The sequence below is a fragment of the Chlamydotis macqueenii genome, chromosome 16, assembly GCF_036417535.1.
Source record: "Chlamydotis macqueenii isolate bChlMac1 chromosome 16, bChlMac1.mat, whole genome shotgun sequence".
Taxonomy (NCBI): domain Eukaryota; kingdom Metazoa; phylum Chordata; class Aves; order Otidiformes; family Otididae; genus Chlamydotis; species Chlamydotis macqueenii.
This window is the reverse complement of record NC_141571.1, coordinates 8,550,900-8,665,659: the sequence shown is the minus strand read 5'-3', so window position 1 is coordinate 8,665,659 and position 114,760 is coordinate 8,550,900. Positions and strand designations below refer to the sequence as shown.

General features: G+C 44.3%; 1 protein-coding gene across 1 annotated transcript; it reads left to right on the top strand.

Moving 5' to 3' along the window:
• Window positions 1–2,461: 2,461 nt before the first annotated feature.
• On the top strand, window positions 2,462–89,430 carry NFATC2 (nuclear factor of activated T cells 2). The gene is made up of 10 exons (XM_086760565.1): window positions 2,462–2,612; window positions 11,032–12,058; window positions 13,438–13,606; window positions 29,453–29,655; window positions 31,772–31,944; window positions 42,449–42,589; window positions 56,720–56,775; window positions 57,706–57,832; window positions 59,237–59,932; window positions 89,056–89,430. The coding sequence occupies exons 1-10, from the start codon at window positions 2,462–2,464 to the stop codon at window positions 89,109–89,111; spliced, it is 2,799 nt and encodes a 932-aa protein (XP_086616691.1). The 3' UTR covers window positions 89,112–89,430.
• The last annotated feature ends 25,330 nt before the right edge of the window (window positions 89,431–114,760 follow it).

Here is a 114,760-nt window from a genome sequence, read left to right as displayed (position 1 = left end):
GAGTGCCTTGTGTAGTATTAGGAATCACTGCAGCAGATGAGCTAGACTTTAACTGTGGTCTCTAGCTCAACCACAGAGCGAGCACTGGATTCTTTCCAAAATAGGCTTCGGCAGTCCCTGCACCGAGCAGGGAGCCGCATCGGGTCAGGCAGCAGCATCACGTCGCACAAGAAGAGGCAGGAACAGCCTGTGGCCTTCTCACGCCGCTTACACACGCGTGTGCACACGCACCCAGGGCTGCGTGCTGACCATGCGGAAACCCAGCAAAGCGCCGTTCCTGGTTGTTTTGGCAGCTCGTGCAGAAGAAAGTTCAAATAGTTTGGTCAAGGAAGCTATTGTGTTACTATGTATATTATGCAGTAATGAGAAAAAATATTGTCTTTTTAGTCTCTGCTGAGTTTAAGTATGGCATAGATTGCAGTGAACTCACTCATTAATCCAGTGGCTCTGAGTACGGAATAATGGCTTTTCCCTCTCCATTTAAATTGCACTTCAGCAGGATGCGTATGGAGTGAATATACTAGTGGGGTTCCCAGTATTTCCTGCTCACCATCTCTGTCTGTAAATACCTCAGCAAAAACTCTGGCACATCCCCCCTGCAGGATCACCTGCCCTTTCGGAAAGTCGGGTTTCCCTGTCCCTTGGCACTTTCCAGTAACAAACAAATGCCATAACGGCCTAGTGCCAGTCTGATTGTCCCCCACCCGCTCTTGCGCAGCCACAGCAGCAGTTGTTGCCGTGCTCCGCACTCCCCTTGCTCGCCCCAAAGCCCTGTGCAGTGTTTTTGCTCGCCAATAGGTGCCTCTAACGTCTCCCAGTAGCTGCTGTGGGGTGAGCGGCCGGCACAGAGCTGGCTGCTGGGGCTCTTCAGAAGCTCAATGCAGAAACTGATTTCAAAGCACAGGAAAAGTCCGAGTTCTTGCGCCCTGGACTGGCAAAGGAGTGTGATGAGAAGGTGATTTTTCACTACTTGGCTGGCCACATTAGTGATAAAGGTGACAGTGCATAAGCCTAAACGTAGAGATTCTGCTTCACGTGTGCCATGAACAGACTTTTGGTGACCTTAGACAAGTAACTTCGGGTCAGATTTGTAATGCAGTTAATGCTGTCGTGCTAACAGGCTTAGCAAATAAAAACAAGCTGAAGTAAACACCAAAATACTTTTTTAATGATCTTGGTCCCTCTGCCTTTGCCTTCCTCCTCTGTCTACAGACTAAGAGCATTTTTCAGACTCACAGACCTGGTGACAGCCATCCGTACACTAATAAAGGCGACCATACAAAGAGGTAAGCAAGGGAACAGAGTCTTCTGACCACAGATGCTCTAAACACACACATTTAGGATCTCAGGTTACCCACGAGTGAAGTCATTGCTGGTTGCAGCAGCTGCTGGAGGGGCAGAAGGCTGTTGGGAGGCAGCAGCCAGCGCCCGGTGAAGGGCCTGGGGAAGGTGTTGATGAATAGAGCCAATGTGGCGAAGGTGGCCGAGGGCACCCGGGGAAGCTGGCAGCACTGGCAGTGTGGTCAGAAGGGAACGTGGCAAGGGCCCGTTCTGTGAACTACTGTTTGTGAGCAGGGCAGGCGGAGAACAGAGGCCTTGTGCATGATGGACCCGATGTTTCTAAAGGTGCTCCAGTTACGAGAGGTTGGCCTGTGATTGCAGAAGGAGACGCACCCAGAAACCTGCCTGCTGCTGCGTTAGCAGCAGCCTGTGATGGGAAGCAGGAGCACGTGGTGGGGGACACACGAAGCCTGGAGAAGGCAAGGGCAGCACCGGGGCTGCCTGGAGGTGCTGGACACCTCCCCAGAAAGGGGTCTGACTGCTGGGGAGGAGGAGGCTTTGTGCTGGACAGCAAGTCGTGCTCAACCTGGGGTAACAGGGCAGAGGGGGCTCAGGGCACGGGGGCTGAGGGGTTTCTGGAGGTTTTCATCCCTCTGCAAGGCCACGACTTCCCTTCCCACCCAGCCGTTCCCTTGCCTGTTCCGCGTCCCCTCCTCCCCAGCCCCTCTCCTCCGCTCTCCCACCACGACCCCCGCAGCCGCACCACCGCCCCCTCCCCCGGCAGGGACACCGCTCGCCCCGGGGCTGCGGGGCCGGTGCGGGCCGGGCCGGGCTCCTCCTCCGCGGGGGCGGCCCCGCCGGCAGGTGCCTGCCCGGGAGCAGGAAGCGGCCGCCGCTCCCCACGCCGCTCTCCTCGTGTGGTGCCACTGCCCGCACCCCGCCCGCCTCAGCGACCCCCGGGAGATCTTTTCTGCTTGTTTTTTTTTTTTCTTTTTCTTTTTCTCCCTCCCCTCTAACTCCTCTCCACTTGCGCTTGGAAGGATACCGACGGGCGTCGCGGCGGCTCTCGCACTTCGGCTCCCCTCGGCAACCGGCCGGCCCCGGGCGAGCCTCCCCTTCCCTCCCCTCCTCCCCGCCGTCCCCCTCCCGTCCCGCCGCTGCCAGGCCGGCTCCGGCCGCGATGAGCGCCGCCGCCCGGGCTCCGGAGCCCGACCCGCAGGAGGGGGGGCCCGGGCATGGCCCCGGCCCCGGCCCGGCCCGAGAGGGCAGCCCGCAGGAGGAGTTTGACTTCTCCATCCTCTTCGACTACGACTACCTGAAGCCGATCGAAGGTTGGTGAGGACCCGGTGCCGCGCCCCGACGGGGCGGCGGAGCCGCCTCTACCGGACCGAGCGGCTCCGGTTCGGTCCGGGCGATGCCTGCGGCCTCTGGCAGCCCCTCGGATTGCGGTGGGGACCCGGGATGCTGCCGGGCTCCTGTCCTGCCTGGGGCCTGCCCCACCGGGTCCGCGGCGATGGGTGCCGGGCTGCACTCGGGGCCGGGGTTTTGGGGGTCGCGGTGCTGCTCTGGCCCACGGGCGCTTGTGAACGGTCACCGGCGGCCAGTGGCTTGGGCCCCAGCTGATGATGGAGCATCTGCGAGCGGCTGCGGGACCCTCCTGTTGCTTAGAAAGTTGTGCGCTTGGGTGTGGGAGCACGGCTGTGAAAGACAAAGCAGAAGAGCTGGGCTCAGGTGGTCACCTTGTGACCGTGGCCGTGGTGGTGGAGAATGTTCTGGGAACTCAAAATGGGCAGCTTGAGCACTGGGTCGAGGAGGCCTAAGGAGCTGCTTACTTGCGATGAGTCTGACCATCCTGCTTGGATGGCAAGGAGCTGAGGAGATCTGGTTTGCAGTTTGGGTCCAAATATTGTAAGCTTAAGTTAAATTGAAAAAAAAAAAAAAAAAAAAGATTTGCGAACTGTTCTCCTGCTTTCCTGAGTTTATGCAAGTCTGTGATACTAAAAGCACTGTGACAAGTGTTCCCTGATTCTCTAAATGATAATTCAATCTGTTGATGATACCTGATCTGGTTGGAGATGTCCCTACTCCTTGCAGGGTAGCTGGACTGGATGGACTTTAAAGGTCCCTTCCAACCCAAACTATTCTGTGATACTTCCTATCCCATAAAATACAGATTTGTGTAAGTCAGGCAAAGCCAAAAGAGACAGGACCCAGGGGAAAGAATTGCTGGGATATCGTTTCTAAGATACCCGCGGTTTGGTTCTGCACAGTTGAGAGGTGGCATTTCCCTAGGGCGTTTGAAGAAAGCAGTGTGTTCCTAGGGGACAGTGCAGGAGGAGACCTGTTAGGCCTGAATCATGGTATCATTAGCGAAATGGAGAGTTGTTACTGAGTTTTATTCTTTGTTTGCTTGTTTAAATATACAGATGTGCACTGGCATCAAAGCTGAGTGAGGATGGTTAATGTCATCGTATGCACAAAGCTGCACTTTCTTTCAAGGTTTAATGTAGATCAAACCATGCTAAAATAAATCCACTGTGGGGAGAGGTCAGTGGTTATAATGAAAATACATTAAATCTCAGTGAAAGCTTCAGATGCTGGGTTTTTTTTCCACATCTTTATAGTAGAGAGTACTGCTGTGAAGCCTTAAGTGGGAAGTTCCACAGAATATAATAGTACGTAGGTGGGGGGTAGAAAGTTTGATCTTCTAACCGCATAAATGCAGAGAAGTGTACGCTTGCAGCAGAAGTAACTTCCTTCTTGAGCCTGCTTTCTCCACGTTTGGATGACTGGAAACCATAATTAGCAGTAATTCTGTTTGTTCCAAACATGGAAATCATTAGCATAAAAAAAAAAATCACAACCATATATGCTAGCATTGTAATCTGGAGAACATTCTCCTTCGGTTTGAAAAGGCACCAGCCTAGGGTCTGTAAGCAATCCAGTATACATCCGTGACCTTTAATGTACAAAAGATTAAAGCATGTTTACATGAGAACAGAAAATGTTAAAATTTTGAGAAAGAGGTTTATCCACATTCTGGTGGTAAATGATGCTCGTTGTTCATGTGCGATTCTGGCCTTGTCTGAACTGTAGTTGAGAAAACAAGTCGTTTTCAGTGGAGGATTCAAAATGGAACCAAAACCATAGGAGTGTCTGTGGATCCCAGCACTTGAGTCTGGTTCCTGCATTCAAAGCCCGTTTGAAAGAGGCTCTGCTTTCCTCAGAGTCTGACCGGCTCCACCCACCGCTTGCAACAAGTCCTATAATAACAAATCTCTGTAAACATGCTGAAGTGATTTTTTTTTTCTTTAGGCAAAAATTGTAAATTTGAGGCTCTAGAAATGAATGGATTGGGATGAAAGTTTGTTTCTGATAAAAAATATTTTAAAAGGTTGGGGTTTGACAGTATCCACCTAAGCTAGCATTTCAAAAGTAGGATCTATATCACAACTTGTTGCCATGGAAATGCCAGAAATATCCTTACTGAAAGCTGTTGGCATTCAGTAGTGCTTATGTGTGCCTGAGACAACAGGAACATGGACTGCTATAAAAGCAACAGGGGAAAAAGGGTAAATAAAAACCCTACAGTCAATATTATTAATATTAAATATTCCTCTCCAAGCCAACCATTTCCATAAGCAGGAGTGCTGAACAAAGTGCCTTTTACTTTTGCCTTTACTTGCCAAACTTTAATTAGCTGTCTTCTCATTTGCAAACCAGAAACATCTGCCTTCAGCAGGCTGCTCCGAGACGTGCCCAGGTGAACGGGCTTTAGGAGGCTTGAGCAAAGCAGGTGTCCTGGGCTGTTAGGTTGATTGTGATTTCACTTGAGCATTGAAGATGTTTTTTGTCCTTTTAAAGAAATGTCTTAGATGCATTCCCTTGAGAGATACACGTAGAGGTCTTGCTAGCAGGATCCCAAGTTTTAGCTTATTTCAGACTAGAAAGGTGCTGAATGTCCTTGTTTCTCAGTGGAGAAAACTGACAGAAAGTCAATGAGCATTTGAACTCGCTCCTACAAATGGAGATGAGTAAGTTCTGGTAACTGCTTTGTGTAATATTCCGTAAAACCTGTTGTTGGCCACTGTGAGAGACAAGATCCTGAAAAGCCAGACCACTGCTCTGCTTCAGCAGCTCACCTACTCAATTTTGTTGGGTGGTGACTGTGTGATGATCCACTGCCAGGTAAAGCTGCTGCATAATTTTTAATATTTGAGGTTAACCCTTCCGAGGACTGGTCCTCTGAGTGGTGTTTTGAAATTTGAAATCCAAACAAAACCCATCCTAAATTAAGAGTCCAGACAAATCCTGCCCAAAGACAAGAGGTGAGAATGGGTATTGGAAGGAGTATTTTCTTGTAGGCTCAAGCCTTTGCTGTGGCCCAGCAGACTCCTACGTTGCATCTGGTGATATGAATGTACAAGGTCTGTGTAAGTATAGTACAGAGAGGGGAAGAAGGGAGCATCTGTAAATATTAATATTCTGCTAAATACTTGTTTGTATGTAGAAGGGCTCCCAGGGACATTGCCACATCTTGCAGCTGTCAAGCCCTGTAAAATTTGCCTCATTCCTTCTTTTTCTCCCCAGCACAAAGCTATTAAAAGAAAAAAAAAAAAATAAAAGCTTGCAGCTCGGTCCTGGTGACTGGCTCAGTAACACAGGAGGCTGTGTTCAGCGGCAGCCCTGCAGTGAGGAAGCAAACACGCACATGTCACAGAGAACACCAGATCTCACTCAGGAAACCAACTTTCACTTTGAGCTTCCAAGCAGCTTGTGTGAGTAACAGACAACTCGGCTTTTGAAAAATGCCAGAAAGCTCTGGACTGACCCCTTCAAATTACAATAAGAAAATTAATTTTAAAAGTTTTGGACTCTTCTACTTATGCAAATCAGGAACTCCAGTGAAATCCCAGGAGCTGCACTGCAGCGAACGGATGTGAGGTCAAACCCAAACTTCTCGCCCTGCCCTCCCTCGTCCCGTGGGCGGCTATCTTCAGCTTTCCCTAGGTGATGATTTGTGTAAACCCATCGTGGAATGCAGTTGCTGGGCTGATCTGTTATTCCCTAATTTCATGCTAATTGGCAAGGTCACATTTGGCTGACTGAATGGCTTTGAAGTCCCTGCCCTGTTTGGGAAGCAGCGGAGGGTGGGCCCTGGCAGAGCCGGGTGCGTACATCCGCACTGGTGTGCATCCCATCTGGCTTGGGAAACCTCTGGAGCCTGGCGGGACCCCGTGTGGGTTTCCCTTTCTGCCTCTCAGACATGTGTGAAAAGGAGCTTTGAAAATGAAGGGTTAAGCCCTTTAAAACTGAAATCCCTTGATCTTTTCCACCTGTGTTTGAACTCTCCTAGCTAATCAGTGCTAAGGGCTCCTGAGGGGACCCAGCTGGGGAGGCTGGTGGCCACTGGATGGTTGGTGAAGCTGTCTGCAGTGTTCCTCCATCTGTCCCTCTGTCTGTCTGTGGGAGCTGGTTTGCTGTTTGTTTACAACACGGTAGGATGCCTTGCTTACATCCCCTGTGGTGGGGAGGGAGAGGAGAGATGGTCTTGTGAACTAGCAACTGGGTGAAGGCTGTGGGAAAAGAGGGGAAGGAGAGCAGGGAGCATGGAGGCAGTTTGAGTGGGATCCTAGGGGATTTGGAGGTGGGGCTTCCCTGCTCGTGGGGTGTGGGTGACGCAGGGGAGTAGGCTGTTTGCTGGCAGTGAGGATGACAGAGAATGTGAGGAGGTGCCAGTGTTGTCTGGGTGTGAAGTTCGCTGGCTTTTAACCCTCTGTCAAACAAGAGGGATCTTTTGGTACTGAATCAGAGGATGATTCAGCAGTGAAACCTCAGTCTGGGAAATGCCGGAGTGAAGGGAGGTGGGGACGTGCTGTGACTGCCCGTGCAGAGGCTAGCTGAGGAGCTGTGTTGAAGCTGCTGTGCTGCTCACCAGGATGGTCATCAGACAAGCAGTGCAGAGGACAGTCCTTTGCAGGAGCATTTTGGTCTGTGTCCTGAGGTGCAATATGCAGGGACAGATGAACCCCTGAAGGTAGCACAGCCTCAGGTGCCAAGCTGTACCTCTGGGGCATGTGCACAAAGGTTTCCAAGCTGCTTCAGTTCTTGAAGAACACCTTTGCTGGGCTGATCGGTCACAGAATTATTCTCTTGTAGGGGGATGCAGCGGCCTCTTGGCTCCATGGGGAGCTCAGCTGGTGGGCGGCTGGGCTGCTCCCGGCCATCTCCAGCATGGCAGAGGGCCAGGGTTTGCTGTCCTCAGCTCCCCCCACCCTAACCCAGTGCACCTTGACGGCTCAGGGAGAAGCATGGGCATTGCTGGGGCTCCCTGCCTGGAGCTCTTCCCATGCCCCAGGCTGCTTCATGTTCCCGCTGGTCTCTGCAAATGCAGAGGGAAAGAAGCTGGGCTGCCAGGCTCCCTGTTCCCCTCCTGTCAAAGGCAGGAGCTTGACATTGTTTAAAAAACCAAACTGTGCTCGCCTGGGGAAGCTGGGATGTTGGCTCAAGTCGGTCCCTTTCTCGAGCGGATTCCAAACCCCAGCCTGCTTGAGCCAAGTTGGCCAGGAGCAGGGTAGCCAGTCCTCTCCTACTAAAGCAAAAAGCAGAATTTCTCCTGATTTTGATGTAAGAGTCGTTTACTTCCAGAGAGCAGCACTTGCTACTTTACCCAACTGCCCCTTTTCTCTCCCCTGATGAGGTCAGAGACTTGCGTTGTAGCATCACCGCCATTTCCATGGCAACAGACCCTGACATCACAGGCGTGGGCAACAGCACCCGGAACAGTGATTTCATTGTACTGCTGAAGTTATGCAGGGCTGGGACTCAGTCAGGAGATCTCCCCGAGCCCCGCATCCTGACGAAGCCGTACCAATGAGTCAGGGCCGGCAGCCTCTCCCCTGCCCAAGACGCAGCCTCAGCCCTGGGCATCTCTGCCCGGCGCGGTTCCCTGGGCGCTCTTCAAACGAGCTGAGGTTTCCTTGTCTGCAGCCTTGCCCACGTTCCAGCGCCGCTGCCTGCTTTATTGATAATTTGCCGTGTGGTGGGGGAAACTAAATATTTTTGCTGTGCAGAAGGCTGTGGGTGTTGTCTGCTTGGCAAAGGCGCCTGCCTCGCTGGCTGTCGGCGAGCGCTGGGTGAGCAATCCCGGTCTGTGCAGCCTGTGAAGCGCGGCAGAGGAGCGCTCTGCACGAGTGCTCTGCGCAGGCAAGGGCACGCTGCAGCTTGTCATTGTGCGTAAACGTAGTTATTAATATCTGGAACATGGATCCTCTTGAAGAGTGAATGCCAAGGATGAAAGTGCTCATTTAAACACAATATTCCAGAGAAAAACATAGAAAACTTGGGTTATCTGAAGCCCGATTTTTAATAGGCAGAAAGTGTGGGTGGTTGTGTGTGTTTGTCATTCAGAAGACTTTAAATATTACACGTTCACATACAAATATATGTTTGTTTTCGCCGTACCCCTCAACACAAGTGTGTATACGTGCCAGCTTTCCTGCTCACCATGTGTTGTGAGGAGTTGTCCTTTTTTATCTGTTGTTGCGTATCCGGCACTGACAGCGCGGTTTGACGTGTGCGGTGGGGGCAGCTCTCGCTGAATGGGGAGCTGAAACGGTCGCCTGTTCCTTGGTGTGATGCTGTTCAGCCTGGAGAGCTTTTCTGCGACTGCCGGTCACCGTCTGAATCCTGGCGTCAAGCCTGGCTCTGCTTGGTGCTGGTTTTGCTCCCTTGCATCAGCTCAAATCGGAGCGATTCTCCTGAAAGCGGTGGGAGCGATGTTTTGTGTGACTGCGTAGGGGGTGTTGCTCTGACTAGTCTGAAGGGCTGATGAATTCTATTCAAAGTGAGCGGCAGCATCAGTATCTAGGCTCGATGCCTCAGGGTTTGAGTGATGTGAATGACACACTATTCCTGTGAACGCCAAAGCTCTGATATCCGAAATCAACGATGCTAAAAATATGTACAGTTCAAAATTCAGTCACTCATTGCTGTTTTCCCCAGCCCCCAAACAGCAGTGTGCTGGGATTAAAAGCCAGAGGGAACCTTAAGAAGTCTGCAAGCTGGGCTTTCCCAGTCATCTCCCACGCGGTCACATAGACATTCTGTGTGTTGGTTGGTTTGGTTGGGTGTTGAGGTTTCCCGCTAAATGAGAAAGCTCAGCGGTTCCTGCTACTTTTTTTTTTTTTTTGTGGAGTTTTCTCCAGGTTGTGCAAAATATTGAACACAAAAAGCAGTCATCAAAAATCAGTGGAGGATTTTGCTTTCACGCTAGGGAGCGTTTAAAACTGAAAATGAACAGAAACCCCCTGAAATTAAATCACAGTCTGTGTGCAAAAGTTTCACAATGATCTTTTGCTACTTTTGCAGAAAGCACAGCCAGCCCCTGCCTGGCTTGATGTACAATATTATTTGCTCATGGGAAATGTTGCCTCATGTAGTGTAGGAGTTAGAGAAAATGCTGGTACAGTTATTTAAATACCTAAATGAAACTCTCTTTGCCTATGACACATACCACTCTGTGCCCAGCAGATAGTGAGAGTTCATCTCCAACTGTGGAGCTCTTTCAGATTTTTCCTGCTGGATACACTGAGATCTTTAAAACTGTATCAAAGTCCTGGTAGTATTTTGCATGCTTTTGTGTAATGGCAAGTATTATTCAGCTCCCAGGCTGGGGGAGCTACAGGAGCTGATGTACCTCGGGGGGTCTGTCCCAGGGATGCCTGGCATGACTCTGCTCTCTCGGGTCCTCTCTCTGGCATTACGCACCCGGTGCGGTGCTGGGGTGAGATCAGAACTGGGCTCAGTGATGCTGGTGGGAATTCCGTGTTGCCTAGAAGCATCCCTGTACTCTGCAACCTGGGGATAGTTTGCAAGACTGAGAATCTCTGAAAACTGGGTTTTTTTTTTGCACCAGGAGAGAGTTGCGCTGAACACGTACCTGTTATTGTGTATTTTATAATCCCTCTCTGACCAAAACATTCCTAGAGCTGCAAATGGAAAGTGATTGCCTGTAACCATGGGGCTGGATCCTTCCTCTCTCTCTCTCTCTCTCCCCTAACAAATATTTGTGAATGTGTTTTTGATCATCCGGTGCTTTCTCATGTGAAACCTGTCACCAAAACTTGTTGGCGTGATATAGAGACAAATCATCATACAGAACTGACTTTTTCATTTAAAAGCCTGAGCTCAGCTTTGGTTTCAGGAAGGCTTTTCTGTCTGGACTTCGCTTTGTAAGAAAGGTTTTTCTTCCTTGACCGAAAGCTGTTCCTCAACCTCTTGGATTTATGTAGACCTATTTGGAAGTGGTTGTGTGACGTGGTGGTCTCGGTCCAGCTCCTAGCTGGCAGAAGTTGACCAAAGTCCCAACCCCCTGGTTGGCGCTCGGGAGTGTGTTTGGCAGAAAGAGTAGGAAGGCCAGCACTGAAACAGGCAGAGAGGCTGAGGTGTGGCCGACCCTTCCAGGCAATCCCTCTAGCTCAGGGCTGGGGTCGAGGGAGCCCAGCTGGCCGGTGTGGAAGTGTTTGCAGGACTTCTGTCTGTGCTGCATCTGCTCTGAGCACTTGAGCTTCCCTGGCTGTTAATCCAGTACTTTTCACAAGCATTAATTGCAGTTAAAAGAAAGAGTTACACAAATACTTACCTAATATCAGATCACAACCAGTTTATAAATATGCTTTTTTTTTAATCCATGATTGCTCAGCTTCTGTAATAATATTTATAGTCTTAAAGAGACCCTTCTTTTTCCAGAAGAACCGACTCCACATAAAACCAACAGCCCACCCTCTGGAGTTACATACGCTCATGATGTCCTGGACTGTGGCCTCAAGCCATGCCCCCTGCCTTTTTCTAGCCTTTCTGCAGATCCCATGGGCAGATATGGACAGCCAGATAGCATAGGGACAACACCTACACACCCTGCCAACGCTGCAGGGGCCTCTGCTCCGAGCCCTAGGATTGAAATTACTCCATATCATGAACTGATTCATTCAGGGGGTCCCTTCCGCAGCAGAGACACAGATGTTCTTTTGGTAGAACATCAGTCAAACTCAGCTACCGCTAGCCCAAGGGTTACCCTGCCTGTCCCTGGCTTTGAGGGCTACAGAGAACCACTGTGTTTGAGCCCAGCTAGTAGCGGCTCCTCTGCAAGTTTCATTTCAGAGACAAATGTATCTCCTTGCACGTCACCATGTGTTTCACCAAATAATGGTCCTAGTGATGACCTTTGTCCACAGTTTCAAAACATCCATACTCATTATTCTCCTAGAACCTCTCCAATAATGTCACCACGAACAAGCATCACGGAGGAAACCTGCTTGGGACGACATTCACCATCACCCTGTCCCAACTCAAGGTCTTCATCACCAGGTGCAAAACGGAGGTACTCTTGCACTGAGCTCTACAGTACTCAGCTGCCTTCCACTTCTCCACGACAGTCAAGGACCCCCTCTCCACAATCCTCTCCTCGCATCCCCTTGAGAGAAGACAACTCTTCAGTTACTTACACGCAGTTGCCCAGCACTTCTCTTTCCATGGATGCTATGAACACCCTTCCTACGGATCCTTCCTGTGGTGTTCCCACGAAAATTTGGAAAACCAGCCCTGATCCTTCATCAATGCCTTCCCACAAAAACAGCATTCCATGTCACGTCTTTCAGACTGTTGACTTCCATGGGCCTTGTGAGCAGGAGGACAGGAGAAACTCAGCCCCAGAATCAATTTTGTTGGTACCTCCATCCTGGACAAAGCAACTGGTGCCTGCGATACCCATCTGCAGGTACGTGATGCTTCTTGTGGTTGTGTTTTCTCATGTTCTCATGGCATGATGTCCCTCTGTTGTGTGTACTGATCCCCAGGGAGCGTTTCCTTGGGCAGATCCTGCTGCAGACCGGAGCTGAGTGCTCAGGGACAGCACTGGTTAGTGGGAGCCCAGTCCATTATGATTCCGAGAGATGAGAAAAATCTGAGTTTGGAAGAAACATCATCAGAGTGGTTCATTGATAGCACAGCATGTGACAAATTCAAATTTCCAAATTATTTGTCTAAAAGCAGCTTGCAGACAGCCTTTGACAAAGGCTAAATACTCATTCCATCCTGCTGCTTTTAAAGAAAATGACTTGATTGCTTCTCTAAGTTCAGAGAATGTCCACAAATTTCTATTGAGGATGAAAATACTTTAAATATTTCCTGATTCAAAATAGAGCACACTGCTCCAAGTCAGACTGAGCATTCGGTCAACCCCAAGTGACTTATTGTTGGTTGTTAATTTGTTAATTGTCATTTAACCCAAATCTCAGCCGTTGGCACTACCGGCATCGACTCCCTCCATTGTCTGGCGCTGGCGGCATGCAGGTCTGGGCCCTGAGCGGTGCGTATCTGCCAGGACGGAGGGTGCCAAACGTGTGATTCCACTTGCGGTCACCACTGGCACCATGTCGGCCCTGCCATCCCGCTCAGCAGCGAGGGTGTCCCCACGCTGACGTTATCCCATGCTGCTCCTGAGCTGCTAAACACAAATTGTGAATGGAAGAACACGGGCTGTGACTTTCCTTGGCTTTCTAGGTCGGTCCTGGCAGCAGTTTGTACTGACAAAATAAGAGTTGTTTAAAGTCCAGTGCAAGCTCTAGTTGTACATCTCAGTGTATTAATTTCATGCTATAAACCTTTCTGTATTTTGATAACAGGTAAACTGGTATCAGGTAAGAATGTTTAGCATTTTATTCGTGTGCGTTTCAGTATTTATGGAAATAATAAATATTATGAATTTACGCAACAGGTAAGTAATGGTAAATGGAGTTCATGTTTCACAAAGTGTGTTCTGTGAGCAAAGTTTAAGAAGCACAGCAAAAGCCAGATAAGAGAGAGGGATCTTTGAAAAAATGTAACTGCTACAGATATTTCTATTTAAGAAATAGAAATATTCTATCCTCTTCTGCAAGGAGATGGGCCCACAGAAATTATTGTGTTCATCCTCAAGTTCAGCAGAGTTTGTCGTTGTACATGAGCAGGACAGCATATTCTCACTGAAATTAGCAGCAGACTCCTAAATGTTTCTGTGAGAGCAGCCCCGGTGGGGCACTTGGAGGGAGAACAGATCAGGGCTTTGAGAAATTAAGTGCTAAAGAGTTTCAGCTGGTGTGGTTTCTCTCTGCCCAGTTTGCCCGTCCAGTCGCTCCCACCCCTCGAGTGGCCACTTTCCAGCCAGTCTGGCTCCTACGAGCTGCGGATCGAGGTACAGCCGAAGCCTCACCACCGGGCACACTACGAGACAGAGGGGAGCCGAGGGGCCGTCAAGGCACCGACCGGAGGCCACCCCATCGTCCAGGTAAGGACTGGAGAACAACTCTGTAGAGGAAAAGCTGGGGGTGAGTTCAGTTTGAAAGTCTTGCTGGGGACTGACCCTGAAAGAGGAGGACCATGTGAACTTGGGTGTGCTTGCAGATGTGTGTAAAGTGTTTGAAGTTGAGCTGTGGTGAAGTCCTAGATGTTTGGAAAGTTGGTTTGGATTAGCTTGTGAAAGCTCAGAAACTTAGGCAAAGTATTTGCCACCTTTCTGGACTGTATGTTAAACCTCCTGTAACCCAGCTTTGTCATAAGATGCCCAGCTGTCCTGAATTCCAGCTGCACCTGTTTTATCTTCAGAACAGACTAATCTGTATGAGCTAGGGCTTTTTTGTGAGGTTCAAAATGTACAGACATCAGCCTGGCTTTCAAACTCGGCGTAGCTCAGTGACCTACCAAACTCAGGTTTAAAATAACTGGCAGATCGCGTTAGATGTGCCGTACCACGTCCTCTTGCCAGCGGTGCGCGAGGGTTTTGGAGCCGTGCTGCCCCAGGCTCCCGCAGAGCAAGTGCATGCAGCAGGGTTGGTACCTGTGTCTAATCTTGGCCCCTCACTGGTCCGTACAGCCAAACTGCACACAGCTCCTGCACGTTCACCTGAGTTTTAAAGAAAGGCAAAGCAACATTCTTGATGGGAGTTGGGTTAGGAAGGGATGGATGTTAAACTGGAGTTTCCCCAGAGTTAACAGCTGCCTTTCACTAGAAATATCTTTCATGCGTTTGCTTTTTCTTAGCAATTTTACTCTTTTTTGGAGTTTGGTGTGGTGTTTTTTTTTTTTATTTTGTGTTTTTGTTGTTGTTGTTGTTTTGTTTTTTTTTTTTCTTTCTATCCTCTGGTTATGTGGTAGAACTTCTAATTTTAAGCCCATTTAAATTTAGGTCAGATAATTTCACCCGTGTGTGGTGCAAGCACTCAGTACATCCATTCAGTCCGGTGCCTGGTTTATGTGTAACTTGCTGATGCCGTGTCCCACCTCGCATGCGGTTCTGCTCGGCACCTCTGGTAACGCTGCCTTCTTTTTGTCCTGGATGTACGCCACCGTGGGGGAACTGATTTGGGCTGATGTCACTACAGAAACAAAATTTTATATCTCTTTTGAGGTGTAATTTATATTGCCCTAAAGAGTCCACTCTGCTGAAATCGGTGAACAAAATCCAAGCTGACAGTGATGGAGGAAACAAAATTTGGTCCTTTGCTGACCTGAGGGATGGGTGAACTGAACCCTTGTTCTGTTGTGCATAGTGAAGGGCTTTTCCTTCACCTTTCAAAGGGTGATGTGAAATAACGGCTGAGTAGCTGCACTGGAGCCATTTGGGGCCACATCGGTCTTTTCACTCATTCCAGCCAGTCCTGTTCAGGAAGGAAGGCCGGGCTTTGGGTCGGGGTTGCAAGGTGTCAGGGCGATATTGCTGGTAATGGGGGATGGCAACTGCACAGATCAGCCACAGCTGCAGCTTTCACTGAGCAAAGCTGGGGTGCATCTTACAGATGTTCCTGTCACACCTGGGCCTTGCTATGCCAAGCGTGAGCTGGGAAAGTGTGGAAGTTTGTGCTTGGTTTTAAGCATGTGATCAATACCACTAGTTTCACTGGGTTGGCTGGTGCTTAACTTCAAACATACATTAGATATTGCCCTGCAGGCTCAGCCCCTTCTAAAATCAAGCCATGAATTGTTAAATCAATGAATTTATTGACTTTGGTTGAGCTGGACTTACATGTATGGACTGGATATTTGAGTAAAGGGTGCAGGATAATAATAAATAGCAGTCACACGTATATGCAATCTTTTTGGTTTATGAATCTGACAAACTCCTAGCATGCTGTGGTGTGTTTGAAGCTACGTGGATGCATGAACTATTTGGCCTGTCAGCACTTGTTGTGTTCTCAGTTTGCTTACAAATGGTATCGTTTACCTTCCCGAGATATTCCTATCAACCGGATGTTTATTGCAGTGAAGGAGTTTCTTGTGACGTGGGGAAATATAAGTGCTTTGTTTCCTTCCTGTAATCAATATCAGTCCAAGAGGGATTTATATTTTCTGTTGGAGACAGGAACTGATATTCCTGGTTTTATCATAATTTGCCATCAAGCTTTAAGGATCTTAAACTATAAATTCAAAGATGCGTGTTAGTTTCCCAAGCAGATGTGCCTTTGCACAGCTGTGCCTGCATATGGGGAAAATACGGACAGTTTCTTTATGAAGGTTTATTACAAACCTGGAAGTATTTGTTGTGTTTGTGTTCACTTTAATATAACGAGGTTCATATGGGTGCCCAGCTATGAGATAGTTGCACCTGTATGGTTTATGATGTCTGAAACTCAGGAAAGGCTAATAAAATCCAAAGCTTTCATGTTGTAAGTTATTTAGTTATTTGGCTTCAACAGGGTTTCTTCTCCCCCCCCCCACCCCGCCTCACCTTCTTTCCCCTCAGTGAATTTTAACTTTTGTCTTCTTGTCAGAAGCAAACAGTACAGAAACAGAGAAAATGAAACAGGAGAGACTTTTGAAAGGTAGACGCTGTCTTGAGGAAAGTTTGCATGAGCTACAGGCAACTGGTTGCAGGGAAATTAAATTGTTTTCAGCAGGTTCTGTCTGTGTTCGGCCCCAGAGCAGGGATAGCAGTGTTGACCCTGAGGTGACTGGGCTGGCGTTCTCCTGCGGGCTGGGGACCCACAGTGCTTCTCAGATGACAGATGTGAACACACCCGTGTCCCATTCATGTCCCATACATTTTTGAACTACTTTTGATAAAATTCCCATTAAATTAACCCTCCATTAATTAGTGGACTAATTATCCAGCTGAACCCTCTGGAGGAAGAGACCTTGGTTAGTTTTTGCAGCATTGTGTTGGCCTGCTGTATTTATTTTTTGAAAACTGTATTTTGCCTGCAAGTTTCTTCTTTTGAGTGCTCTGAAGCTACAGACCAGCAGATCTCATATCCTCCAGGCCTTATCTTGTGGTTTATTTTTCTGATGCTGCTTCCTCCTCTTCGCGTGTCTAGCCCCGAGAGTTTGTGCACAAGACTGCGCCAGTTGCGCGCTCCAAGCACGGCAGGAGAAGAGGCTGGTTAATGAAAACCTCTGGGTAGATGGGCCCCATGGATGAAGGCCATTTGCTTTGTTTGCCTGGGGGAGGAAGAGAGAAGCTGTGCGTGCTATGTAATGTTCACACCATCTAACTTCAGAGACCATCTAGAGTCACATGGAGAAGGGTAGGCTACCAGTTTAGGTGTCCTGAGTCACTCTTGGGAGGAAACTACAGCTTGCTGTTAACTAGAGAAACTCAGGCTTCTATTTTAGGGATGTTGAATGCCAGTGTATCCCCTGGATGTTAAGTTGCTGAGAACAGTAAGCACATCCTGCGTAGCAAGGACAAAGCTGAAGTTTACATGCACCTTCCATCTTGCAGGTCTGCCTGGCCACTGAATCAACAGAGGAGGGGTAGGCACGATTGATTTCCAGCTCTTTTTCACCAAATTTTCCACTTGGAAAGGCAGTGACTGCTTCTGTGTAAAGAGCTTATGGATGTGATTGGGATTGAGGTGACAATCCAAACACAAACCTAGTGCTGTCCAAGTTCATCCCGCAGCAGCACGCCCTGCCCAGAGGGGTAAAAATCTCCATCTTCGCGTGCTTTTAGGCAAACGTCTGCTAGGAAGGACATGGATGTATTTGAATTCTGCTTGAGACAGGATACATGAACTGGATGATTCCTTGAGATCGCTGCCAGCATTGTTTTCAATAATCCTTCTAGGAACTCCCACCTCTTAAAGGAAAGTAAAACTTTGGAGTTATTGGCATTGCTTGCTGTTCTGCTGTCGAGGGGAAAGAGGGCATGTGGTCATGCTTGAGTAAAGCTCAGTACTGGCATAGGTGTCTTTCACCTGCTGCCCACAGTGTCAGTAAGAACCTGTCTCCTTCAGGAAGAGACAGATTTTCAGTTCTTCAGCAAAGCTTCTCCTGTCTTTGAAATGTTTAAGACAGTGATGAGAAAGACAGACCTTTTCAGTAGCAAAGGTTAGGTCTGTATGAGCTTCACCCCATGGTCAAGCAGAGTCTATGGTCCCTTTAAAAGCCGTAAAAATATTGTTTTGAAGATATTCATTAAACTTAGTGGTTCTGCTTTTGTCCTACTGCTCTGCATGGGGCCAGATTGTTTTTTTTTCAACATGGAAATTATGTTTTGTGTGATAATTCAGGAAGTTCTAAGCAGAACCCTAGTCCTTGCTTCAAGGGAAGTGGAAGGGAAAGGAAAAGCTTTTAGGTAAGATGAGCAGTTGATGTATGCAAGTGGTTGTCCAGCTATACTCTGGATAGCCGGTCCGTACGCATTTCATTAGAAATGGTTGCATTTGCACGTGTTGCAGCCTATATGTATAAATGAGGCATCATGATCTTTCCACATTCCGAAGTCCTCTGGTATCTTTGGTGGTAGGTGCTAGATAAATGAGGGATTTACTGCTGCATTCACCTCGTATAATTGAGAGCAGTGAGACAGGGCATCAGTTTCAGATGTGCATCTGCCATGGACTGTAGAGAGGCTGAGGTGTATTATTTTGTTAAAAACCTGTTTTTTTGTTTTTTTTTTTTTTTTTTTGGTCCGTATTCTATTTTTTTCCCCTAAGCACTTGTGTGTTTTGGACTTACCTTGCTGTAAACAATCCCTGGGGAACTTGTTTGAGTTTGTTTTTTGATATTTTTTTTTTCTCCATCAAGGTAATTTGTAGTAATTTTCTCAAAAGAGTGTGCCCAACTCTGGCACTTCGGGTTTTTTTTATTGCCATCTTAGCAAATACTTCCCCTGATGTATTGCTTCTCTAATTTATCTTTACAAGAAGCTCAAATAGTTCTGAATTAAAACCAGCCCATAAGTAATCAGTAACTCATTTGCATCTCTCACTTTGTTTCTCTCACTTCCACCATGTTATTAACTCAGTTCTTCATCAACAACCCTGCTTTTTTCCAGTGCTAGTGTCAGGTAATTGAACCCATTCAGCCCAACCTGAGGCTGCAGTGTTCAAAAGCAGCTGAGGATGTTGGTCACCCAGTTTTCCAAGGCAGCACCTTGCCCCGAGCACACCCTACAGCAGTGGTCCCTGACACGGGATGGGGAAAAACTCATTCCTCAGCCAGAAAGTTTGCACCTTCCTGCAGCTGGAGGTTTTGGATGCTCGGGCAGCCTGACACTGAGCCTGTGCCTGGTGTGAGCGTTGTTCAGGACCTTTGCAGGGAGCAGTCTTGGTGGCTGCTGGGGCCACTGCCTCCCAGGTAGCTCTTTAGGTGCTCGGTGCTTTGGGCCCTTCCCCAGGAAGCGGGAGCCCTGCACTCAGGCCCTTCTCTGCCAGCGGGGCTCAGCTCGTGCCTCGCACAGGCTCCCCAATCACCGCATGCTGATGGAGCAGCTGTTTCTGCCCCTCCCAGAGAGGAAGGCAATGTCCCTGCGACCTGCTTCAGCTGCTGCTGAGTTCTACGGCCTTTCAGTCAGACGCGGTGGGTTAAACAGGGCTGGGAGAGAGGAGGGAATAGTTGCTTCAAGTCAGAGCATCAGGTTCTCCTCCTTCCCCATCTCCTCCCTGCAGCAGGAGGGGGAGATATCACAAGCAGACTGAGACTTCAGTCCCTGCCACTATCCTGAAATCACCTGGAAGTTGCGTTTATTTAACAAGAGCTCAGACAACGCAGATGTCTTGGACATCAGTGAGGTCTTTCAATCTCTTCTGTTCTTGGCACACAAGATATCAGAAACTGTTGAAAGTTCTGGAGCAGTCCTCCAGCATGGCAGTAATGGGCAAACTGGGCACAGGTTGACCTTCAACTGGCAGCAGTGAAGCATGGAAAAGGATGTCCCACCATGGGCTTCATTTCCGAAGCAAAGAGGAGGGGATAATTCTGGTATGAGCTGTCATCCTCCTGCCAGAATTACATCTCCTCTGCTGGCTTAATTGTTGTGGTAAAAATTAAATACCTTACCCAACTGTTTAACTTGGTACATCATCCAAACATAGACCTGGTCTACAAATGAAAGGCAGTGGAGGGCACAGGCGGCCCTTGACCCATCATGTGCCTGCGTGTGCTGGTCTCCTCCTCGCTTCTCCTTTTTAATGCAGGGGCTCCTGTTCAGCACAACCAACCCAACTTTACCCTGGGTTTTAACTTTTAAAATTCTGGTGACTTTCACTGCTTGGTTTTTTGTGGTTTGTTTTTTTTTATTAAAAAGAAGTGGGAATAGTGGAGTTGTTAATGGAGCACACAGGAGCTGCATTACAATCACAAACGTATGTTCCCCTTTCCTTTTACATTTGAATTTTGCTGTATGTGTGTTCTTGTGGTTTCGAAGTCAAAGGAGACATTGTTTTCTAGCCTAGGCTTCCCATGGGGCCCTGACTTTTAACTGCATGTGACTTCCAACATTCAGCTAATTCCTTTGCGTGTTAGTGAAACCAGAACTTTTGATGGAAACTCAAAACCAATCACAGCTTGATGCCGTGATTCACACTCTCACAAGCAGGGCTGTGCTCCCGCTGTAGGAGATGCGCTTCTGTGGAAACCCAAAGCAGCCTGCCCGGGAGATTGATTGTTGAAGGCACATCGGAGGAGCCGAGTTTGTCCTTGTCTGCCGATCTTCCCAACTCCTCCTGTTCCGCAAAGGGGAAGTCCGAGGTCCGGGCTGAAGCCCTGTGTGTTTGCGCTTCTGTGGGCAGGCTGTGCTGGGCTCACGTGGCGGAGCCGGCTTGTACTGTGCAACATCTTTGTACCATTCTCGTGGCCTTCACTTCCCCTTTCTAGCGAGCGGGAGCCTTGCACAGGCTCTGGGCAGCTGTTGGCGCTTGCAGGGATTTCTGCTCCCAAGTTGAGAACAGCATATGACAGACTGACTGTGCATTTCATGCCTGATTGACCTGCAGGGCTACTGGGCTTGTTTGCACAACTGTGGTGACTGTAGGTGCCTCTTGAGCTTTGAGCTATTGGGTCGCATATTTATTTACCGCTGTTACATTTGCTAGTGCAGGGATAGATGTGCAATGCTGAAAATGCAAATTTTAGGGATATCTGGGAAATTCTATTCAAAACTACCATCAAATGTAAGGGTAGGTCAGTCGGTACCCCTCACACTGTACTGGTACTGTACTGGTTAGCGTGGCTGTAGCTTGAGATAGATCCATCTGAAGGCTCAGTGAAGCCACTGAGGAAATGAAATTGCTAGATAAATCAAAAGTAGTGTAGGAAAACATGGATGAGCCTGAAGTTGGCTTTTGTTTAGACTGGACTGAATAACAGGGAATATCAGATATGATCCCTAGTAAAGCAAGATTAGAGGAAGAGCTGAGCTGTATGCTTTCCCTAACACTAATGCAAAAGAGAACTGCTGGATAATAGTGAGGGTAATTAGCTGGAATTTAACTGGAGCTCATTACATCCTCTGTTGCTTAAAACCTTTAAATGGGTCTGCATCCCCCTGTGTGGAAGAGATGCTGTCACCCAGATGTTATGGCTGAGCAGCTCGCCCCTGTGAGAAGGAGAGGCAGCATCGCTCCGTGGTGCAGCTGGGGTGCAGAGGTGCAGCGCAGATGAGCAGTGAGCCAGGTACCTCGAGGGAGCTGGGGGATTCTGCCATGAGTTAGAGATGAACGAAAAGTTCTCATTGAAACTTTTGAGCCCAACTGAAAATCCATTGCTTCTGATGGAAACTAATTTTGGCGGAGGTGAGGGGAAGGAGAGTATACCAACTGGTTTGAGGGTGATGCCTGTGAGATGCAGGCAGCCTGTGTTATTCCTTAGATTAGGAATATGCCTGCATTAGGCAGATACAAGATTTAGGCTACTCCTTCATGTGTGATCTCCCTGCAGGGCTCAACGTGGGGGAGTCAGTGTGCAGTAAACCAGAGTTCAAATTGATGGCTGTTTGCCATGAATGTGGACACTTCCAGCGCAGCAGTAACGCCTACATAGCTCATCCTGTTCAGGGCACGCTCGAGTATCCACAGAAGTTCAGGCAGGGTGGATAGCATCCTCTAAACTCACATCTGAGCTCTCTGCTCACGGGCTTCACCATCCAGCTAAGCCTCCAGTTCCTCCCTTCCTCTCTCCAGACCAGTGTCTGTTGAACTGGAAGAGCCTCGCACCAAGTGAGGGCTCGTTCCTGGGTCTCTCGCATCTGGGGGGAGCATTGTGCTCACCGGGCTAATGGCTTTTTTGGCGGGGAAGGGATTGGGCTCCTCATACCTGCTGCTGCTTGGTGAAATTTTTCTAGAGTCTCTATTTCATTCTGAAACAACTGTTGAAACCCTGATGCTTCCAGCAGACCTGAGTTATTTTCTCTCTGAGCATGCTTCGTGTTGTGGGTTTCAGCATGAGAAAGAAATTGGGGAGGAGAGGTTCCTGGGGCTTGCTTTTTTTTTTTTCCCTCCATTTTTTTTTTTTTTTTTTTCCTTTTTCCTGAAAATGCTTTTTGGCCAAGATCCTTTCCAAAATCTGACTGACATTCTAATAGCCAGTGCCTGAGCAAAGACTCTGGTTCCTGGACCCCAAAGCTGCCTCACAGAGGCGCGGCACTGAGCCCTGGCAGAGGGCTCAGCTCTGGGGATTTGGTTCAGTGCACTTGAATCAATCATCTCGGGCTGAACTCAGTAACTCCAAGATGCTCTTGCTGCTACCACTGTCCCATCTTCCTCCTTCTCAGCATTGTTGCTCTCAAGCTTTGTGCCACATCAGATGCATAGTGGCTCTTCTTCTGAACTTTCAGTGGAGATAGTCAAAGCATCTTGAAAACAAGATCAGCTCTTCATAGGGGTCAGGAAACTGAGGCACAGGGAGGAGACAACTTGCTTGTCAGGACAGTCAGGAACAAAACCTCCCAACTGCTTTCTCCCGAGAGCTGCCGTCTCTGTCCCAGACCAGTATTTTAACCCCATGTGGAAACATAAATCCCAGTTAGACACTGGGAGTCTGGTTGTCATTTACTGTAAGGAGCAGTGAAGCAAATGAGATTCAGTCCTTGGAATTTTGACAAAATTGTCACCAAAATAAGAAACACTTAATATTGGATATAATAAAAACTCATCATTTAGCAGAATCAGATGTTCAAAGGATTATTTTCTGAGGCCTTTTTAGAGTGCTTTGGTAAGGAGCAAAAAGAACTGAGGCTGAGATTTCCTTCTGGTTTGCGTTCTTTTGCTGTGTCCCAAATACATTAAATTGAACAAAAACATGTGACAAAATTTGACTTTATTGCTCAATGTCAGCTCTGAGTGAAGCAGGCAGGCAAGCCATTACATGATATGATGTCTGGATGAGGTCTTTGTCTTAATTACTACAGCTATTGATACACCACTCTCCCCGACACAGTACAGTGAAATTCTGCACTTTGGTAGTTGCTTCCACCAGGAAGGGAGCTGAATAGGTGTGGCAGAAACGCTGTGCCACGCAGGGGCTGTTCAGCCAGGCACATCTTCCTCCTGTCCACTGCGAAGTGTCCAAGAATGCTTGCTGGCACAGAAAACAGCCTTGAGGCTGATGAAGAGTTTGAGCAGGGGAATAGTTTGTAGCATCAAAAGCTTTGAGAGGCAGATTTAACTGCGGCCTCTCGCTGTTTCTAGAGGAAGATGGACGTTGGGCGAGCTGGGCTCCGTTCTAGGGCAGCCGGTGCCACAACCGTGTGCCACTCCTGGCAAGCCCTTCAGTGCTTTCTTATCTTCTCGTGTACAGCAGGAAAAGGGAAGTAGTAGGAGGAAGCGATTTCTCACGTGACTTTGTATTTACTTCTAATTAAACGTTGCCAGTCAAGCTCTGTTTTCCCACTCTTCACCACCGGCTGGGGGTGGTCCATCTCAATCATCCCGGCGCTGTTCTCCAAGCTGACCACACACATCCACACCGCGTTCGTGGGGAAGCTGGAGTGACTTCCATGGAGAGACAGCGAGTAATGTGCAGCGGTTGATGGACTAAGCCTCACATTACACTGAGCTGAAGCTAGCAAGAGAGCTGATTACTTTCAAGCAAATAAAATCACCAAGACTCGTGAATTGATTCCCCAATTTTATACTTTCCTTCTGGCAGTAGCTTGCGTTGTCTAGACAGGAAGATGTGTGCAATCAGCTTTAAAGATGCAGTTTTATACCTCCCAGGGGAGAAAGACCTAAATTCCTGACAAGCAAAGCTCTGTTGGGATGAATGAGAAACAAATTACTGCCTTCTGCTCTCTAAGGCGATTGATGCCTGTATCACACAGGGCAACATTCTTGCTGGGGTTATTCTAAGGTGCTTGTAAGATTTGCACATGCTCCTGCTTTTGTCTTACAAAGCCCAGCACTGTTTGCATGCAGACTATTAAGTGTGCAACATCCAAGCTAGAAATCCCCAAGAAGATTTGGCTCTGAAACCTGTGAATTAAAAAGGCAAAGGCAGAAGCTTGCAATAGTAATGGAAACCGAGGTGCTGCGGCTGGTGAGCAGCATTACCACACATTTGTGCTGTTTGCAGAAGAAGGTCGACAACCCCTGCAGCAAGGCAGAGCGTAGGGGGATGGGGACCTGGGGTTTCTCACTGCGCTTTGGCTGCTGGTCCCTTGCGGGACCCGACAAATCACTGCACCTCTCTGCTCTGGCTTCCCCGTTTAAGAATAAAAAAGTTATCTTCCTTATCTCCTGGGAATCCTTCTTCCTCTTGCTAATAACGTATTTCTGTATAAAATATAATAGTATTTAAACTCAAGTAAACGTGTCCGAGATTAGAAGATGTAAATTCTGAAGGTTTCACTACATTTCCCTGTGCGTCTGCTGTTTCTATAGGTGACCACCTAGAGAATCTTTAAGGCCTTTGCCTTTCTTTCTGACTCTGCTCAGTTTATCATTTGGTTAGCAGACAGCATAAGTAAGCAGTGTTGCAGCCTTCTCTTGTGGAAAGAAATTTGCTATTCATGCAGCACAGCGATGGTGAACCTGTGTTTTTAAATCCCCAGAGCCAGAGGCAATGCCAGCTGTGGGGATGCAGGATTTGGTTCATCTGAACGCTGGGGTAGGGCCTGATTTAGATGTGACTTTTAAACTCCAGCTTTAAGTGCTTGTGTATTTAGAACTGGTGTCTCAGTTTGTAAAAAGACCTGAGTTTTGCAAAAAAAAAAAAAAAAAAAGTGTTATTTCATATGCCTAATATGTGGTCTCCATGGCTGTGGTTGCTGGTACAGTACCATCACAGGAATTGTGTTCAGGCAGGTAACTGGGCTGCCAATACACAGCAGCTAAAGGCACATCTGCTCATTTTGTCATGCAGAATTACATATATTTTCCTGAAAATGGCACTTTTCCCAAATTTGACTGGTATTGATCCACAGATGGAGTGCTGAGTGAATGAATTTTGTTTATGCAGAGGTGAGCTGATGATTTTAATCACGCCACACATTTCCATTTTTTTAAGAAACCAAATCATAGCAGCAAACCAAACAAGAAAAGTCTCCTTGTTTTCTGAATGATGTTATTTGTTTATCTGCCAAAGTGCTTTGCATTTCCTCAGGTCACAGACCAGCCCATGTCTGGCTGTGTTAATATTATAAGAGTTGTGCAAAAGTAAAGTTTAAGAAAAATCTTTCAACTGAAAGAAATAGGATCTTAAAATCCCAAAATAGAGTATGGAAAGGTACACATCATGTCTGGCTTCTCTTTCCCCTTGTGGCAAATGTGACTCAAAGGAGTTGGGATTTTTCCAGCTCGATCTGTATACAGTTTGGTGGAGTTTTATTGTGAGTAGGTCACCTTAACATACACAAAAATATTTCCTCCTAGAGTTTTGCATTCATAAATCTTTCTCGATTCTCACTCTCTTGAAACTGAAGTCCAGATGATTTTGTTTTCTTCACGGAAAGAAGAGTGAAAAGGAGTAAAGGAACACCTTGGCGCGGGGCTGGTCCTCTGCTCTCGTCTCTGCTGAAGCTCCCGTCGCAGGGCACTGTGCCGTCCTCTCGGGCAGCTGCCAGCTCCCTGCCCGGGGGATGAGCAGAAGAGTAGGGCTGGAAAACTGAGACTTTTGAGGGGCTTGATTGTTGCTGAGGAAGAAATAAAATAATTTCAAAGTTGTTATTTTAAAAAATGTTGTAAGTCTTCACTTCTCCATAGGATTCTTTAAGGGGGACTTTTACTCCTTTGCTCCGCCAAAGAAAAGATCAGTGCTATGGTTAAATGCTAAAGCAGCTGCTTAGCCTGGTAGAGGTGAGTGTTTATTGAGCTCAGTTTTGAGGAGAAGACTATATCTGAAACACAGCTTTAAAGTGTTCTTTCATTCTAGCTCGCAATGACTTTTTCTATATAAAAATGCAGCACAAAATATTAACTCATTTCTGTCCCTGCAAAGTAGGGTTAGCATTGCTGTTCCCCTATTACAGATAAACAGAGAGGTTATATGACATGACCAAAGCTGTGGAGGAAATTGGTGGCAGAGCTGAGTGTAAAACTCTGATTTTAAAGTTCCTGCAGCATTTCTGTGGGCTGTCCATCTTAATTTTTTTTTTTTCCTAAGTCATTCTGATGTGTTCTTAGCAAGTGAAAGGTAGATAGAAATTCTTATGGTAAATGATCAGCTATATTGTCCTTGAAAACATAATCAGTTAAGATAAGGATACATCTTTTTAAACAGGGTTGCTTGTCTCTTTCACATATATTTTTCTCTTTCTATTTGCATTTTATAATGCTATTTTGATTTTACAGTGATGTCATCCCAAAGCATTGCCACAATGCCATAAATTACCAAGTAATCGCGTTACTTTCTTCCACCGATCAAGCAATTGATTTAAAATCTGGTGCTGTGGAGGACCAGAAGGCCTTTTCCTATGTGTTTTGTACCCCTTTGTCCAGCAGATGATACAAACATTGCCATATGAACAGGCAATCAATTCCCCTCTTTGTTAAGTGTATATACGTTTATACAGACACACAACCACAGACATAAGTATTATTAGAAGACCATGAATAGTTTTGCCTTGGGATCTCATTCTATACATGAGCAAATACCACTTAACATTACTTTTAAAGGTGGTCAGTATTAAAAACTGTGTACGCAGCCAGTTCTGTTACAGCTGCTACTGACTGTGCTCACTGGGGGCAAATTTTCTTTTGTAATTTATTATCTGTTTTCCGCCATTCCAGTCTCCCACCTGTAACTCTGGGATTTTGTTCTGCCTGGACAGGGGGCAAAGTAAGAGCTGCTTTGCTCTTGCTGTAATAACTGTTCCGGTCCAAAGGATGCTCTCGTCATCTTAGCTGGATCCACAAAGAATTACTCTGTCAGGCATGACAATAAACATGCTCAGTACTTAAAAACTACTCTTCTGTTCTCTCTCTCCACTTGTAAAGACAAGATGGCTTTTGGTCATACAGTGGCTTTTCATTGAAAGCCAGGAAACCTTGGATTTTGGAAGTACCATACTTAAGATGAGTTTCAGTGTGGCTCCCAGAGGACCCTGGCTTATTGGGCCTCCATGGATAAACAGGGGGTGATGCTTACATTCATGCCTGTTCCCAGTATATCTATCATTTTGACCTCTATTGCCTTTAATCTTCTGTACACTCTATACATTTCTAAATCTCCCCATGGCTGCCATCGTATTTATCACATTCTTGGCAGCGCTGCTTTCCAATACCAACCCTTACGCTTGGAGTCCAGCTCCGCTCCTCTTCCACCTCACTCCCAGAGCCAACTGGCATGTTTGCACAAAGCCTTGTACCCTATTTTTCCTTCCTCACAATCTCCTGAAGCACTTGTGAGAGTGAGTTATCGTAGGTGTCTGAGCTGCGGCTGGGCTGGATTCTGTAATTCTTTCTTGCGCAAGCCCTACTTAAGGCCTGTTGGCTTCAATGGAGCTATTCATGTAAGTGGAGGTTGCAAATTCGGGCCCTTGGGTTGTAAGGTCTCTGGGGCATAGACCCTGTCTTTGTAAGCCTTGCAAATATGTGCTAGATGAGTAATGATACCTCAGGAAAGTGAGTGTCGCTTTACATTTGCCATACTGGAGGAAGGTTGCCAGGATTGCATTGATGCTGCATGTGGTCCCCTTCCAGGGGGGATTTAATCCTTCTATGCAGAGATACCTCCCGCTGACTGGTGAAAAGAAAAAAGGGGAAAAAAAGGGTTGGCCATGAATACCATTAGCTTAATCTTCCTTTTCTCTGATCTTCCAGTACTATTTGCTTTGTATGGCTTCATCAAGGTTTTGTATGTGGACAGAATAATTGAAAACAAATTTAGCATGTCTCAGACCATGAAGTTCCCTTTCAGCTAGATCACTGGCTATGCGGTAGATAAATGTCTGGTTTTCATTTTTGGTTATATGAGAAATTTAGAATGATTTGATTTGTAATTTTCTATGTTAATAAAGAAGGAGAAATTTCCTCTTCTTCTAGCCTATGGGGGCATTCTGGCTTTCTTGCTTCTGCTGCAGCAAATGCTGTTTACAAAGATGTTACTTAGTACAGAAGAGTCTGTTTGTGTCTTTGAACCCTAGAAGCCTCAGTCTCTAAGGTGAGAGACCTCCTTGTGCCATGTACTGTACGGTCACAGACCAAAAATGCCATCTCTACCTGTGCAGATGGTATTCTAATGCAATGCTGGAATAGCTGAAAGTGAACCAACAGCTGGAGGAAGGATGAGCTTCAAAGAGCAGTGAGTCAACGCTGATCCACAGAAGTGATTTCAGGAGAACAAGAACGTATTTTCTTTTAAGACTAATTAAGAATTCTGCAGACAGGGAGAGCTGTAGGGTGGAGATGTAGATATTAAAAGGGAACATCCTCCCTGGAGGAAGAGGCTGATGGGCAGAAAACTCAGTGTTGTGAGTGCTTGAGAAGCTGATGCTGGTGTTTAGGGCTGGATTTGGGAAGACTGGGAATAGGTGTTGGTAACAGAGCAGAAAATGAGAGGGCAGAGAGGAGAGCAGAGCTTTGACAATGAAGGCAGGCAGCTTATGTCTGGTGTGAGTGACGCAGGAGAAGCTGGAGACTTGTGAAGCTCAGGGTGACTTGAGCAAAGTGAGGGGTTGGAAGGGCAATCCTTCCAGCTGGGTTTGAAATGGATGATGTGAGCTGGGCAAGACTGCACATGCCAAGGCCAGAGAAAGGGATGTGTTGGGGATCATTAATTTCTGAAGTGTTTATAAATAATTTAACATTTCAATTCTCAAAATCGCAGACATGTTTGCTAGATACTTCCTATTTACGGGAAAAAAAACACCCTTGTTTTTTAACAGCAGTTGAAGTAGGAATCACAAGCTAAGCTGAGGTAAGTCATTTTACTGAGTGTTAGGCTGGACAGAAACTGGCATTTGCTAGTTGGACATCACATAGGGCCTGATTCAAAGCCCCCTGTGTCAACAGGCGTTTTCCATTAGCTTTGATAAGGTCTGGAGAAGGTGCATAATGGAGCACCACGTATATCTGCAGGAATGCAAGTGGGAGACTTTCTTCTCTTCTTGCTGTGTTTCCTGCTGATGGGAAGCAGGGATCACTGCTCAAGGCTGCAGGTGCAGGGAGTGAACGCAGCTTTATGTGCCCCACAGAGAAAAATCATTTGAACCTCGTTTAGGAATCTGTCACTGCAAATTAAACAAGTGTACTAAAAAATTTATCTTTTGAGGGGGTTTATCAATCTGTTTTGGAGACAACCAACAAATTTCTGGAAATAGCTTGTCTGGAGTATTTTCTTCTTGAAAGAGTCTGTACTACACATATCTTTGTCTATATGTATCTCCATATCTGTATGTATGTGTCTGTAGGTCTATTTGATTTCCTGACATGAAGGCATTGCAAGCCCTGTGTGTGATAATAGATCTTTAATGTCTTGCCAGCTTCACGGTTACATGGAGAACAAACCCTTGGGTCTTCAGATTTTCATTGGGACAGCAGACGAACGGATACTCAAACCTCACGCTTTCTATCAAGTCCATCGCATTACGGGAAAAACTGTCACCACCACCAGCTATGAAAAAATCATTGGCAACACCAAAGTTTTAGAGATCCCATTGGAACCCAAAAACAACATGAAAGCAACGTAAGCATATTTCTTTCTATTATTAATGTTGAGGATGATTAATTTGGCATGTGAAGTTCCTTCTCTGTGGAAAGGAGTCACTTTAATGAATAATTTTGCCTACTCTGGAGAGACTCCCCTTTACTAGAGCATCAGGATGATCTGTGAACGTAAGAGACTTTTTACAAAAGCATGAGCAGCGGTCACAAGCACCTGGGTTAAAGCTGCTTGAAGGGTTACCATTTGTCAGCTGACTGGGCAGGCTTTTTTGCTTTTTACCCCAATTGCTGCAGTGGCTATATTGTAATCATCTGTCATCTTCAAAGGCAGAATGGTTTTTTAGGGCACTGAGGAAAACAAGACTCAAATCTCAAGTCCTTATGCTGCAGTTCTTAAGAAGCAAGGAGCAGTAGACAGTGGAGAAAAGGTGTACAAGTAGTTTTACAGCATTTAATGGAATAGAAAACATCTCTTCTGAACTCAGCCAAGTGCTCTGTCCGTGAGATCGCACTCTCTTGTTGTAACAGATTAACAGAAAAGCAAGTACAGGCACATCTTTTCTGTGTTAGTCCTTCCAGTTTTATGGAGGCAGGGGGATGAAGTGGGCACCAGTCTGAAACTTCAGGCTTGAATGTGTGCCAGGCAGCCCGGGAGTGATAGCTCTGCAGAGGGAAGAGCTGTATCTCCATCTTTCAGAGGATACTGACAAAATTGGCAGAGCAGCCATGTTTTTAAGCCCCCCTACTTCATCACAAAATCCACGTTCTTTCTTTATATATATTTTTTCAGAAAGTATCCCTTATTACTCCCTTCCCTTCAAGCCTCTCTTTCCCTCTGCACCCAAGGAAAGAAATAAAAGTCCACATCTCAAACTTAAGCAGCCAAGTGCTCGATGGAACATGATTGTCTGTTCCTAACAAGTAACCCTGGAGTAATAAACCTGCAGACATGCAACAGCAAGGAAAAGTGTGGGTGCAGGAAACAACTTGGGGTTCATGCCTCCCAAAATGTGATTTTAATTCGTATCAAAGGAAGGAAAATAGTGTGTCTTTAAAAATTATATCAAAGTGAGTTGGCAGTGCCTGTTTGATAACAGTGCTCACTGCACCCTCCGAGGACTATTGCTGAGCTGAAGAGCTCAGATGCTGTAGATACTAATTGGCACATTCTCTGAATGTACAGGCATCTTTGCTGGGTGATACTGGACTCTTAAGAAGTTAACCTGCACTTACACCAATATTAAGTTTAATGCTGTTTATGCAATCCTGATCCTTTCATTGCTTCTCAGCCCTGTCCTGCTCCCTACATCCTCTCTTTGTGCAGGGACAGGGTGCATGGGAGCAGAGAACCATTTTCTGCTCTTCCAGGCTGGGAACTACATCCCTGGGCTTTGGAGGATGGCGTGGTGGCCTGGGCCAGGGCTGGAGACCCCAGTTCTAGCAGTAGCACCTACCTTGTCTGAGAGAAGGAGAGAGCAGTCTGGTTCCTGCTTTGAAGTTGAATTCAATCTTGCATTACAAACTGTGGGGAAAACGTGCCTGGATGGTGCATGCAATTGTCTGGTTCAGCTGCTGTGATTCCCCGTGGAGCTGAACTAATTTACCCATGTGCAGGCAATAGCTGCTGTGCAGTCTCCAAGCATGGGGCTTTTGGAGAGCTGGCGGTGGAGGCTTTAATGCTCTCCAGCTCACAGGGGGCTGTGCCCCAGCGTGTGCTTCTTGTTCTGGTTCACTCTCCCTGCCCCAGCATGCTGGGGTGGGCTCCTCCATGTGCGCTCTCGTGCTTAGCACAGGAGAGAAACAGAACTTGGGTTATAACGTTTGGAGAATGGCTTCTGCTGTCCCTGGAGTAATGGCCACCCCTAGCCCTCAGCTGGGACACGCCTGGGACATGCTGAGCCACCGGGCCCAGACTCTTTGGGGAGGGGTCCAGCAGCATCCCTCACTTGCTGCATTTCTGGGGTTTCTTTCCCTGTAAGTGCTGAAATGGCAATACCTAGATCCTAAACAGAACCAGTATTTGGACCTGCTCTTAACCCAGAGTTCGAAGCAGAATAGCTTAATGATCTTGACTGTCACTTATTTCCTAGCTGTTTGAGAACAGAAATGTTAAACTAAACGGCCTGTGTGTTTGGCAGCATTGACTGTGCGGGGATTTTGAAGCTGAGGAATGCAGACATCGAGCTGCGGAAGGGAGAGACAGACATTGGCAGGAAGAACACCCGCGTCCGTCTTGTCTTCCGCGTGCACATCCCTGAGTCCAACGGCAGGATCATTTCTCTGCAAGCAGCATCAAACCCCATCGAGTGCTGTAAGTATCCCCTGATATTTGCTGCTTCTCCATCTCTTGCAAGAACCATCATCTTGTCCCTCTGCTCCAGGCTGGCACTGAGGGGAAAAAACCCCACGAGCTCAGCCAGGCAGACACAAGGTGCTCTGCTCTTCCTGCGCTGGCTGGGTTTGTGCCACCGTTTGAGTGACCTGTGGCTCTTACCTGTATGCACTCCCTTTCCTGAAACAAGCTTTGGTGGCAGGTGGCTCTTCATGGTGCTTAGAGCTTGTGAGACAGTGAGGGACTTTGGGGCTTTTGCAAAGTTTATTCATTAGTGAGTTGCTGCTGGATCCTTCTGGCCAGGTCTTTTCTGGGAGCCGGGAGCCAGTGTGGGTGTGCATATAGCGGCGTATGTACATTCTCCCTGTTTGTGCAGGAGTGTGCAAGCTGCCTGTCTTCCTGAGAGTGGTTTTATTTTGAGTGCAGGCACAACCAGAACTTGTTATCCACAAGCTGGCAGGTGGTTGAAGGTTTTGAATTCAAACCTGGGCTGGATCCTAGCACGGTGGCCAGTCCTGCCTGCTGGTGGAGTGACTGCAGTCCTCTGATCTCAGCTGTGGCAGGAACACAACTGAAATGGAGAAGCAAGTGCAATTTTGAGGCCGAGGTGCATCCTGGTTATTATTATTTATTTTATTTTTATGTCGGTGCTAAGGGGTGTGCAGCTCAGGGGGCTGCAGCTGAAGCAGGGAAAGCCCGGGTTGTTCTGGTATTCCCCTGAGGGACAGCAGAAAACTTGCAGGTTTGATTTCTGAGGGGCAAATCCTATAAGCATGTAAGCTGAGAAACCTGCACCTCCCACTCATTTTAACGTACTGGATCCTGAGAAAGAGAGGCCTCCGATGAGGTGCCCCCCGTGTCGCAGTCATTTCTGGAAGGGCTCCACCCACTTTGCTGGTTCGTGTGCATCCTGTGATGCCTTTTGTTGGTAAATGGTGCCTTTTCAGCGGTTTGGGGATTTCACAAATACAAAATGAACATTTTCCTCTCCCTTTGCTGAATGACTCACCCCTTTAGCAGAACCTGCCTTGCCATAAGCCATGTGAAGAAAGTCATTGAAGACTTTCTCATGTGCGAGTTTTATTTACTGAGATGCAGGCTTTACTTAACTGCTTAGAATAAGAGAGGAGCCAATTTTGGATGGAAAATCAAGAGAAATTGTGACTAGTGAATTATTGATGGTAGCTTTAAATAAAACAGTAGAAATGAATAAACAAGGCAAGGCTAAAGAGAGGATGATGGGTATGTATGATCTTTTGGCACTGTTTTTGAGACAATACCAACTATCAGAGCCTTTTAGCAGCCGCGTGAGTCTCCGGGCACTGTGATGGGGAAGGGAGAATAGTGGGAGCAGCCACCACCTTTCTCCATAGGAAACAGTTAGGATCCTTTATGGGACCAGATGGCAGAAACAATAGTGGCCTCCACCCCAGTGTCCCTGGTGAAACAAAGGCCCATTTGCTAAAGGAAGCATTCAGCAACCTCAGCTTCTGTGGATAGGAAGGGTATTACGGCAAAGGATCACCTGGCTCGATTTCTTTTCCGAGTGGAAACAGCCCATTCCCACCTGCAATGGGGAGCTACTCAAGTGGGGAAACTCCAGGTGTAATTCGTGCATCCACTGTACAGAAAAAGAGCACGAGCCCAGGGCAGAGGGTGGATAGTTCCTGGGTCGTGCAGGGAGCCCTGCAGATCACACCTCACAAATTCTCTTACAGGAACAGCGAATATGAGTAGGTCAGGCATTTCTAAGATCCTTCCACAATGGCACATTGTATTTGTGCCCATCACCAAAGAGCGTTCAAGCAGAAATCTGGTCATGGTTTACAGAATAAGATCACATTTTTCTGAATTGTATGCGCACATCTAATTTGCCTGTACAATGACTGCTATTTGCAATGGCTTGTTTAAGATGTCTCGGCATTTGTTCTGAGACGCGTTTGCTTTGATGAGTCTTAGGGGCATAAAAAAGCCAAGAGTGAAGATACCAGTATAAGTGGCTTATTTTTATGTTTTTTTATAGTTAAAATATGAAAATGTTGGCTGCATAGCAGCCAGGAAAGCTCCTACAAGAAAAAAAATGTCTTTGTTCTTCAAGAAAAAAAAAAAAGAGTTTTATTTTTTGAATACTAGATATACTGGCAATTTGGAGAGATATGTTAAGGACTGTACTTTTCTGAACTCGTGAAAGAAGAGTATAAAGTGATCTGGAGTAATAAACCTCTTCCATTTAGAACGTATGTTGCATATTTAGCAACGTTTTTGCATTTTGGTAGCACTTCCTGATCTCAGCCCTGTTCTGGGAAGATGGTTAAAAACATTAGCTGGTTCAGCCAGCATTAGTAATGCAGGCTAAATCACACCAGAGATGATAATCTCAGTTTCTCCCAGACAATCTGCACATGTTGCAGAGCTCACAGTCTTAGGTAAGCTTAGGTGCCCTGCCAAGAAGGGGCAGGCTGGGGCTTTGTGACATTTTCTCCTTGTGTCCACCTCCCACCTTCGTGTGCTGCTGGGATCCTCTTTTTTTTTTTTTTCTTTTTTTTTTTCCCCTTTGTTTGCTTTACTTTTTTTTTTTGACATGGACACCTGGGAACCCTTATCCTCAGAGATTCTCCTGTAAGATCTCTCCTGTCTGGTAGCTGTTAATAATATCCCGCCGGGAAAGCCTTAGTAAGTAGCAGTTAAGATAACTGGCCATTTCCCTACCAGTGGGGTTCCCCTGAGAGCACTGTTGCTACCAACAGAGTATCTGAGTGCTCTCCTCAGCAGAAGCCGATCCCGGCTGAAAACTCCCACTGGTGTCAGCAGATCATTAGCTGCAATGAAGCAAGAACTGTGAAGTATCTGCTTTTCACGGGACAATTTGGTTCCACCTCATCTGTGTCACATTCAGCACTTGACAGGTTTTAGGAAGGGATTTCACAGGTTCAAAGTATCATCCGGAGCAAGTTCCTCCCCAGGCAGCTGTGTGGGAGGACCAAGGAGGTGATATGTTGTTAAATGATCAGTTATGTCTTAAAATGAACATCATATCCAGACAAGCCTGCACATTCAGCAGCTTGCAGCTTTTTTCTTCTGTTGCCTGTTGCTTTGTTTTGAAGCCACTGAGGGGGCAAAGGCATTTGAAAGCCCTCTGATAATTGTAGCAACAGGCCATTACTTACTTAGGGATAAAAAGCCACCGTCTTATAGGTGTGGTGCTGGAAAGGTGAGAAAAATCCCTTCTCCTGGGTGTTTCTCTGTGCTGAGTCTGTGAAATGTCAGCAAGCCCCACATGTGGTATGTAAGATGTCTCTGGGATCCACAGCCGATGGATCTGCGTAGTGGCGTGCTGCTTGGCCCGGCTCCCTGCCTGAATGCCTCCGCGCACCTCGGTGCCGTTGGTCGTACTGCCGTTGTGTGTGCCTGAGTGTCCATCCCTGCCTATGCAGGTCTGTGCTTTAAAGACACGAACCAGCTCGTGGAGGTGAGCGCTTCTTGGGCCAGGCAGGGCTGTCACAGAAGGTGGTGAAATCGCAGGCGTGAGGGGTTACTGAGTTAACTTGTCCCTTCAAACACAGCCGTGATAACAACAAGCCCCATGAAGGGCTTTGGTATTTGCAGACCTGATCGTTATTTTCTACTCTTGTGGTTTGATTTACCTTTCACTGTGAGCTGAAGCTCATTTCTTGGTGAGTGATTGATCCTTGGTGTGGTGTTTTGGCTCCTCGGCTGGAGCAGCCACGGAGCAGAGGAGGAGCCGTAGTGAGGGGAGCTCAGAGCAGCCACAGAAGCAGCTGTAAGGCAGGCAGCTTGTTTTACTCCACACTGTCAGCAACCAAAAACTGCTCTATGCAAGTGCCTGCGAGCTGTGAGTGTAAGGCTCAGGAGTCTCATCCACACTGTCCCAGGTTTTATTCTAATGGATCCTGGCTGAACCTTCCCAAAGTTCTCACAGTACTTGTTTTGTACAGTCCATGTTTGCCAATACTGTGCTCATCAGTCCCTTAAAATGCAAATGGTTGCACTTGGCACGAGAGAAGGAGTCTAAAATCTTGTTCTTATAATAGATATTCCGAGGTGGTAAAAAACAAAACAAACAAAACTGATTGCTAAAGAACTGAGAGTCCATCTGAGGAATTTAAATAGTTTCTATTATTGACCGTATTTTGTTCCACTAAATTGGGTCAAATATCTTATTTCCCTTTAATCAATTTCCCTGGAAGTTTCCTTTATTTTTCTCTCCTTCTAGTAGATTTTCCCATAATATTAGACAATCTGAGCCTATGATATGTGACACATTAATAACTACAGAGGAAAGAGCTAGTCATGTAAAAGAATGTTGTCTTGGCAAACCAGCGAGTGCTTTTCCTCGGCGGGGAGTTGTGCTGGTTGGAATACAACGGCAGGCAAGAAGGAGCCCTAGTTTATCGAGATAAAAAAGCAAAAACAAACGGTCTCTTTACACTTGGGAGATACCCATTTGCGAGTTTAACCATAACCATGATTATTATGAGAGCAGCACGGTTTCCAGTTGAGTTAAGGGAATTTTTTTGGCCCTTTCATTTCAGCTTCAAGACAGCCACGCAGTTTGCTGTAAATACAGCTGACACAAAACCTGATGCTTTTTCTAAAGTGAATTTTTTCTCTCTCTTAAAGCGCAGAATTTAAAAGCTAATTCTGACAACATTCGCTACTTTTAATGTGCAACCAAAATATTTCAGTCTGGAAAGTGTGAGTCAGAAGGAGAATGCCTGCCCTTTTTGCAGGCTGCAAGCCTTGCTGCGAGGATAAACTCCTGTTTACTTTTTATCTTTCCAATACTGCTTTTGGTAAAAGCAAGCGCCCCAGCGCATTATGCAGAGCATGGATTTCTGAGCGTGATTTAAGCTCAGCAGATCTCCTCCACAAGGGATTCAAGGGAAACGCTGTGGATACCCGCAGAGATGATCGACAGAGAAGTGAACCGAGGCCATGGTTTTCCTGTCATTAATCACACGCTGGTTTGGTGAGCTGGCTGCAGTTCATAGAAAGTATCATACTTATCTGACACTGCTGCCATCAGTGCTTGTCACTTCTCCTTTGCAAGGACATCATAAAATAAATTATGTGCAGAGAAGGAGGTGGAGAAAAGCCCTCTATTCTTGCTGGTTTTTTTCTTGGATGGCTCTGCACAAACTGCTGATTAAGTCTTGCTGGCAACAAATTGGAAACTAGAACTGTCATTCATACAGGGTTCTTCTTTTCATAGCGTTTAGATCACCTTTTCAAGGTTTCCTATCTAATTACGAGGGCTGGAAATTTTCTTTATTTACTTGATTCTCACCTGATTCTTCCATGGCCCCATACTCATACCAGGTGGTAATTCATCCCATCCCTCCAATTAGAAGATTACTGCTCTCTAGGCCTCCTGCCCTTGATCCTCCCCTGGCTCCCATACTGCAGCTCCCCAGCCTTTGCCTCTCCACCCAGCAGAGAGCTCAGGGTGCTTCTGTGTGTGACAGATGGGATCAAAGTCTCTCAGGACATTAATGCGTTGGGTAAGCATTGGGCACAGGAGCTCTGCTCCTATCAGTCCTACCTCAGGCAGGCAGCTCGTGGTAAATAAACACAGTGTGACAGGAGGAATGAAATATTTACTTTGGCTCATTAAGGTTTGCACTGAGGTGGAAGAATTAATCCCACAACAAATTATGCCTCTGCTATTGCTTCTGGGGTTAGGGATTTTTTTTTTTTTTTTTTAGCACCAGATACCCAGCTCTATCTGCTCTTATCAGATTCAGCAGAAATCAGTGGCTGGAGCCAAGAGCCTTTGGGGGTTTGGAAAGACGTGTCAGGAGTGGTGAGTCACGGCTTGAAGGCTTCCAGTAAGCTGGGGTGAACTGGGGCTGCCCTGGGCAGGGTAAGGACAGGGGCGGTCCGAAGAGGGTCCTGGACATTTGGCCTGGGGTGACTGCTGCACCGGGTGTGCAGGTTGTGACCCCACCTCTTTTAAGTAGCCACTTTTGTTGGTTTACTTGGTTTGTGATGGCAGTTAGAGGTAGTTAGAGGTGAAGCCAGCTTTTTCCTTGCGGAGCTGCAGGTGAGCCTCAGTCCTGCTCCTTGTGATCTCCCAGAATAAGATCTCTCCTGAACTGCGGTCAGCTGTGGGGACAACAGGTAAATCTAAGCTCCGGATCCAGTGTGGCAGGTGCCAGAAAGATGGCATAGAGCAGATTTCACTCTAGCAGCTGCTCTTTGGCCTCTTTTTACACAGAGGTTTGCACAGAGGCTTCCAGCCACTCTGCAGCAGCCAGCACTGAGATAGTGCGCTGATCCACGGAGGCTGTAGAGCATCTCTGTTCTGGAAGTGTCGATCAGACACACACTGCTCTGCACAGAGTTCACAAGCCTGTTCCTCCCGAGAGGCAGATCATGTTAGTGTTTTCGCTTTGCCTACATTATCCAATCCAGCCCTCCTTCTTGCACATGCAGGGAGAGAGATTGCTGAGACAGTTCCTCTCCAGAGGCTTCAGTTCAGTTAAGACTCCTCATAAAACGAGTCAGCTTTTGGGCAAGACAAGGCAGCCCTTGGAAGCCCTCCAAGCTGGTGGAAGGAAACGCAATGCTCAGGCAGGGCTAGAACTGCGTGTCCCAGGAGATGTGTGCAGGAGGAGTGCTGATGGGGAGAGATGGGTGGCACAGAGGGAAAGGGGCTCTCGGATGGAGCTCGTTAGGGAATACTACTGAAGTTGTCACTTGGAACCTGCTATCAGCTATGGGCAACACTCTCCTGAGGGAGATTTGGAGCTGCAGCAGACTTATGCAGGTAATCAGTCATCCCCAAATATCCTTTTTTTTTTTTTTTTCCCTAGAAACCAAATAGCCTCTCTGCTGAAAAAGGAATGGTTAGGATGCTGCAGGCAGGTGGGAAGCAAGAAACACCTTCGCCCTGCCTGGCACATGTCCTTTTGGTCAGCCTCTGGGCTTGTGCATCCCCTGTGAAGCATTCAGGCTGCTGGCCCAGAGGTTTCAGCCGTCTTAGCCTTTCCCCCACCTGCTGGCATGGGGATGGGGATGGAGGCTCACCCCCGAGCAGTGCCCTGCACCCCTGCGGCGGGTGGGCGTGAGCCTGGGTGGGCTGTGGGCAGCAGCGGGCCTGCCGGGCGGTGTGGACAGGGTGGGCAACGCAGGGGCTGCTTCCCTCCCAGGCTGAGGCTGGCTGGAGGTGGTGCAGCACTGCCAGACAGCAGCTCCCTTTCTCTCTTGTGTCACTGTGTGCATTGTATTTCTTGGCACTGTGCATCCGTGACATCTTGATTTGCAGACAGTCAAATAAAATAGAAAAATAATGTCCCCTGTTAATAGGTTGACACACTGCTTCAGGCCAAGTGTGAGTATTTCTATAGCATTTGCTTTGCTGCCTTATGTCAGTAACTGTTGCTATTGAATGTAAACACCCCAACTGGTTAAATCAACAGCGTTTTGTTTATTCAAAGCTCATAAACTCCAGTAGCTGTAGGTCGCTTTATGAAGTGCCAGCCCCTGGGGAAGAGAAGGAATAGTGTGAAATTATTGCATGCAGTCCACCCATCATGAGCCTTAGAGGAAGGGGGTTTATTGGCAATTAATATTTCTTGCAGAGGCAAAAAAAGTAATCCTATTGAGGCAGCGCCACACTGAACCTGGAGCCTTCTTACTGGTGGAAATGGGGAATGGGGTGAAACCTTCTTACAGACCTCTGTTAAAAAAAAAAGAAAGATCTTGGAAAATGAAAAGTGTTTTTTTTTTTTTTTTAAAAAAAAAAGGGTTTGTAAACCATCTAGGGGGAGGAGAAGAGTGCAGGTAAAACAGGGCAGAGGAAACCCAGTGCTCAGTAGGTACCTGTGTTCCTCCACCTTTCCCTTTAGCATGGTGTCCGCAGTGAGAAACTCAGCCGAAACACTTCCAAATGGTTTGATTCTGCAGCATGTATAAAGCACCTACGGGCTTTGTACACCTACGGGTGTGACCAAGTCCAGGTCAGGGCGAAAGCAGTTTTGGAGGTGCCTGGAGCCTCCTCGTGCTGTAGCCATGCCTGAACATAGCTCTGCATCAGCCTGGCTGCTGCTGGCCCTGGGGCCGTGGCAGCACGGAGCTGCATTGGGGTTGCTCAGAACACCTCTGCCCATCGCAGGCTTCCTGGCCGCGCTGCTCCGGCCGCCTCAGCTCGGCTGAGGATGGCAGAAGGGGTTTTGGCGTTTCCTACGAGCTGGGAAGCGCATTGCCGGTGAACCGGCTGGCCTCCCCGGCTCCCTGGTAGGTCGCAGCGTACACAAACACTGCGCTCTATGGAAGTTGGACAGGGACTTGGTCTTCTGCAGTGATTTCCAACTTGCCGAGATCCAAATGTAATTAAGATGAGTCAGACTGTTATTTCCAGGCTAAAATTTGTCCTTCCTCGTCCTGAAAAAGCCTTGAGAACTACTGATCTGTGGGATGTCAGGTACAAAGCTCTCTACTAACACGCTGCAGTCTGAAGGAATTTCGATGATTTGCAATGCTTTGGAAGTGAAATTTGGGGATTGAGTAGGAATGAACAGTGTCCAAGGCAAAGCTTAAATACATTTTCTCTTGACTATTATAGATGTGGTTTTGATGATTGCTATTTACCTTTAAGCCTTTGAGATTACAAATCTGTCTTTGTGATAAATCCAATTATGAACTCATGAAAAATTTGAGTATTTAGGGAGAATTAATCATATAGCCATGTGAAAGAAATTAGCAGCTTCTGTGAAAATAATCTGAATATATATTCTTAATTGGCAGTATCTTAGCCCAGCTGTTGTTTTATATTTGAAAGGAACAATGAGTCATAAGGTTGTTTTAAATGGTTTTTTTAAAATGTCTCAAACAGCACAAGAAAGTTAGAAATATTGAATTACCTATAATTTTAAGAAGAGCAAAAACTCTGACATGACTGGCAGAAAGGGTTCAGCTGAGCTTGTCCTTGCTAGAAAAGTTGCTCCCCACTTCTATAGACACCTATCTGAAAGGTTTAATGCTTGTGTTTTCCCACCAGATACTCCAGCATTTTTCAATGCGGTGAGATAATCTGCAGAGCTCTCACTGCAGCCAAGAGCTGTTGGATTTTCAGCTTTCCAAAGGTTGCACAGCAGTAAAAGGGTGCCGGGACCAGGTCACAGCAAACACAGCCGTGCCTGTGTATGAGTGGAGACCCAGTGCTGAACATCCAGGATAATATTTCCTTATTTTTGGCTCAGCAGCCAACGGTGTTCAGTGAAGGGAAGACACAAGTGCTCAGGGTCTCTTGGGAGCAAGCTCTTTGTCAGAGAAAGTTAAAATCCAGCCAAGGCAGCTGTTAAATAGATGAGCGGCATCCTCTAGAGGCCTTTCCAGTTGGGGTGGATGAATCTGGAGGAGTTGGAGTGCAGGTCATGAACTCGCAGTTCACCAGACCCAAACTGCTGCCCACCTGGTCTGGTCACAGGGAAGCTCATGATATTTTCCAGCTGTCTGCGTTGTAGGGAACAATTCTTGCATCTTCACTTTCTTCGGCTCCTACTGCTTGTTAGTGAACAGTTGGAATGGGCTTGCAGGGATGGTGACCAGGATTCTCTGAAGCTTTTCTGACCGTGCGAATGGCTGTTTTAATGGGATGAGAGGAAAGTAGGTGGAGAGATGGTGCTGTCCTGATTTTCTGGCTGGTGAAAGAGAGAATAACTTGTCAAAGTCACGCTCCAAGTTTATGGCCAGGAACAGTAAAGACCTTAGAAATCCTAGATCACGTATGTGCCCATCTGGATTCCACCCCACCTTTTCCTTCCTTGCCTTTTATAATCAAACTCAGTCTGCAACATGAGGCTCTGCTCCTCAGATGTTCAGGCCTCTGCAGAACATGCTTGCAAAAAGCCCAGGCTGTAGCAGAGTCCCGGCGTGACCCTTCCTGCTCGCTGAAACAAACACGGCTTCATGATTGCCCCTCTTGTTGTGTGCACAAGGCTCCGTGCCTGCACATGAAGACAGTACTTTTGTTGGCAAACACACTCTTCCAGGCCCAGCATAGTCCCTGTTTTGTAGGAGGTGGTGGGCTTCTGTAGAAGAGGTTTATTTTTATTTTTTTTTCTGAAGGAATTCAGTGTTATTCAGTGGAATCCTCTCTGCAGGTGGAATTTTTGGGCTCCAGGACTGTAGTGTGCCTGCACTTGAAAATTTGGCCATTTATTTGGAAACAGAGATGGGCGAGTTCCAGCTCATTCATCCAAGTTGTCCTTTCTCAAGGACAAGGAGTAAGGCCAACACAGCTGAAATGCTGCAGCCAGCTCCTGAATGTTTCCAAATAAAATGCCTTGAGTAAGTTTATTTTTCCCTCTCAAACCTAAATTTAGCACCCTGGAGAAGCTGCTTTGGCAGTCAACGGATGGTAACGATGACAAGATCGATCTGTGGATAGTTCTGGGAAGATTTGGAAAGTCCTGGTAAAACAGAGTTGGTTTCATTCATGTCTGCAATTTGTCCACAGCCCAAAGGTCTGCTCATGAACTTCCTATGGTTGAAAGACAAGATATTGATAGCTGCCTCGTTTATGGAGGACAACAGATGATCCTGACTGGACAAAATTTCACAGCAGAGTCCAAGGTGGTGTTCACAGAGAAAACATCAGGTAAGGCAGTTTTTTTCTAACTGTCCCTAATGGGATAAGGCAAATCTGTAGTGCTGTTGTGTCTCATGGTCTCATCCTAAGATTTGTGCTTACGAGTAACTCTCCTCAAGTGAGTAATCCCATTCAAGTTCATGTATGTAAAACCAAATCTTTTGACTTAACCATGTGAGAGAAATTAAACTTGGGAGGAAATATCTGTGTTACTGGCTCTTCAGGCACTGTTGCGCAGTAAATCAAAGCCATGTCATGGGGAAGGTTCACAAGAATATAGACACTGGGAATCAGCAGGAACAGGATAGGTTATCAAAGAAATGACATGAGTGTTACATGTTCCTCCATTCTTGTTCAATTTCCTGTCAAGTTATGATTGAACTTTTTTTATTGAAGTGAACTATAGGCAAGGATTGCATTTTCTTCCCTTTAGAAGTGTTTGAGGAAAAATGTGCATAATGTGTATTTTTATATCAAAGTAAAATTATTTTTGTACACATATTGAGTTACAATAACATATCACTTAATCTTCCATATTTTTACAGATATTTTTAGATTGATATTTTCCATTTTTAAGCTGCTTACCTCTCTGAAGGATTTGTCTCCAACTTTACCACATACCCCTGAAACATAGCATTGAAGTTTGCCCTGCTTCATTGCGTGCAGGTTTGCACCTCCCCAGTGTTACCGTTACAAGTTGAGGCATCAGTTCAAATCATGCAGCCACCTAAGCCTGTGCATCTGCATGCATCTGTCCCGCTGTCTGAGCGGGCAGTCACCACCTTTCCCTGCTTAGCCATATACAACCTGTCCCAAGTGGGTCCTCGAGAGAGGAATCCACAAAAGAAAGGCTCAGACTGTAGCAAAACAAATAAAATTCAATTCAAAGAGACAAGTCTCCTGTTACAGCCCAGTACTACTTTTTTTTTTTTTTTTCCAGTACAGCTGTTTGCTTTAAAACATGTTTGGCCAAAGTTTTCAGGTAATCTTGGTAGGTCTTGAGCAACTGTGAAGGGGGAAGGAGTGGCACATTGTAGATTCTCTCTCTTCTCTTTTCTTGTCTGCTTGTTTGTTCGACTTGCACAGAGTCAGTACAAGATGGTCCCAAGCTTTGACTGGTGTTGGGTGAATATAAATAATAGGAATAAGGAATGGTTACTGGGAGTTACTTAGTTGCCTGGCATCACCTTTACTGCCTTTGCTAAGCTTTGTTTTGTGTTTTCATAATGGCATGTTATAATAAACACCACTTGATTTCTAACTCAAAGAATACTTGACCCCAGAAAATATGGTTAGCATGATCTAATGATTAAGGTGGGCAGCAGAAATCCAGATTTTCTTGTTTACAGGAAGAAATGCAAACAAATGCGTTCTACTGTAGTTAGTTACCTGGTTTTTCAGAGTGAACTGTTTCTTTTCTAATATCCTATGCATGCAGGTGTTTTCGTCTCACCTCACTAAGCAGTGTGTATATTTTTGTTGGATTTTCTAAGGCTTTTGCAAATGGACATTTGTTTCTTTGTAAGTGGTCTGGACTTGTTTAATTTCCCTTTCATTAGACTTGATTTTTGTATTCTAAATAATGTGCTCTGCAAGGATAATAACAATGCCCAGGGATCAAAAAAGCACTTTGCAAATATGAAGGGCCAGACTCTGCCATCCTTTACTCCTCTTGATTTTGGCAAGACAAAGGACTCTGCAGTACAAAAGAGCAGCAGCCTGTATTTTGTAAACTTTGCAGTCCCTCTGTGCTGTTAAGAAAACACCTTGCTCCTAAGTTTTGTGTTGGTAAACTAAGGTAGAGGCAGCTTAAGCGATATATCCAGCAACTTGCAAGGGATTTAAGAAATTGCATCGCCCAAGTGAACAGCATGTGCGTGATTTATGGGGTAATGCCGTTGGCAAAAAGTAAAAATTGAGCAAAAATTAATGTATGTGAACATCAGCTGGTGACATGGGGGGAAAAAGCATGCTGTGGGTCTCGGTTTCTTCCCACACCACCAGCAAGCAATACTGTTTTACAGTGAGAATGAAAGGGTCTGGGCCTCTGAACTGTGAAGGTTCAGATGAGCCTGTGCAGTCCGAGCAATTTTCTTGGCACGCTGTATTTCCTTTTAAGCCCATGTATTAATTCCTTCCCACTGTGCTGCCACTGTTCCGTCGATGTCAGCGAATCATGAAGGTGCATGGGAACATGCTTGGCAGCCCGCGACAGTACCTGTCCCAAGAATGTTTTGCAGTAACTAAAGGAGATGATACACTAAAAGGAGGTAGCTCTTAATGCCATTTCGAGGAAACATCCAAAATGCCCTGCCCCTATTTCCATATAAGAGCAGAGAAGGCTCTGGCTGCAATAGATGTTAGAAAGTAAAAAGAACAACAATATTTTCCACACTAAATCTAAAGCTTTTCTTCACTGCTGGGGAAACCACTTTTTTTTTTTTTTTTTTTTTTTTTTCCTTTTTTTTTTACCTCCTGGTAGCAGAGAGGCATGACTTATCCCAGCAGCAGTGCCCAGTCTGGAGCAGGGATTTGCATGCTGGTGTTCCATATCCTGCCTTCTCTGCCGCCTCTGAGCCTCTGCAGGCAGTCTGAGTCTGCTGGACTCTGAATAAATGATTGGCAGAGGGGGAATTTAGAGGATGGGGGGCCCAGAGTCAAATCTTTGGTCTGAATCAGAAGTCTGTGTAGTTTGCAGTGGATTATCTGGGGGACCATGCTCCGTGCTGAAGGCGAGTGTGTTGTCTGTGTATCCATGCACTGGTTTATAATGCAGCGATACCTCTTACAGTTATGCCCTGAAGTGCTCTTAAGGTGAAGATTGCTTTCTTTAATAGGTGTATCTTAAGGTGAGGAAGGTTAAGGAGCTGAGCTGGATATGCAAATCATGCAAGGGCAGGTCTGAATCTGGCTGACTGCAGCAGATTGAGAATTAAGCCTTTGTACTTGGGTTGTCAGAGGTTAATGAGTGTCCCAGTCTGCCTGAAAATTAGGATCTTATGCACCTATGACTTTCATCTTCCCTCTTTATAAACTGTAGACAATTTTAATTATCATTACTGTGTCCATGCTTAGTTGTTGTTGCATTAGGCTGCATAAACACGGGACAAAAGGGCCCAGCTCTGCAGCCCGATTTATCAATTAGAAATGTCACCAGGTGGAAGGAGGAGGTGGATCCTGTGCTGGCCTCGCGGAGCTCGCTCGCTGCAGATCTGGTCTGCACAGCACCTTGCAAAAAGTGCTGATAAGCTGCTCAGAAGCAAAGTAAGCCACAATAAACATCTTGGTGGGTGGATAGAGCATTGCTGGCGTGACTCTGTCATTGTTGTACCCTCTTCCAGAGTGCGATGCTGCTCTGGGGAGCCTGTGAAAGAATCACACCTCTGTGAAGGCAGTAAGATGCACCAGCTCACAGGGGGAACATGGTTTTCTGAGTTTGATTTTAACGGCTCACGAGCCTTGTCTGTGCTAGCAAGTGGTATTTGATTTACCACTTTTACCACCAGTTTTAGCTCTACTAGTAACAACAAGGGTGAGAGCAGCAGTGTGGATAGCCATCTAATATAGCTTTCAGCATGCCTCCTTACGGTTCCTTGGCTTGGCTTGTTTGTCCAGTGTTTAAGATGAGAGTAGCAAGATCTCCCCCCCGCCCACCTTTGTGCAGGTAACTTTGTGCAGTAAGATACTCTCCTGTTGTCTGTTTCTTATACTCTAAAATCTGGGTGCATCTTGAATCTAGGGTCTGTATCAATGTCCTCAATGAAGCGGGTGCTGTGAAGGTGGCAGTCAGTGTGCCTTATGAAACTGAGGAAGCTGCTCTTGGGGTTCACAATTGTCAATTAGGCTTTATCCCTCGGGCAGATACTCAATACCTATTTCAGTTTCCTCTGGATCTTGTAGGCAATTCTTCACTCACTATTAACAACGCAGAGAAACGTAGAACTTTGTAATTGTAATTGAAATACAACATATTTCTAGGAACAACAATGAACAGTTTTTACTTCTCTGTTACGTAGCACTACAGATATGTATGTTTTTCCCTAGAAATACCTGGAAAATAAAGACTATTCCACAAATTACACTGGGACGTCATTATGAAAATATCTGCTTTGTTGTATTACACGAACTACAAACTATTGCATTGAGCTCGCCAGTGAGAGGTCTGTAAAAGTCTCATTTTAGGCTTGAAACAGGAAACGGCAGCAGGAAGCGAACTGAAAGGGCTGGAGCTCAGTGCTCTGTGTGCAAGCGAGGGGATAAAGTACTTGGTTTGAAATGCTGATGCATAAATAGCATTCATTTTCTTAATAAGGTTTAGCCACATGCAAGCATTCTGGATTTGAGTTCTTTTTAAAATTGTCTCTTCCTGATGAAAGATGGTAATCTGTAGCTGCTGTAAGCCAGGGGAACGCATGAATTTGGTAGTCAGTCCAGTACACAAAAGCAAAGTTTGTCTGAAGCAGTTTTAAGATCTAAACTGAGAGACACATAACTGAGGCCAGCTAAATAAAAATAGGTCAGAGGAAGCAACTAGCTCAGATTGTACAGATAGAAAATTTTGAAGTGCACGTATTCTTTTAATTTCGATCTGTAAGAGAGAGCTTGAAAAGCAGTCTTGTGGCTCTCAGGGATTTGGAATATGCTAAAGGTCAATGGTGTTAGTGTTTGGTTGCAGCCCAGATCTTACAGTGCAGTTAAAAAAAGAAAAGCTTTGGAATTCCCCCTTTTATTTGTTTTAATTGTCGTGTAATAATTTGCAAGTCAGATGTTGTTGGTTGCATTGTGTTTACTCCCATTTGTGTACTGGTTACTGCTGCTCTGCTCTGAGTGATAGAGGAGTTTCATGTTTCTCTGGCAGAAAAGTGCAAATGGTCTGTGCTTTTCCCTGCCAAACTCTTATGGTGGCCACATGGACATCATGAATCATCGCTAGGACAATGTGGGTGGTGGAGGAACAACCCAAACAGAAAGCGTACATCTTTGGAGTAGATCCACCATAAATGTTTCAATTCACTGTAAAGAGAGGAGGTGGTGCCCTCTGTGCCCCTTGAACTGATGCAGCTGTCAAGGCCTCTGAAGCGTGGACGCTCAAAGGCCATTTGACAAAAATATATCTTTTCAGCTCTAGATTCAAGCAATAGAGTTCTAGTTTCTTTTTCCCTTGAGTTTCTGCATGTCTGTCACCTTGGTAGTATTTTTGTGACAGTGGCTTCTTAGGACGCTAATAGCTAGAGCAGGTGAGCTTGAACGTAGTTGAATGTCTGCTGGTTTCGAGAGTTGGAATTTCAACTTTATAGAAAAATTATTTTTTATAGCAGAGTAAGTTGGACCCAATGATGCTATCAATCTTCCTGTACCTCTCCCTGCAAAAGCTAAAAGGAAATCACATCTCCCTAGAAAGGTTTTATATACAGAACTTATAGCTGGGGACAGTGATGATTTGTTAAATATATATTTAGATATAGTTAAAATGCACAATAGATTTAAAAATATAGAAAATTGAGAATTTATAGTTTCTTACATCACTCCCTTCTGGCCTGCAGCTGTAGAAAGAGTTCAGTACTTCTGGGTGTTTGGGCATGGGACTTGCTTATGAAAGGCAGCCAGAGAGTTCAGTGAAATGGGGTAAACCCCTTGTTAACGGGGTGTGGGAGTCCTCAGCAATCAAGCTATACAATGCCAGGCCACAATGGGAAGAGTTGGGGCAGCCTTGACAAGCAAGGAGTTAAAAGGGGGATACTTTACTTTGAGCTGAAGCTCCTGGTGAGGCTGAGTCCACAGTAAGTGTTCCCCCAGACCTGTGAATCCCAAAGGACATACTGGCTGACATTTTATAGTGGTAAAGCCACTCTTGCAAGTGCTCTTCTGTGCAGTAAATGCCTTTTACAGCCTATATGTGTTGTAATTGTATAAGTTGACATATATCTGCTCAAAATCAGCCAAATGACTTGAAACATTAAACAGTCTTCTATCCAGGACAATTCACTGTAGAAAACTGTGATGGGATGGCATTATAACATGTATCATGTGAAGAGAATGTGGCTTGTGTATTGGTTTTGATGATAGTGAGGAACCAGAGCTGAGCATCATGGCCCTTTGTGAGAGATGTGAAAGGAAATGATAAGGCTGTCTACAGCAATGTTCCCCTTTTCAGCTGTGTCAAGTCTGAAATGTCTCACCATGCCCCAAACAGGGAACTAAATGCCTGTTAGTAGTCTGACAGTTTCATGAATGATCAAAAAACTCCCGGGGAATACAAAAAAATAGCAAACTATTTTCAACAATTATCTCTTTGAACTTAATGATGCAAAATTAATGATGCAATTTTCTCAGGCAAATTAAAGATAAAAAAGGCACCAAATTTTTTTTTTTAAACTTACATTTTTTTCCCCAGATCCATCCAAAAGGAATGTTTGCTATTTGACCCCAGCAAACAACTTAAATATTTAATGCCAGATCCAAGCTCCAGTTCTCTCACTGAATTTCTAAATTAATGAATTGGAATAGGGGGTTTAAGTTATGGAGAATTGAGAGGAATGGGACATATCTTAGAACTAGAATAATATTTCAGTCACAGACACCATCCACTGCTAAACATGTATTACAATGTAGGTTTTCAAGGCATCTTAACCTGAGACACAAGCCCAGCATCTGGGTAAAATAACCTAAACTATTATTTGTTTGTTTTTTTTTTTTTTTTTATGGGAAAGGCTAAGGAAAAAAGCACAAATATCTCAGAGTAGTTATAGAGTTAGCAAAACTGAGAGTGATACTGTAATCTTAAATGGTTAAATTTGTTTGCAACATGTGAGGTTTTACGGAAAGTATAAGAAGTAAATTTGCTATTTTGCTATTTCTTGGTACTTTAGAAAGAGTGCTTTCTCTGTTCCACGCAGTCAGTGGCTGGAGTCCAGCAATTAAAGTTGGATGTGTATCTTCTCCCCTCTAAACCTGCAGAGTGATGGGGTGAACTGGGGGAATAAATTACAGATGTCTCTGTTAGAAGCCCCACCTGGTTTTTGCATTAGCTACAGGTGGTGACCTTCCAGGTTCATCTCCCCTCCTCACGCCGTGCAGTGCACCAAAGTAAGGGGGCAGGACAGTGGGGCGCAGGGCCTGCTTGGTAGTTCTCTCTGCAAAAAGATGTCAGGACTGAGGAAGATCAGGGAGGTTGGGTTTCTTTTTGGGTCTCTGTTTTGTTTGTTCTTTCTAAGCAAAAGAGGAAGCTGTCTCAGCAAATCCGACCATTTGTGAACACTGAAGGATACTAAGTATTAATCAGGAGGATTAGAGGCAACTTTTTTGCTGTGCAAATTAGAAAGTTCCAGGGTAAATGGGATACCTTCTGCTTTTCCTTGCTATTATAGCTGCTGAAAATCCAGCAAACATTTCTGCCCGCAGGTTTACCCCCTGGGTGAAATGTACTGCTAGCCCCAGGTGTTCTTATACTCCCACGGGGCAATTGTCAGACATTAAACTGGGGATCCCAGAAAAACACTGCAAAACAGGAAAAAATCTAAGGATCACACACAAAAAAATGCAAAAGAGTGTGGCTGCAGAAACGGAGTTGCCATAGCTGTTAGAGACTCAGTGAGACAGGGTGGAATCCAGTGTTTTGGAAGGTTTCCCCGTATGACACAAGATTTTGGAATTTTACAGCTGGTAAATCCTTATTAACACAGGCAGCCACTACTGGCCTGGATTCCCTGGCTCGCTGCTTACTATGGGGGCGCCTGGTGGAAGTATGCCTGGTCCTGATTATTCAGCTTTGAATCTTAATTGTTTAAAGAGAATATTAAAAAAATAATAATTCTTGGAATAAACAAAAGGCAGAGAGATGAGCTCCCATCACCTGTTGACAGAAAATTGATCATGTAGAAAGCTGGCATGGGGAGTGGAATTCCCTATTCTCCCACTTAGTCATCGCATCCTGGTGTGACTCATTTTATTACATGGAGGTTCCCAGTGGTTTTATTTTGAGAGGAGCTTTTGTTTAGTAATTTATACACACACACACACAAACACACGTATAATCTTGAAAAACAACAAATCTATTTTGATGAATTGGCATAAGTAGTTATTTGGAAGAGCTCTGGAATGACAGACTGCCCCTGCTGCTTCACTACTCAACTACTGTATTTATGTTTTATTTTAGCATGAACTGAATTCCTCAACAATAGATGGAGAGAAATCTCCTCTAGACTGGTTCTCACTGTGCAAAATGTCAGATTTGGGGCTGGGCTGGGTGGCGGATGACTAATCCTTTGGCCTTTTACCTCCCAGACCTTGACTTGTATCTTTGGCCTTGGTGACTCAAACTTATTTTCTCAGTGAAATGAAGGCACTGGCCTCAGCTCATCATAAACAGAGCTTCATTAACTGCAGAGGGCAGTTAAAGTCGTCCTTCAGAAAGGAGGAGAAATCCATGGAAATCAAGCTCAGTGAAAAATTCAGTATCTCTACTTTTTTGTGTTTTAGATTCATTCAAGCTCTGTTTGCTCTAGAGTTCGAAAACTATTCTGAAGTAAAAGCTGAGGAGACAACTGCTTAGGGCTAGATGCTGAACAACCTTGTGTTGACATGAAGTAGAATAACTTCCCAGCTGAAATCCGAACTGGTCCCTGAAAAGAGTAGCAGAGACTTTGTGTGAATATTCCCCTGCCCATAAGGTTGCCGCATCCCAGAAGTGGTGTCTGTTCTGCTGGAAAGCATTCATTGTTGTTTGCTTCGCTCTTGGGGTGGCTCTAAAAAACCTTGACTGTTTTCCAGAGATGCCAGTCATCTGCTGATAAAAGCTGACAGAGATAATCATTGTGCTTTTTTGGAAGACCTTCCAAAAAACACAGTGAATAGGGACAATTCATTGCAAGCCTAGAGGGAACTCTGCAGAAATGTCTAGTGGGGGCCGCTGTCCCACTAGCTACCAGGCTCAGTTTCTTTGGGGACCTAGTATGGTTTTCTGCCTGGGAAAAAGGTAACAGGTTGTTCATTAATTTGTGTAATGCTTGACTGAAAAGCAATGTACATTTTCAAGCACAAAATCACATGCAGGCACAGAATCACATACAGAATCGGCACAATAGTATACTTAGTCTTCAGCTGGAGAGAACTGCAAAGAAAATTTCCTGAACCTCTCAGTCCATCAGTCATGCTTGTTCAAATAAAGCAGTAAGTTTGTTTCTCTGCTAGTTACTGACCCCAAAGTCATGAGTAAGGGATCGTGAATAATGTGTAAAGGCTGTAACTGGTTCAGAAAACCTTTAATTGGCTAATTAAAAAAAGCCCTATAAGGGGCTGCAGAGAATCACCCAAAATGTTCCTAATGCAGACTGACGTTTTGATTTTACCCAAAGTTTGAAGCAAGACTTTCGGTATGATCACAGTTTGAGTTAGAGTGGGTAGAATTACTTTCTTCCAACAACTCATTCATTCCTCCAAAGAGTGCTGACACAATCAGATCTCTCATCAGGGTTTAACGCTAAGTCTCATAGCCCTGAAGCAGCACAAAAATCTTTATTTCCTGAACATTTCACTGACCTGTGGTGTTAAAGACTTGCCAACTAAGACAAACCATTAAATGAGCAGGGAACCACAACAGTAAAAATATTGCATGAAGCAGCCATGGCTGGTAAGACCTCAGGGTCTAAATCAAAAAATATTTTATCATCTTTAGTGGAACTATGACTCTTTTCAGAGGTGTGGATTGAATTCCCCATTGTGGAGGCAGAATTTGAGACACACCACATGCGTGGACCTGGCACCAAGCTCCTTTGTGATCCACGCACGTACTGGGACATCCTTGCAGTGCTCTGGCTGGCGTGTGTCGCTGCTGGGACAGTCCAGTGCTGGCTGCGATTTGCAGAGCACACACTCTCTGCATCTGTGCACTCATGCTCTTAAAATACTTCAGCAAAAATTATGCTGTTGCTTTTATGCATTTTTCTTAACTTTCCACTGTCGAAGTGAGTTTAATTATATGCAATAAACAGCTATCTGTACTTGTAGACTTCAGATTAAGTTATTCATCTAGCTGAGGCTTAATCTTCTCAGTTTGCAAGCACGGAGGGGACCAGTCATTTGTCCTGTTTGTGACACAACAGAATTACAGGATAATTAAGGCCAGAAGGGACCTTGGGAGGTTGTTGAGCCCAACCTCCTGCTCAAAGCAAAATGCATCCGCAGTGTTTAGGCACCACCTGGGTCACAGCACTGGCACTGGAGAAAAGGGCCTGCTTCAGAGTACCCAGGTCATTACGTATGTTTTATATTGGGGACTATGCTCTACCATCATATCAGCATTGCAATTTTTAGCACATCCTTACAATAAAAATCCCATTTTTGCTGATGACTCTCTTTAAAGATCCACTTTAATTTCCCCATCAAAAATATATCATTTATGCACATTTTAAAGCTGATTGATGTGTTGACGTTTTGGTGGAAATGTTCTCTGTTCAAAATTTCCTCGAACTGTCCTGCAGATGGGCCTTGGACTTTTCAATTTATTCCTCCCGCTCTCTGTTAACTCTCTGAGTGTGCATAATCAAAAGATTTGTTTTAATTACCAGCAAAAAGGATAGGTTAAAGTAGAGAGATTTCTGAATGTGGTTGTATTTTTCATTTTTCTCACAGCCTCCCTCATCCTTCTGCCAAAAGCTTGCTGTAATGTGTGTATCCAGAAGGGTTAAAGGAAAAGCAAATATTGATTGTCTCAAACTAAAGTTTGTACATTCACAACTGTAAAAGCAAAGCAGTGAGACAGATGGAGCCGCATCGTGATATTTAAGCATAAAGGTCAGAGAGTGCGCTGCAGAGTGGTTATATTCAACAGGGCTTTGGTGCTTAAAGAGCAGGGATTGCCACTGCTGACAGATTTGTTAGAAACCTGTTTAGCTGCCACGAGCATGAATGTATCCAAACAGAAGCATCTATCATCATTAGAATGATAACCCCAAAATACATTTATTTCTTGTTTGGCTGGGTTTATTCTCGTTCTTGCTCTTAATCCCCACAGACTTTGGACTCAGCCTTAACATCATTTGATTTTTATGGTTGGCTTCATTAGCTTTTAGTGCAATTTCAGTGGCTCGGTTACTAAATCAAATCCACTGTGATTGTGGTTGCATATGCTTCACAGGCCTCTTGAATATGGCAGATGACTTGGAGGCCTGTTTCTCCTTTATTTTATGCATTTTGGACCAACAAATCCTTTTAATTTCTACCTTCTTTGTGAAGTTAGTGCTGTTGTATCTGTGCAGACTGTTTGAATTTAGCAGTACAGAAACAAAGATGAAAACATTCTGTCTGGAGTAAAACCAGCATCAAATATTCCTGCTTGGCTGTCCTTGTTGTCAGGGCATCTTCATATTGCATTGCTTAGACAGTTCCTGATGTGTGTCTCTATCAGAGTTCTTATTTTATGACATATTTTATTTTTTCCTTTTCCCTCCTTTTTTCCTCAGAGAACTATAAAAATTTCTTTTTTGGGGGGAGATACGGGGAGGTTCCTTAACACATACTATGATAGTTTCTTTTTGCTAAGATCACCTAGAAGAGGAATTAAATATTTACTGCTGTGTCGTCAGACAATGCATTTAGTATTTGCTGGATTAAACGCCCGGTATGTGCTGGCTTCTCCCTTCCCTGAGATGTTTACTATTTGAACCATGGTGAAGTGTGAGCTGCTTCAATAGGGTTATAGATTTAACCTGCAAGAGTCCAGAGCAGTGGCCAAAGTGAATGGTTATTGTTAAATAATGGAGTATTTTCCATTCCCTTGCACAGTGGTCCTTTGGGATGTGAGGGCTAAACAGAAAATCGGGCGAGACCCTTGCCGGCTCTAATTACACAGCTTGCTTAGGCCGCCTCCGCTCCGGCAGCCCGTCACTAATCCACACGTTAGTGTAGAAAAGACAACTGACTCACTGTGAGGGAATCTGAAACACTTAGAAAAAAGTCAGAATTATTTAGCATTTTCTCCTTGCACCTGAGTGCTGTGGCAGTACGCGAGGTGTTGGAGGCCTGGGCTCGCTCTCCCCCTGCGAGGCTCTTCCTCACAGGTAGCCAAGGATGGAGCCAATGTTCTAGCTGCTCCTCGGTTCCCTCCACTTTTCCAGGGGGAAGGACTGGGGGTGAGGAGGCGCAGCCCACGCTGCATGCCCCCTCCTGCCCCACCACAAGCCAGGCACCCTGTCGAAACACCCTGGGGAGCCAGCCCATCCTGAGGGAAGAAGGGGCAAGCTGTTGGTGATGGACACAGGGAAAACCCTTCTCTCCCTTGTGTATGTTTAGGGTCCAAAACATAGCAGAGGTGCCTCAGGTCTAGGGTCCTGATGAGCAGAGGTCCTGCCTGCTGCAGCGGACCCCTGGCCTGCAAGGAAATGGAGGTGGGACAGGCAGGGCCTTCCCTGGGGCTGCGGCCTGGCCATGGGGAGCAGCTTGAGTCGTTCTCTGGGAGAGGCTGCCCGGAGAGCCCAGCACATCTGTCAGCTCATTGTCTGCGCGGAGCGGAGAACAAAGGAAAACAACAGAAAAAATGCAAAATGTGTTTTAAAATACTCTTTCATTTCCCTTTTCGCCAGAAGCAGAAGTGCTTAAATAACAGAGGACAAAAGCAGCTCTTGCAGAATTTCCAAGAATTGGGAAAAATAAAGAGTCCTGTGAGAAGGACTGTTTTTAGGAGACTTCCACCCCTGTCCTGCCAGACCTGGGTGTGCAGTCTGGGGAACCCCTGCAGAAACACGCCCGGGAGCAGCCTCCCCCTCTCCAAAGCAAACACCAGCCTTGCGGCTGCAGTATTTCAAGTCACGTCAATTTGTTTGGATACGTGTCCCCTATTCATTTTAAAATCAGGCTTTCAGAAAGGTATGAGGCAATTTTTTTTCCCATCAGTATTTTTCTTCTGCAAATTGCTTGGCTAAAAGGCTCAGCAGAATATAAAAATCAAAGGGGTAAAGATTAAAATCTAAAAAAAAAAAAAAAAAGTAATAAGGAAAGCATTGCTAAAAGATGTTTCTGGGAAGTGTAGGCGACAGTAGATTTAAGAAATATTTGTAGCCAGATGAAGCACCCAGTCTCTGTACAAATGTCCTGTCACTACTGATGTACTCTTATAGCATGGGGGTTACTTTGATGGTGTTCCATACAAGGGGATCAAATTTTATTTTCCTCTATAAATACAATTTTGTGTAACAGAATGGAGACAAGCTGTGTGGATGTAATTAAGAGCAGAAAAACTTCCAGTGGTTCAGAGGTAGAGGCTGTCACACATGCAATGAGGTGCTTTTACACTGAGTACGGTGAATATTTGGTGCTTTATATAGTGACTTTAGGATAGCTGGTGGCACTCCGTCATGGCCCACAGTGGTGGCACTGTCGGAGGTGTTTGGCTTGTTCCTCAATGTGAGGCGATGTATTGCTAGATACCATGTGCTGAGGGTTCGTATTGCACATAAAAGAAACAAGTATAAATAGTAAGAAGGCATGCAAAACACAAATCAACCACCCTATATAGCTGGTTTCCCAGTTACAGTAAGAATCTGTCCCTGTTGAACTACTACTAGAAAAATGTACCTTCCCGTGAGAATTCAGAGCATCTGCCAGTTACACTGTGCAGCACCTCTAAAAGTCAGTCCTGAAGTGGCTCCGTTTGCTTGCTTCCATCTCCATGCACCCCAAATGAGATCTGGTCCTTCCTCCACCTTCTTGCCCATTCCACCACTTACCATGCCATGTGGTCTTAGCTTAAAATAGCAGAAAGTTTGCTGAGCTGTTGACCGCATGTGACCGTTAATGAGTTATCTGACCTTCTGGTGCCCTCCGTCAGTCAAGCTGGCTGAAATCAAGTCTGGTAAAAAGCAGATGTTGCACCTGTACTAAATATTTCATTCCTCAGTTCGGCTAATTTCTACATAAATATTTAATTTTAATATGTATGTAAGCTTTTTCCTGGCGAGAGAAGTGTTCTATGGTGTATTTAAATTAAATGCTGTTGCTTTTGGTTAGGACTGGGAAGGTGCTTGAAATTAAGTCCATTCTGAGAGCTTTTGCTAACTTGATGCCCTTAATTTGACTCCTTTCTTTAAGTCAAGCTTTATGATTAAAAAAAAATACAGTGAGTTTAATATTGTGATATTGTTCTAGATGGGCAGCAGATCTGGGAAATGGAGGCAACAGTGGACAAAGATAAGAGCCAGCCTGTAAGTATGCGAAACATTGGATGTGTTCTCCCTAGGCTTCTCAGACAGCAAGTTGTATTCAATGGGTAGTTTTGAAAGAGCATCTCAAAAGCAGAAAGAGCAGCTATCTTACTGCTGTGATGAACAAATGTCAAATGCTTCAGCAGTAAATGTGTTGCAAAAATAAACTAGTCATTTAGCAGAAACCCACAGCAAATTCAGTAACTGCTAGATCTTGTGTTTTTTGCAGAAGACTATTGTATCAGCCCAGTCCTCTGCAGGATGCTGGCTGTCCTGACTTCCTTTTGCCTGTATGGAAGTCTTGGGTGCTCTGTACTATGCAGGACAGGATTTGCACTATAGTATTTAAAATGGACATTGATCTTTCAAGGGAATGAGCCTCTTTGTTCACTTTGCTTAATGGGACCTTACTGTAGTAGTTCAGTGCATTTCGGAGCTAGCGCTTACATTGCCATGGGCCATGCCTGCCCTTGCAGAAGAAAACGGAACACTTGCTGTTAATTTCCGTGGAGGCAGGATCTGGCTGTGTGTAAGTAAAAAGCCTATAGAATAATTGCATTTATTCTAACAAAAAGAGAGAATTCTGCAATACATACTTGTTTATCAAGCACAGTGTGATTAACAGTGCTGACACGTTCATCACCATTCTGTGTGTTTTATTTGTAGCTGAGACTTCTCTCACCAAGTTCAGGACAACATCAAGTGCAAGAGAAGATGCAGTACATAGAAACCAGCTTCCTAGTACCAAAAATCTTCTAGTCTTTCACCATCTACCCTTTTTTCCTTTCTTCTTCTCGTGCCCTTCTTTATAGGGATGAACAGGATGGTTTCTCTTCCTTTATGCCTGGACATGTAACAGGGGAGATGCATGCAGAGATCTCCCATCAGCCTCAGATACTAATTCTATATTGTCACCTTTCGTTGTTTCAGAGCATGCTTTTTGTAGAAATACCAGAGTACCGTAACAAGCACATTCGCACAGCTGTGAAGGTGAATTTCTATGTCATCAATGGGAAAAGAAAAAGAAGCCAACCCCAGCATTTTACCTATCACCCAGGTAATTCTCAAGGACAGAGCAAGTTGTTGCCTAGTTCTCATGAGCAAGATTTTATTTTCTGCTATGTTGTTTTCTTGCCATTATTTGAGGATCTAAATTTTACTAACTTAATTCAGCTGAGTGCAACTAAGCACTCAGCGACTTTTTGGTTTAAAGGATGTATGTGATTTATGATCAGGAATTTCCATAAATATAAGGGGACAATTATCTTGGCAATGGGCTGATGCTGTCCCATTCACTTGATGGAAGTTTGCCAACAGCCTCAGTGGGAGCAGACTCAGTCTGTGACATGATGTGACCCTGTGAAAACCATGAGCATTGCCTTCCCCAACTGACATGTATGGCAGTAGGATAACATCAAATCTGGGAAAGTAACAAGGGCTTAGTATGGAAGAAGACATGCAATATATATTCAGAATGAGGCTGGTTGAGAAAAATATGAATGCTTTTCTGATGTTCTTCCTCTTGGGAATTGGTGAGCCATGTCACAATAAATGCAATAGGATTACTAATGAGATTCCCAGAATTCCCCAGCTTTGGCTGGGAGAAAAATATTGTGAGAAAATCAGAGTATTGTGTTTGTGGAAACCAGAAAGCATACAATAACAGTACCAGATTTTATGCAAGCTTCAAAATGATGTCTTAATTTGACTAGTTTCTAAGGATGGGCAAACATTCGTTCTGATTCTTATTTTGATCTCCTCCAGCCAGAAAATCTCTGGTCCTCTCCTTGAATTTATGTAGGGTATCACCAATGTGGAGGTTTTTTATCGTGGCTAAATTGTTCTGCTACGGAGTAGTTTTGAGAAGTACAACACTCTCTCAATACCATCCCTAAAATAGACCAGAGAACAGTTCGTTACACTTCCAAAAAATAATCCTGTTGCATGACCATTATATAGCTTCCATTGTATGTTATTTCTGTACTGAATTTTGGGGAAGTTTTGACAAAAAATAAAACATTAGAAATGTGGTAATTTTTATATATTTGAAATGTTTGACAGAAAAACGAGGAGTTGTGTCATAGGATTTTATTTATTCAGTCTTCCTTTGCGATAGAAGTACTATACGAAACACCTACCTATGGCTTCTTATTTTGCTTCTGTTCCAGAATGGCCCTTAAATGAATTGAAATATGAGCTAAAGTATTTAATTTTTCAAGTTTTAGAAATTTGCGGTTGAATAGATAGTTAAAGATTTTCAAGAACACCTTAGTACAGAGTGCTTTCAAGAGAGTCTCTGCCGTGATTGCATATATGTGATTTATTAAACTCAATGCCTGTGAGATATGAGCTTGCCCATGCAAATCTTGTAAATGGCTTGAATCTCTTATTACTTCAAGGAAAACCTCTCTATTTCTCACCAGCTTGTTACGAATAACGTCCTTTGCATGCTTTATTCTAGTACCATCAATCAAAACAGAGCCCATTGATGACTATGATCCAGCCTTAATCTGCAATACAGTACACAGTGGTCTGGGAACAGTAACACAGCCTTACTATTCACAGCATACAATGGTCACCGAATCCCCTTCCTGTCTTGTGGCCACTATGGCTCCTTGCCAGCAGTTGCGCTCAGGCCTTTCTTCTCCTGATTCTCGATACCATCAACAGAATCCAGCCGCTGTAATATACCAAAGAAGCAAGAGCCTTAGCCCAAGCCAACTGAGCTACCAGCAATCCAATTTGATGGCTACACCAGTTGCTATTGCAGATGCCCATAGGTCGGTGCTGGTGCACGCTGGTTCTCCAGGCCAAACTTCAGCAGTGCTCCACCACTCTCCAGGCAACCAGCAGTCTTCTCCAGTGATTCACTATTCTCCAACTAACCAGCAGCTGAGGTGTGGAAGTCACCAAGAATTTCAGCACATCATGTGCTGTGAAAATTTTACGTCCAATGTTGCAAGATCCAGCCAGCCGCAAGTCAGTCAAGCACAAAGGCTAAGTCCAAGTTCATATCCTACCGTGATTCAGCAGCAAACAGCCTCAGGCCAGCGAGCAGCAAAAAATGGACCACCAGTTAGCGACCAGAAAGAAGTGTTACCAGCTGGAGTCACTATTAAACAGGAACAGAATCTGGACCAAGCGTATCTGGACGACGGTAAGCACCGCTCTTCTCTTCTATGTGTTGGTTTGTTGGAGGGAGGGGGGGAAGTTTAGGACTTGTAAATCCCACCTGTTCCTCAGCACAAAACCAGCGTGGCCTCCTTTTGATGGCTGTGGATATTTGCTGTTTGCTTATGCTGCATTTTGGTCTTTCATCAACTGCATTTTTGGTAGATGGCAATGCACTTTGGCAACCAAGCAAAAAACATAGTATTCTGCAGAAACCCTCTGTCTTGCTTCGTGCCATGGAGTGAGCTGTCAGGTTTCAAGCTGTTGCCATTTTGTTTCCATTTGCCAAAGGTTAGTTTGGAACGGAGAATCTGAAACAAAATGCACTTTTTGATTATTTTTTTTTATTATTCATATCAGGGCAAAGTCCACTTTGTAAAATGCTTTTGTACATTTTGTACCAAAAAAAAAAAAAAAAAAAAAGCTCATTGAACAGTCTATCAAGGCCTGTAATGAATGGGGTAGTGCTGCAGGCAAAACTATTGCAGATGTTCTAGATGAACAGTAGGACATTGATAAGTAAAACAATGCTGTTCCTTTGTTGTGAGCCCAGCAGATTTAGCCTTTAGGAATGAACATAAGTTAGAGTAAAGCTTTCTTTGAACATATCCTGCTTATTCTTAGGTAGGCAGCTATTGAAAAGCTGGTTGATTGGTTCTTTTGTTAAAGTATGTTCCTTGCAAGAGGAAATCAATGCAAAGTTAATAGTGCAGCTGGACGCTGCAATCATAAAGGCCAGTAGCAAACTCAACATTGATTTTAGTGGGAGCAGAGTGAGGTTGCTGGATATATTGCTGCAAATATAGAGTGTTGGTACGTATGAAGTACAGGCCTGATTTTCACTTATATTCACTGCTGCTGTCCTCTCCGTCTAGGCAATTGCATGCATGGTTTGATCTTGTGAATGTGCACCATTGTGTGCTTTGTAAGCACCTGGTAGTTTGGGATTTTTACTGTAGTTACTCACCTGGAGTTGTGAAATTGTGCCCATTAAAGTTTTACTTTATTCAGCTTAGGTACTGAGTGCCCTGTGGCTGTAACATGTACGGTCTTCATTGCTGCTTTTGAGGGCAAAGTACAGTTTGGATGGTTTTCTCTGTTAGTCTGTGTTTGAAATGTGATTGATATAGCTTTGGTGTCATCACAATAAAATCTGGAGAGATTTACTGGTCACCTTGTCTGAAGAGGAGTGTTGAACTGGGTTTTAACAGTGAATTTGATTTAGGAGATTTGCTGGACCTGCAAGAAAATAGCTAAACAAAATCCATTTCCCATTCAGGCAATGGAGCGTGACAACAAAGCAAGATAATCTTTCTAATAGTAAGACTGAACACTGTGTTTTAAAGTACTTTTAATTTGAGAAGCTGAGAGATTCTTCCACATTTTTAAAAATACTTCGTACAAACTTTATAAGAGAAATAAAAAGAAAGAATCTTGAAGTTAAAGCTAGCAATCTTCAGAGTTGAGCCAAAGTCCATTTAAATTAATTCCCAAAATGGACTCCAAAATTAATTTCACTGGGTTTTGAATCAGGCCAGTAACATCTAACTATAGTATAGCTCACAAGGGATCCGCTCAACCTCCATGCTAAGAGGAGCCATTAGGCAGAATAGCAGCAAGTTAATAATGAAATTTCAGGCTTCTGCTTGGCTGACGGTATCATCCTGAATTGATTTCAACTAGGGATTAATTTATCAATTATGCCACCCAAGTCAGGCCAGGCAAGATCGGTCACATGCAGTCTCTTTACTGACCTCAGTGAGTTTACATTACTTAGAAGTGTGAATTGGAGAACTGTGATTTACTTTAGGACTTTGCAAAACATTTCATTCTGCAATGTTCAGGACTTGAATTGAAAAGCCACTTTGTTTGCTGCTGGGGAAAAGTGAGTCAGAACATAACAAAAGCCATATTTTTCCTAACTAGAAAGTTTATGTTTGTGCTTTATAGTATTAAAAGAAAGCAAACGCAGCGGATTATGGAGGCTTTACCCTCAAATCCTTTTTATCCAGAAAGCTCTTCTGAGATATAGTGAGCTGTTAGGTCTTGCTGTGATTTTTCATGGATAGATAGTGAGATGATGGTTCCCCAGCCAGACTTGGCATGAGCGCGCTGCACTGCCACTGATGCACAGACTCTTAGGCAACCACTGTTTCAGTGTCTCTCGCTTCCCTTTGCTCTTCTTCCCTTCCCCCATCTTACTCCTCCCTCTTCTTTGTTCTTCTTTCTCTGTATTTCTGCTGACAGTCCAGCTTTCATCCCTATCTATGGCTGTAACCTCCTCTCGTCAACTTTAGTCCTCTTCCTTCATGGTTAATGCGCAGCCTTGGTGTTCTGGACTTTGCTTCTATTCTCAGCTTTGCCACAAACTTCTTGAGTGACCTGGGACAAGCTTTGCTTTGTCAGTTCCTCATTCCTGAAGCTCTTGCCTCTCAGAGTGGGTATGCTGTCTTTGAGCTCTCCTGGAAGCAACCAGAGAAGAATATCTCGTAGCTAACATAATGGCTATTTCTGCTGGCAGCACCCTTCATTATTGTCTTGCCTTCCCTGCTGTAAAAAAAAAAAAGTATTTGCCCTTCCTCCTGAGACCATGGTTTGTTCTTTGCTTAGAGCCTTCACTCCTCCACAGGGCACATAATACTTAACACACTTAGCCTGTCTTTACCTCCTGCCTTGTAAAGATCAGAGCTGGTTCCACATCCACAGGAGGACTGCAGTCAAATGTGTGACCATAGCTCACAAAGCTGTAAGCTCTCGAGGTTGAATAGCACCAGCAGTGTAGCCAAAACAGTATGGACCTTAAGGCAGGCTATAGCACGTATTTACCTGTCTTCTCAGGTGAGTTTTGCCATGTGTGAGGACCTCTGTGTGCAGTAACTGCTCAACTGGTACCATCCTTACTGGCTTCCTTAATGGTAACTTTAGCATGTCTGTAGCTCATTTCTGACCGTACTGCAGATGGAGACCTGCCATGTGCTTTCTTGGAAGGAGACATTTGCTCCTATTCTGCTCTTGCAGGTGCTACCTCTGAGCCAGAGGTGCCTAGCCCAGCCTCTGCAGCCCCCTTGCAAGTTCTCAACTTTCCCCTCCCAGACATAACTATGAAACGTGTGGTTACTGGAAGGAAGGCTCCACTATGAAGTCGTAGGAGTTGGATTTGAAATGCAGCCGTTAGGGAGACTGATGCAGGTTAGATGTTTTCACACATATTTATACCTTCATATACATATTCCTCCATACACCTCTATATTTCTCTATCAAAAATTCTATATATCCATAACTTTTTGATATCAAACATGGTAAAGATGAACGCCCAGAGAAAGGGACTATTCATGAAAAAATGGCAGAGAAACCTTTGTTACACACCTCTGCCTCAGAGATTCATTACTGTTGGAAATACTTTGGGAGTGAAGATAAACCATGGTCAGGAGATCCTTCAGGATGCATCAGGCATCCAGGCTAACGCTGACAAGCAGTAATTAGCTTCAAATGCAAGTGAAACCCATACGATGAGAGAGTGCTCAGCACATTTCAACTGAGGTCTCATCTTAATATTATTCATAACCAAAACCACCCATAATGGTAAAAGCTACACAAACAACCGCAGAAATATGTTGACAAATAGAACTTAGTTTCTTCCAAGACCTTCAGAGCAATCAGATTACATCTTTAAAGCACAAACCCAGTTAAAAACTTAATTATTTGCAGCAGTGTCCAAAATCCCTTGCTGGTGTGGTACCGAGAGAGAGGAAGACCCAGGGCTTAGGGCACTGTTGTGCCCTGGACTGCCCACGCTCATGCTTCAGAATCAGAGGTTTCCTGTGTAGCCCTGGGGAAGCTGCTCAGCTGCTGAGTGCCGCAGCTCCCCATCTGCGACGCAGACATACGAGGATTGTGTGACAAGAGCAATAGGAGGATGCATGCATCATAGATTCTAAAGCATCAGATTGGACACCATCTAGAATTGCCTTGTACAGATTGAGTGTCAAGTATGGTGTTAGGCTCTTTCCAGACACAAATAATGGACGTGTAGCTGTTGTCTTGAATGTTATCAACTTGCCTGCCTTAGATTTAGTTCTTCTTTTCGGTTCTGCTGTCATGTTGTGTGCTTTTTACTTTACAAAGCAAAATGATTGTCATTATTCAAATAGTAACTATCTAACCACATCTGACACTCGGAACTGTCTGATACAACAACTGTAAATCAATTTTGGTGCACCAGTAATCTTTAATGGGGAGGAGAAAAGCAAGGCAGATGCTTGTGTAGTGGTTTATCAGACTGCCGATCAGCAGAGATGTTTTATAGTAAACTCATGTATTTCACAGAAAATTTTTTTAGAAAATGGATCTGCAGGATGTGCAATGTTGTGCTTGTAAATCACCCAGCACTTTCGATCACCTTCGCTATGAGCAATGTGTTAATTTGTGCAGTTTTGTTCCCCACCGCAGTAACCATTGCCCTAGCCGTGGGTCTAATCTAAGACCATTCAGAGCATTAGGTCCCCACATTTTCTTTTTGCATTCTTTCATTTAACAAGAAGAAAATCTGCAGCCTGTCCCCACAGTGACATGAAATGAAATTCAAATACCTTCTTTCCTCTGCATTCAGGAAGAATCTTTCTTTTTCTGACCAGCTTTTTTCTCCTTAGGCCAGTAGCTGTTAGGCACAAGCCCGAGCAGGGTGTACCTCCAGGAAACCCCGGGTCTCCTGGGGACCCAAGAAGGAAAGCTACTGTGTCAGCCCTGAGTAAGCAGCAGTCCGGGACTGAGCTCTTTCCTGCTGGCTTTGGTCTCTCGCCACCCTCCTCGCAGTGCGCATCCCACTCTGCATCCGCACTGGTCCTGCATGATCCTCGGGGAGACCAGCATGTGTGGGTGGGTGAAAGGAGAGGGTCAGTACAACCAGGAGGAAAGGGGGACACAGGAACCCCCCACTTGCAGCCAGCGTGGGCCTTAGCGCTTTGGCTCGGGTGCTAGCACGGCGTGAGCATCCTGCTCACCATCCCCAGCCCCTGCACGGCAGATGGAGGAGGGGGTGGCACAAAGCCAGCTCTCTCAGCTTGCTGCCAGCTGGGGATTTCCCTGTGCCGGGGGAACCTCAGATGCACAGCGAGGGCAGTTTTAAGCCCTCCATGCATTACCAAGCAGCAGAACCACACTAGCAGGGGCCAGGGGTCCGGCCGCCTGCCTGGCTGTAGAGAAGCTGCTTGTCTCTCTTAACACTCTATTGATTTCATTCCCAGAAAGCACAGAACATGGTGGCTTTAGGAACATGTTTTAGTTGGATTTGTAGTTGTTTTCATCATGTGTCCATGCTTGACAAAAGCATAGAGTAAAATAGCAATACAGGGCAGAAAGGGAAATGTTCCTGTTTCCTGGCATTTTAGACAGGAGTGAATTTGAATGCTGCAAATGGGCTGTGGTTCAGTTAGAGCAACAATTTGCATCAAAAAAAAAGCCATGCTCCATTTTTAATTAGAAATATTTCTCATAGAAGGTGTGGTCATTTCTGCCCAGGCAGAATTTGACTAAGAGTGAAGTATGTACGTTCTTCAAAACATTTTGCTCAAACACTCTAGCAAATCTATGTATTCATCAGACTCACGCTTGAAGCTCTGAGTCACTTTATTGCAGATTTTCTGTTCTCTATTGGGAGCTTAGAGCACTCTGTGGGTACAGCTACGTGCTTTATTTTTGGATCACTGCTATTGTCAGTTTGTGTTGCATTAGGATCTAAGTGCCCCAGTTGTATGCCAGAGTCTTGCTTTTCTAGGTGGAATATGAAAAGAGAACAAAAAAGTGGTTCTACTCCCGAAAGCCTGTAGTCTGTTGGCAGGAAGTAAGAAGATAATTGTATCAGGAGGCAGGTCTTCTAGGTTGTGTCTGAGCTTGGCCTTCCAGCAAAATATTTAACTTTCCCTTACCTCAGTTTACCATTATAAATAGTATCTTGTTATCCTTCTCTCTAGTACAGTTAAGCATTTAATTTATTCATGCTACTAAAACTCACATAGATTCTCAGGAAAAAAAAAAAAAAAGCTGCATACCTGAGTAAGAACTAAGTATTTGTATTGTTATGGCAGGCTGGCATCTGATGTTTTTCTTCACCTCTAGAAACAATTTGCTATTTCAAAATTCAGACAAATCCAGCCCCTATTCAAGACTGCTCTTTCCCTAGCAGTCTTTCTGAGCAGCTGTACTGCTGCCTAAAAACATCAAAACAAAACAAAGGGAGAAAAAGAAAAACCCATACATCCAAAATCAGCAGTGGAGGAAGGAAGAAAATGAATCAAGTGATTAAAACCATAGTTCCACTGGCACCTCTTTGTTCTCGAGCTCAGGAATCTTTAATTGGTGCAGTAAGTGCCCACAGGCAAGTTGTGTTACAAAGCGTTTCCTGTTCAAAAGAACATGCAGACTCCATTAGGAGACCACGAGCACCGCCGCGAAGAACTGACACTGCAGGATGGGTACGTGAATGGTCTCTCGATCCCTCCGTGGACAGGGTCCCACTACGAACAGATGCACCAAGACAATAAACCCCAATTCTAGCGATTCGCCGGTGGAAGGTACGCCACCATTTTAAGGTTAAACCAGTGGACTGTTATCAGCAGAAAGCGCCCAGTTTTCGGAAGGCATCAGGCAATTTTCAATGATAGTTTTGAAATACTGGCAGAAGTTACTTGAAAAAAAGAACTTGTTCATGCAGTTGGGAATTGAAAGCTTCTAAACCACAATAAAGTCCTTTCCCAGACTTGCTGTCCATTTACTCCACGCTCATGGCATTCCTTAGACGGTCTGAATCACAGACAGCAGACAGCTCATATAAAGAAGACCATAGACACCCATCTGTTGGAAGACATCTGCCAAAATAGACCATACATTTATTTTTATTCCTTCAATCCACTTTCAATTTAAAGGGATAACAACAATAACATTTTTCAGTCCAGTGTCACTATTCATCCAGTGCAGAGAAACAGTAATGAATTTAAATAAGTCCACTGCAGAAAGAAGCAGACAAGTTTTTCCCCAGCTCTGACAGATTGGTGAAGCGGGACATAGTGCTTCGAAGTGACTTGCTCCAGCTGATGCAAAAAGTCACTGGTAAAACTGTAACTTGCCTAGGGGCTCCCAGGTCCCCGCAGCTGCATCCCTCGCACAGACGTGCGGGTACCAAAGGCACATGAAGCTGTCATCCAGGTGTGCAGGAGCTGAGTCAGCGCTGGCTATGCCGTACGTTGTTAAAACACATGTTGCACTAAAGGGAGGGACTGGCAGAGCTACTCTCTCCTTTTTCTGTCTTTCCACCAGACTCACTCCTTTCATACTGTATGTATCAAAGAATGCTACCTGCTTTCTAGCAGTGAAGGATTGATGGCTGGCGTGTAGTATGCTACCTGCCACTGAGAGCAGATGTGGCTGTTAGAAACATCCTCATTTCTTAGGGCAAAGCAAATGCCTTAGGACAGAGCAAAGCTGTCGTTTGAGCAAGTACAGGATGTAAGGAATGTGAATCAGTGGCCTTCCTGCCAGCTCGGGGTGACGCTGGGTGTTTTATGCAGAAACTCTTTCAGCTCAGTCAGTCATAACTGTTTTGACAACATTTTATAAAAATGAGGGCTTTGGAGGTGAGAAGCAAGAAACGTGTGGATAGGAAATGGCTTATAACAGAACTGTGCAGAGCAGGAAAGGGAGTTAACTCCTTCTAGAGCTAAATTCACCATTTTGCATTGAACCAGGGAAGCACTCTCTGGAAACCTTTAACAAGGCTTGTTTTACACTTAGGCAGCTTACCACATAACTATGCTGGTTAAGGTGGTTGAATTTTTTTTTTTTTTTTTTTAAATTTTGCTAACACAGCTATTATGGTAAAAGCCCTTGTATAGACACAGCTCCGTCAGTGTAAAAGCACTGGAATCAGCACAGCTTATGCCAAGTCAGGGAACCACCACCAGCTGTGTCACTGAAAGGCTTTTGTACTGGGATGATTATGCCTGCATTGGAAGAAGGGTTTCACCAGCAATGCCGGTGCTGCGAAGCTCGCTAAACTTGTAGGGGAAGCTACAGCCTGTGTCCTGTAATCGATTTTCACATGGGCAATTGCATGAGCTCAGCGTGCTTGCTTTGTATGTTGACCACCTCAAAATGAATCCTAGCGTTAGTAACTTCCAGCGGAGACGATACAATGTGCTGGATTCATTTGTTGGGAAGATGCTTTACTGAAGGGAGTTGTACCCTCCCTGACAGCTGTCTACGGAACCAGCAGCTAGGTATGTGTTTGTCCTCACAGTTTATCCTGTTACCTCCCCTTTAAAATTAGCACAGTGTAACTGAGTAAGTGTAACCAGTGAACTGGCTGACGTCCACACGGCAACTCAAAGTTTTTGCTAATTCTTTGCAATTTCATTGTGAGTCTTGGAATACTTATAGCAATTTAAAAGACCCTGTGCAGGTGACTGCAGCAAAATATGAGGGTTTTTTTTTTTTCTTAGTGATCTTTTCAAGTCCAATCCAATAAAAACCAAAACATTAGAAATTTGAACCTTAGTGTTTTGGTCTTTCAAAATCCAGGCAGACAAAAATGACACAACTTTGGGGGCTGGGGGTTGATGGTATGATTTTAAGACCGATCTCATGATTATTAGAGGCCTCACTCATTAACCCTGAACGCCTGGGTTTGGCATTGCTGTTCTTCAGTTTCATTTGTTACAAATTGTGTTATTGTGTAAGAATGTGCAAAGGTGAGAAAAGGGTAGGGGTCCTTTCTCCCCTTAAAGCGCAGTGTAATACATGGGAGGATTCAGCTCCTTCCGTGGTGGCTAGCGGAAGGGCAACTTGAGAAATTTTTTGAACTGCTCTTCTGAAATCTTGCAGGCAGCTGTGAAGAGCCCTGCTGCTTTGAAAAATTTGGACAACATCTACACATTTCTTTAACTATTGTGAAATAAAATGCCTGGCAAGAATAACGATCTTAAAGATATACAGTCTGTTTATGGTGCAAACTGAAAGCCAGTTATAAAGTTGCCTACTGTAGAAAAAATGGCTGGATTCTCAGCATTATTCACACAAGCAGAACTTTTCCAGTTAACGTCACATCCTGCCAGGCAGTATGGATAGTTGATGGGGGACTTCTTGTCTGTACAGATATTTTCTCTCATAAGAATAAAGTGGTGATTAATGAATAAGTGCTTAATTTAAAATCCATTTTTCTTCCATCTGCTTTTCATACTTTCTTTCTTACGAAAAATAATTATTATTATTTATAAATCCCTGGCTATTTTAAAATAAAAAAAAATGAGGATGAATCATAGGAATTTCCCATCAAAGTTAAGTTTTCTTACAAGAACTCTAAGGTAGTGAGAGCTATTTTTCTGCCCAGCAGAAGCTGGTATGGCCTTATACTCCCATGTTATTTTATAGTTCTGCTTACTCACCAGTTCCAAGAGACTTTGGTGCTCTAATTTGGATGCAGTATGTTTTTAGAGGAATTTTAAAAGCAGACTGGACAAATGTACAAAAAGACAATCTGCACTGGCTACGAGAGGTACTAGATGACCTAATAGGTCATTCCTACTTCTCTGATTTGAAAAACAAGCAACACATCTGTAGTCGTGCCAGCAGGAGAGTCAGAGATAGGGGAAGAAGAGCAAATACTTGAAGACCATAAAACTCCCTTCCCAGCATATTAGCTCCTAATTTGAATTTTCAACCAGCTGCTGACTGTCGCATTCTTTCTCATTCTGTAATACAACTTTTTCTTTGTTTACCAAGAAGAAACCAGAGGAAGGTAAAAGCCAACCTAAAATGAATAAACAATGCAGTTGTGTCTGAACCATCACTCCAAGTCCCCATGCTTCAATTTTGCAAGCACAAAAATCTGGGCATACATCCAGTTGTGAATTTCACAGATGGATCCTCTCTCTAAAAGAGATCTACACAAAAACCCTAAATCCGAGTACTCTCAGTTTTGCAGACATTCATATTCTCCAGTTTAGGTGCGTGTCTACTAGAAATACTACAGTCTGTTTGGCAATTAAAACTGATCTCTCTATGTCGACATGACTAACAGTCTGGTAACGGTGACTTTAAAAACTTAGTCTTGAGTTGAATTTAACCAGTGTTAGGTATAAAAGAGTTAAATCTTCAGCTACTGCTAGAGTAAAGCCACTGAGGATCAAAGGGCTTCAGCAGTGATGCCCGTGTGACTCAGCAGAGCAACACCAGTTCACTCAGTCAGAAACTGGTCTAATACTCTCCATCTTCCTGCAGGTTCTCCTAATCCACCCAGTTCCCATTTTAATCAAGCCGTGTCCTTTTGTGGGTTTTTAATTTGGAAACTTTGCACTCCAAAACATAGGCTAAACTCTGCCCTCAGCTGAACAAACACAATTTCTTTGGAGTGAAATCGTAGTTGAACTAGATTTAGTGAGAAAAGTATTGTTGACTTCTGCCCGTGGATGTTGAAGTGAGTGATGGGTTTGCATCTGAGGGAGAATTTTTCCACGGGGATAATTGTCAGGTGTGGAAGTAAAGGTCAAGGCAGACTGTCCCTTGCTCCCACCCAGCTGTGTGTGTTTGGGCACGCTTTGGCTCGTGGGTGGTGGGAGGGTGCTGGCAGTGCCGCGGTCACGTGCCAGACCTGTTTGTGCACCAAAGCAATGTGCACTGCATGACCAGAAAACCTTGAGGCCCTGCAGAAACAGTCAGATGACATCACAGCAAAATGACAGCATAGTCATTTTTTTTTCAGTGCTTACATATTGCCTTGCTCTGCCTTTGTGCAAGGGCTCTGAACCTTCACTTTTAAGGTGCAAAGAATAATTTGGAGCAGGGCGAAAGCAGCAGTAAATTAGAGGAGTGTGAGTTTGCAATCATTGCCTCTGACCATCTCTGCCAGGGCAGTCTAGTCAAAGATTCCCAAATTGTGGTGTGGTTTGATTTGGTTTCTTAATGATGAATGACTTCATCATCCGTGAATGAATCGAGTCAAATGTAGGACGGATAGTGAGACACATGAATGACTCTTATGACATTTGCAGTGTCTCAATCGGTGCTGGTTTATTTAGGTGGTTTCTAAGTTTCTTTGGAAAGAGTGAGAATGACTAAGTGAAGGGGGAGCCACTTCAGAAGTATGGGAGTCAATGGTGAAAGTATTGTGACAGTTAAACCTCTCTGGGTTAAATATCTGTCATTATGAGCAACACAGCGTCAGTTATTTTGTAAGAGAGTTCCAGGAGACTCAGTAGCCACAAGCCAGAGGAGGCTGGATGATGTACCAGACACTGCATTCCGTTTATGGTCAAATACTTCTTGGTGCTTGTGCTGGGTCTTCATCAGCCACTTTTGGGTTTCCGGTTCTTACCAGGAGGCCGCACAGTTCTCCGAAAGTGTCTGTGAAGGTCCTGACTTTGAAAGGCACCTGCGCTCGGACGCTCTGTGCGGCTGCGGTGCATCCAGCTTGCCCTCAGGCAGTGCCTTTGGCCACTGCTTTCCAAGGGAAGGGGCGCTGCTGGGGGCACACAGGGCACTGCTGTACCTGTGCTTTGATCATATTTCATGGGTCTGCCAAAGCCACTTCAAAATAAGGCCCAGCATTTCTATAGGTGAAAGGTCACCAACCTAGGAACCTGTCCTTAGGACTTGAGAAAGTCTGCCAGTTCCAGTCACTGGGTATGAAGTGATTATAGTTTTGTACAAATTGGTGTGTGCAAAGGCTGGAAATAGTCTGCAAACACTGGCCACTCTAGGCATTGGGCAGGTTCAGTGAGCAAACTGGCTGGATTTAACCCAGAACTGCGGCAAATTGGAGGAGGACTTCTAGCAGCTGTATTTTTTTACTTACATTGTGTTTTGTGGGTCTTTTTCCCTTGAAATTACATTTAATTTTTTTCTTGTCTGGTTTCTTCTTCACATATGTTCATTTACGTTGAGTGGGGTGCTGTCTTCTTCCTTGGAAAGCATCCCAAGATACTGATTTAGAGCAGGCAAACCCTAGGGTGAGATTTTCAGCTAGGTCGGCTGGGTTACATGAGAGCTCTTCTCCTGAGGTCATCCTGCAGCTTCATGTCTTCAAATAACTTCTATTATGTTTTCAGATATATTTCCTTTGTTAGAAAATGCTATTGATTTTAATACAAATTTTTATTCAGTATTAATTTTATGGGCTATTATAAAAATAAAAAGCGCACAAAACTATTATTATGTCCATTTTAGAAATTAATATCTGTGGACCTTTGTTTTATACTTGATTACATTTCATAGCTCATCCCATCTTCAAAACTAGTGCAAATTTTAGATCAAGTTTAAGACTTTCCAAAAATTCAGGCTATTCCCATAATGGTCTTGGTTTAGATGTAGCATCAGTTGGTCCTACAACTTTTCCTGTCATGCAGAAAAACATCTCTGCTTTTCAAAAGCACTGCTGAGCGTGAGTATCTCTGCAGAGGGGCTGGAAGAAATCTCTTCTGTGTGTGACATTCCAGTGCATCTCTCAGAAAGTGTACCCCAGCCGTGCAAATAATCTAGCCCTTAATCACAGTTAGACTGTAATATTTACTAGCATTTCAACAGATTGTGGTCAATATAATAAGACATTCATTTCCTCCCGTGTATGCAACAAGAGATGCACACAGCTGATGGCTGGTTTGTGCCAGGAAGCTCGTGTTGCTGCACGCAGGCACGCTGTGCGGAGGCTGGCTCAGCTTCGCAGGATCAGGGGCTGAGGAACGAGAGTGATTAGCCAAGGGCAGCCTCTCCCCCGTCTCTGCAGCAAAGGTAGCTTGCGTCGTGCCACACAGACCAAAACCTCTTGAGGATTTTTCTTTTCAAGACATACGCTGCATTCAGCCGACAGGCAGATGCACTGGTTATTTGGGGAGTCCCTGTCTGTGGCACCTAGACAAAAATGCTTTGGCAGGCAAATAAGCGAGGAAATTAGTTTTCTTGTCTTTAGAAAACAGTGCGCACCATCACGCCTGGATAGATCGAATTTGTTATGATAGCAAAACAAGTTCTATGGAAACCATTGTGAACCCTGGAGTGAGGCTGCCCAGGAGAGTTGGGGAAAGCCGCTTTTGTTTGTTGTGCTTGGCATCGTTTTGCTCTGGATGAAGATGCTTTAATTTTGTGGGGAGACCCAAGAGAGCATTCCTCTTTTTCCATACCAGAAAGCCTTCCAAGCTGGCATAAACGTCCCCTCTTTCCAGCTGCTCCTTTCCAAACACACTGTGCCTCCTAAAGATAGTCTTTACAGTGGCTGGGGCTGGTGGAAAACATGAAGCCTGCATGGATTAGCAGAGGAATTCATTTGGGCTGACGAATTGGGTTTCCCTCTATAAACAGCACTAGTGTTTTCATCTTCTGGACAGCACAGCAAACTTCACGTCCTCTCGCTCCTCGCCCCGCCTCTCCCGCGCTATGAACGCCTGCATCCAGGCCAGCCATGGTAAAAGACACACTAAGGCCTGCTTGTGGGGGATGGAAAACAGCACGCGTTCAACGAGGTGTTTTCAACTATCTCCCTTCTCAGACACGTTTTTTCCAACTCTTAAAAGAGGGGTGGTGGGGTTAGTTTGTTTTTTCAGTTTATTTTTCTTTCCAGGTAAAAGGGAAATTAAAGTAATCCCTTCTCCACTGGTTTAGTGACCTTACAAGCAGCCCACACTACATATTTTATTTTCTTCTTTGTTTAACTTCAGCTACAATGTGCTTATCATCTTCAGGAGTTAGGGATCCTCTAAAGAGGTTTTTGTCTGCCCCTTTCACCCCAGAGCTTTGGGCACGCAGCAGCCCCCAGCACGCCACTGAATGCCTCTGGTGCAGCAAATGCACTTTCATATCACTTATACTTTCTTGTATAGCTTACTTAGTAGATATAATCATCAGGGGTTATTAATCACCCAGCATTGTTTCCATAATTGCTTGGGAGGGAAAAGACATGTAAAGGCCAGTTATGTGATCAGGCTACATTTAGTGATGGTTTGTATTTACATGACTTCTGTAATGGATGACTTTGTCCATGTCACTGAGTTACTGGGCATGGAATTAGAGTTATGTGGATAAAAATGTGAGACTTGGGATTCAATTTTCAAATGAAAGAATTATTTAAGTAATAAAGGCCTGGCCCTTAACTTTACTTAATCACCATGTTTTCACGTGTATAACCCAAACCTCATTAAAAGTTTGTTCCTTGGAGATAAGTCTCAGCAAGCCCCCACCTCCTCATAACACCCTGCAGTCTCTCCTGCCCTTTCAAGGCACTCTGGATCTGCCATTCTCCACCTCTAGCAGGGACGTCTGCTCTGGGATAGGGAGAAAGGAGAGGGGATTATTGTGGCCTCGAGAGAGAGCAGGCATGGGAGAAGCATACTGGAAGGAAAGGGTACAGGGGGAAAGGCATTACCCTCATTCATGTATAACCTGCCCGGTTGCTGAATCACAGTCTTTTTATAGATAACATAGATTATACTCATGACAGTATGGGATTTTAAAAAACAAACTCTACAAAAAAGCAGAAAACCTGAAAGTGGATAGCAATGCCATAGCATTTTGGAAGTTTGTCGGTTTACAGTGTATTTATTATGCTGCTGTTCACATTGTAAGCATTGCCATGCATTCAGAAGTGGAGGTCAGGATGCTGTTGGCTGCAATTAAAGTATTTTCTCTGCCACGTCATTTGATGTAGATACCTACTTGTGCAGTTCCTGATCACCACACTCTCATCTGGTGTGGTTGTGATGAGTTAAGCACCATTCCCATCAGAGTGATGAGGAGGCTGCCCAAGGGGAGCCCCAGGGTGCTCCCAGGAGAGGAGGTGCTGGCCAGGACACGGGCTTTCATGTATAGTTGCTGTAAGCAGGCTCGCTGGCTGCCAAAGGTTTTGCAGCTGGAGCATCAGCCGCAGTGAACCACACGAGGAAAACAAAATCCAGCGGATTTCCAAAATACTAACAGCTGGATGCAGATGACATTTCTGAATCAAAAGAAAAAAAAAAAAAAAGCAGCCCAAACCAAGCTAGCCGCTCTCATGTTGCTCTCTGGCCCTCTTCTGATGCTGCCCCCACGCAGGCGCAGGGCCAGGCTGAGTGCCTTGCACAAGCAGGTGAAGAAGACATGCAGCTGGGGTTTCCGGGGCACCTAGCACAGGTGGTGAGAAGGGGGAGAGTGCCCACCGGAGATGGTCACCCTCTTGAACCATAAAAATTGTCTCTGTCTTTGCGGCCGAAAGGCTGCAGCCCTCTATCCTGATCATCCTTCAGACCTCAGCCAGGGTCAGCAGTGACCAAACCCCCTCTGGAGACTGCTGGCTGTCACTATTAACAGTGGTGATTTCCAGCCCAAATATAAAGTGAGCTATTATTTTTAGTGTTAATTACAGTCATGTCAAGGGGACCCCCTGAGAAGAAAGCCCTGTTGCGTGACCTGTGGCGCAGTCGGGATGTAGCATGCTCCCACTCCGTCCTCTGTGCCAGTGGACCATGCGGGGATGTTGGCTGCTGGCTTGGCCGTGAAACGTAACTGATCTCTGCTTGATGCGGCTCTCCCAGGGTCACTGGTTGCTGTCAGCACAAAATGGGGGAGTTTTCAGTTCTGCGATGCTCCTTCTGCCTTCTCCCAGCACTCACCATAGTATGAGCCTGCTCTGAAATCACCATGGCTTAACCACCTGCTTAAGCTTGAGCACATTTTAACTTCTTGGATGAAAAGAGGGAAAGCCCTGCCTCTTGCATGGTTTATCTTTTCCCACCAGTAACTTACTTTCGTTTTTAGCTTTCTTGGTGTGGCATTTTTGTAGAACCTAGAATATTCCTTCCCATTAACCAGGCACCTGCCTGTTTTGCTGCTGCTGGGCTCAGTGATGCCATGGCCAGCAGGTAATTCCAGCGTTGTCCTTATGCTCATTGCCAGGAGGTCCTGCAGTGCCGAGGACCGGAGCGTGGGAGCCAGAGCTGGATGGGACAGGCTCTGCAGCATACACCACAGCCCGCAGCCAAGTCTCCAAGTCTGACAAGTTATGATGGAGGGCAGGTTAGGATGGACAGCTGTCCTGTTGCTTCAGCTGGGTTTCTCCCACCATAGCTGCTCCACTGTCCTTCCCCTCCATGTTGAGCTTGGGGCCAAGCACAGCAGCTGGTGACACTGAGCCATCAAAGCTGTTCCCATGTCCTAGAGAAGAGATTATGGCAGCGCTGTGCTGTCTTGCTTCATGATGGTGGTGATGGTGAAATCACATCATGGTGCTGCATAGATACGCTGTGACCCTTCCTCATGATGATGCTGCAAGGAGCATGTAAGGAGTCAGCATTACCTTCCTGCTGATGAGTCAACCTTTCCTAGTACAAAAACCTTCCCATCTCTACTTGACAGCCCTGCGTTCCTATCATAGGCCATCCTCTATTGGTGTTCCCCAGCACTTGTTCCATCTCGTCTGTCAGGGAAATGTTTGGTACAGTCTAGGCCAGATTTCTGAGAGGTGATGCATGCTTGTCTCTTTGTATATTTATTTTTTTTTAAAGTGGCTAGAGGTCTAATCCACAGTGATTTAGTTGAGAGTTAGCTACTACCAAAATACCTTTAAAAATCTGGCTTTGCAGAAGATACCCCTGGCTTCTTATGGTTTCATTATGCTGTGTGTGTTAGCTGGGGCATTTCATTCCTGTTGGCAGTCACTCTCCTTTCAAGACCGCTCAGAAAGAGTTATGGTGATCTTGGCCTTCAACTTTGCTACTACTGTGTCTTCCAGCTGTCTGTGGCTAGTTCCCCAACTGCAGGACAAACAGTATTCCCATTCAGTCCACATTCCTAGCTGAGGGGACAGCCTGCCAATTGCTTCTGAATGTGTTCTGTAGTCAGATGAGATCATGTCAAACGTAAGCAAGTTTTATCTTTATTTTAGGCAAGAGGGTGTTTTATCATGATGTAGTTCCAAAGCCTTCGTTGTTTGATTGGAATTCACCCAGGAAGTGTAGCAATGGATGGTTAAATACGAACTAATAGGTTCAATATGAGTTACAAATGTGTAGCTCGTGAGCTGGCTGTGCAAACTTGCGTATAAAGGAGAATGTTGTCATACAGCTGATGAGAACTTGGGAGTGATTCGGATGGTCTTGCTAGGTACTTGCAGCACCTTGCAGCATGCCCCTGAGATGCTGCGATGAGCAGAGTGTTTCACCTCCTGCCTGGGTTGCATAGGGATACACACAGCTCTCAGACCTCACAGTTGGAAAATTTGGGATGGCTCATCGTTAAATTCTGGGAAGAATTCCCTGGACAGTCTCTTTGGGTCGTTGTTCCTACATCTTGATCTGGAATGGGGATGGGAGGTCTGCAAACAATTGAGGGCTAATTTCTGAACAAATGTAGGTTATTGCTATTGTGGTGAGGTTGGGAATTGCCCAACCTCAACAGTTCCGGCTGCACTTCAACTACAGATAGGCACCTCAACAGCTATTGGACATCAAGGAGCTCAGTTCTCTTTCTGGTAATTTATATCCCCCTTTTCTTTTCCTTTCATACTGAGAACAAAAGTATTATCGTTTGTGCCATTGAGTCAAATTGAAAGTTTTAAGCCTTTGGATGATGCATATACATTTTTCTTTAATGCTATTTACTGTCAGAGGTTGCTGGCCTTCTTGAGGGGAGGTGCAAAGTCAGTTACAGTATCTGCTCCCTCTAGTCTTTTGCACTCCTTTTTGTAGTTATAGGTGTCTCTTATAATTAGCTCTCTCTCTCAGTTCATAATGGTCTCTGATTTGTACATATAGTACATAGTATTATGTAGTATTTTTATTGTTACACAATTTTATGTTAGAAACCCCCGCAAGAATGAGAACTCCATTGTGGCAGATGCTGTGTTGACTCCAAAGGAAAAAAAAGCAGGTCCTGCCTCACAGGACTTACAGTCAAAGTGCAAAATAAAAGCAAACAGATGGACGTGGGCAGACACGCAGTATTTTGTATATGGCACCTCCTTGTCATTGTTATATGTGAATTGTAATGCTCTGTCAATAACCACTTAAATATTTAATAGTCTGGGTTCTTTCCAGCTAACTTGGGACTGTAGCCTGTAGCCCTGAAGTTGGGCGCTCAGCTGTCCTGGGCTCCCATTGCCAAGACCCGCAGACCTCTCTAGCAGTGCCTATCCCTTTCCATTGCCTGCAGAGGCGGTTCCTGATACCAGGCTCCTAAAACAGCACTCACCATTTAGTTCTTCAGAGGGGAAGAATCTGGTCCCAAACATTCATTTGCTGAAGGATGTGGAGTCAAATAATCTGTGATTTCATGTGTTGCCCTGGTCAGTTTTTTTCACTACAGTGTGCCCACTGCCCATAGTCCTCTCTAAAATAAAGGACATAAGAAACATATGACTTCTTTGTGCTTGCTGTGCCAAAGTTGTTTGTGAAAGCAGAATAGTTGCAAGCAGAAGGTTATTTACATGCGTGTTCCAGAGGAGAGCTTGGTTTGTCTGGCAAAATTGTTTGTAGGCCACTTACACATCTTCGCTGTTACCTTGGGCAGTGATTTTCTGCTGGCTGTTTTCTCCTGAGGAGCAGGCTCAAAATTCAGTTCAGACATGTTCAGAGGGAAACCCAGTTTGCTGGAGAGGCTAGGGTTCTGCAAGAATCCACAAGCCCTTCAGCGAGGATGCTTGAAAAGTTAAGACACAGCAGAAGATAAGATGCCAGAGTGTTAGAGCCAGTAAATAGTTTTGTAGATTAGTAGACATAAGCACTAGGGCTCAAGGGAGGAAAATAGATTACATTATTGACTATTCATCTCCTGCAAAACTGCCTAAAGGGAAGGGGAAAATGGTTTGTTTCCCCTTAATTAAATATTTGTTAAATGGTTTGTTTCCCCTCAATTAAATATTTGTTCTGGTAGTTCCTTTGTGACAGAAATAAAAAAAAGCAGCAGCATTGCCTATTCTTGTTACTTTCAGCTAATGCTGAACATGCTGTAACTGTTCTTCGGTTCCTACCCCCCAATTATTTCCTGTAAAAAATAGCTTTCTCCCATCCATTCTCTTTTCTCTCTGTTTTTGAAACACTTAACTGAATGACTCATATCGCCTCTTAGTAAATAGGTTATGTCTAGGAGAGTGATGAAACTGCAAAGTGACATGTGAATAAATAGTGCTATCACTTGTGTGCTTTTCCTGCCGGCAGTTGCTATTTTAGAGGCATTGTGGTATTTATTACCAATTTCATTAGCTTTTCAACCATGAGGTGCAAGCTACTGTAGGAAAAAATCATCACCTACCTCCTTTGGTTTTGCTGTTTTTACTCTAAAAGAAATATGTTTTAATACCAAATGGCACTGCTTATCTCAGCAGTTATGTAGCAAATTCATAAGGTCCAAACCACGCACACAAAAATAGACATGAGCACAGTTCACCCTTGTGCTTTGCAGCAGCAGCAGCTGCCATGCAGTTACATCAAGAGTTAGGAGTGACAAAATGAACGCTCTTGTCTTCTGTTTCTTAAGCTTCAGTCCATCAGCCTAATATTTCTGTAATGGTTTAGCCAACTTGTGTGGTTTAAGAAAATAAACTCCATCCCCTTCTCATGTAAGTTCTTGTATATTTATTTATTATCTGTGTATTCTACTTGGAATATTTCACTTGGTCTCATTGCATGTTAACTAAAACTAAATACAAACTTCATCTTTTCTCAGTAACTTGCTAACTATCAACTAGAGAGAGCCAACTGCATGACTCAAACACGTGTCCCTTCCCTTCCAATTTCAGCCAAAACTATCTGGCAGCAGAGTACTGCAAAATGAAAGTCATATCTAAATATATGTGAGCAGAAAGAAAGTCAGTTAAAAAAAGACTTTGTTATGGAAAGCTACTACAAACCAAATCCACGGTGGCCTGGAGTTCCTCATCACACCCAGGCTGATCTAGTTTTCCACTTTCAAGGTACGCTTCCCAGAGCGGCTGCTGACACTCGTAGAAGAACGGCAGAAAGCTGTCACATCTTGTTGCAGTCCCTTTATGCCTTAAGTGTAGTGACCAAACAGACTTAAAGTGTTTATCTAATAAATAGACAGGATATTTATCATCATCTTAGCAAATTTAATAATACAAGAGTGTTTGCTTCATATTCATATAGTTCCCAGCAGTGTCAGAATTCATATTCAGAGCCGGTCCTTTCTCAGGTAACTTGTGAATGAGATTGGCAGCGCCTGGCACTGGGTGCCACCCTTGGCGTCAGTTTCAGTATGTGCAGCGCTGTGGACCGGGCAGGAAAAGGGTTCTGAGAATGAGTTTGATGAGATGCGGCTTCCCATTGCACTCGTGCAGTGACTAAGATGCAACTCCTGTAAATTAAGGTGGTTTTTTTTACACCAGGGGACTGAGCCTGCAGATGAGCTCTAAGGGCTTCCCACAGTGATACGCTGAAGCGTAGCGGGGCAGAAGGGAGAGGGGATGAAATTGTGCCTGAAGGTGCACCGTCCAGATCGCCAGCTGATGCAGATTCTTCCTCCAGTCGATGCGTAGGCAGAGTTTGCACCTATGTTAGAATCTTCTGATAAAATATCGATGACTAAATACTGAAATCCATCAAGCAAACAGGAAATCACACTCTGGAGCAAAAAATGCTCTTTCTCTTGCTGTTCCAGTCAGCAACTCAGGATGAGAAAGCTCGTGCATGTGTGTCCTGCAAATATCACATAACCCCAGTCTCCTGGTTCATGGAGGAGGTGCCTAGAAAACTTAACTCATTGATTTCCAATAGATTCAAACAGAGATCAAATGGATTAAATAACTGAAAGCACCACAAATAGCACCTGCTCAGCCTTAGAATTCCTCCATTCAACTTACTTTAAGGCAACATTTGGCACCTCTTTCTCCAGGAGAGTATGTAATTTGTAAGCAATATAAGTCTCCCATATATTGTTTGCACTTTGGATTTCAATCCTCTTGCTACGGGGGTCTCAATAAATTGATCTTCCAGGGAATTAAACAACCGGTTAACACCCAGTCCTTTTCTTAACTGATTAACTGTGTGAAAGTCCTCTGGCCATGGAAGCGTAATGATTTTTTACTAATCGCTTACGGGTTCAGGTGCAACTTATTACTGATTTACAAGACTGTAACCGTTTGTATAACAAGCTGAAGTGAAGCATGGCAAAACAGGACAGGCACCCAACAGCTCATGCGTGGCAGGTAGAACAGGGAGCGCAGCGCAGGTTTCACATTATCTCCACTGCTGCGAACGGCTGTTTTCCTTCCCCTCTAACTGGTCACTTTGCTTTGTATCTCTGAGGAGAACTTGTCTGCGGGGAGCTGCAGAGTTACAACTTCTGTCTGAGGATAATGCATGAATAAACAAAAGCAAAGGGTTGTTTGTCTCAGATAAATTATTCAGGCTACCAACTGTCTGGGGATACCAGTCCCAGACTTCGCACGCAGTCAGTGGAGAGAGCATCTGTGCAGCTTCTCACAAGTGGTACCCCAGTGCCTCCCAGGACAAGGCATCCCCAGGGCTGAGGGATGCTCCTTAGTCTCCTGACTCTAGATGCTATACAGCAAAGTCAGAACAGGTCAGTGTCTTCAAAGTGCTCTCTGTTACCTATGTTGGCTCAGTTTCCTAATAGCAATACTTAGGACTTAATTTTTAGAGGTGTTGAGCGCCCTAATGTTGACTGACATTTATAGGCTTAAAAGTTTTGGGTTGGTAACTTAAGTTGTTGTCTATTAGGATTTTAGAGTGCCTACGTGAGCTCAGCACCTTATGCCTTTGGTAGTTTGAGATCTAAACTGCGTAAGGACTTTAAAACATCCCTGTAGGGACTGCTGAAGATGATTGCTCTCTACTACATCTACACACTTAGTGTAGGCTCATTCTATGCAGGCCATCATAATTTCAGGCTTTTTTTTCTGTTAGCTAGGCATGTATTATTTAAGTTCCCTGAGCATGACCTTCAGTGTTTCTGCATTTTTCAGACCACAGCAAACCTGTAATAAGTCTCGTCCTTCGGGGATACTTTGGACTTGGCCAGGGCCATATGGCGAGATGATGATATAGCAGAGGTCCAGGCTCTGGAGTCTATCCACTCTTCTGCTTTAACTTCTAGGTCACACTTTTTCCTGGCAGTTTTAATGAAGCTTTTTTGTAGTGTTTTGTTGATCTTTTCTGGAAACCTACTGACAATAATGAAAGTACTTAGAAAATCCTTAAAATTTCTGAGGTAGTGTTACAGACAGATTTGTGTTTTGACTATTTCTTTCATGATAGTTTTGATGTATAGTATGTTTAGGACACTGGAATTTTTTTTTAGCAGAAATGCTATCTTCATTTTCTACTCTTTTCTTACAGACACACCCAGCTTCCTGTTAAAGATTTTGGGTAGGGTAATACCATAGATACTAATCATTTTATTTTTGCACCTCACTCAGGAACCGTATTGAAATATAAGGGAAGGATATTTGAATGTTGTGAGTGAAATCCAGATCCTGTGAATCATGAAGAGTTTAGATATTGATTTCAGTTGGGACAGGCTTTAGCCAAAAATATGCATTTTATTTAGATTCTGTTTTCCATCAGATATCTATATTATGATGTTAAATTCATGGAAAGATGCCGATGGGTTTTGAGCCTATTGAAACTATTAGCAAAAATGTATCATGGGACTTGAATTGCCACATAGTTTGAGATCAGTACCCTCTTCTAAGAGTTTGCTTAATTAATGGTGATGACTTGATTGCTGTTGGGCTGTATGGCGTTGAAGAGACGACACAGATTACAGACTACATAGATTACAAACAGGACAAGGAAGAAAAGTTGCAGGGTACACCTATTGGCATTATTTCAATAAGAAGTAAAACCTTTTTTTGATGTGTAATTAAAGCAAAGCTTTACAGCTAAGAGCCTCTTAGTAGTTATACATCCCCATTTTCCAGAAAAAAAGTCTTTCATTGCTGTTGATTTATAAAATAGCTCCTGCCATCCACACACGTATTTTTCCCCAACACGTTTTTTTGGGTTTGTGCTTCTTGCGCCTGATACACCTAAGTTTGTATTTACCAGTCAATTAGTTGCTCTGCTTGCATGTGCAAAAGCTGATTTTCCAGGATGCAGAATATAAAATAGGCTGTGTACTGAGTGGTAGGTTCCAGTGTATGATACGTGGCTGCACAATTTTAGGGAGCCAAGTAAAATATTTCTTTTCTATATATAGTCACCTGAAATCCAGCAGCAAAGGCACTTCTGAATCTTGCACTCAAAACGAGCTTAGTTTTTAAGAAGCACTTTTTCCTCCTTAATATTGCAATTATTTTTTTTAAATTTCCACATGGTTTTGCAGAGGTGCCAAATGCTTTCATGATGAATTCAAAAGCAATCTAAAGAGATCAGACAGAAAAAAAAATGAAACAGAATTTTAAATATTGCCATTTTATGAGAAAAAAAAAACTTTGCATATATCTTTCTTGTTCTTTACAGTTAAGGCAAAGTCTAATTTACATGGCCACTGAGGTTAGATCTCTTATTTAAAAGGGACTGACATGATCTGGCATAAATGTGTCATGTTGTATTTGGGCCACTAAGATGATAATATAACTGAATTTTGCAAAAGGCAGTGACTAGTCTTTGACCTGACTTAGAAGACACATGGACCTCCTGTGCCTCTGAAGTCTCAGATTAACTTATCAGCATTTTGCATGTTTTCTGATTGATTTAGGAGTGTAATTTTTTGCATACTTCTTTTTAGATAATGTCAGTCGAGAAAATAGGGGAAAAAAGTAAAAGGTAGTGCTGGATCTGAGCAAACAGAAAGGTCAGCGGTTAAGTTCTGCCTTATGTATTGTATATGCTGAAATGTCCTTTTCATAAATTAAACCACAAAATGAAAGAGTAGCTGAAAACTGTAACATTTGGCCTTGCAACATAGGTCAAAGGTTACCTTTTTTTCTCAAAAATGGTTTTGCAAATCTTTTTCAGAGCTGATAGATACACACCTTAGCTGGATACAAAACATTATATGAAAAAGAATGACTGTGATCTTTGATCCAAGCAATCAAAAATAAAGGTAATTGGTATTTTTCTGCCTTTTCTCCAGCTGTGTGTTTCTCTTAACCTTTTTTTTTTTCCCCAATTAAAAAGTCATGCCCCTTTTTATTTGGCTTAAAGGGTTTTAAATCTTAATTTAATTTATTTTTTTTTCCATTCTTTTTCTTCCCCACTTGTGTACCACAGAACTGTCCTGAAGTAGCTGGGGCCTGGTGGGCAGGGAAGGAGAGATGGGGTTGTGCATGCTGGGCTAAAGCATCGTCTCATTCCCAGGCAGCAGCAGAACCATGTTAGTACTATGGTTTGCCTGGTCACGTTTTGAGGGCACACTAAAAATTCAGGGTTCAACTTTCCTCCCCAGTCCTTGTTATGCCATTTCATTCTCCCCATGTGTCTTGTGTTTGCTTTGCGTATAAAAATGCCTCTTGGCTGCATCAGCAGAGCAAACATGGAATAGTGCAGGATCCCTGCCCGGTGCAGGGAGGAGCCCACTGGAGCTCAGCTCTGATGAGACCCTCACTCTTGCAGGATCCCCAAAGGGCACAACGCCCCAGTCACTGCCACGAGTGTAGCGCTGCGACAACATTGACTTCGTCAGTATTATTCCAGACATATTCGTGGAATAATGCTAGTGAAGTTGTTATTCCAGTGCGTGTGTGAATGTGTGCACACGCATGCATATGAGTGTGTGTGCGTGCATATAATCAATTACAAGGAGCCTGACTCATTGCCAGCTAAAATTGGAGACTGGTTTCTGTCTCTGGACTACTAGTTGAAGCCTGGTATTTAATACAGCCCACTATCATCCCTCAAGTGAATACACTCCAGATTTCTATCTGAGAGGATGTGAATTAGAGTCTTAAATGTCTTTGAGGAGTGGAGCCTGAGAGACTGACTCCAACCCATCAAAGCCGAGTGATGAGAAGAACACAAACATTCTCCCATGATTTCAGCCAGCCTCTCGCATTCAGGGAACTGCGGGATCTCCAAGCACTGGGGCTGTTGTACAATGCTCATACAACAGCAGTATCTAACGGAGGATATGCTGAAGGGGTTCAGGCCTAACTAGGCATTTCCTTGGTCTGGATGGCTGACGTCAGCTGTAATTTCAATATCCTTTTTTTTTAATGATTTAATCTTTCATTATCTTTACATATGTCCTCATGGCCCTGTTTAATCAGTTCTCTCTCATTAAATGGACCAATGGCAGTGTGCTCCAGTACTGCCACATGCCAGGCTCTTTAACTAACAATATTTTATTAGTCACATCATCTCTTTCCTCTCAGCTAGAAATGAGTAAATAATGAGAACCGATACTTCAGGTATACATTTTAACCGTGCTACCAAAAAAAAAGATAAATGGGAGTTCAGAATAGCAAGTTCAGCAGATGATCTCAAATTCTTCTGAAATTCAGATATGTCTCAGTTTGTTGATTTTGTTCAACCTACTACTGAAACTTGAGTCACTGAGATTACACCTGGATCTGGATCCATGTGCTCCCAAATCTGGAGCAGATCACCAAGATGTGTGATTTCACTAGACTCAGTCTGGAGGTTACTCCAAGCTGGGAGATAGATACTTGCCTTGGGATCCATTCCTGTTACATTTATACACTTATTAGATTTAGGGGCTCTGGTTGTAGATTAGGCCTTTTTCATACAATTATAGAATAGTTTGGGTTGAAAGGGATCTTTAAGGGTCATCTAGTCCAACCCCCCTGCAAGAAGCAGGGACATCTCCAACCAGATCAGGTTGCTCAGAGCCCTGTCCAACCTGGCCTTGCATGTTTCCGGGGATGGGGCATCCACCACCTCTCTGGGCAAGCTGAGACAGTGCTCCACCATCCTCATTGTAAAATTTTTTTTCCTTATATCAAATCTGAATCTGCCTCCTTCTAGTTTAAAACTATTACCCCTCGTCTTGTCACAACAGGCCCTGCTAAAAAGTTTGACCCCATCTTTCCTATAAGCCCCTTTTAGGTATCCCTGGAGCCTTCTCTTCTCCAGGCTGAACAGCCCCAGCTCTCTCAGCCTGTCCTCATAGGAAAGGTGCTCCAGCCCTCTGATCGTCTTCGTGGCCCTCCTCTGGACCTTCTCCAACTGGTCCATGTCCTTATGTTGGGCTCCAGAACTGGACACAGTACTGCAGGTGGGGTCTCACGAGAGCAGAATAGAGGGGCAGAATCACCTCCCTCGACCTGCTGGCCACGCTGCTTTTGATGCAGCCCAGGATGCAGTTGGCCTTCTGGGCTGCAAGTGCCCATTGCCGGCTCATGTTGAGTTTCTTGTCCACCAACACCCCCAAGTCCTTCTCCTCAGGGCTGCTCTCAATCCATTCTCTGCCCAGCCTGTGTTTGTGCTTGGGAATTGAGATTTTTGTGCTGAGACAATCATTGACTTACACATCCTTCCCTTATGGGTCCCAGACTAGCGTTGCCCAGTTTAAACTGCACCTAACTCCCTTCACCATATGGATTTAGGTGAAATTCAGGGTGACTAGACGATGTTCAGGCCAACTGATAACAGGAAGCTCCTTTGTTCAGATGCTTACAACAAAACTCCAATTTCACACCTGTAAGAGCTTGCACAGAGAGCATCCAACTGCACCCAGGCATGGTCCTGCAGCCCACCTATGGAGTTAATGTTTCATACTGCTCCTCTGCAACTCTTTAGCTCTTTACAGATTGTAGTCCCCCTGTAACCTCAGCCCACAAAACCCACTGCTGACCTCCCATGCAGCACACAGGAGGGAAAGTGAAGTTTACAGGCTGAGTAAGCCTGCGCTATCCAACCTGCCTGGTGCCAGCGAGCGGAGGTCCCCGTGCTGGCCAAGCTCCAGGCTGGCATTCTGCTGGTTGTGTCACTTTGCCTAAAACTCAGGCTGGGAAACAGAACCAAAACCGAACCCCCGAAAAGACTGCAGGCTTAGTAAATATCCATTTAATTATCTGCTCATTTTTCCCTTAGTATGTATCCCTTCCTAGACAAAGATGACCGTTGGCTCCGATATTTCCACAAGTGATGGCTCTATTAAATGAAATGAAACTCTCACAGTATTTTTGGTACGCTGGCTGCTCAAACAAACGTGTCGATAAATAAATCAGCCTGCAGTCTCAGCCCACTTGTTTTTAGAAAGGAAATGACCCTGTAAGAGTGGGTGCCCACTTCTTTTACCTCACTGCTATTTTTAGCTGAAGCTGTGAAAAATTTCCATTGAAGACCTGCTCCTCTCATTTCCTGGGTAGAGCAAACAGGAAGCTCTTCTAACTGAGCTGAAGGAGGTTTTTTTTTTTTTTTTTCCCCCCTGAAAGTGGACCAACCTCACCTCCCACTGGTTGCTTGCTTGCACTGCAGAGCAGCAACACACGAAATACTCCATATTTGTACTTTATTTCCAACAATTCACCCCAAAGGCTGGTAGAAGCCAGCAGGTGACAGTGGCAGGTAGAAGGTTGGCAGCAGGAGAGCACAGGCGTTCTGCTGTCAGCCGTGCTGGCTTTGCCCGCGTCCTCTCCAAGAGACACCAGTCTGATTGATACCAGGCATTTCCTGGCTGGAATTAGGAAGAGCTAAACTCTGGGCTGTTAACAGTGGGATTTTTGAGCATGGAGGGGTGGAAACTGCCTGGTGTGGCACAGGCTGTGAGGTCCCTTCAGAAGAGTTTGCTGTACCTGGAAATGTGAAGGGCTTGCTCCCTGCTCCTCACGTCAAGCATTTAGTCCTTGAGGAGCACAGCCCACCAAAGCAGACATCTCTGCTGTAAAATATACATAGATTTTTTTTTTTACTGTCTCAGAAATAAATTCCATTGCATGTAGAGTGGAGGGAGCTTTCAAACTACTAGTCCTAACTACTAAAAATTAGTACATGTATTCCCCTTCCCAGAGACGACAAGAGATCGGGCACCAATTTTTTTTTTAGTTGTTGGGAAGTGGTGAAATACTATGTTAATTAAAATTTTTCATAAACATTTGTTAGAATTGGACCTAAATATGGCAGAGTCTTACAGCTGCATACCTGAGGATTAATCGGTCTTGGGTGAGGGTCTTCTCTGGTTTGAGTTAGTCCTTGTCTTAGCCCTTAAATATCAACAGGGAGCAATAATTTAGATCTGGGTTCTGAAACCTCAGAAAATTTGGTCTTTTGGTTTTAAGGCAAATTTTTCAAAGTGATAAACAATTTCTGAACAGTACGATTTCTGGATACAACACCAAGGAGCTGCATGTGAAATTGAGCCCCAAAACAGGCAGTTCTGGAGTTTTGCACCAAAACACTCATGTCTCTCCGAATGAAATCGCTGCCTGAGAAAGAAATGGTTTTTCCAGGGGATACCAAAGGCAAACAAGTGTGAAAGGTAGACAGGAGAGAATGGCTGTTGTACTTAACGTGTAATATTGTTCTGTTTTTTTAAACAGAGAACAAAGTTATTCAGCTTTTTTCTCTTGAGCTTTATTAACAAGCCTGTCCCAGCCTCTTAGAGTATCATAGTGGTGCATGGAAGTTTGCTTATGCTGTAATCTAAAAACAAACTGTAACAAAAATGTAGAGCAAATACGGTCTACAGTGAGATTTTAAAAAAAAACACCAACAACTCAAAAACCACAACAAAAACCCAACAGTTTTTCACCTGAATTGTAATCATCTGTTTTCAGCACTGTCCACTATACTTCCTCCAAATCTGGCCTTTCGCTTCTCAAAATATTCTTATTTCAGCCTTGTGAAAATGTTAAAATGCTCGTATACTTACAGGGGTTTTTTTGGTGTTTTTTTTTTTTTTTTTTTTTACACCTCGGGTAAAGGAAGTGTCTGTGGAAAAAAAAGGGCAAGTGTTGTGTACAGAAGGGATGTGGCATGTACTGGACACACGGTAGAGCTTCTCAGTTGTGTTTTTATGGTACTTGAAGCATGCTGAACACAGTGTAAACCCCCTCTCTCCCCTCTTTTCCCCCTATGTAGTCTGAGTAATTAAGACTAAAAGTTTTATTTTCTAATAAAATCATGTTATGAATACAGAGCAAAATGCCCAAGGATTGCTTTTGCTTCTTGTGATTTAGAAAGTGCTCTAACATTTCTTCCTCTTTCTTTTATTTCACAGTTAATGAAATTATCAGGAAGGAGTTTTCTGGACTCCCTGCCAGAAATCAGACATAGAAGAGATTTGTGAGACAACTTTTACCGAATCCTTCCATAACTGACCTCTTAGATCCTTCCAATGCCCCTGCAACCTCCTGCTTCCGTAACTGTTCATCTCAAGGCACCAATTCAATGCAAGGAACAATGTATTGGCATCAAACTGACAGCCTTGACTAAGCAACTCGCCACCTCTCTCTGTAAACATCGAGAAGGACACCCTTCCTTTTGTCCAAAGATCGTATTGTTCTTGTATAACAGAGCATCTGTCTGAGGAAACTCTTCAAGCCTGCTGCAAAATATCTATCTATGTATCGATCTATCTTAGTAATAAGGGAGAAGTGAGATGTCACTCCTGAACACGGCACAAAGCAAGGGAGGTTATATGTTAGTGCTTATTTGGGTGGGGTGGGAAACGGGGGAAGAGAGAGTAATATATTCCATGAAAGAATAATGACATTTTGCGGTTCACTAACAATGACTCCAAGTCTCAAAGACCTTTTGAGAAATTTTATTGTTGTAGGAAACTGAGGCAACCCGAGCTTGCTCAGCCTTTATCCAACCTGGGATCCAAAACCATTTTTTTCTTACTCTGAGCACTGTGATCAGTATTTCAAACAGTAGATGTCAGCTGAATCCAGGAGTTCTCTTCATTTTTCTTGTCATTGGATAGGAATTTGAAGGAGAAGGAGAAGAATGATTGAGAGGAGCAGTTCAGCAGTTACAACACCTGTCCTAAGGTAAAATAAACCCAGATGAAACAGAGATTAATATATAGGAGTCACAGTAAATCCAAAGATTTGATGATCGAGCCTTACTAATATTTAGGCAATATATGAGCACATCTTAGCTATTTTCTCTCTAACAAATTGTTCCTGTTTCTTTTCATATAGCCCTGCTATTGACTTGTAACTTGTCTCATTTAGCAGCTGTAACATTTAACCACACAAGCTGCAGAGGAAAACAATTGCATCTTACAGAAGCCATGCACTTATGTGCATGTGCTGGTAGCTTTGCAAAGCTACCAGCAATTTCTGGAAAAGTTACATTTCCACGTGACTGAGTATGTTTGTTATGTTCAGCTTCATGTGTTAGAATATACTGTACTGACACAGGCTTATCACGATAAGAGATAACCACTGCCATCTGCAGTTGTACAGCTAGCAAGTTTATAGCATTTTAGTGTCTCATTGCTACCACAGTGTGATAAAAAGGCATCATGAGAGGATAATCAATGTACACAGAAAAAGATAGCCATAATATTGTAGGCAATAAATACATAGTAGTCTTTTCTGGTTTTGTAACTGAGGAATGCTAATATTTTTCTGAGAGTGCAGAGCCTGAGCCGTATTCTAGAAAACACAGTGACTCTGTCCTGTTCTAAGGTGTTTCATAGTAAGCTTTAGTGAACACCAATGTGTCCACATGTTCACAGCAGGAATAAGGTTATATGAATACAGCAACCCAGCTGCATAACTGGATCCCCAATAATGCAAGAAAGATCTTGCACAAACCCTGCAGAGCATGTGCTCAGGTCAGCAGCTGTCTTTTCAGGAGCATTGAGAAGAATACATTTTCTAATAATAAAAGCTGGTCTTCAGTTTTAGAGTTAGAGATGATAGAAGCATTAGAGTTTCCAGGACACCTGACCTAGGTCTGACCTGTAATCTTGGATCTTAAACTGAAATTCGAATTTTTACAGGTGCAGCTCTGAGCTCTGGATTCAACAATGCCTAGAGCCAACATCATAGCAGGGCTCTTCTCGATTGCAAATGCCAAACTAGCATAGTTGTTTTGTTTGGGGAGCTTGCATCTTCTTCCCCTGGAATACTGCTAACAACACACACCAGCAGGACTAGTTTGAGAGAGTGAGTGGGAGCAGGTGTTAGCCCACTTTGTGAAATTTAAATCTTTTGTCACAGAGTCCCCTGTAACCCATTTCAGCAACACCAAAAAGTTGCTCACTGAGGAGGCCTCAGTCTGGTGCTCGTATGGTGAGCATCACATGTTGCATTAGTATAAATGGCGAGATAGCCAGCCCTCAGCCTGATACCTGCAAAGGAGAAAAAGGCCTTTTTTTATTTTGACGTTTACAAGAACAAAATGGAGGCTTGGCCTAGCTGAAGTGATCTGCACAGGGGAATTACTGATTGTTAAACATCACTTGTATAGTACTTCAGCTGGCGTATATACCTCAACTAATCTGTTTTGGATTGTTTTAAAACTGCCAGTTTGCCAGAATCTGACATATTATGGATTTTTAATGCATTCTGATGTTTTGGACAATTTTGAAAAACTCCTCAGGCCAAATGTCTGTCAGAAGTTCTTTGCTGCGGCTGAGTAAAAGAACAGACCAACTGTGGCTCCTGGTTTCACAGAATTCACTCTTGGAAGTACCAAAAAGGACCAGCTTTTTTTTTTTTTTTTTCTTTCTTTTTCTTCCCCCTGCTCCAACCTGTAATGTACGGGAGAAATGTTAAAAACAAACCAAAACTCCACTCACAAAATTTGCCAGTTAACTGACAGAAACTTTTCTCTTGCTGAACCTTAGACAGAATATCAAAAAGAAGAATATGAACTTCTTTTTTAAATCTGCAGACGCACTGATGTAGTCTAAAAACATTGCTGCTTATTTGGTGCTTGTCCATAGCAACGTCTTGTCAGTCGTGCTCTGTACACAGCTGAATGGCTGATCTCAGTGTCAGATAACCGCACACCAAATCCACGCGGAACCATCTCCTGCACTGTGCGATCGCAGTACATGTTCATGATGCAGACTGATTTTTATTTTTAGCCCCCGCCGATCATTTAAGCATCTTTCTCCCCTTTTTACTGTAATGCATAAATGTATAAAGCAGAGAAGAAAAAAAACGTGGACTCGTAGCAAAGGCTTTCGAGCTTCCAGAGGGACCCAGGCAGGCAAACCCCTGCGCCGCTGCAGTGCTCCAGTGAAGCTGCTTTGCAGGATGCACCCATGATGCATGTGCTCTTTGACTGAAGGATGAGATTTCCACTGCTCTTACATGTTCTGTCAGGCACTTTGCTGCAGGGGGGAGAGGATTTTTTAATTTTTTTTTTTTTTTTTAAATGTGTTACACGTGCATTACCCATGCTTGCATTAGCTGTATTTCTTCCTTATTTTCCTTGCATAGATACTCATCTGTACATGTGTTTGTGTAGGTGCATATGCATATATATTTATATAATATAACCATATATATGGATTATATTATATACATATAATTATGCATGAGTACACACACCCTATTACAACCGTGGGTCACGATCCTATAAGTAGCTCCAGTCAGCCAGACCTATGCAGGCACATGAAGCCAGCTACCGGATCGAGGGTTCGTAAGATGTATATACTATAGACTACATTTTAGTGGTTTTATTTACAGCTATATGAGGTCAGGCTGTGCTACTCTAGCTGCTTTTACATGCAACTGTTAGTTAAATAATACAGCTTTAACCAACTTTTTATATTTATTTCCAGGAAAAAAGGAGTATCCTCAGACATAGCGTTACACGTTGTTGTCTCTTTAAAAATAAAAACAATATGTTAAAAATATATAGCTAGGCTGAAGAACTTCAAATATACAGTACTAAATTATTTCCTGTTCTTGCTGAGCAGTGTTTTTTCCAGTATTAATATTTTTTACTTAATAGAACTTGCTCTCTTTCTGTAGAAGCATTAGCTTACCCTTGGAAGAGTTAATAGCATTTTGTGAGTAATTTGTTCTCACTTTGTCTGGAAGATAGCCATATTTGCACATGAGGAAATTCTGTCTTTCCTCAGTTATCTGAATGTTTCACCATAGTGCCTTCCTGCCATTGTACCAAAGGCCTCCAAAGATATTGTCTACAGGGTGAACAACTCTAATGCATTTTCCATCAAAGTTATACCACGCGAAGTACATCGGACTCGTTGGAACGCGAAGTTCATCTCTTTCATTTTTGTGTGTATATGCATTTTTTTTTTTTACTTCCATTTTTCCGTCCAAGCTTTGGCTGCAAATACAGGATGAGCTTCTATAAACCTCTGCGTCAAATATACAAATACATAGAATAAAATCATCATTCATTATATGTAAACAGTCTAAGAGTGGAATGGGAGAGGACAGATATCAGGAAGATTTTATTTTTGTCAGTTATGAGTGTTGGAAGTACAGTTTGGCAAGAGCGTAATTGCTCCTGAAGATACTTGCAATGAAGTATGAAGTCCCGTTTTTGTTTTTCTCCGTGAGAATGAGCAAAATGTAGGATCTGAACAGCAGTGATGGAATGAAAGTGTCTAACGTATGTGGTTTTATTGGTAGAAAGAATGTAGAAGAGTAATGGTTTTTGCACTTGCTTTATTTGTATCCATGTAAATATGTATCACTTCCATTCTACCTGTAGGAATACAGCATTTTCTGAATGTAGAATATTTCCAAAACCAGCACTATGTTATTCTCTATTGTATAAAATGCTGCTGCTTAATAACATATCTAAAACAGTTCTCAAATTAGCTAGCATGTTTTTTAAAGTGTATTTTATAATCCATAACTTTACAAAAAAAAGTCTATGCTTTTTGTCTGACCAAATATGCAACACCTTTTGGATTAAGGATAGTATTTATACAGGATCAATTTTCATTTTCTGAGTGTATTAATTTTCTATGCAATTGTTGTTTAATTGTTATTGTCCTAAAAAAAGATGTATTTGATAAATTTCCCAGAGACTTCAAAGACAGCTTTAAACACTTCAGAAATATGTTTCTAAATACTTCAATCTGACTTTTTCCCCTGCATATCTTTCCAAATTGCTACTTAATAGGGAACAATTATCTGCCAGATGGGATTCAAGAAAATGACTGTCTTAATTTCAAATCTGAAATTGATTCAGATCTTCATAAATTTTGCACCACTTAAAATCATCTGATGTTCCATTTTAGCTGCAAGTTTGAGTGTTTGTTATTTATATTATGTATTCCCGTGCAATAGGAAGAGACACCAATGTTGAGTTTAAACTGGGTAAATTGAAAATTCTCCAGAAATCAACTGTTTTCCTCATTGTTTACATTCCAGTGATTTCTTACCTGTAAATGTAAGGCATCTATCTGCCATCACATGTGTAAAGTTATTATTCTTTATTCATCTCAGTTCAGAATGAATAATTCACCTTTTCGAACATTTGACGTAAGATTGACGTCTGTCTTTTTTTAATGTCTGCTACTTTATAACTGCAGCAAGTGACAGCTGATAGCAATTTGTTTAACTGCCAGCCAATATCTAATCTACTATGGTCTGTTTAAGATTTGTGTAGCCATTTGCATTGTTCCTGGGGTACAAAAATAAAAATTGGTACCTGGCCCACATTGCAATAAATTTCAAATGAAGGTGCTGGTACTGTAAAAAGATCACATACGCTGCAAACAAGTGGTTATCTGGGGAAAAGTTAGTATTTTGAGTTTCTTTTCAATAACTCTCATAAACTAGCAAAATTGGATAGGAAGTTCTAGAATTACTGAGTCACAAAAATGAATAAAGATTTATGTATTTGTAATAGCCCAGAAATCCACAGATTGGTTATCGGAATGATCAGTTGTTCCAGGATTAAACTGCCATCATTTTACCGATGCTGATCAGTACTTTGCTATACAAATAGTGTGGTGAGACCTGGGAATAGAGACTCAAGGTACAGGTCAGTCTTAACAATGGTGGCCTAATTGGGACATAAATATTTGTGTGAGTGTATGTGTGTAACTATGAAGTGATCCCCCCCTCCCTCACTGAAGTCCAAGCCTCCTTGCTGAAGCCCTACCCTGTACGTTCAGGTAAAACCATATGTTAATAGATAGACAAGTGAGCAAATGTCACTCAGATCATCCTAACAGATGTCTTTTTAATCAAACTGTTTGTTCAAAAGCCTAACTTCAAGCATTGGGAAGGGGGTTTATATCATTCACATTCCTACAACATTATTAACCTCCAATGTAATGATTTTTTTTCTATCTGTAAAATATTTTTATATATTGCCTGTACTATGGTAGTTTAGCAATAAATGAAAGGTTATCCGCTGCACGAGTGTTTGGTCTATTCTTAAATACCTTTATGGCCTTTGGGTAAGTCACTCAATGGCCTCATCATGCTCCTGCATTCTCACCAACAGTACACACGTAAGGATTTCAGAGTAGGGAGGGCTTTGTGAACGACATGTATCCCTTGGCATCAAGCTCCTATTCAGTTTCTGTAGCTGAGATGAATTGATTCATACAGTGACAATTTTACAGACAGCTTCATTTTCTCTTATTGTCCATTTTCCCTCATTTACTTTTCTATTCCCACCAGCACCACACCAGTAAAAAGCACTGAACACTCCATGTCAACAGGTACTCCACAGAGTTTTCACCTTTATACAGCATTAATTTCCATCTGTGTAAATGTCCCACATCAGTATATGCTTTTTGGAGGCTGGGGATGTACTCCATTTAATTTTTGTTCATCTAAGTCTTAATTCTACATTTCTCTACTGGAGACAATAAAAGATACATTTTCATACTGCTGTGCTGGGAGAATGCCCAGAGCCCATTATGTCTCAGTAAGACTCGAGTTCGTATAGCGTACAATTAAAGACATTTACCTTAACAAAATCAATATTATCCTTTGCATTTGAAAACAGAGAATTCAAACCATATTTGATGCATTTGTTGGACAGAGAGCAAGCGCTTTGCTTTGCTTATTCACAAAAGCCTCAGAGCAAGCGCCATGTGGAAGTTCTTAACTCCCAGTACACTGTACAAAGGCTAGGAAGCTCATAAACCAGACAGGCTACGCCAACAAAGAAGCTGTTACTGGCGTGGAGAGAATGTTTTATGATGAGCAAATATGTGGCACACAGGATTTTAGCTTTATTCAGCAACAGGAACATTTAAGTAACTTAACCTGGAAATTTCACAGCTAAGGGCTGAGAACTTGAGCACCTAATCTGATAACGCTCGCTTTGATTTATATCTTGGGTTCAAATTAAAAGACTACAACAGTACACCAGATTTTTAGTCTTAACGGGAAATTTCCTGGATTTTGTAGACTTAACTCACTCCTTTGTACTCCTTCAACATAGCTGACTTTTTTCCCAGTTTTACTTTTCATGGTAACAGCAAGGAAGAAACATTCACATTTCTAATGAACATCTGGGGTTTGTATGAGAACTCGCTTGCTCGCATGCTCCATTGTGTAAATAAGCAATTTACAAGTTCTTTTTTTTTTTTTTTTTTTACTTACTACAAATGTAATTTACGCAATTTAAGAAGCTGCCTTTCAGCTTTGTACCGGATTCTTTTCTAAATACATCATCACTGGCTTGCTCAGGTGGCCACGCTCAACTGGGCTGCTGCTAAGGGAGCTGCGCAAGAAAGATGAGCTCCCACCCAGCACCGTCCTCTTCTCCAGCCCTGCTCACCTCCTGGGCCTTAGCAGGCCCTTGCTCCTGCAAGCAGCTGTCAGCTCAGGGATCTCACGTTGCAGAGGGGCTTGAGTTATTTTTATTTAGGGAAGGCCACAGCACAGGATCTGAGCTCCTGCTAAACCAAAGGGCCAGACTGCTGGCACAGCAAAATTGCTGAGGTTGTGAGGAACCGCCTAACCTAAACATACAGGGAAGGGGGAGGTGGGAGAGGCTGGCAGGAGCTGCGCTGCACATGAATTGGCCAAACCTGGGCACCAGAGGTGACCACAGCACAAAGGCACCTCTTTATTCAGTAGATGATAGGACCGAAATTGTAGCTGAAATCAAGCGGGAGAGCATGGAGGCAAACCAGAGCAAGGCAGGCAAGCATGTGAAATAAGTGATCTCTATCTGCCGCTCAGAGATAGCTACAGGAAACACAAATAGTAAAAGGGTGTTTGTGCACTGCAGTCTATTAGCTCTCTAACTGACCTTTGAGAGCTCAGCTCTGCTTGGGGATTTTGGATGAAAAGGACTCTCAGGCCAGGGATGGGCTACGGGGAGCGAGCAGCCAGCATTCAGCATACCAGCTCTGTTTTGTTCAGAAACCAAGCTAAAAGCATAAAAAAAACTTCCTCAGCCAACTACAGCACTTATGCACGTCTGTAGGAGTGTATGAAACTGAAGACGTTATTCCAAGGTGACAGTAACTGCTCTAAGGTCTGGCCTGTGCCATGGGCTCCAGCTAGTACAAAACCCGTGGTAAGAAACTGCAGCTTGACTCCTGGCACCTCTGTGCGTATCAACTAACCATTTTTAATTATCTATGACACTGGTGCATATCCCAGCTCTCTGTCTCCCACTGCCCCGAGCCCTCTCCTCCAGCAGCGCTGCGAGGAAAAAGCAGAGGAAACACAGCTCACAGGTGTCCAGTCCATCCACCACCTCTGAGAGCAGCCGTCCAATAATGCCTATTCCAAAATACTGCTGAAGGTTTAGAGTGGGTGAGAACGTCGGCTTTCGGGAACCTCGCTGTAGCAAAGCCGCAGTGCCTGCCTGCACAGACGTGCCCTCCCAGCCCTTGGAGGGAGCCATCGGTGTAGCAGCGAGCAGCGCAGCTGAGGGGAAAATATTACAGCCGCTGTGCCTGCAGAGCAGAGACAAATACTGTGATTTTGTGGCAGGCCTTTAATGATAGCCTAGGAATAATTACAGAAGAAGTCAAGCTTGATTCATATTAGTTTTGACAGATAACATCAATGACTTTTTTGCCAGCTATGTGCTTCCGCCCCGGCCCAATTTAATTTACTTTTTTTTTTTTTGCAATATCAGAAATTGTCACAGACCCCTGTGCCTTCACTTTTCACACCAGGAGCACTCAAGGCATCAAAAGCCATCAAAGATTCAGAAGTACCCATGTGTCCCCCACCCAACCTTATGACAACAGAGCTCCTCACATCTCATTGCCTTGCAAAGTTTGCCTTACCTGCACTACAGTACCTGAAGGCAATTGCTCTAACACCGCCCTTTATATATCAAAACAGGTATCTGCTTCTAGCCAAAAAAATCCAACAAATTGTTTGGGGAAGGATGAGAAGTCGTTATCGCTGGAGTGCCTTTCTTTCCTTACACTTGTTCTTTTCCCCAGTTCTCAGCTCAAACAATTCTACAAGTCAGGATTTGTGCTGGATAGGTATATAGGTATTTTGCAATAAAGTTTTTTGGCTTCATTTACGTTTAAAAATGCCCTATAGCATAAGAAATAAATGGAAGGAATACAAGTAATTGAACCATGCCCACGTATCTTCCATTTTCTAGGCTTTTATATGGGAAGGTGCTGTGTAAGATTTTGCCTTGCAGCTGCACTGTTCCCCCCAGGCTGGGGCCAAAGCAATGTTTATATAAAACTTGCTTTTAAGGCTGCATGGAGGGTTGGGTTTGTTGAGGTTTTTTTTTTTTTTTGTCCCTTAGCAGGAAAAAAAATGTCCAGGGAAATACAGTGGAGGGCTTGCTGCAGCATAGAATGTGGCTGCCATCTGCAGGGAAGTGCACCCACCGCTGCTGCACCGATCCGGCACCCACAGCCCTCGTGGGACCCCACCCCACAGAGACCCCCGTGCCGGCAGGGCACAGCTGTTACAATGGCTACAGGATTTCCCAGTCTTTTTCTTTGTTCCCCAACACTGCACGCTCCTGTTTTAGTCTCCAAGAGCCAATCACTCCATTTAACAGCTAGGAAAACTGCACCAAGCCCGCCTGGCCAACAGCAGACGGCCCAGCCACGGCCTCCTGAGGTGGTAGGGAAACCAGAGTAAGGATGGGGCCGTCGCAGCCTACGTGAATTGATACTCTGACCACAGCCCCTACTATTTCTCTGGTTCACACAACAGGGAGTGAGTTTGGAAACAACTAACCATTTTTAAATTATCCTTCCATCCTTTATGTATTTTTTTTTATAACTAAGGAGCTACATCTAAACAAGGCATATTTTGTGTTGGTTACTGTCCAGACAAACCAAGATCTTTCTGGCCAGCCTGAAGCCCTGTGAAATAAGACTAATCATGAATGCTTAGCTGTTTTATTTTTCTTACCCATAGCGATATCCCCATCAGGAGAACTTAAGGAAATAAGAGAGATTTGGTGGATGACAAGAAAGCCTGAGAACGAGTGCACTTTGGGTTTGTTGTTTTTCTTTAAGCAACGATGCCTGATAAGCATCATGACTCAGTAGGAAAAAAAAGAAATGCAGCAACAGAAATAACCACAAGGCTTCTCTCTCCTCCAAACCTGGGTGACAATTTTGGTTCCAGTATGTGACATAAAGGGTTGAGTTTGAGTGTAATTTGTTAGAGGCTGACACTCCAAGGCATCGCATCCAGAAGCTTTGGCTGGTCGAAACCTTTGAACCTACCCCTAACACACATGCAGTGCTATTTGTGGACTTGGAGCCCATGATGTGTTTGATGAGACCTCTTCTAAGCCTGAAGTGTTTTTTTAGTTTCTGAAATAAGCAGATTTGGAATGAGTTAGGACTTCTTAGGAAGAAGTGTTAGAGTCCTTCCAGACCCACACACCTCTAGTTTGCAAAGAGCAGCACCTGATGGTGGCTCACCTAGCTCAGGAGGAGCTAGGGGCTGAGGAGCAGAACCACCTGAAGGTGATGAAGAGGACAATTCACTTCTGCATGAGATTCATCTGTCAGGTGTTTCATAAACAATCAGAATTAGAGGCTGGTCTGGCAGGAGCTGAAAATTAGACTCACCCATTCTGCCTGGCCATCACTTTACCCAGAGCATTTTTCAGTGGTGAAAGAATCCAAGAGCAACAGAAATAGAAGAATACTGAAATAGTATTTGTAGACACAGCAATGAGAGAACGGCTGCAAGTTAAGGTGTCTCATTTGAAGAATTATGCACAGTCACATGCTTGCAACTATTTAGCAGGACAGTCCATGAGGTTATGCTATTGAAGACATGGTGCTTTTCAAGTCAATGAACTCCTACACAATCAATGTATCCAGTTTTCCACACGGGAACATAAACCAGAAGACCTCCTACATTTGTTGTCAATCACACAGAAATAAAAACATTCCAAAATTTTAAAATATTTAAAATTACTAAATTCTTTGGTTTTATCCAGTGTTTTTTCATCCACTCAGCACAAATTTCTCAAGGAAATATTATAACTTTGTTTGTACAGATGGTGAAACTGAGGCACCAGGAGGTGACTAATCCAAAGTTCCAGCTCCAGCAGCTGCGATGATAACTGGGAACAGAATCCAGTTATCAGAAGTCTGAGCCCAGATCAATATTCATGCTCCCACTCCCCCAAATTCATGAAGTTTGAGGTGGCTGACAGCATCTCTTACTGAGGAGCGACCCCTGAGGAAGACCGGGTGTTGGCAAGCGAGGGCTGGCTCTGCCCACTGGAAGGTAAGCAGCCGCTCCACTCAGGCCCCATAGAACCGTCTGGTACAGGAACAGCAGCTCATGTTGACGTTGTTGCTGTTGGCACGGGGTACCTGGTGCTCCAGAAGGAGAAACACCACCCTGTTATTCTGCTGTCCTTTGTTTCTGATTTATGTATCCCTCTAAAGCACAAGTGAAAGGTATTCACTTCATTTATGGTATGTGGTAGAAAGTGGGATTTCAAGAATGGCCAGAAAACCTTCTACATTTGCTGCAAAGACAGCAAATTCCAAGTTTATTTCCTCTCCTATGGGTACAAAATTTGCATACTAATAAAGAGGTGGCTGAGTACTTGTTCTGAGTAGAAATTCAAGGTATATTTTAAACTCTGTAATGACATCATTTTGTTAATTAATGTTCAAACCCAGATCTGGCTGTGTTAGAGGCTAGGATTACACTCTGTGTATATTGACATTACACCTGGCTGATGGAATTGCTTCCCTCATGGCTCCCCACTGGCTTGGGGATTACTTACTTCTTCTAAGTTATTTCTGTAAGATAAAGCTATCTGAGTGGAAGCATGCACTCAATATGGGAAATGCTTTGCAAGTCTCTGATTTGGGTTCCATAACATAACCCAAATTTCAAAGGAAGCAGTGCTGGCACACTGGGAAACGTACAGTAATGGACAACATACATGAGGGAGTAAATCTGTATTGGTGGGCTGGTATGAGGAAGACATGTCCTTACACAGACTTGCTGATCCTGATCCAAACCATTTTCTTCAGCTGGCATTAGAATTTCTCTGTCTTAATAATGCTCCATAACCTGGCAAGTTGCACTTCTCCCTCTGCAGTACTGCAGCTGACCAAGGTAGAGAACCTCTAGATCTGGATGCTTGAGTTAAAACTTGTATGAATTACAGGGGTTTATTTATTAGTTTAATTGGGTTCTGATTCTTTACATGCCTAATGCCATCTCTTGGTTGCTACTTGCCTTTACACTCGTTCCAAGTGAGAGCACAGGCATTGCTTCAGTCCCAAAATTTTATCCATCTTGTTGCCATGAACTCACTCCTACAGTTCCCATCTGATTTACTGCACTGCAAGGAAATTTAATTTTGTCCCACTTAGGCTAGGGGCTAGGTCCAGCTGCGTTCCCTCTGTGGGAAGAAAGCAGCTGAGGTTGAGACGGACACAACAGGGAGAACGGCAGCAGAGCCGGCTGTGCCATCTGGACTCTGGCACAGACACTGGGGCACAAGGCAAGCTGCCATGCTTGGCTTTGCCTAGAACCAGTCCTGCACAAAACCATCCGCAAGAGAGCCACTGGTATGCAGGAGTACGGAGAGCTGGCACCATCCTTGTGCCAGAAAAGCTTCCCTCTCCGGCTGTCAGGCTGGGACCCCTAATCTGTGCTGTCTTTACCTGGACCGTTGCTTAAAGCCTAGCTCATTAACCTGTCCCATTTTTTTCCTGTTCATCTTTGTGCAATTTGCAACATCCCTCTCTAGAGCACTGAGTCAGAGGTGTACAGTCCCCAGCTGAACAGTCAATACCGTCTCCTCAGTTGTGGTGTTGCACATCAGCAGGCACAGAATCAGCCTGCTGATAGCATCGGGACAGTGTTTTCCCAAACTTTTTATTCCCCTTAGCTGTTAAAAGAGAAAAGAGGGGAAGAGGGAGAGAGAGTTCATCCCACAAAGCATATTTCTTGGTTGCTGAGAGACTTCAAACCTCCCTAATGAGTAAACACAGTGCACTTAATTTTGTTTATGAAAACAGAGTTATTGTGATGGCAAAAAGCATGAGTCAGTGCCCGGAGCGAAGGGGAGCGCAGCAGCTGGAGACACTCACTGAAAAGCAACGCCTTGGGAACCAGAACAATTCTCATCTCAACCAGTGCCAAGAGATGCGATTTCTCCTTCAACAAAAACCACCAGGATACAGGGAGAGGGAGAAGGCTTCCTCGTGGCCTGGAAATTGGCTGTTGAGCAAGTACTGCCATTGCTATGAAAAAGCTGAGAATTTGTCAATGAGCAGCGGGTGCCAGTTGAGACTGCGCACTCTGCACCCAGCCCAGCAGCATCCTAACGATGCACTTGGTTGGTCAGCCTGAGCCTGGCTTGCAGGTTTGGACTCCCGACTAACAACTTCAGAGCTGCTGGTCCCTCACTGAAACACAGCAGGCACACGCACATGAGAAGGCATCTATTTGAACCCCTCCTGAGGATGAATTGCTGACTCCAAGAAGCACGTTCTGCATTCATCTCTGCATCCCCTCTGATATTTGTTGGCATTTATCTTGCTTGGACAAAATGAGCCAAGTGGGATCTGAAACTATTACTGTGGCTTCCTGGCCTGGTGAAGGTCCTGAGGCTTCCAAATGAGCAAGTCCAGCAGGAACACTACTTCCTTTAACTAATTGTACTGTATGTACTCACCAGTAGACTTACTTCCCAGATGCATGTTCCATCTTTGAGAGAGTGTAGCGTGCAAAATGCATGCCACAATGCCTCTAAGGAGCCCCAAGGTGCCAGACACACTGCCTTTCTTGCTGCAGCGTTTGGTGGCATGTCACCCTGCCACCAGCACCCTCGCAGAGCGAGGCTGATTAGATCTTCATCTAGTCCTCAGCACATCACTGGCGCTTCATAAATAATGCCAGCCCTTCAGATCATGGGTCCTTTGTTTTTCTTCCTCAGTTTCACTGATGTAAATCTGCCATGCATGCACGAGGCAGTGCCATGGTGATGAATGATCCTGAATAAGGACCCACTTAGCCAATTTTCACTGTACAGAGTTTCATTGTGCGGAGGAGGGTTAGCACACAGGGCTCTGTTCAAACAAAATGAGTTAAACAGAAGTTCAATGCTTTCCCTTCCTTCCTTCCAAAAAAAAAAAAAAAAAAAAAGAGAAAACCATTTTCTGAAGGCCAGAGAGGAGGAAGGAAAGAAATTTCAATTAAAAACCTAAAATTGCTCATCCTACACTGGTGCCTAGGTCATGCAGGCAAATATACTGGACATAAGCACAAACCACATCAAGAGTAAGGCTTGTGGGTGCCACAGGGAAGGCAGCAATAGATGGCACAGTGTACACTGCAGAAGGCAGATTGAGCTACCCAAGCTCCCTAAAAATGTCCCCAAAAGACGGAAACGGGTAGCGATTTAAAATTCTGTGTTCTGCTTTCCACGTAAGACAGAGAAGAGCCTACCACTGCAAGACGGCGTCAGTCCCAAGCACACACACAAAGCCACTGCTGTTGGCAGCATCACCTGGCGCATCCGGCTCCCCTCAGCGTTTGATACCCTGCACAAACGAGGCTGCCAACTTTCGTCAGCTGGCAAAAACAAAACCACCCCAGCCGCATGCTCAGCCTCCAACTATTACATATTTTTAAACATACACCCACTGGGACTGACCCAGAAAATTGAAGGTAGGTGGGAAATTAGCAGGTTTACCATAGTTAATATCTTTGCTGGCTAAAAGAAAAGTAGCCTGAAAATAACGATAGTATTTAGCCCTGGGCTGTCTGTTATTAAGGGACCTTTCAAGCTTTTGCCATAGAGCAGAAGAAAGTGTGGACTGCTGAAGGTTGTACTTTGCCCTACACAGTCATTGAGCATTTTCAACTATTTAAACCAGTTCTCTAACCAGCCGAAACGAACGCAGCAAACACATCGCACCTACTAGCAGAGGAAGGCAGAGGAGGGATAGCACTTGTGGATTTTCATCACGAAAGCCTACACTTTCAGCTGAAAAATCACCAGCTATAGAAAATACACATAAAACAAACTTCTAGGAAAGGAGTATAACTTCTACAGGCTGCAAGGTCAAATTAATCCTACGGAAAAGCCATGGCTGGAGGGAGCAGGCCCATACGGATCCCAAGCAGCCTGGGGCCCACGGCAGCAGTGTGTTCCACTGGGACCCAGGGGAACAGCTCCCTGCCCCTAAAATTCCTAATATCGTGTCACACTGCAGTCCCTGCACCGCACAGGGGCCTTGGCAATGCATTCCCTGGACCCCGCAAAGCGCCCTAGGCTGTCAGTGCCACGCTGCTGTGGTCGCAGCGTGTATAACGTACAAATAGGCTGACTAAGGTGGATTTTTTTTACACTGATTTTGCACTAGCATGCATTAAAATACAAGTATAAAACACTGAGACGCTGTGTTACATTAGTTGTTTTTACCTTTCATGGTTTGTCTTTGTCACTATGGTTAATTCGCTCTCTTCCACATCCAGCCAGTGTCCCCAGCAGATTTCCCCATGTTAAGAGGAAACTGTATTTTCAGAGGGTTATTTGTTCAGCATCTTTCAACAGTAACTGTATGTTCAGCTTAAAAAAAAATATATTAAAAGTGTGTTCTGTATCAAGTGGAGCCTTGGCTAAGTAAAGGATAGCAAGCAATACTAGAAGTCCTTCAGTAGACTGTGTTAGCCGCAGGTCAGTGCTTTCTGTTACTGTAATTCAACACAAAAATTGCCATTAAGAAGTGAAAACTTTGTGATCTAAGACCTTTCCCCTTTTTGTTCACCAAAGCTGAAGATGGTTGAATCACAGATGGATCCTTTTCCGGTTCCTTTGAAGTTTCTGATTAAACAGTGACTTTTCATGTATCTTCAACACCAAACCAATTATTCATCTGCCACAACAGCAGAAAATGGAAGAGGATGTGACACCAGCTCAAACAAAATGCCAAGCATTTCATGCAAAACCTGTGGAAATTCCTGCCCCCTAGTTCTCACAAAAGTCAAACTTTTCTGATTCCCTGGCTCCAGAGCATGAAGATGGAGGCACCCATCTTCTCCCCAGCAGCATCCCTGATGCCATGAGGGCCTGGGTGATTTGCCATTTTGCTGTATGCTGTAATGCACCTGGCACAGAAAGTCTTGGCCCTTCATAGCAATCACACACAGGATACTAATACAAAGAATTAATGGTGAATAATAATTTTCCCGTAAGATCCATTTGAAATAGGCTGTATCCAAAAGTACTTATAATTCAGGGGAAAAAAAAAAAAAACTATTAAAAACTGGTTCTGTGGTACTAAACTTGGCTCAAACCAACCTCTTAAAAACAAACAAAAAACCCCTAAGCACTGTAGATTAGTTGGCTTTTTACCAACAAACTCTTGATTGAAAATCAAATACAGATGTGAACAGAAAAAAAAGCAGCAATTTCAGCTCTCACAGCAGCCGCTTGCTGTTGGCACGCTCCAGAAAAATATCAGTGCAAACTGGTACCGTCTGGACCGCGCTCTAGCCTTCGTGGCAATTATGCGTCCAGCGTGTTCTTGCTGTCCCCATTAAGATAAAACAGCGCTTTCCGCAACAAAGAGAAAGGAAGGATTAAGGCAAGCAAGAAGAAAAAAAAGACTCAGATGGGAAAGCTTAGTTTTCTTACAGCTAAGGCGTATGTGTGTAACTCAGTGCTAGCAGCGAATGCATAAGCCAAGAAGTTAATCCTCTGGCTTGTCCTTGGGAATGCCTGGATGGGAAGAGTCCTCCTGCACAGGGCAAACGGGAGCTCCATCACCCCAAACTGTAACTGCCAGCCAGAGAAAGGCAACAGGCTAAAAAAAGGGAAAGACAAGAACATTGAACAGTTTTTCACTCCTTTAAAAAAGGAATGAAGGAGAAAGAGCATGATGACAAAAGATGTTTTGTGCTGTACTGGCAGAGGAGCAGAATTGATGATGTGATGAGTCAGTTCCCTCTCTAGCATTAACAATCCTCAACATGCATCTTCCGAAAGCAGCCTCTGTTTGGGGTCCCAGACTCTAACATCAGCAATGGTTTCCCTGGGACAAGGATCTGTCTTCCCTCAATATTAACTCTTCTTTCATGTGAAGAGAAAGCTACCACTGCGCCATTACAAATTCCTTTAGGGGTGGAGGGGCTGCTTGAGTAGGGGGTTGTCTTGAGGGCAAGAGAGAACATTTTGTATCAAAATAAATTTCATGTGAATAATCCTATTTATTATACAAATTTCAGCCTATTCTAGGCTCACCATGCCCAGAAATGCTCTGAGAATTAAACTTGAAAAATTGAAAATCATATCCATTCCCACATGCAGAATTGAACTTCACAGGACTGGTTTTTTTTTTTTAAGTTCATGCCACTGGATACACTCCCCTGCACTCCCAAACACTCCCTCCCTTGTGCAGGACACTTGCAGTGCCCATCACACAAATGACACATTGTCTCTCAGCAAAAAGATGCGCAAAATGAGACTCGACTCAGAGACCTGCTCACCAACAGCAGCAAAAATTCCCCTCAAAGTTTCCTACAGAAGCAAAGCCGGAAGGTGTATCTCTCAATTAATTCTCTCTGGAGAGTGAGAACTTAGAATATCTGTGCAATACTGTGTAGCGGTGTGGTTTTTAAGCAAAAATAATTAAGTTTGTAATAATAGATAGTGCATTAGTTTTCTTCATTTTTTCCTACTTATCTACAACAAAATAATCTGAGAACAGAAATACCATTAAAGTAGAGAGAGTGGAAATAAGATCCTTCCATTAGAAAACCATTCACCAACATGGCCACAAATAAAATATCAGCTCTGCTTCATGACTCATCTCTGAATCTATAACTATTTAAATACCAAAGTATTTTGAATTTCATGTGGTCACGATAAATAGCAACAGGCAATTGAATTCACATCCTCGCTGTGTAAATACTCCATTAAAAAAAGCTCTCCACCTAGCCATCTGCTTTCTCTTCCCCTTATTTCTTGTTTCTTCGTCTTGGCTTCCTGCCTTCTTTTTCTTGCAAGAGAGCAGCCAGCCCCAAAAAGCACTCACAACATTGCAGAACCATCTTGAAGGAAATGTGGAAATATTCTATGAATTTTTACAGGAGCAGCTTTTATAGTCTTCACACAATAAGATGCTACGTATTTCTTATTGTAAATAAATTCTTTGAAGCTATCTCCGTATTGTTCAGCCATCACCTTATCAGCCCCAGCAAAAAAAAAAAGAACAAAGATAGTGCTAATTAATTGCTGTGACACTCTGAAAACAAAGGTTTTCTCTGCTTTTGACTCTGGTATCTCCTGGAGTATCTTCACATAGTACAACAGCAAGGGCCCCAGTTCCCTGCGGGCTCGTGCTGGTTCCTGCTGCAGCTACCAAAGCAACTCTGACCCCTCTGCGTGCTCAAATTCCACCTTAAAACTTCCTTCCCACGCACAAGAGCTGAACAATAAATGAATTGTGCTACTCCAAAGTATTGATTATGGTAGCTGTACCCTTAATACTTCTCTTAGAGCCACCCGGCACCTTGCAAGTCGTCTGTCTGGAAACCGCCCAGATCCCCAGATCACTTGCGAAGGAGCGATTTGCTCCCTGTGCCCCAAGCATGGGGCAGCCTGAGCTTGGTCTGGTCTTGGCATTGGGGTTACTGGAGTGTCTGTACCTTATACCAGCTGCTGTCCATGGCACAAGGACACATCTTTCCCCACATGGTACCTGGGAATGAGAAGGTGAAAGCAGACACGGAGATAGCAGAGATGTAACTACCCGGTGTGGAAGAGCTGCTGAGCAGGGACAGGCCAGCAACAGCATGCGGAGGGTGATGGGAGCAGCACTGCCAAGGTGACCAGACATCCTTCTCTGCACCCTGCGACTCCGTTTTGCCTGCAAACTTTGGGCACTGCAGGCAGAAACCCAGTACAGTATGGTCCACATTTGTCCTTCCACCAGCACGGAAACATGCTGGCTTCACATTTTTTAATAAAAACAACTGTTTTAGCATTGCACAATACGCACAATCCTGCTGCAGAGAACAGTTACTAAACCAGCTTCAGATCTTTACAAGCCTGCAGTCTTCAAAAGGAAAAGAGAGGGAGCTCAATTTGCAGTTCGGGATCTATGAATACCCAGTTTTGTTTCTGCTGGGGAGACCTGCAGGACACAGTCCCAGGGAGGAAAGCTCCGTGAGCACAGTGAGGAGGTGCTGCTGGATCAGGGCAGAGGTGGTGCACGCTGGCTGCAGTTCAAAGCAAAACGTGTCAGAATGAAAACAGAAAGGACTGGACTTTTATTTTTTCTTTCCCCCCCACCTGTTAACTCTTCAGTGCTGAGTTCCTTCTCCAATTTGCAATTACAAATTTACACATATCCGGTGTTAATGTAAGATTTAATTCATCATCACTGACACCCCAAAATGCAGGCACTCTTGCAATGTTCATCTGTGGGCCTGGAAATCCTACGTAAGTATTATTTCACCTGCACTAACACACCTTAGTTATTTGATCTCAATGAGATAGGATAGTAAGAGCAAACTGGTGTATCAGTAGGCAAGCCACTAACAAGAGTCGTTAACACAAACTAATTAAAGCCAGGAGTCCTGGCTCACACTTCTTCCTCTCCCAACTGGAATCTCTGCCTAATCATGCTCTTTCCCCAGTCCTGACACTGGGGTATCAGAGATCTTTCCCAGCCCTGTAAGTAACCATTCCTACATGAAAGCTGGATTTCCTAGTTTATTCTTTCCATCCTATTCTCTTTGTTTGTGTGGGGGCTGTATTCAAACCATCGCAGCTGAAACATGCCAAAAGCTCCCTTTCCTGCCCCACTGCATTGCAGGGGTGTCCCGTCTCTCACCCATCCCTGAAGCCTGAGCTCAAAGCCCCAGTGTCTCACAGGTAGCCCTTCAGATACCCAAGGGTTTAAACTGCCATAAAAAGGACAGTCTGGATTTCTAGTCCCGTGGATCATGAGAAAAATCTCCTCCCTCAAAAGATGACCCAAGAGAACTTGATCTCAGAGCCTGCCTGTGTGTGATGAGCGCAGGCACAAGGCGACAAGCTCCACGACACGCAACTTTCTGTCCCTTTGGCCAGCTGGCTGTTATTTGGGTCTGGTATACACATGAAGTGTTTCAATCCAAGTTTGGGATTCATGCTGGAAAACTGAACCCCTGCTGCATGCACAGCCCTGCTTTTGTCTAATCCACCCAGGCCGTGCTGATGAGAGCCCGGGCCTGTACAAAGACACCCATTTTGCTCAAACTGTTCCCTCGGGACAGAGCTAGAGCTGGACTTGAGCTTGTGCCAGAGCTTTCCTGAAAGCGAGCTGCTCATGGGCAAGTCTGGACTTGGAAACGGGCTTGAACATATGGTCCATTAACAGCATACGGCATATCCCAAAAACCAGGTGATCTCCCTCTTCTGAGCTTGACGGCTGCTGACCCTGAAACCTAAAGATTGGCCATAATTCCAATGGCAATAGCTACAGCAGAGCCTTCCAGCTACTCTGAACTTGGATTTTCAGCCTTTCTCCTGTTGCTAGAAAGGACATTAGTGGGTGTGCTAAACCCAAAGCCCTTCAGATCCTTTGCTATGGAGCTCTGTCCTGCATTGCGACAGCCGGAGCCAAAGACCACTTGCCAGCCCCTCTAGCATGGCTGGGACCTCCACCCAGAGAGATTTAGGTCCTTTTCTGCAACATCTGCCAGTTCTTACCTGTTTTCTTTTAGACTCCGAGTATCTCTCAAGCTCTACAGCTCCACCGTTTATCTCCCATGTGTCAAAGCATGCATCCAGATGGAAGCACCGGCAGTCTTCCCGATACCAAGGTCACTGTGAGAGAACGTGTGTGGGAATTTGGATCAGACAAATGCTGTTTCAGCATTAGGCCTTATCAGTCGTAACCACCCAGGTTACATCTCTCTAGAGAGGGATGCAGTGTGTACGCTGCTCCCTTCGTCATTCTCTAAGGCAATTAATGACATCTGCAACACATTACAATCTTTTCAAAGAAATGTTGTCTACATTGAGTAGAAGTATTTAATTAGCACTTCATTTAGAGCATGTGGTACAGCTCACAGTTCCATTTTGGGCCAGAGATGATTTTCAAGGGTGGGTGGAAAACAGCTGAAAATGCCAGGAAGGCAGCGTAGTTTGCAACAGCCACTCACCGCTTATTTCTGTTTTCACATTATTGCCGACTTCGCAGGGAAGCTGCCATAGTTTGTAGCCCCGGTGAACTGAAAACAGACCCTGAAACCAAATAAACACACAAAAAAGTCATAGAAATGCCTTTTACAAGTGCCTTGTGCCACCTCAATCCTGTTTGTCACCCGTGGCCACTCTACAGGTGTACGGTCCCTCAGGAGGGAGATCGCTCCTGCAGCTGCAGGTCTGTGGAGCTAAGAGCTCCTTCCCCATCCACCCCCCGCCTGGATACACGGCAGGGCGATGTGCCACAGTCCTGCCTCGCCCCGGGGAAGCCTGGATGATTCAGACACCCCTCTGAGTCACCGTCCCTCCCCAGGGAGAGGCTAATATGTTGCTGGCCAAAGCTAGCAGCAGTCTGTAAACTCTGGGCTGTGGACAGCGGACGTAGGGGTGGTGTCCCCCCATCTCCAGTCCAGCAGGTCGCTCGCACACACCGGCACACTGGTTCCTCACTCCCCTCCGGGATGCTCAGCTGGAGTCCTGCATGCATGACCTGGTTCTAAATAATTTTAAAAACAAACCTCTCCAGTATAATTTAATGGAACTTGTCCATAACTTTATCACTTCCTATGAGGACCGGGAGATTCAAGTGTCCATATTGGCCTAAGTATTCCTCCTTGGAAGGAGACCCAAAACCTCAAATGTGAGCTTCTTGCCAAGATCAAGAGCAAGTTGAAAGACATCTTAGAGACAGACAAGAACAAAATCATTGCATTAGAACTACTGGAGTGATCCAGCTATATATTTAACACTTCTCAAGCTGAAAGCTGGACCTGGCTGGCCTCGGATTTTTGCATCTGCTCAAACCCCCCAAAGCAGCTACCTATTACGATCCTGGTGCCTACAAAAAACTCCAAGCAAAAGAAAATGTAGTTCATGTAGCAAATATACTGTAATATTATCAGAAAACATCTCTAACAGACTTTTTAAAAAACATCATAGCAAAAGGACAAGACCAAACAGCTGTGCTTTTGTGTGTTTTATACATATACGCACATATCTATCTATTCATATATATATAGATTATAAATATATCTATTTATATCTATGATAAAAACTCTTCCCTCACTGTGTATGTACAACTGCTATTAAAGACAACATGACACACACATACAATCATTGATCATCACCTATTTTATGTGCAGTGTTTCAACAATTTTCTGTATGGCAACAATATACTATGCCATCCCTTGGCAAAAGTTTCCACTGTTGCAAGTGACACTGGTAATCTATTTTTCACATTTAATTCTGTTAGTATATTTCCTTCAAGCATCAAACTCTACAAGAATATGGCTGTTATCATCCAGTTATCAGTGGGGATAGTAAATAACAATTCATGGACAAGCAGGACTGCTGTCATTTTGATGACAAGGGATTCAAGCACAAAATTTAAATGTTAATACTAGATGGAAGGCAAAATACATCTCTGGAACAGATTTCTGATTTCCAAAATATAGCTAACAGAAGACTAAGGCTGCTGCACAATCTACAGTTCAAGCTATAAAACAACCTTCTGAGACTCATATTTTATACTCTGGCCCTCGCTGCCAAACAGCTTATAACTGTCTCCATCCTGCATGTGTCTAGCACGCACTCCCAAAACCCCAGGGTTGCATTTGTAAGGTAGACACACTGCAGGCTGGCTTTTTTGCATGCACTGATGCTTATCTATACGTAGCTAGACAGACTGTTTCTTTGGTAAGAAGTTCTGAACATGCTATTATTGTGGGCACGAACTTAGATTTCCTTTGAAAACGGCATCTATAGTGTTTCATGAGGTAGAACTTCCAATATTGTATCTAACACTGGGAAGCTTTCTTCTCAGCAGTGGTATTTGAGCTGGTGCCTCTTCGAAGGCTGTTGTATTAAGGAGCTATTCTGTGTCTCGTGGGGTTATAGATCTCATAGCAGCACGTAATTTAGTGACTCTGCTCCAGCGAATTATAAAGCCTACGTCAGACTCTAGTCAGACATGGTGCAGTGAACAATGTATGCCACCAGGACAGCTCTCCTGGGGTCTCTTAGCAAATTAAAAGGTTGGTCCCAGTTTGAAAAAATGAAAATGCAAAAGGGACTTGTCCTGATATTTGCAATTACTGTGACTATGTGTTTGCCACAGTAAAAGCAGTTGGAAAAGGCTAAATTTGCTTTTTAGAATTACATAATTCAAATTATGTACACACACTCCTGGGAAAAGCATGGCTGTTTGGCTCCAGCCTGCTCTTGCAGAAGTCGATAACCAAGTATGAGTGTTAGCAGATGCAGGGTCAGCACTTCAGCGCTGAGCATCTCTGTAGCTGCTTCCTTGCAACAGCAGGACAGGGAGGAGTTGAGTGGTGGGGAGAAGCAGCACACAGAGCCGTCTTCTTGGAGAAGCAAGGATGAAGAAAGCAAACAGAAGAGCAAGGGGTCTCATGGGGAAGAAACTTTGATTTACATTCTCTGAAGACACAGAGATAGGACATAATGAGGAGACAGGAAAGACATCTTAAGCCATCATTCTTCTGGCTTTCCTTCTCCTCTCTGCATATTCCCTGGAAGGCTTCCTGGTGGCATAAACTGCTTCATGTGCATCTTGTTTATTTTTGGCCTGGATAACTTCCTTTGGAGCCAGCCCAGCCTCTGTTGGGAACGTAAGATAAATCTGGATTCATTTGAAACTCCCTTTTGGAGTAGGCAGGGGTGTCCTTGTCAACATGTCAGATTAGGAATGCTCCATTGGGTTTAATGGAGCTGGCCTTTGATTTAATCCAAAAGGCTCCATAAACTTCCATTGTCATTTATGTGCCAAAACTTGCAGTCTTCAGAATTAAAGATTTTTTTTTCCCCTTTTTTTTTTTTATGGTAGTGGCTTACTTGTTCAATTGTATTCCTTTGCTGTTTGATTTGCTAGTAAATCAATTCAATTGTATCCCCCAGAGATGCTCCGTTTATCCTGACATAAGGAAGAGTTTTTATCAGTCTGAAAATGATACAATTTTAATGATCTGCAAAGTTTAAAAATGCATCAAAGAATGGAGGAAAACCAAGGAACAAAATATTAATGAAGGATACCTGAAAATCACTGCAGTACAGAGTGGAATCAGAATTATTTCTTCTCAGGTGTTATCGGCAAGTCACTTCAGATGTGAGCTGTAACATCCACTTCTGAAAAGTTGCTCTAATTGTTATTCTGTTACCTCGTAGAATGCTAAATTCATTTTTTCCTAAATGAGATGAACAGGGGAGTAAAAAAAGTCTTTTACATTAGTAAATTGTAGGGTTCTCTGAAGTATCACTTTATGGCAGCCAAAATTTTCTAAATACTGGATCAACCAGAAAGTCCTCTTGGATTTTTGAGAGGATGGATAGTTAGAGAATTTAGTGCACTGGGCTGGCACTCAGGACATCTGGGTTTCAATCCCATCTCTGGCATCTACAGCATCTGGCACCCACACTTCTATTGTGTGACTTTCAATAAGTAACTGTCTTCCATTTCCCAGTCCACGAAACATGGATGACCCTTCCTCATGCTCCCATTTTGTCTATCTGATCCAGTTAGGTGAAATATTCAACAGACCAGAGCCTGCCCATTCACAGACACTAACCAGCCAGTGTCAACCAGCCAAGTGGGACCTGGGCAGCTCAGGACTCGGTGTCAACATGACTTGTCCAGCGTAACATGTTTTTCAGAGATTGCTCAATCCTTTTGGAGAAGGCATCTTGCTCCAGTCTGAGACCCTATAAACCAAGCTCTGTCATGCACAGGGCTTGCCACCAGTTGTGTCACACTGGAAAGGCCTTTTCTAATGGGAACGCTGCCACAGTTCTACCAGTGTTGAAGTCAAGTTGCCATAGTGTGAGGAAATTGCTGTTGTGAGAAAAGGTAGTCCGTATCATAGAATCATAGAATGGTTAGAGTTGGAAGGGACCTTCAAAGGTCATCTAGTCCAACCCCCCTGCAAGGAGCAGGGACATCTCCAACCAGATCAGGTTGCTCAGAGCCTCATCCAGCTTGGCCTTGAACTTTTCCAGGGATGGGGCATTTACCACCTCTCTGGACAACCTGTTCCAGTGTTCTACAACTCTCATTGTAAAAATTTTTTCCTAATATCCAATCTAAATCTACCTCCCTCTATTTTAAAACCATTACCCCTCATCCTATCACAACAGGCCCTACTGAACAGCCTCTCCCCATCTTTCTTGTAGGCCCCCTTGAGGCACTGGAAGGCCTCCTTGGAGCCTCCTCTTCTCCAGGCTGAACAACCCCAGCTCTCTCAGCCTGTCCTCATAGGAAAGGTGCTCCAGCCCTCTTATCATCTTCGTGGCCTCCTCTGGACCTTCTCCAACTGGTCCATGTCCTTCTGACGTTGGGGGCTTCAGAACTG

Bases quoted from the DNA above. Each gene is read 5' to 3' on its own strand.
- NFATC2 (XM_086760565.1), top strand. From the start codon at position 2,462: ATGAGCGCCGCCGCCCGGGCTCCGGAGCCCGACCCGCAGGAGGGGGGG. The intron at 31,945-42,448 runs GTAAGTATCCCC...ATTTGTCCACAG, and splicing joins ATCAAACCCCATCGAGTGCT to CCCAAAGGTCTGCTCATGAA. The intron at 59,933-89,055 runs GTAAGCACCGCT...TTTATTTCACAG, and splicing joins CCAAGCGTATCTGGACGACG to TTAATGAAATTATCAGGAAG.